The sequence below is a fragment of the Nicotiana tabacum genome, chromosome 24 (genome assembly GCF_000715075.1).
Source record: "Nicotiana tabacum cultivar K326 chromosome 24, ASM71507v2, whole genome shotgun sequence".
Taxonomy (NCBI): Eukaryota; Viridiplantae; Streptophyta; class Magnoliopsida; order Solanales; family Solanaceae; genus Nicotiana; species Nicotiana tabacum.
Window position 1 is genome coordinate 69,371,772 of NC_134103.1, and position 144,179 is coordinate 69,515,950.

The window sequence follows — 144,179 nt, forward strand, 5'->3', positions numbered from 1 at the left end:
ATAGAAAACTCATGCTTAGAGTGGGTGAGGAGACGGTGACTTTCGAGATGAATGTAGAGACGGGGGTGAAAAAGGAGAAGCCAACTGCAAGTGTTGAATGTAAAGTGAAGAGTTCAAAAGAGAAGGCTGCACTTAGTGAACAAGATAAGTGTAGGGTGCACCCCAAGAAAGCTGAGAAAAAACTGTATGCATGGATATGCGCACTAATTCGGGCGAGAAGAATGGAGCACGACTAGAGATTCAAGGCAGTTTCCTCTACCTTATGCTTTTTAATTGTGTGTAATGGGGACATGCCACAATTTAAAGTGTGGGGTAGGGGATATTTGTATGTTGTATGTATATTAGTTTTAGTTTGTTTTGCTTTTTAATAGTTGGAAGAAAAAATTTCGAAAACAAAAACCAAAATTTTTTAAAAAAATACGATTTTTTCGGCGATGGATATCATTCGACAGATTTCTTGAGGGATTAAAGTCGAAAGAAAAGGCAAAAAAAATACCTTGTTAGGTAATGTATTATTTTTTTTTAGTTTTTCTTTGTGTCGCGGTTCTTTTCCAAGGATTTTGATTGAACCGAGTGTAGTTAGTTTTTATTTTTGTTTAGGAATAGGAAGCCTTGTGTTGAGAGCTGAATTGAAGGCAATATCTCTTAACTTTATTATACCTTGAGAATAGTGAGTGCTTTAGTTGTGATGCTTAGGCTCAATTTTTTACTCTTCCGTAAGTACCTTAAATTGTATGATCTTATCTTTGCTTAACTACTTTGACTAGAGTGTCTTGATAACCCAATCTGGAGTGAGTTATGTGCCATGTGTGTGTGAGGTTTTATATTATTTTGTGCATTGCATTTGATGTCTAGAACTTGCCATCTGTGTTTGCAAAGAGAAATAGTAATTTTATTCAGTCTTGGAAGTGATATAGGCGTTTCTTTGTTGAGCCAGTTACATGCTTCTACCCGCCTAATTGTTATATCTTAGTTAACCCCTTTGAGCCTATAATCTTGTTTCTTTGGCAACCACATTACAAGCCTTACCCATTTATTTTAATTGACCATCTATTTAAACCTTGTACCTCTCATGAGCACTTGAAATTATTATGAACTATGTAAAAGTTGAAGTGTGGGGTGATTGGTTTGGCTTTTGAGTGGAACTATTGAAATAAGGAGAAAGGTGCACGATTTTAAAAAGTAAGAGCCACTTGAATTGAAAAAGAAAGAAAAAAATATAATTGTATGGTTGTGAAAAATATTCCTTGATAGTGGTAACTTTTGATGTAATTGTGCTAAAAGAAATAGGGAGTTAATATATATTGATGTGAAGGTGGAGTTATGGTTTGACATAAGTGTGGGGTTTTAAATGTTAAATTGTATGTATCAAAGTGCTTATGGAGGTGTAGTCACTTCTATATCCAAATTGTATCCTACCCGTCCCGCAACCTACATTACAACCAATGAAAGTCCTACTGGATCCTTGACTGAATGAGCTCGAATTAGTAGAGTAGTATACTACGGGCAAGCCTATGGTGCATCTTTTGTGGAATATGAATGTTGTTTCTAAGAGTGAGTGAATTCTTTCTATTTTGAAGTTCCTAATTGTTCTTAAATTTTATTGTGTATGGAACTACTCTCTATTGTTGTGTGAGGGCACTTGATTCATGAAGGAAAGGTAATATCATTGACTTCTAGGTTAGAGTGAGTGAGTGAGTTGTAAATAATACGTGGCACTTGCGAGTCAAATGTTGAGACTAGGATGTTACACTATTGTGCTTAATCTATTTTAAATATTCTTGGTATGATGAGTTATGAGAGTTGTGTAATGAGGTCGTGTCTATATAAAGTGTAGTTTGATTGCTCGAGAACGAGCAATGGTTTAAGTGTGGGGTGTTGATGGTAGGCTATAATTGCGTGTTTTAGTTGCTTATAGCATTCTAATTTAATGCACTTTAATTGAGTTGAGCTTTCAATCGCTAGTGTTTTGCACTAATTATGTGTTTTATGCCTTGTAGGAGTGATTCCGAGTTATGTAGATATTGTGGAACTAATTCGAGTTATTTAGAGCTTTGAAGTCTGAGTAAAAGGCCAAAGGAATAAGCTGGGATTGTGTTCGGCGGTCGAGGATCACTGCTGGACGTCAAAATTCAAGGAAGAATCAACTACTGAAACAATACACTAGTGCGACGCAGCAGTATAAATTTATGTCAGAAATTGGCAAACTTCAGAGGCCACCGAAGTGCGCGAGCGCGTACTGGGCGCGCAAGTTAGGTAGAATATTGTCCAAAGTGCATGGCCATATGCGCGAGCACACTCCCAGGTGCGCGGCCGCACACATCCAACACCGTAAAGTGTCCTATTTCGCGTAGGAAAAGGTATTTTCGCTTGGCCCCGACCCTACTTGGTATATATACATGGAAAACATTATTTTCTGGACTTTTGACACATCTAAGACCTAAGGAGGCTAAGGAGAAGTGGGAGAAGTAAGAGCACAAGGATTTCATCATTCAATCCTCACTCAAGACAAGAGTTTGGATCGTTTATGCTTTCCTTTAACTTAAACTTATTTATGATGAATTACTCCATATCTATGGAGTAGTTCTCTTTAGGGTTTGATGGATTTGGTTTAATGATATTTGTTTGTGGATTATAACTCTAGTTTTTATGTAGTAAATCGTTTTGGATGATTTAATTATTGCATCTTTATTCACATGTTCATGTAATAGAGAGAGGCGTAACTTGTGATATCGTTGCATTATCTTGTTGGTTGAGTTCATTAATTCTTCTTAGTAATCGAAAAAGGCTAGTTGAATTATTATTTAACCCTAGTTAGGAGGATAATCGAGAGAGGTTCTCCTAAAGACCAATCTACTACGAATCCTTGCATATCTTCACTGAGCTTAAATTGGTATATATTGTGAGGTTGAGACTTAATCGAGAGATGAGTTTCTACTAAACGTTTGAACTACTAATTGAGTAAATTCGAGAGACTCACTTGAATATTAGAAGTGAATCAACTAGAGTTAAATCCCAGACATTTATCTTGCACCTATCCAATCAATCCCTATTTTCTCCCATTGATATCTTCATTGCTTACTTTTGTTCGAGTGTCATTCGTCAATAAGTCAGACTCTTAGTTAATTTTAGTTTTAATCATATAAATCTCAATTGTTGATCATCTTGAATAGAAATCAAGCTATAAACTATAAAAATCCTGTTTAACTCCAATCCCTGTGGATACGATATTATATTATACTATATTCGACTAGCGAGCATATTTAAGTGTGTGTTTTGCGCTCGTCAAAGTGCAGAAACCACAACATCATAAATTAATGCTAATGCTGTATTTGGTACCATACTCAAATACACAGGAACTTGTCTTGCTGTTTATAACACTAAAACATGGATTATTGACTCAGGGGCCTCTGAACACATGTATTTTGATGCTAGTTCTTTCTTATATCTTACGCATTTACTTGCATCTATGCACATTAGTTTACCTAATTCATTTCAGTTATGTGTTACACACAAATGTAGTGTGCCTATTCAACCTGATATGATTCTTCATAGGGTGCTTCATGTCCCTTCTTTCAAGTATAACTTATTATATGTTCATAAGTTATGTCTTCAATTCAGTTACTCTTTAAATCTAACTTCTAGTGGTTGTTTATTGCAGGTCCCTTTAATGAGGAGGGACAAGTTTTTGGTGAAGTTAGAGATGGATTGTACCTATTCCAGTCACCTAGAATAGAGTCTGTTTCTTCATTTAACAAAATGTAGTTTCTATTCCAAAAGGAAGAAATTCCAGTATTGTTTCTACTTTTGTTTCTTTTCCAGTACCTTTAGTTGCTAATGTTACATCTAATGTAAACCAATGGCATGTCAGGCTAGGGTATTTTGCCCTTTTTCAGTAATGAGAAATCTGAGTTTCATTAACTTTCCCTCCAATTTTGATTGTGTGTGTAACATTTGTCCTCAAGCTAGGCAGACCAGACTGCCTTTTCCTTTAAGTCATATTAAGAGTTCTACTATCTTTGATTTAATTTATATTGACACTTGGGGGCCTTTCAAGACTGTGACTTACAATAGTTACAAGTATTTTTTTAAACTATTGTGGATGACTATAGTAGGGCAACTTGGACTTTTCCTTTAAGCTCTAAGGGAATGCTTTTTCAGTCTTGAAATCATTTCTATGCATGATGGATAGACAGTTTAACTTGAAAGTCAAGAAGATCAGATCTGACAATGCCATAGAACTAAGAAAGGGATCACTATAGGCAAGTTTTCTTGAATCTCAAGGGATAATACATGATACTTCTTGTGTTGCAACCCCTCAACAGAATGGAGTGGTTGAGAGGAAGCATAGCCATTTTTTAGAAGTGGCAAGAGCATTATTCTTTCATTCTAAGGTTCCTCTCCAATACTGGGGAGAATGTGTGTTGACAGCTACATATATAATCAACGGAATACCTTCTAAGGTTCTGAATGGTTTAATACCCTATGAGATGCTACTTGGTAAACATCCCAACTATGATTCAATCAAAAGTTTTGGTTGCTTGTGTTATGCATCAACTTTGTCTCACAACAGGGGAAAGTTTGAACCTAGGGCAAAGGGTTGTGTGTTCCTACGGTATGCCCATAATCAGAAATGTTACAAAGTTCTAGATCTTGACACTAAAAGGGTGTTTGTTTCTAGAGATGTCAGGTTCCATGAACATCAATTTCTTTTTGCTCACTCACCTTTGACATCTGATTTTCCTTTCTTTCCACCAGCTACACCTCCATTAGATACCTTTCTCATAGCTCAACAGAATCCACTTCTAGAACTCCCTCACCATCACCATTTCCCATATTGTCTTCGCCTCAATCTACCCTCTCCTCACCTAACAGCTTTTCTCAGTGTCCTGCTTCTTCTACTCCTACCAATATCACCTTTACACCTTCTAAATCCACTCCTCTTTCATATCCTTCTTACTTACCCATCATGTCCAGATCATTTTCTCCCTCATCAACCAGAACACCTATTCTAATTCCTCCTCTACCAGTCAGAAAGTCTGACAGAGTAACTCAAAAACTAGCTTACTTAAATGATTACATTTGCAACAACATTTACCTATCTGACCTTAGTTCCTGTCTATATAAACCTCTTAAACCAACTGCCTTCTCCTTTACTGCACTTTCTATGAACAATCAGCATCTACTTACCTCCATTTTTTCTATCTCAGAACCTAGCAGTTATCTACAGGCTTCCACTCATCCTGGGTGGAAGAAGGCCATGGATGATGAAATTTCAGCACTTGAACTAAATCACACTTGGGATGTTGTCCCCTTACCACAAGGGAAGAAAGCTTTACTCTGTAAGTGGGTGTACAAGGTCAAGCACAATTCAGATGGTACAATTGAAAGGTTAAAAGCTAGGTTAGTGGTGAGGGGGGATATTCAGAGAGAAGGGATAGATTATTTATAAACTTTTTCATCTGTGGTGAAAATGACAACTATTAGATGTCTCTTGGTTGTGGCTATTAAAAAGGGGTGAACTGTGTCACAACTTGAGGTCAATAATGCCTTCTTGCATGGGAATTTGCAAGAAGAGGTCTATATGAAATTTCCTGCATGTTTAACTCCACCTCAACCTAATCATGTCTGTCTCTTAAGGAAATCACTTTATGGCCTAAAGCAAGCATCAAGGCAATGGTATGCTAGGTTAGCTGGGGCTCTCAACTACAAAGGTTACTCCGGCTCTCTAAATGATTATTCACTGTCAAGCAATCAAGTGGTCTAATTTCTATCTTGGTTGTCTATGTAGATGACATACTACTCACAGGAAATGACACCATAGAAATTACACATATCACAACCTTTCTAAACACATAATTCAAAGTAAAACATCTTGGAGACATTCATCATTTTTTGGGTATGGAAATTCTTAGAGAAAATCAAGGATTTATCATAGGGCAAAGGCAATTTACCTTGGATCTCTTGGCAGAATTTGATTGCACAGGTCCTGCTGTTTCCTCACCACTCGACCCATACTCCAAATTGCAAGCTGATGTGAGAGAAACTTTGTCTGATCCTACTGTTTATCGCCACCTTATTGGAAAGCTCAACTATTTGACTAATACCAGGCCATCCCTCTGCTTTGTTGTTCTTTGCTTGAGCCAGTACATGCAACGTCCTTGCATTTCCCATTACTCAGCAGCTTTACGTATTCTCCGCTATTTGCGCACTGATCCTTCTCAAGGGATCTTTCTTACTGCAGACCCCTCTTTTGATTTACTCGCCTTTTGTGACGCAGACTGAGCGGCTTGTAGAGATTTTTGTCGTTCTGTAAGTGGCTTTTTCATCACACTTGGTGGGGCTCCGATCTCATGAAAATCCAAGAAGCAGGTTTCCATTTCCTTCTCCTCTGCTGAAGTTGAGAACCGGTCGATGAGGCGTGTAATTGCTGAAGTTACTTGGTTGGTGCGACTTCTCTCTAACCTCTCTGTAACTCCGACTTTGTCGGTCCCTATTCACTCCAACAGTCAGGCGACGGTTCGCATCGCCCGAAACCCCATTTTTCATGAGCGTACCAAGCACGTAGAGCTCGATTGCCACTTTGTCGGGCAACAATTTCTCTCCAGCTTGATCACCCTCTCTTTCGTTCCATCGGAGCAGCAACTCGCTGATCTCTTTACCAAACCCCTTTCTAGGGCTTCTCAGAGAACCATTTTGAACAAGTTGGGGGTCATTTCCCTCCCTCCAACTTGAGGGGGGTGATGAGAAGAAGTCCCGTTTTTATTTTGCTGAAAATACTTTGCTCGTTGATGAAGAATTAGAGAAGGGGAAGAAGACTCTCAGACACAAAGACCTAGGGTTTTCGGACTATATGATGTAAATGGTCTCACCTGTGTCTTTGGTGCCTTTTAATTCTGAGTCTTAGACACTGACACGTGTGAGCATCACGGCCTTTAGAAGATTTGATCAAGAGCCGTTGATGTAAATAAATAGGGAATAAGCTTCCTACTGCATGTGATTTGCACATAGTAGAGAATAAAGGAATAAAACTTAGTTAGGCATAGGGATTGATAATTATAAAGATGGCTAGAATAGGTTTAATTTCTGCTTTTTTCCTTATATTATCTTTACATGTATAAATAGAGGCTACACTGTAAATGAAATATAGAGAGAAAATTTCTGCATCACCATTCTCTCATTCTTTCAGAGATGGCGAAGGTTGCAGCTGCTGCTCCAGTAGATCCATCAAATGTCCTAAATTTCGGCAGTGATGGTGGTTCTAAGGTCACTACCAAAACTTTGAAAGCAAAAACCCCTACCGAGCTACGCGTAACTACTTTTTCCCTACTTTATACTGTAGTATTTAAAGTTGTACCTTTTATAACAAAGCTCATTCTTTTTTGGGTTTATAAGTTTTAGGAATATGCAATTTTTAAAATGAAAGAGTGTATCTTGTAATTGGAGTGAAACCAGTTGCAAAGTCTGCACTTTGTAGCTGTGTTACATGGGTTGTAACATAGGGTGTTAATAATCTGGTTTGCAAAATAGGATACATTAAACTGAATGGAAGCAGTGATACAGGATAAGAAATTAACCAAATAATTGATGAGAGCAAGCTGATGTAGAGGATATCTTATTAGTGGTGTACTGTGTAAATATGCAGGTAGAACAACTGAAGAGAGAAAATTTTGTGGAACTTGTGGATGAATCGCCAGCCTCAGCCAGTGATTCTATGAGGTAAATTTGTCCCTAGTTAATGTATATTTTGATGGTAATGCAACTTAGTGAGGATAGTTACATGTTGGAATTACAGCGGGGTCTTCCCGGAGACTAAGAATTCTGATCTATTAAAGAACCCTTGATAGTCGGGTGGACAAGCTACTTCCTGTTAGAAAAAACAGCATTAGGTTAAAGTTGCTTCATTCGGAGAAAAGACAATGTCAAGGTTTTGCGTATTCCTCTTACATATAAAGTCTTTGTCATTTGGAATCTATTTGCATTCAGCAAATACTTTCTCTTTCTCCCAAGTATTTCATGTAATTGTCTATCCAATTGTGAATTTCAAAATTGTTGTTTTGTATTGCTCGCAGCAAAATTTTCTGGCAGAGAATAGTGCTAGTATTACAAAGTCCTATGTTCCTTCAGCATTTCCTACTGAGAGTCAACATCATAAGTTATGGTATCTTTCTGCTGTTACTTGAATTATTATTTTTCTTATTGCCATTAAAAGCCCAGAAGACTCTCTTATGTCAACAGTTGAAGGAAAAAATCACACAGCTCAAACTTTTGGCCCAAGTGAAAACTGCAAGGCAAATATACCTTCTGTAGTGTCACAGATCTCTCAGTGGCTAGTGATAAGCACATGGCTACTCAACTGTTGATATGGTACATATTCTTGCCAGTATTTTATATCCTCCGAAATTGCTCTTTTTACTCTGTCAAAACAAAAGGACTTAACTTTTACAATTTACCGTTAGGATAAAGCTTTAAGAGGTCTAGCTGCCCTTGTTTAAGCTAAAATTGTGGAATCATCTGAAAGAACTGGTAGTTCAAAATCCTAAGGTTTCTGCTCAGAGTTTCATGTCCCATGCAAGATGACACCAGTGGATTTGACTTTGAAGACTAACATACGGGCCCTGTCCTCATCTTCTGTCAATTTGTAATAAATCAATCTTTTAATGTTGTTCTTGTAATGCATGATTATGGTATTGGTGCCATGTGCATTTATTTGTCAAAAGACTGAATATTATTTAACCCATAAGGGTGTCATGACATATAAGGAATGTGTTTTCTCTTAGTTTAAAGCAGAATAACATGTTGATCTCTTGCAATCAGGAACTTTATTTGCCATTAAAAAGGGCAGATATTTTGAAATCCTGTTATTATCTCGATGTGGTGCTAGCTGATACTAATGTAGTAACTGGCGTCTATACTTAACTTTCATGGGAGTTTATAGTTCTTCATAACCGCATAACTTGAAGGAATATTTGGCCGTTACTTTTGTAGAGAAATAACAACGGGGAAATAACAACAATACTGCTATAATATTATTTGTAAGCAGGTACACGGATTGACTTGAGTCGTGCTGGGCACTATCCTAAGAAACTATTTTAGTAGTGTAAAATGTCTCTCCAGATTTAAACAAGTCTACCTTTATTTAAGAGGATACATGAATCAGCAAAATATTAAATTACAAACCCAGCTATTTAGAGAGGGAAACAAAAGAAAAATAGACTACTAAATTTTGAGAAGGAAAGAACGAAAAAGGCAAAGGAAATTTGCTGATGATTGATGCCTAAAGTTGAATGACTATTGAATTTTGAATCTTAAATTTTTCATGCAATTGCCACACACATTTCTCTATTCCCACTTGGAAGGACATTTGACCAATTTTGAAAATATCACAACAGTTCCCCCACATATTTTCAAAAATTCATACAAAGAGGAGTAAGATTTGTTGAATTTGTATGGTCTAAATGCAATAGGTTTGGTGTCTTCTGGACTATGAACTAAACTTAGACCAATAAAACTTAACTCATCGAATTACTGGTGAAATATAATATTTCTATGAACCAATAATTCTTATTGTAAGTCAGAGATTTTATCAATCACATTTCGACCCTCATAATTTTGTTCTTCAACGCGGTTTTGCGCCACTAGGCCATGCGCGTGCCTCGTTATTCATGAGAGCTCTAGAGACTAGGCCAAAATCTCATAGGAGCGGCCACTCTACTCTCATATAGGTGAATTCATCAAGTGTATACTGCTTTTAAATACACCATCCATAAGGACTATGAATTTCATTAAGAGTTATAACTCATCCTCTCAATTAGTAGCAGTTAAACACTCTCTTTTAGTGCTTCAGTGTCAATATCGAGTTGTTATTACCCATATGAACCTACTTCATAGGATCTCCAATCATATAGGTTGGGTTACTATCTCTATTGACAACATGTCGGCCTTAACCCCATCTCTTTTGAGGTTTGAAGAATTAATTTTCTTCCTACAGGTTTAGTCAGAGGATCGGCCAAATTTATCTCTGACTTCACATAGTCAATGAAAATTATTCCATCTCGTAACAGCTATTTTATGACATCATGTCTCAATTTCATGTGTCTACTTTTACAATTATAAGATTTATTCTTTGCAATAGCTATTGCCGCTTGACAATCACAATGCATAGACACATGAGAAAATACATCCTCTATTAAAGGGATATTAGCTAAGAAGTTTCTTAGCCACTCAGCCTCAGAACCAGCTAACTCCAGAGCTACAAACTCTGATTCTATAGTCGATCTAACAATGATCGTCTGTTTAGCTGATTTCCACGATATTGCACCACCACCAAGGATGAATACATAACCACTAGTGAATTTTGTTTCATCTGAATCAGAGATCCAGTTTGCATTACTGTACCCTTCTAAACTAGAAGAAAATCCACTATATAGGATACCATAATTTATGGTTCCTCTCAAATATTTCATTAGTCTATCCAATGTAGACCAATGCTCTCTGTTGGGATTATGAGTATATCTACTCAGTCTACACACATCATATGCTATATCAGGCCTTGTAAAATTTATTAAATGCATCAGACTCCCAGTAATCTGCGCATATTTAGACTGAGCAACTGGGTCACCATTATTCTTTTTTAACTGAGAGTTAGCATCAAAAGGAGTGCTCACAGGTGTGACATTAAAATATTCAAACTTCTTAAGAAGTCTCTCAACATAATTTTCTTGTGATAACATTATGCCATCTTCACTCCTTATAACTTTAACTCCCAATATCGTATTTACTTCACCCATATCTTTCATATCAAAATTAGAAGATATAAATAATTTAGCACTTTGCACAATATTTAAACTTGTACCAAATATAAGCATGCCATCAACATATAGATATATTATCACATAATCAGTGTCTACCATTTTAGTATAAACACATTTATCTACCTCAAATGAAGAAAAATTGTCTCTCAATAAGACTTGTTCAAATTTCTCATACCACTGCTTAGGAGCTTGTTTAAAACCATAAAGAGATTTAATTAATTTACAAATTTTATTTTCTTGTGCAGGAATGACACTGCCTTCAGGTTGAACCACATAAATCTCTTCTTCTAAATCACCATTTAAAAAAGTTATTTTGACATCCATTTGATGGATAAAAGCTTACGGATTGAAGTTAAGGCAATTAAAACTCGAATAGAAGATATTCTAGTCACTGGTGTAAATGTATCAAAATAATCTATATTTTGCTTTTGAGAAAACCTTTTTGCTACTAACCGAGCTTTATATTTATCTAAAGATCCATCAGGATTAAATTTCTTTTTGAAAATCCATTTACAACTAATAGATTTTGCACCAGGAGGTAAATCAGTTAAAATCCATATATTATTTTTTATGATAGAATCAATTTTAACTTTTATTGCCTCTTTCCAATAATCAACATTACAAGAAAATATAACTTCAAAATAATTTGATGGTTCATTATCAACAAGAAAAGTTTGAAAATTATTTCCATAAGAAAAATATTCCTTCCTAGGCCTTTTGCTCCTTCTCAGTTCCTCGTTAGAGGTAATTTTATTATTTGTTTCAACGGGTGTATGAAAACTTTTATCAGACAATGGATAAATATATTCAAAGAACTCAGCATTCTTTTTCTCAATTATAGTATTGCAATCAAGCACATCACTTTTTAAAACAAGAAATCTATATGCAACACTATGTTCAGCATATCCAATAAGCATACAGTCAGCTGTTTTAGAACCTATTTTTCTTTTTTTGGGTTCAGGAAACAGAACTTTAGCAAGGTACCTCCACACTTTTAAATATTTCAAGTTAGGTTTATAACCCTTCTACAATTCATAAGGAGCTTTGTCAGTTCTTCTATGTGGTATTTTATTTTATAAGTGACAAGCAGATAGGATAGCTTCACCCCACAAATTATCAGAAGCATTAGAACTAACTAACATAGAGTTATTTTTTCTTTCAGCTACTCCATTTGACTCAGGTGAATAAGGCGGAGTTATTTCATGAATAATTCCATTCTTTTTACAAAAATTATTTAAAGATAAATATTCTCCACCTCTATCAGATCTAATTCTCTTAATTTTTCTACTAAGTTGATTTTCAACCTCAGTTTTATAAGAAATAAAAGTATTAAAGGCATCATCTTTATTTCTAAGCAAATACAACGTAGTAAATCTAGAAAAATCATCAATAAAAGTCACATAATATCTTTTACCACCTCTAGTCATAGTTTGCTTTAGATCGCCTAAATCAGTGTGAATCAAGGATAATAATTCAGTTTCTCTATTTACAGAAAAATAAGTCTTTCTAGTATTTTTAGCTTCATTATATATTTTACACTTGTTAATATTATGTGAGTCTAAATCAGATATTAATCCTAGTGACTGTATTTTTCTCGAGGGTTTTAATATTAGCATTAGATATGTAACCATGTCTATTCACATACCTGTGTCTTGACATTAGTGTCTGCCAAAGTTGTAGATGCAATAACGTATTTGCAACACCATGGATATCTTACAGGACAGCTGGAACAGTAGCAGCAGAGACAACATCAAAATTGGTAGCACCATCAAAAATTTCCGTAGTAGTATTACTTGCCATAGTTTCTTAAATTGTAGGAAAAAAATAACGGAAAAATAACAACAATACTGCTATAATATTATTTGTAAGCAGGTACGCGGATTGACTTGAGTCGTGCTGAGCACTACCCTAAGAAATTATTTCAGCAGTGTGAAATGTCTCCCCCGGATTAAACAAGCCTACCTCTATTTAAGAGGATACAAGAATCAACAAACTATTAAATTACAAACCCAACTATTTAAAGAGGGGAACAAAAGAAAAATAGACTACTAAATTTTGAGAAGGAAAGAACGAAAAAGGCAAAGGAAATTTGATGATTATTGATGCCTAAAGTTGAATGCCTATTTATTGGCTTTAAGAGAATTTTAATTTGAAGCATGACGAACGTATAACACTTATCTTGAATTTTCCATGCAATTGACACACACATTTCTCTGATGCCACTTGGAAGGACATTTGTCCAATTTTAAAAATATTAGGACAACTTTAACCTTAAAGATGCCATGTGGCATAGCAGTATAACAAATGAGAGATGTACATCTCTTTTTTCTCATCAGTTTTAGAAATGTGTCCCAAGAAAGTGTAGTGATGTACTTAAGGTTTTGCATCTCTCAAACACAAAGAAAAGAGAACAATAAAAGTACCCTGTTAAAGTTTTTCACAAAACTAGCGAAAGTATTTTTCAAACCCACGTTAGAAGAATGTAAGATGAAAAAATCTTACCCACTCATTCTTCAATTCCGCAAGATTGCAAGAAGCGTTGAATAAAGAAAGAAGAATGAAATAAAAAATCAATCACGTTTTTTAAGCAATCTTTTTTTCCAGCATATTAAGCGCTTTATACAATGAGTAAAATTGATAAGGTTAATGAAAATTAATTCTAATTAAACTAGAATAAGAATAAGGCTAAGAAAACCTATCCTAACTAAAATCGAAAAAAGAATTCTAGTAAGAATGTAATACCAACTAACAATCTTAGTTTGACTAGAACTACAAATATAATCCTACTAAAATAAGAATTAAGAAATTCTAATCTTTTCTTGAAGGAAAAAAAATTCTAATAGATTCTTGGAGTTTTTGAATTTCTTGATTTTTAGCTTTCTTGATCTTGCATGGTATAGGTATATCAGCTTTGTGATTGTGTTTTTGTTCGGTCTCTATTTAATGTTAATTTTGAGTTGCGTGATTCTTTAGGTTTCATAGGCTGATGAGTTGTGGCACCAGGAATGGCTTGGCAAGGTTCACATTCTCAGTTAGTTGCTCCATGAGTCAAGACGTGAGTCACTCTGAAATGTCTTCCACTGATCAAACTATCAATGATGTAAAGTTTTACTCTGTAATTGATAAATTAGTTTCGTGGAATTTTATTAACTATATCATCATATCTGGGAGCGCTCTCTCTCTCTCTCTTCATAATTCTTTTGTTCACGCGCTACTCCATCGTTACCGCATACTTTTTTCTGCACGTATAAGACATTGGCAATAGTTGGAATATGCTCTTGTGACTCTCGTGTGAATTTTTTGTCGCGACCCAATTTCTCATATAGGCTGTGATAACGTACAACGTTGCCTCTAAGTAAACCAATGATGAAATAACTACATGATTACTCTTGTTAATGGATTTTCAAGTAATTAAATTTTATTTATTAAGAGATTTAAGAAGTAAGAAGTTTAATAAATAACATGAAAATAATTGAGTACGATCATAGATATATAAATACTCCAAAGCCATAAAGTCTATTAGAGTGTGTGTCAAGACCCGATGTCACAAGTGTATGAGCACTAGTAGAATATACAAAACTCTAACTACTGTCTGAAATAAGATAGACAGAAAATAAGTAGAAAAGAAAGGCTCTAGGTGCTGCAGAACGGCTCAGGAAGCAGCTCAACACTAGGCCTCAGGGTATCGGGGATGCGCGCCGATGTGACCGCCAGATGCACCTACCTCAGATCCTGCACGGTTAGTGCTGAAGTGTAGCGTGAGTACATAAACAACATGTACCCAGTAAGTATCAAGTCTAACCTCGAAGAAGTAGTGACGAGGGGTCGACATCGACACTTACTATGGGCTAACAGCAAAGAAATACAGAATTCTAAATAAGCATGGGTTATGTAAATAATAATGATAACTCAATAACAAGAAGAAAGTAAATAATTTTTTCACACATGGAAAGTCCCAAATAAATTTCTGTCTTATATAATCTTTGCCTCTCAAGCCATGAAAAGATATCAATAAAATTACACTTCGAGTGTTATCACACATGATTATGCCGAGGTCGTACGACCCGATCCAAAATAATGTGTACACTGCCGAGGGTCGAGCGATACGAACCATAGATGCATTTATCTACTGCCGAGGCGTTCGGCCCGCTCCAGAGCTAATACAAGGCTATGTACATGAAACAAAATATTTTTTTATTAAGGGTCAAGTAACCCGCCAAAACTCAATAAGTGAAATTCGATCTTTTACAATTTCTATAATAAGTTCCAATATAATTTAGGCATTTTAATTAACAAGTAAGGTGCAAACATTACAAATATTTTATGATTCGGGTCCTAAGCTACCCGGACATAAGCATAGTTAGTAGCTACGCACGGACTTTCATCACCTCGTGCGTACGTAGCCCCCGTAGCCCCCACAATTAGAAGCAAATAGCAATTTAAATCACCTATGGGGTAAATTCCCTCTTATAAGGTTAGGAAAGAGACATACCTTGTCTCAAAACTTGCTTTCCAGCCTCAAATTTACCCTAAAACCTCAACTCGGTGCCGAACAATCCAAAACTAGGCAAATGTTGTATAAATTAATCAATATACGCTCAAAATTTAATGATTTAGCTATTAGAGTAATTCCCCAACCCAAATTGAAAGATTCTTAAAATTTACCCCCGGATCCACATGCCTGGATTCCGAAAATATTTTAAAGAAAGTTGTTACCCATAATCTCACAAACTTAAATATATAATTTTTACTTAATCCCATAACCATTTTCGTGGGTAAATCCCATTTTTATCAAAACCTAGGGTTATTCATCTAAACCCATAATTTTTACGTTAAAATCTACCCATAATCTATGTATTTAACTCACATTGCGTAGATATTACTTACCTCAAATAGCTAGGTGGAAACCCCTCTCCAAAAGCTCCAAAATCGCCCAAGAAAATGAAATAAATGAGTCAAAACAATGGTCTAAGTCCGTCTTAAACGACCTCACTGCCTTCAGTGATTTCGCTTCTGCGGACGGTCTACCGCATCTGCGGAACCGTTTCTGCAGAAGTTAGGTCGCATATGCGATCAGGCCTGGCTAGCCTCCAAGCGCACCAGCGGTCGCTTCCTCGCAGAAGTGAGTCTGCTTCTGCGGAAGTCTCACCGCTTTTGCGGTCTATAGGCCACAACCCAGGCCGCTTCTGCGGTAGGAATCCCGCACCTGCACCTTCACAGATGCGACCCTTTCCTCTCTTCTGCGACCACGATACAGCCCCTCCCTTGCGCTTCTGCGGCCCTGGGTTCGCTTCTGCGAGCTCGCATCTGCGACCAAAAGCTCGTAGATGCGGGTACACCAGAGCTCGTGCACCAGCAGCCCTTTGGGCCCTAAATCCATCCGAGCATCGTCTGGATGGCACCCGAGGCCCCCGAGAGCTCATCCAAATATACCAACAAGTTTGTAAACATAAAACGGACTCACTCGCACCCTCGGAATGCGGAAAACAACATTAGAACTAAGAATTGCAACTCAAAACCAATAGGATCAACTTATGAACTTCAAGTTCTTCCAACTCGCTCGGAACGCGCCGAATCATACTTAAACTACTCAGAATGACACCGAATTTTGCGTACAAGTCTTAAATCACCATACGAAACTATTTCCAGTCTCGGAATCTCAAATGGACCTCGATAACACCAAAATCTACTCCACGCCAAATTTAAAGAACTTTTAAACCTTCAATAAGCCAACTTTCAACCTTAAGCGCTCAAACGCTCCCGGGTCATCCAAAACCAGATCCGAATATACGCCCAAGTCCAAAATCATCATACGAACCTATAAAAACCGTCAAATCCCGGTTCCGAGGTCATTTACTCAAAATGTTGACCAAAGACAAACTTATCCTTTTAAAAGCCAACTAAGGAACTAAGCGTTCTGATTTCAACCCGAACCCTTCCAAACCCGAACCAACCATCCCCGCAGGTTATAAAATTGTAACAGCACATACGGGGAGTCTTATTTAAGGAAACGGTGATCTAGAAATCAAAACGACCGGTTGAGTCGTTACATTCTCCACCTCTTAAACAAATGTTAGTGCTCGAATGAGTCTAGAATCATACCTGGAGTGCTGAATAGGTGTGGGTATCTACTCCGCATGTCCTCCTCGGCCTCCCAAGTCGCTTTCTTGACTGGTTCGCCCCTCTACTGAACCTTTAACGCAGAAATCTTCTTGGACCTCAATTGGCGAACCTGCCTATCAACAATGGCAACTGGCTTCTCCTCATAACCTAGGCTCTCATCTAACTGAACCGTGCTAAAGTCTAACAAATGCGACATGTCGACATGATACCTTTAGAGCATAGACACGTGAAAAATCGGATGAACTCCCGATAGACTGGGAAGCAAAGCAATCTCATAAGCAACCTCCCAACTCGTCTTAACACCTCAAATGGGCTTATAAACCTTGGGCTCAACTTGCCCTTCTTCCCGAACCTCATGATTCCCTTCATCGGCGAGACCTTCAGGAGAACCTTCTCGCCCACCATAAATGACAAATCACGCGCCTTCTGATCTGCGTAACTCTTCTGTCTGGACTATGCTGTGTGAAGTCTCTCCTGGATCAACTTTACCTTTTTTGAGGCATCCTTTACCAAGTCAGTACCATATAACTTAGCCTTGCCGGGCGCAAACCATCCGATGGGTGAATGACATCGCCGACCATATAAAACCTCAAATGGAGCCATTTCGATGATGGACTGATAACTATTTTTGTAAGCAAACTCGGCCAAAGGCAAGAATCAATCCCGCTCCCCTCCGCAATCAATCACACATGCTCTGAGAATATCCTCAAAGATGTGAACTGTCCGTTCCGACTGCCTGTCGGTCTGAGGATAAAAGTTGTGTTGGGCTCCACCCGGGTCCCCAACTCACTCTGTACTGCCCTCCAGAAACACGAAGTAAACTGAGGGCCTCTATTTGATATAATGGAGGATGGCACACCGTGCAACCGAACAATCTCCTCAATGTAAATCTGAGCCAACCTCTCTGACGAATACGTGGTAACAACCGAAACGAAGTGTGCCGACTTGGTAAAACTGTCGACAATGACCCAAATAACATCAAACTTCGGCAAGGTCTGCGACAACCCAACTACGAAGTCCATGGTAATGCGCTCATATTTCCACTCTAGTATAGTCATCTGCTGAAGTAGGCCACCGGCCTCTGATGCTCGTACTTAATTTGCTGGCAATTAAGGCACCTCTCTACATACTCAACTATGTCCTTCTTCATCTGCCGGCACCAATAATGCTGCCTCAGGTCGCGATACATCTTTGTAGCACCTGGATGAATAGAATACCGAGAACTGTGTACCTCTTCTAGGATCTTCTCCCTCAAGCCATCGATATTAGGAACACATAGGCGACCCTGGAGTCGCAGAACACCATCCTAACCGATAGTAACCTCCTTGGAACCACCCTGCAGTACCGTCTCTCTGAGAACTGACAAGTGCGGATCATCAAACTGGCGAGCCTTGATCTGCTCAAATAGTGAAGACTGGGCGACAACGCATGCAAAAACTCTGCTGGGCTCTGAAATATCCAGCCTTACAAGTCTGTTAGCCAGGGACTGAATGTCCAAAGCTAGTGGCCTCTCCTTCACTGAAATGAATGTAAAACTACCCATACTATCCGCTTTCCTGCTCAAGGCATCCTCAACTACATTAGCCTTGCTCGGATGATAAAGGATGGTAATATCATAATCTTTTAGTAACTCAAGCCACCTGCGCTGCCTCAAATTGAGATCCCTCTGCTTGAACAAATGCTGCAAGCTGCGATGATCGGTGTAAACCTCACAGGACACCCCATAAAGATAATGCCTCCAGATCTTAAGTGCATGAACAATTGTAGCCAACTCCAAATCATGTATAGGGTAATACTTCTCATGGGGCTTCAGCTGACATGAAGCATATGCAATAACTCACCCCTCCTGCATCAATACGTAACCCAAGACAACTCATAAAGCATCACAATACACTGTATACATCCCTGAACTGGAAGGAAACACTAACACTGGTGCTGAAGTCAATGCGGTCTTGAGCTTCTGGAAGCTCGCCTCACAATCATCAGACCATCGAAACAGAGCATCCTTCTGGGTCAATCTAGTCAAAGGTGCTGCAATAGATGAGAAGCCTTCCACAAACATTCGATAATAACCTTCTAACCCCAGGAAGCTCCTGATCTCAGTCATCGTGGTAGGACGAGGCCAACTCTGAACTGCCTTGATCTTCTTGGGATCTACCTTAATACCCTCGCCTGATACTACATGTCCCGAGAATGCCACAAAATCTAACCAGAACTCACACTTGGAGAACTTAGCATATAGCTTCTGTTCTCGCAAGGTCTGAAGCACCACTCTCAAATGTTGCTCGTGATCCTCCATGCTACGTGAGTAGATCAAAATATCATCAATGAAGACAATGATAAACGAATCAATATATGGCCGGAACACCCGGTTCATCAAATCCATAAATGCCACCGGGGCGTTAGTCAAACCGAAATACATCACTAGAAACTCATAATGGCCATATCTAGTCCGAAAAGCCGTCTTCGGAACATCCGAATCCCGAATCTTCAACTGATTGTACCCCGATCCCAGGTCAATCTTGGAGAGCACCCTAGCACCCTGCAACTGGTCAAACAAATCATCAATATGCGAAAATGGGTACTTGTTCTTAATGGTAACTTTGTTCACCCGGCGGTAATCAATGCGCATCCGCATAGTCCCATCTTTCTTCTTCACAAATAACACTGGTGCACCCCAAGGTGACATACTCGGTCTGACGAACCCCTTTACTAGCAACTCCTCATGTTGTTCCTTTAACTCCTTTAACTCTTTCGGATCCATATGGTACGGTGGAATAGATATAGGGTGGGTACCTAGAGCCAAATCAATACAGAAATCGATATCACGATCGGGTGGCATGCCTGGAAGATTAGAAGGAAACACATCGAAGAACTCCCGAACCACGGGCACTGAATCAATCATCGGAGTCTCTACAGTAGTATCCCAAACATAAGCTAGATAAGCCAAACAACCCTTCTTGGCCATGTGTCAAGCCTTCAGAAAGGAGATAACCCGATTGGATGTACTGACAGACGAACCCTTTCACTCCAATCTAAGCAACTCTGGCATCGCCAAGGTAATAGTATTGGCATGGCAATCAAGGATGGAGTGATATGGAGATAACCAATCCATGCCCAGGATGACCTCAAAGTCGGTCATATCAAGCAACAGAAGATCTGCTCTAGTCTCGTAACCACAGAATGTAACAATGCAAGACCGATAGATCCGATCCACAACAACAGAATCGCCCACTAGAGTGAACACATAAACCGGAGTACCCAAGGACTAACGAGGAACACCCTAAGTAACGAGCAAACAGAGATGAAACATATGAATATGTAGACCCTAGATCAAATAGTACCGAAGCATCCCTACCGCAAACAGAAATAGTACCTGTAATCACGGCATCGGAGGCCACTATATCTAGTCTAGCCGGGAAGGCATAGAATCTGGCCGGAGCGCCTCCTGGCTGGTCTCCACCTCTAGGACGGCCCCTACCCACCTGCCCTCCGCCTCTGGGAGGCCGGACGGCTGGTAGGGCAACTGGTGTTGGAATCATAGGCTGCTGACCCTACTACACTGCCTTGCCCCAAAGCCTGGGGAAGAACCTCTACACATGACTAAGGTCCCCGCACTCAAAATAACCTCTCGGTACGGTGGACTGCTGATCTGAAGTCTGACCCTGATGTCCTGAATACCCACCGGAGGAACCCTGAATAGCTGGTGGGCGGTAGTAACTCTCTGGCATTACGCTGAAATAAGGTCGCACTGGAGCACCCCGAGGAGGCGACGGTGCTGGATATATGGGCTCGCTAGACTGACCCCTCACGAACTAACCCCTGCCCCCAGTTGGGGCACCACTGAACTCTCCAGAATATCGAAACCACTTATCCCTCGTCGCCTGCTCTCAGCTCCACTGACGGACACCATCGATCCTCCAAGCTATCTCCACAACTAGCCCGTAAGAAGTCCCAATCTCTACCTCCCGAGCCATATTGGCCTGGATACCAGAGTGCAACCCGACAACAAACCTCCGCACTCTCTCTGCATCGGTAGTAAGTATCATAAGTGCATGGCGAGACAACTCAGAGAATCTTGCCTCATAGTCGTTCACCGACATCTGGCCCTATTGAAGCTAATCGAACTGAAATCGCAACTCTTCCCTCTAAGAGGGTGAAATATATCTGTCCAAGAAGAGGCGTGTGAACTAGTCCCAAGTCATGGGAAGAGAACCTGCTGGTCTGCCGAGAAGATAGGACTGCCACCATCTATGGGCCTTGCTCTTCAGTTGAAAGGTGGTAAAGTCCACCCCGTGGGACTCCAATATCCTCATGTTGTGCATTTTGTCCCTGCACCAATCACTAAAATCCTGGGGGACCTCATGCCGCTCACCCCCAAAGACAGGAGGATGAAGCCTGGTCCATCTGTCCAATAGCTTTTGCGAATCGCCGGCCACAGTTGGTCTAGGCTCAGGTATAGTTGTTGCAACTGGCTGAGCTATACGGTAGTTGCATGCCCTGGAGCCTGAGCGGTAGGGGTCTGTGCTCTCCCTCCCGCCTGAGATGTGGCTGGGTCTCCTGGAAATAAACCAGCCTGAGTCATTGAATCCATGAACCGCAGCATACGGCCCATGACCTCCTGGAATCCGGGTGTGGGCATGAAATCCACCGGGGCTTGCTCTGCTGTAGGCACCTCGCCCTGCTCCTCAATAATAGGATCCTCTATTGGATCCACTAGTGGCATGACTGGAACCACTCTAGGACGCCCTCGTCCTCTACCACGAGCTGGATCCCTCCCTCGGCCTCTAGCAATAGGGGGAGCAACTTCTCCATGATCGGGTACATCTGCCGCGAGCGTTCTCACCATCTATGAGAGAATAAGAGAATAACACTTAGCACAGCATCAATTGCACGATAGGAGATGAAGAAAATAGTAGTTTCCTAACACCCTATAGCCTCTCGAAGATAAGTACAGACGCCTACGCGCCTATCCACAAGACTCTATTAGGCTTGCTCATAACTTGTGAGACCTACGTGAACCTAGCTCTGATACAATGTCGTCACGACCCAATTTCTCTATAGACTGTGATGGTGCCCAACGTCGCCGCTAGGCAAGCCAATGATAAAATAACTACGTGATTACTCCTTTTAATGGATTTCCAAGTAATTAAATTCCATTTATTAAGCGATTTAAGAAGTAGGAAGTTTAATAAATAACATGAAAACAATTGAGTGCGATCATAGATATATAAATACTTCAAAGCCATAAAGTCTATTAGAGTGTGTGCCAAGACCTGGTGTCACAAGTGTATGAGCACTAGTAGAATATACAAAACTCTAACTACTGTCTGAAATAACATAGACAGAAAATAAGTACAAAAGAAAGGCTCTAGGTGTTGCAGAACGGCTCAGGAAACAACTCACCACTAGGCCTTAAGGTATGGGGGATGCGCGTCGGTGTGACCGCAAGATGCACCTGCCTCAAATCCTGCATGGTTAGTGCAGAAGTATAGCGTGAGTACATAAATAATATGTACCTAGTATGTATCAAGTCTAAACTCGAAGAAGTAGTGACGAGGGGTCGACATTGACACTTACTATGGGCTAACAGCAAAGAAATACAGAATTCTAAATAAGCATGAGTTATGTAAATAATAATGATAACTCAATAACAAGCAGAAAATAAATAATTCTTTCACATATGGAAAGTCCCAAATAAATTTCTGTCTTATATAATCTTAGCCTCTTAAGCCAGGAAAAGATATCAATAAAATTACACTTCGAGTGTTATCACGCACGATTATGCCGAGGTCGTACGGCCCGATTCAGAGTAATGTGTACACTGCCGAGGGTCGAGCGGCACGAACTATAGATGCATTTATTTGTTGTCGAGGCGTTCAACTCTCTCCACAAGAAGAGAGGATACTTTAAAAATAACTGGTTTAAAAGCTAATACAAGGCTAATGTACAATAAAACACAATTATTTTTATTAAGGGTCAAGTAACCCGCCAAAACTCAATAAGTGAAATTCGATCTTTTACAATTCCTCTAACAAGTTTCGATATAATTTAGGTATTTTAATTAACAAGTAAGGTGCAAACATTTCAAGTATTTTATGATTCGAATCCTAAGCTATCCGGACATAAGCATAGTTAGTAGCTATGCACGGACTCTCGTCATCTCGTGCGTACGTAGCCCCCCCCTCCCCCCTCCCCCCAATTAGAAGCAAATAGCAATTTAAATCACCTATGGGGTAAATTCTCTCTTACAAGGTTAGGCAAGAGACTTACCTTGTCTCAAAGCTCACTTTCCGACCTCAAATTCACCCTAAAGTCTCAACTCGTTGCTGAACAATCCGAAACTAGGCAAATATTGTATAAATTAATCAATATACGCTCAAAAGTTAATAATTTAGCTATTAGAGTAATTCCCCAACCCAAATTGAAAGATTCTTTAAATTCACCCCCGGGCCCATGTGCCCGGATTCCGGAAATTGTTTGAAGAAAGTTGTTATCCATAACCTCACGAACTCAAATATATAATTTTCTCTCAATCCCGTAACCATTTTCGTGGGTAAATCCCATTTTTATCAAAACCTAGAGTTATTCCTGCAGAAGTGGCCTTGGCTATGGCCTCTACAGGCCATAGCCAAGGCCACTTCTGCGGTCTACAGGCCATAGCCAAGGCCACTTCTGCGGTAGGAATCCCGCACCTGCGCCTTTGCAGATGCGGCCTTTTCCCCGCTTCTGCGACCACGAGACAGCCCCTCCCTTGCGCTTCTGCGGCCCTGGGCTCGCTTGTGTGAGCTCGCATATGCGGCCAAATCGATCCGAACATCGTCCGGATGGCACCCGAGGCCCCCGAGGCCTCGTCCAAATATACAAACAAGTTTGTAAACATACAACGGACTTGTTCGCACCCTCGGAACGCGAAAAACAACATTAGAACTAAGAATCGCAACCCAAAACTAATAGGATCAACTTATGAACTTCAAGTTCTTCCAACTCGCTCTGAACGCGCCGAATCATACCTTAACTACTCGGAATGATACTAAATTTTTCATGCAAGTCTTAAATCACCATACGGAACTATTTTCAAGCTCGGAATCCCAAACGGACCTCGATAACACCAAAACTTACTCGAGACCAAATTTAAAGAACTTTTAAACTTTCAATAAGCCAACTTTCAACCTTAAGCGTTGTAATGCTCCCAGGTCATCCAAAACCCAATTCGAACATACGTCCAAGTCCAAAATAATCATACGTACCTATTGGAACCGTCAAATCCCGGTTCTGAGGTCGTTTACTCAAAATATTGACCAAAGTCAAACTTAACCTTTTAAAAGCCAACTAAGGAACTAAGTGTTCCGATTTCAACCCGAACCCTTCTAAACCTGAACCAATCATCCCCGCAGGTCATAAAATAGTAAAAGCATATACGAAAAGTTTTATTTAAGGAAACAAAAATCTAAAAAGCAAAATGACCGATAGGTTCGCTATATTTTTTGAGGCGGTGTCTACTGGTACTAAACATGACAGTTTAGTGTTGCCGGTTACAATGATTCTTTGTTTAGACTTCGTACAACCACCATATGTTTTCTTTGTAAATGGAGTTGCAAAATTGATATTTTTCTTCGTAGAAATCCAAAATGAAATCATGCCTGTAAGAGTCTGTCTTTGAGCGCGATTTAAGGGATAGAGTAGATATGCCCTACATCCAATATCATATATGATGATTTGAACATATTTTTGTGAACGCTATTTGATATAAAAATATATGGCATTTGATATTCTTTTATCATAGTTATTATTAATTACTTGATTAATTTAATAAGGTCCTTGATTAAATTTTGAGACTTGTCATCGTGATGGAGATCATGATAATGAGAGTAAAGTCTCTTACAATTTAATTTAAATTTTGTTCTTAATCGTAGGATTATTAATTTGGACATTAGTAATCCGGTTAGATCAATTTTTATGTGATCGTCTTTATGTGATAAAGATTAGTTGACCTCATTAACTAAATTACATAGATAGATGATGCATATAGAGATACGATCATTGAACCGACTCACTGGATATTTCCTAATGGTTAGAATTACCATAAATTGTCAATAGGATATTCTCTTGAAAAATGTGATGTAAGAGTTTTCTTTAACCTGAGATCGTCATAGTAATTGACAAGTTATTTATTGTGCTTTGATACTAGAGACCTATGGACCTAGGGCGATAGTTGAAAGGATATTGGGTACGATTAAATGCTTGTAGAATTAGTGATTGATCAAGATGAAATCTGGCAACTCTTGGTAATGAGTTTAAGCTCCATGTTGTCATGAATTAGAAATGACCAAACTAAGACCTTGGTCAGGGCGATTGAATGAAAGAAGAAAAGAGTTTCTTAGGTCATTCAATGGTCGATTATATTTGACATGAACACATAATTGGTCGCTTATTAGGATTTAACAGTTGAACCATATTCTATGGTGACTCAGAGCTATATGGACAGAAGGAAATATTACTTTATTTTTCTACTGGTTCTTGAGAGTAAATTGTATACTTCATTCAATTCGGTCGTTAAGGAGTGTTGCTAGACACCACCCTTGATTAGTATATTGATATGATTAATTTACTACCGATTTAGTATTGAACCTATGGGGCTGCACACTAACGAGTGTTCTGATCTTTGCTAAAGGACTTATTAACTTATTATTTGATAATTAAATTGTAGAATTTAATTAGTAAAATAAATAAAGTTATTAGTCCAAATAAAATGTTATTATACTCTTTGCTAGCACATGGAATATAATTAATATTGTGAATAAATTAAAGTTTTCTATTTGAAATAAAAAAAATTATATCTCTTGATTGAAATATATATGTGATATATATTTGATACTCATAATTAATATTTATATACATATATATTTATATGTATATAAAAATGTGTATATACTATTAATGAAGAGTCATAAATCAAATCCAAAGTTGGATTTACGTATAGTCCAGAAGGACTCGTCGGCCACTAAGTCCCATTGTGAATGGGATTTGTATTTTTCAATAGTAAATTATGGAAAAATTCAGTTTAGAACTAGACTTCTAAACCACCGCCTTTAGTTTTCCTTAATTGACTTGGGAAAGATTTGGTGATTGGCTCTCTCTCTCTCTCTCTATATATATATATATATATATATAGTGGCCAAGGTTTTTTGATTCACAAGAAGTGCCACACAGTCGAGCGAAATAATTTCGACGAGGAAAATTGCTTTCTTGTCTTATTACTATTGCTTCGAAGTAGTTGAGAAAATTTCAGCGAAGTATTGTTGATTCAATTTGTCCGCGGATTTCATTAATCAAAGAATTAATAGTAAGGGTTGGTCTCGGTGTGTATACGCATAGAGTCTTCATACTATCGAAGATTTTTGAAACGAGACTCTCTTCATCAAGTACGTCTTAGATCCGATCTTTGACATGTAAATAAATTTTAAACACAAAAGATCTGCCTAGGATTGTTATTGTCTTCTGCTGCGTGTTACGAACATCTATATGCAATCCTTCAGTGGTATCAGAGCCATGATTTATTGTGTCTAAAATATATTTACGAAATATTTTGAGATTATATTTGAAGAGTTCAAACTATAATGCATGTGTCTTGTGCAATAGTCAAATTGTTTGAATGCATATAGATTGATATTATTTTATTGTGAATAAAATATGTATTCATATAAGTTAAACTACTGAGATAGTTCGTAACTCGAATTTAAAATTTTGTATTAGATACGACGATAATCTATAATAGGTTATTGGATTCTACTATTATTTTAATTGTTATTAGTTCATGAGATGTTAATTAATAATAATATTCTGGCATGAAATATTTTATGTGATATATAAGATAAACATGTTAGAAGTATGTTGAATTTCGTTTTTATGTCACGTTTCTGTTCGTTATATAATTTTGAATTATTTATTACATGTGATGTAAATTAATTTAGGACTAAGCACGTAGACAACTTGAACAAAGTTCATGTGCTATAAAAGATTTGATCATCATATTATTAAAAGTTATTTTAATAACAATTCCCTTACACTAAAATTGAGTTCTTAAATAATAAAAATATAAGATATTTTATTATAGAGCTATCCATCAAAGTAAATTATTTTATTTATTTCTTGTTTATAAGGAGCGGCCTGACAACCAGGAGACTTATAGTTCGAGAATATGTTAAAATTATTTATTGCATTAGATGCATGGATTGGAAGAGTTATTTAATTTTATACTAGACGCCTGGACTACCCGGAGAGTATAAAATTCAATAAGTTCTTTGCTATCATGATAATTGAACTCAACTATGCTAATAGGATCGGCTTGACTAGCAGGGGATTATTTGACATAGAGCTATTTAAGAAAATTGTATAGGGATACAATTGGTAAAAGTACCTACTTTTAAAATATATGTGAGAAACGACTTGACATCCAAGAGGCTCATACATATTGTTGAAGGATTTCTTTACTCCACTAATAGAAATAAAGATTTCCTAAACTATAATGAGGGTAAATAGTTTAAAATAATTAGTGAAAATATCATTTAGATAAAAGTCCATGTCTTTATGATATGTGTAAATATGTTATTATTGTCTTTTCTTTTCTAGTTTTAGATTTCTCAATATGTATGCTATATCACTACGTGGAATACTTGAGATCAACAAGTTGGTAGGACCAAACTTTGATGACTGGTACAGAAATTTGAGAATTGTTCTCATGTATGAAAAGCTTATTGATGTGATCGATAAGCCTGCCAAGGAAGTCACAGATGAGGATCATGACGATGCCACCAAGATTTATCATAAATACTTGAAAGAATGTCTTACTACCAAATGCATCATTCTCGCTTCTATGAGTTCTGAACTCCAGAGGAAACATCAGGATATGGATCCAACTGCGATCATCGAACATCTTAAGAAGATGTTCGATACACAAAGTAGGACAGCTAGATACCATCTATCTAAGGCTTTATTTGGATCCAAATTGACTGAAAACTCTCCAGTTGGACCTTATGTCAATCATATGATTGATCTTATTAAACAACTTGAGAAGTTGGGGTGCAAACAGGGTAAAGAGTTTTCTCAAGATTTGATCTTGTAGTCACTATCTGAATCATTTTCACAATTTGTTATTAATTTCAATATGCATAAAATGGATTGTGATCTTCATGAGATGCTTAACATGCTGATTGATTATGAGAATCAACTTGCATCTGAGAAGAAGAAAGGAATTGTCATGTTGGTTGGAAACTCTTCTAAAAAAAAAGGGTAATGGTAAAAGTAAACCCAAGAAAAAACCTACTTCGCCTAAGGGTGGTGTGACCAAACCTAAAGGCAAAGAAGGCAAAGCTGACCAATCTGATGCTGAATGTTTTCATTGTAAGAAGATAGGACTTTGGAAGAGAAACTGCAAGGAGTGTCTTGCAACTCTAAAGGACAAGAAACAAGGTAAGACTTTGATGAAAAATATTTTCAAGGTTTCTTTAACTACTACTGATTCTTCATTGTGGGTATTAGATACTGGCAGTGGTTATAACATCTGCAATATGTTAAAAGGGGTTCCAGATAAGTAGAAGGTTGAAGAAAGGAGAAGTTAATCTACAAGTTAGAAATGGTACAAAATTTGTGGCCGTAGCTGTAGGATCAATTTCTTTAATAATGCCTACGGGCAAAATACTTATGTTGGATGATTGTCATTACGTTCCTAAATTTGTTTTCGAACATAATTTCAGCTTCTATGTTGGACAAGCGTGAGTTTCGCATTAACATAGGCAATGGTATTTGCTCTATTTATTATGGTGATAATTTATATGTGAATGGCTATCTCCAACATGATGTTTATGTCTTACCTAATGTGAATGCTAATTCGATTATGCATGTTTCAAGTCTTAAGAGGAAAAGAGATGATCAAGTAAATCATACATACCTTTGGCATTGTAGGCTTGGTCATATTGGAGAGAAAAGAATTAACAAGTTGTACAAGGAAGAGTACCTTGACAAGTATGATTTTGAATCATATCCAACTTGTGAATCTTGTCTCAAAGGAAAAATGACCAAATCTCCATTTACTGAAAGTGAAGAAAGAGCTTCTGAATTATTGGGACTAATTCATGCAGATGTTTGTGGGCCCATGAAAGATATTCTTACTTCATCACCTTCACTGATGATATGTCAAGATATGAATTTGTGTATCTTATGAAACACAAATCTGAATCTTTTGAGATGTTCAAAAGGTTCCGTAGTGAAGTTGAGAAACAGGCTGGTGAAAGTATCAAGGTACTAAGGTCTGATAGAGGTGGAGAATATCTTAGTGAAGATTTTACTAGGTATCTCAAAGAGAATGGGATTCTCTCACAGTGGACACCTCCAAGAACACCACAATATAATGGTGTGCCTGAAAGAAGAAATCGAACCTTATTAGATATGGTGAGATCTATGATGGGGTTCACTGATCTTCCAATAAATTTATGGAGATGTCCTCATAATAGTTTGATTCATGGCTTGTTTGGTTGTGTTTCAGTTTATTCTCTGAACTTTGTTTTTACTTGTTGGACCTGATTACATTTGAAGAACCATGTGTTCAAGCAACATGAATTTTTGTGGGAACACATGAATATTTTTTCCTGATAAATTCATTATAAACAAGAATATTTGGAGTTTGTCAATCTTTAACTGTAGAGTTACTGTAACTAGGCTGGATTGCATCTCGAAGTAAATTAACTTTAGTGCTTTAAGTTTTAGGAGTTCAGGATACACACTTTAAATGAACCAGGGAGTGCAAAACTATTAATTTCTTGTTGAATAGGCAAAAATAAAAAAATTGAGTTGTTTGCTTCTTTGGAAGCAGCAACATACTTACTTAATAAAGTTTACACTAAGTAGGTCTCTAGAACGCCATATGAGATATGGAAAGGACGTAAGCCTAACCTTAAACATATTAAAATTTGGGGTTGTCCAGCTTATGTTAAGAGACTGCAGTCTGATAAACTTGACTCATGATCTGATAAGTGTAGGTTCATTGGTTATCCCAAAGAAACAATGGGATATTATTTCAATCACCTTTCTGACCATAAAGTGTTTGTGGCTAGAGGAGCAACCTTTTTTGAAAGGAAATTTCTTTTAGAAGGAAATTATAGTGGAGAAATAGAACTTGATGAAGTTCAAGAAACTAATGAATCAACACAAAATCAAGATCATGAGACACAAGTTGAAGAACCTTTATTGGATATTTTAAAGTTGACAAGGAAGTTGTCATATTCAACGGTTGAAGTTCAAGAACTAAATGTAGTTCAAGAACAGGTTAATGAACCAGTTCCAAACCAAATTAAATAACAACTAAATCCAGCACAAGGTGAGCAAGTTATACAAACACCTCTTAGAAGGTCTACACGATAACGTTATGTGCCAACTAGATTAAATCTAATAGTACAAAATGATGTATCAAATGAGGTTGATCATAATGATGATGATCCTAAGACCTATGAAGAGGCTATACAAAGTTCTGACTATGAGAAATGGCAAAAGTCCATGGAATTCGAAATTTAATATATGAAGGAAAATAAAGTATGGACTTTAGTTGAACCTTCAAATGATATAAAACATATAGGTTGTAAATGGGGTTTTAAGAAAAAGATTGGAGAAGACAAAAATATGGAGTCCTAAAAAGCCCGTCTTGTTACCAAGGGATATCGTCAGAAAGAAGAAGTCGACTATTATGAGACTTTCTCTCCTGTGGCAATGCTCAAATCAATTCGGATTTTGCTTGCTATAGCAGCATACTATGATTATGAAATATGGCAAACAACTTTTCTTAACGGTGAGCTAGAAAAGGATGTGTACATGACACAACCTGAAGGTTTTATATTTTCGTCTGATCATAATAAAATTTGCAAGCTAAAGAGATCCATATATGGACTAAAGCAAGCTTCTCGAAGTTGGAATATTCACTTTAACAAGACAATTGAAAAGTTCAATTTTGTTAGATGCGAAGAAGAGCCTTGTGTGTACAAAAAGGTTAGTGGGAGCGCAATTATATTCTTAATATTGTATGTTTATGATATATTGCTCATCGAGAATGATGTACCAGCATTGCAAAATACCAAGATTTGGCTATCTGAACAGTTCTCTATGAAAGACTTGGGAGAAACAGCTTATATATTGGGAATAAAGATCTATAGAGATAGATCTAAGAAGTTGCTTGGGCTTTCCCAGTCTTTGTACATTGATGTCATCTTAAAGAGGTATACATGGATAATTCCAAAAGAGGCTATCTACCGATAGGCACTGGAATTACTCTCAGTAGGGAGGATTGTCCTAAAACACCTGAAGAGAGAGAACGCATGAGTAGGATCCCATGCGCTAGTGCAATGGGAGCTATCATGTATACCATGACATGTACACGTCCTGATGTGGCTTATGCACTAGGAGTGACTAACCGATATCTGAAAAATCCTGGTGAGGAATATTGGAAGGTGGTGAAGACCATTCTTAAGTACTTAAGAAGGACTAAAGACTAACTTCTCATTTATGTAGATTCCGAGTTAAAACTTGAAGGTTATAATAATGCAAGTTTCTCTTCGGATAGGGATGATAGCAAATCTATTTCTTGAAGGTCACCACATACTTTTTTTCTGCACGTATAAGACATTGGCAATAGTTGGAATATGCTCTTGTGACTCTCGTGTGCATTTTTTGAGGTGGTGTCTACTGGTACTAAACATGACAGCTTAGTGTTGCCGGTTACAATGATTCTTTGTTTAGACTTCGTATAACCACCATATGTTTGCTTTGCATCCAAGGTTAACTGAGTTTGGTAAGTATGTCCACCTTTTAGTTGTAAATGGAGTTGCAAAATTGATATTTTTCCTCCTAGAAGTCCAAAATGAAATCATGCCTGTAAGAGTGTGTCTTTGTGCATGTCGTTAGGGATACAGTAGATATGTCCTACATCCAATATCACATTTGATGATTTGAACATATTTTTGTGAACGTTATTTGATATAAAAATATATGACATTTGATATTCTTTTATCATAGTTATTATTAATTACTTGATTAATTTAATAAGGTCCTTGATTAAATTTTGAGACTTGTCATCGTGATGGAGATCATGATAATGAGAGTAAAGTCTCTTACAATTTAATCTAAACTTTGTTCTTGATCGTAGGATTATTAATTTGGACATTAGTAATCCGGTTAGATCAATATTTATGTGATCGTCTTTATGTGATAAAGATTAGTTGACCTCATTAACTAAATTACATAGATAGATGATGCATATAGAGATATGATCATTGAACCGACTCATTGGATATTTCCTAATAGTTAGAATTACCATAAACTGTCAATAGGATATTCTCTTGAAGAATGTGATGTAAGAGTTTCCTTTGACCTGCGATCGTCATAGTAATTGACAAGTTATTTATTGTGCTTTGATACCAGAGACCTATGGCCCTAGGGCGATAGTTGAAAGGATATTGGGTACGATTAAATGCTTGTAGAATTGTTGATTGATCAAGATAGAATCTGTCAACTCTTGGTAATGAGTTTAAGCTCCATGTTGTCATGAATTATAAATGACCAAACTAAGACCTTGGCTAGGGCGATTGAATGAAAGAAAAAATGAGTTTCTTAGGTCATTCAATGGTCGATTATATTTGACATGAACACATAATTGGTCGCTTATTAGGATTTGACAGTTGAACCATATCCTAGGGTGACTTAGAGCTATATGGACAGAAGAAAATATTGTTTTATTCTTCTACTGGTTCTTGAGAGTAAATTGTATACTTCATTCAATCCGGTCATTAAGGAGTGTTGTTAGACGCCACCCTTGATTAGTATATTGATATGATTAATTTACTACCAGTTTAGTATTGAACCTATGTGGTCACACACTAACGAGTATTCTGATCTTTGCTAAAGGATTTATTAACTTATTATTTGACAATTGAATTAAAGAATTTAATTAGTCAAATAAATAAAGTTATTAGTCCAAATGAAATATTATTATACTCTTTGCTAGCACATGAAATATAATTAATATTGTGAATAAATTGAAATTTTCTATTTAGAATAGAATAAATTATATCTCTTGATTGAAATATATATGTGATATATATTTGATACTCATAACTAATATTTATATATATAAGATATGTATATGTATATAAGAATATGTATATAATATTAATGGAAGAGTCATAAACCAAATCCAAAATTGGATTTACGTATAGTCCAGAAGGACTCGTCGGCCACTAAGTCCCATTGTGAATGGGATTTGTATTTTTCAATAGTAAATTATGGAAAAATTTGTTTAGAACCACCGCCTTTTGTTTTCCTTAATTGACTTGGGAAAGATTAGGTGATTGGCTATATATATGTCACCTATATATCGCGGCCAAGGTTTTTTGATTCACAAGAAGTGCCGCACAGTCGAGAGAAATAAATTCTTTTTCTTCCCCAACAGAGAAAGGGGAAACAAGGTCAGTCTCACATAGTCCTCCGAAATATTCGTATAATTGTATGTATCTGTAATCTCCAAAAAATTATGTATGTGTCTTGCAGATGAGGAGGGCAGTGCCTAGCCCAATATAAATACGAAGGCAGTGTTTAGCCTTACCATTAAGGAGAGCGGTGCTTAGCCCTATACAAATAGAAAAACAATGCTTAGCCTTGCAAATAAGGAGGAGTAGGAATACTGAAAGGACGAATGGAAGTAGGATACCTACTAATAGCCCATGTACGATGGTCAACGATAGGAAATTTTGACAAGGAAAATTGTTTTCTTGTCTTATTACTATTGCTTTGAAGTATTCGAGAGAATTTCAGCGAAGTATTGTTCATTTAATTTGTCTGCGGGTTTCATTGATCAAAGAGTTAATAGCAAGGGTCGGTCTCGGTGTGGATACGCATAGAGTCGTTATACTATCGAAGATTTTTGAAACGAAACTCTCTTCACCAAGTACGAAGGGATGGCCCAACCATATTTCTTTTTACCATTAATGAGATGATTTCTAGCCCACAAATTTCTATGATTTATTTAAGATTACAAGTTTCAAAAGCCTTCCTTTATTTCATAAACTCCATGTCCAGTCAAACATTAATGAGATGATTTCTAGCCTACAAATTTCTATGATTTATTTAAGATTACAAGTTTCAAAAGCCTTCCTTTATTTCATAAACTCCATGTCCGGTCAAACATTAATGAGATGATTTCTAGCCCATAAATTTCTATGATTTATTTAAGATTACAAGTTTCAAAAGCCTTCCTTTATTTCATAAACTCCATGTCCAGTCAAACATGTTCATATAAATTGGGACGGAGAGAGTATAATTTATGTAAGAAAAATAAATAATAAGTTAGATTATTAGATATAGTTACGTGACCAACTAATGAATAGAGAAATATAATTAAGTAAAAAAATAAAATAAGATTGACAGGTAACTATTTTAGTTATATTAATTAGAGGAAGAAATCGAGTTATTAAAAATTAATATGACAATAAAGAAATAAATTTATCAATAATAAGAGATAATTATATAAATAATATACTACTATATATAGAGAAATAGTAATTTTGGGGCCCTTAAATTTTTGGGGCCTAAAGCAAGTGCTTCACTTGCTTTAGGGTCAGGCCGCCCCTGCAAGTACGTCCTAGATCCGATCTTTGACATGTAAATAAATTTTAAGCACAAAAAATCTGCCTACAATTGTTATTGTCTTTCGTTCCGTGTTACGAACATCTATATGCAATCATTCACACGCTATGCTTCATAATTCAGTAAGATCGTTCTTAATGTGAGGTTATCAATAGTTGTATGAGTCAAATTGAGTTTGATGAGATCAACAGGGGTAATGAGAAAAGAATAAATTTGTAAAAAGTATATATAACTTAAATCCATAAAAATTAGGGGTAGATGAAAATGTGGAATAAAAAGAATATGGGTGGGTAAATAACACATGAAAAGGAGTTTCTGATTTCTAAGGGGCCCAAACAAAATTACATTCCTTGGTAGGGAACAAATATTGCAAGGCCCAGAAAGCCCCTAAACAATTTGTAAAAGTTCAATATATCCATTAGATATGACTTCATACTACAAGTCCTTCAAGTTCTCTATCCCAAGCCATCGGTCCTTGTACATGGGAGAGGGCACCTGCCACAATTAAAATTTAAAAGTATATATCATGAAAGATGCATTAGAAAACTTATATTTATCTAAAATAGACAATTATAATGACCCCCCTAGTGTCACAACAGGTCCTCTTGATCAGCTAAGATGCAACAATATCCATCATATAGATTTAGATTTTGGACTTGTCAAAATGCAAGAGTAAACAGATAGTAACTCTTCTCTAGAGTAAGAACACATTGCTGTTTTGAGAACTGGTTTTTCTCACCTGTGTACTGGAGATACATCTCCAACGCCCCACACGAGGTCCCTTGTCTAGAAGCATTCTCAACCCTGTATTCTTGGCTGACATTCCAAACATGTACCTATACAAGTTTCATAATAAGTTAGGAGTATTTGAGTACTGCCAATTTGATCAACTTGCTAATACTAGAAAGTAGCTTGGGCGAAAATCAACTCACTTGCATCGGCGTGCTTTTCTTCTCCATAGAACAAGGGATATAATCCACTGAATAGAAATAAATAGACAAATATGTCAGCTGTAGTAAACCATGACAAGGACCAAAAGGAAACCAGATCCCCCCCCGGGGGGGGGGATCAGATGAGGTGGAGCAAGGGTGGCAAGTTTTCATATCATAAGGCAAGAAGTAGCTTTTGCTAATTCTTAACAAAAAAAGATGCTTCAAAATGTCCTGTACAAGTACATTATTTCAGAACTAATATAGTCATCGATTAAGGAAAAAATCAAGTGAAATTGACAAAATTGAGTAACCTTGTTTCTGTTACCTTTGCAATATCTTGGACAAAAACCTTATGCATCATATATTGTGAACTGAAATGACAATTTACTGGGAAACAGGACATATTGATCATCGTTATTCTAGTTATTGTACCTTGAAAGCTGACATGAGTGAAAAGCCCCCAATTACAGATGGCTTCCTAACTCGTGTCTTCGCTGCAGGTGACATCTCTTTGCACAACTGCTGAGCAATCTCCTTGAGCAATACCATCTGTGCATTATCAGTCCGCATAGAAATAATAGCCTGCCTCATTGACTCGCGATCAGCCTCTAGTGCCTGAAGCCTAAGGTACAGTTTAGTGACCTCAGGATCTCCAAAATCTGTATGATTGAATGACTCCCTTGGGGTAACTATATAATCATCAGCTATTCCAGCCGTTGCCTTGGGGTCGACGTTGTATCTAGCCTCCTGGTGTATAGAATCAATAGTGTACACTCTGTCACTCATGTCATCTCCCACTTGTGATGAATTATCCACCTTTGGATACTCCTCTGTTTGTGACTGTTGTTTCCTAGTGAAATCTGAGCTTATTTCTTTAATTTTTGCAAAAGGAGAAGCTAAACTATCAGTTGAGTATTTCCTTAAATGTCTCAGCCTCCTTGGGGAGTGACCAACTATAAACTTTTCAAGGACATTGTTCTTAAATAACTCTCCATCAGTAGTGCTTCTTGGTGTCTTCTCCAACTGATTGATCCTATCCTCCAAATCTCGCAATTGATCATGCGAACATGGGGTCTCTCCAAATGCATATTTCTCGTCCTCGATATCCACCACCTCTGAGTAAACTTGATTCTCATTTGTATAGCATTTCAAGGGAGGGTAATCATATGTAGGGATTTGATCAATTATAGTCTCATCAGCCATAGTACTATTGTTTCGGCTAAAACAGCCGCCCCCATTCTCTCCCTCCACCTCAGATTCGGTGAGGCCATAACTCATCATTCTGTGCTTATACATTTGTACCTCACAAGTCAAGGACTGAATTGTTTGCTCCCTTTTGTACAACAAATCCTCCAATGCCATAATCTCCAGCTGGTCATGTGCCTTTTCCTCTTCAGTCAACCTCTTGAATTGTTTTAATTCCATTTGAGCTTCTGCCTTTTCTCTTTGCACCCTCAATATCATTGACATTGCCTCTTTGGCTGCTGAGGAGGATGCATTTCTTTCTTCCTCCAACTCACTGCTTAAGTCCTTAATTATCTGTTGTTGGCTGCTCACCATTTCCCGAAGGGCTGCACATTCGTTTTCGAATTCAACACGAGCTGTTTGAGGTAAGATGAAAAGCTTTTTCTCATCACCTTCAGCACATGACGACTCATCATACTTCCGCTTCACAGACCGAAACCAAGTCCCTGAAAAGGATCTTTTCATCATACAACAACTGCACTCGCGATCACAACATTTGACCGGTCTGGTTGACAAGGCCGATTTTTCAGAATCCATTATCCTACAAACATCCACCAAATTGGAAACAAATGGAGGGGGAAAAAGGAAAACTGCCAAGGCTTATAGTCTATGTGGTATCATTGGCTCTAATCCTCAAATATTTGCTTGGATTCGCCTCTGTCCCAAATTCCTCCCTCTTACAATGGATCGGATGTGGCCATATATTCATGATTGGATTTGCCCTTTCCTCATTCACAGTCCTGCAATAAATATTGAAAATATATAAAACCACAAAATACACATAAAATTATACATTTGAACCATGGACATAGATTGAAAGCATGTCATTTAACGTTATTTTTTAATAATTGTTATATATCCATGGCATGCATGCATGAACAAACACTAGCTAATACGTACACGTGCATCCACGACTTATATACTAGATTCTCATACGTGCATATAAAGAGAAGGAAAGAAGATGATCATTAGGGTACCTGGAAATGGGGAAATGGAATGTTGCACTTAATTGCAGAAAAAGATGATGTTCTACACCTCTACAATATTTAATCCAGGAAAAAGATCAATACATTCCTAATTGAGAAGGAAAATCAAACGAGGCAGAGGGAGAGAAAGAGGGTGGGAGAGGGGTATTTGGATATATATATATACCTCCTGTACTTTGGAAAATAAAACAATATGGGAAAATGATGACCGTTAATGTTGGTTATTATGGTTGGATGATAATCCTGTGTTTAGGACAAGAAGTACGTTTGTACTACGTGTTGACACAGTCATGCAACTGGTAAGTCAATACAGGGTTCAAAGTAGCTTTTTCGGATGAAAACTAAGCTTCTTTGGTGCCAAAACTAGGACACTGACGTCTAAAATAGAGCGAACCGGCCAATTTCATGTATACCCAAATTCAACCTCTCATTACTGTACATTAAATACAGTAGCACCCGCAATCATCAAATTCTGGATCCGCTTACACTCTAATTAAGAGTTGCGCTCAATTTGCATCTCATAATTCGACCCACTTTCTGCATCTCTTGATCTACCTCTGATCTAATTATTAATTAACAACATATAGAAACATGAAACTAACAGCATTTGGTGAGATATAATATATATATCGAGCTTTGAACATACCTTAGTTTGGAATCCTTGCAGGGTTGCTTCATCTATTTTATTTGAAATAGAGTGATAAGATGTTAACATTGTCCTTCCAAACATGCTAGACATTCATCAGCAAAATTTCTAATTTATTCATTTCAATTTATATGATATTCTTTTATTTTTTTTAATGTATTTGGAAATGTTTGACATTATTCCATTTCTATACAGCTTTATCAACCCACAAAAGTTCAAAATTTTTAAACTACTCATACTTTAATGCCTGATGTGCTAAATTTAGTTTCTTACTTTAACCAATATAAGACATGTAATTCCATGTCACTTAGTCAAACATCATTGTGTGAAATGGAATCGAAAACGTAATATTAGATTTATAAGAATATTCTCTCAAAGTATTTATTTCAGGCATAAGTTACGTTCAATATTTAAGAATACAATCTACTAGACTTCTCAATATTTAAGAGCTTGGTGATGATGTATAAAATCCTCTTGAGCAAAATCATAAACTAGAATCTTGGATGTATAATTGATGATTTGATGTGTCTTCTTTTACGACAAACATTTTTTATTTTTCGAGAAAATTTGAAGACCATCCAACCTAAAGTAACCGCTATTTATAATTGTAGAATAGAGACAAACATGTAGTCAGAAAATCCAATATGCTTAAGTCATCAAAGCAATCTAAACAAGAGTCGGGAACCAAAGTGTTTACTTTATTTGGACTCAAACCACAAAAATAGGTTAAAAAAAAAACTAAGGACCAATTTATATATAACGCATGTCTTCAATGCACTATATCTTAACGGCACGTTTGTCCGTTAAGGTATAGCGCATGGGTCGCTATATGTAAACTTTACTGACCCACCAATAATTGAGGGTATAGCGCATACATAATACGCGCTACATATATAGACTGATTTTTTGCTTATTTAAGGAGTTTCAAAATTCGGTAAAAATCCATTCAGGATCCTTTAGGTCTTCCGAAATATTTGTTTGCTTAACTTATTTTGCATTTTGTCACAATATCCGAAGAGCGAAAAATTAGGGTTGTATTATATTGGGGGGTGAGGTTGTAGTGGAGAATAACTCAGTACGGTATAGTTGTTCTCTACAGTGTCATGTTAAGTTGCCACTTACAACGGAGTATGATAGATTGGCATCGTTGTTATGTAAAAAATGAGTGTGAGGAAACGTTCGATTAATATCAAAGTAACCAGAAGATATCCGTATTCTGTTACTCCGCAAGGGGTTGCCTGTTATGCTTAGTTTAACATCGAAGACGATGAAACTCTGACAGATTTTTTGAGGACTCCGGATGAACACCAGAAACTTCTTGTGATAAAAATATTGAAAATGTACGTCAAGGCTGAAGACGTTCGCAATATTGAGGTTCCGCAAAATAGGGATAACCCTCAATCATCGGGTAGTTTTTTTGAAGCAGTTTTATCCGAACAGGTTCCGTTTAAAAGAGTTTGGCCAGATCTAAACTTATCTCCACGGACGAATGAGGAGTGAGGACATAATTTCTCTCCAAGTTTACATAATTCACAAGTCGAGTGGTAAATTTCAATTTTTCTTTGTATTACGATATTTTTTTTTTATATATTATATTTGTATTAACACTCATATATTCCAAAGGGGGTACCGGCCAGATATGAATTTTATAATTTATGAACCAACAGACAATTGGAATATGCCTAGTTTTGGTTTGTTGGATCATGGTGGTCCATCCGGGAGTCATCAGCAACAGGATAATGTACATCATGGGATATCAACAGATTATGATTTGTAAGTTAAGTGATAAAGTTTATATGTAATGTTTGGATGAATTTGATTAACTCATTATTTTATTGGTTGTGCAGTGAAAACGAGCAACTTGAAGGTCCTGTCCTTACTCAATTGCCCGAAGACGATATATTAAATCGGGATTTGGCAGATGCGCAGAGTCAGGAAGATGATAGTGATTATAACAACAATGCTGATGAGTTTGGAGATGACACACCCTTCCCTAATGAGGGTGATGATGATGAGGATGAGAATGATGAACCTGATTTGACGCACACTCCACCTCCCGTTAGACCCAGAGTGTACGAGTCCCATGTGTTGTTTCATTCAAGGGAGATTCCCTACCTTGATCAGTTGCCCAGTATGCCGGATGTGGATGCCCTCACAAGGATCTTGATGACATTCGGACAGTAATGTGGGATAAATCTAGACTAACGGTGCTATCAAAGAATATGCTTTTTGTTGATAAAGCGCACCTAAGCAGGGTGGTGCGAATGTACAACATAAAAGAGTGTCCTGAGATCGTGGTTCATGAGTCATCTCCGAAAGTATACAAGGTTATTTGTCGTAGATGGTTTCAAGGTTGTACATGGATGTTGCGTGCGAGAAAGTTAAAAATAAATATATGGATTGTGGAAAAATATATTGGCACCCACACTTGTGAAATGGACACATTCAGTTGGAATCATTTTAACTTGAATGTTGACTTGATTTTTCTTGTCTTGATTCCACTCATTGAATCGTCCATAAGGTACAAGATTAAAGAGTGTATAACATCTATCCACCAGGTATATGGATGTACCATTACTAAAAGAAAGACATTTCTCGAGCGTAAACGTGTGTTTGAGATTGTTTATGGTAATTGGGATAAGTCCTTTGCCACTCTACCCAGGTACATGGCTGCATTGCAACACTTTAAATCCGGGACTATTGTTGAATGGAAGCTAGAGCGGAGTCCGGGGATACAAGAATTCATATTCAGATATGTGTTATGGGCATTTAAACCAGCCATTGATGGTTTTGTGCATTGCCGGCCGGTATTATCCATAGACGACACTCATGTCTATTAAAAGTATGATATTAAGTTGTTGATCGCCGTTGTAGTAGATGCTAATGGAAGCATATTTTCCCTCGCATTTGCTATTTGTGCCAATGAAATCCAAGAGACGGATATTGTTTTTGAACCACTTGAAGGAGCACGTTGTCAGACAGCGTTCAAGTATTTATCTAATATCTTATCGACATGGCAGTATTTTAAGTTCTGTACAGAATTTGCGTGCATGGCAGGAACTATATACCTACCACTGTTACTGCGTTAGGAACTTGAAGGCCAACTTCCAGAGGGCTCATCCGAATAAGGACTTACATGATTTAATATGGATACCTGCAACAGATCACCAAAAGTGTAAATTCAGGAGGCAAATGGAATTGATTAGGCAGGAAGACCCAGAAGCCTTTTGTTGGTTGATGCGACATGAGCTTGACAAGTGGACTTTGCATAAGGATGGTGGTATAAGATGGAGAATTTTGACTTCAAATGTGTCAGAATCTTTCAACGGGTTGTTGAAGTCTGCACGTGAATTGTCTGTCACTGCCATAGTGCGGATGTCATTCAAGCAGATGGAGGAGTAAAGGTGCATCGTCATTGATGGAACGGGGTGTTGAATTTATACCACAGCCAATGAGACAATTTGAGAAATATAGGAAGCGAGCACAGTGGCATATATTTTTGCAGTATTGCAGCGAGCGAAATATTTTTGAAGTTTGTACTGGTCTGCATCAAAATCGCAGGAATAATACGCACACCGTCAATGAATCCAGAAGATTATGCTCGTGTGGAAAATGGTCAATCTATCACTTGCCATGCTCGCATACCATGAAATGCTTTCAACATACAGGTTTTGCGGCAACGAGATACGTTGATAAAGAATATAGTATTACTGCATACGTAAACACCTATAGTGGATAATTGCAGCCAGTGAGTACGGAGTATTATTGGCCTCCGGAACTATTTAAAATGGTGTGTAACAAGGATTATGTGTGTCAACGGGAAGTGCAAAAAAAATGTGGATACGGAAACAAATGGATGTTGGTGATACCGTTTATGCGCGTAAATGTGGCATATGTTTCCAAACAGGACACGATCGCTGTAAATGTCCTTCAGCTAATTTGAGAAACGGTGGTAATTCAGCTCCAGGTGGAAGTTCATCCAATGTGCCCAATTATCAAGGATAAACGTAGTGTTTTGTTGCAGTATTTTTATTTTACTAAATGTCTGTAAAGATTCAGTTTGCAAAATTTCTGAAATAAAACTATATTTTCAATAGGGTTAAATCTAATTGATATTTAGCATTAAAGATTCAATACAACAATTTAAAATATTTTCCAAGAAATAAATAACAATTTTCATTCGCCATTATCGTCACTGTCTGGTACTATTTCATTGTCACTGTCTTCATCAACATCTTGTTTCGGACCGAGGGCATCGTAATCTAGGCCCCAGTTGACACATTTCTCGTATTTCATCCCTATCATCAATAAGGCCACTTGTTTGATTTCTATAACAATATGGTACTCCTACGTCCAATGTATGCGGTTGAAATTTAGGTAGTCCCTCCCACTCGACAACTGTTGGGAAAACAGGATGCTGCCTAACGGGCGTCAGCTACAATCGACTAGCCCCACTCAGTGCAGTTGGCTCTGCAGGCTGGAAACCAGTGAGCCGTTGCAACATATGAAGGTAATCCTCTCCCGTATAGTCTCTAAGATCATGCGGGTAAGCTACAAGTATACCATCAACGGGCAGCCCGAAAAGAACCTCCACGTCCTCTAGCGTGATGATAGCCTCGCTGATGGGTAGATGAAACGTGTGCGTCTCCGGTCGCCACCGCTCTATCATAGCCTTGATCAGCGCCCAGTCGAACTGCAATTGGCCGATCTCTATGATCCTGTAAAAATTCGTCCGCTGAAGGCGTCTAACTATACGGGGATACAGTGGGTGGTCCCTAATGAACTCCCACAGATCGTCTATATGTCTGGGGTGGAAGGTCTGGGACAGACACTACCCATCCAAGATGTGTGAAGACCTATGGTTACCCTGTAACAATAGTAGCTCTCGAGATGCAGGTCAGGGATGCACATGGGGAAGCTCCATGATGATGTCTGTAAATTGAACAGTATTAATTAAAGTATTTTTCTGTTTAATTGTTTAACATCTTCAAATATATTGTAATATATTTTATATTAATATTTAATCTATAATTTTCCTATATTATTACTTAGGTTGATACATTTTCGATATTAATATTTTATATGTTAGTTTCTTATATTTTTTGACTAAAATTCGGCAGGGTTTTGTTTGAACTATCATCTTTTTCAACTATTTTTGGGTATAATAGAATTAAATAATTAATTTTCATAACTATACATGATATAATTAATAAGTATTCATAGAAAAATACTTAGTTTGACATATTTTCTGTATTGTTGTTTTATATGTCATTTTCTTTTATTTTTTGACTAAAATTCGAGATGGTTTTTGTTTGAACTATCATCTTTTTTGCAATACTTTTGGGGTTAACAGAGAATTAAATATTTAATTTCAATAACAAAAAATATATTTTAGTAATTATTCATATAACAAATACTTAGGTTGATAAATTTTCTATATTAATATTTCATATATTAGTTTCGTACATTTTTTTTACTAAAATTCTATAAGGTTTTGTTTGAACTATCATCTTTTTAAAGTTTTTTTTGAATTATAACAGAATTAAATATTAAAATTTCATAATTAATCAAGAAATTATTCATATAAAAAATACTACAAACTTAATAGTAAATAATATTGAATTAAATTCATTCGTAATGATTTTTTTGTTAACTGTCATATTTTGCCCAAAATTTTCAACAACGTCTCTTTTATAACGTCAACTGATTATTTTGTAATTCATATCTAATATTTGATAATTATCTACTAATACATTAAATCCATAATTGAGTACTTTAACCGAGTTTGTTAAGGAGAGCACGTAGTTTTTATTCTACACTACGAAATCTTAAAGCGCACTAAAGTAACACTACTCTAAATGGCCATAAATAAAGTCAATTAGCATAAGCTAAAATTTATTATCAGTTTTACTACGCTAAATGACACTACATAACAATTAAGGGCACAACATAACACTAAAGGGCACTAAACAATAATAAAGTCACATATTAATATACATACAACAATAAAATCACATATAACAATAATTATTCATAAAATAACAATATATATTATTACTAATTTTTTAGCACATAAATAAACTAATCTGGATAAAAAATAAAAAATAATTATATCACAAACGATCACAAAAAAACATACAACACAGTAAAAACAACTACTAAGCATTTATATACATGAGTTTTACCAAAAAGTAAGTCGGAATACCTCGATTTAAAATTTTTTGAAATGTGAAAAATTGATGATTTGGGAGCCGAAACGAGCAATAAACGAGGTTCACTACATGACAACGCCTTGGATCCGGTGTTAGCTTGCTAAAATACGGAGAGGACACGATTTTTGGGGGACGGGAGGGCTCCAATAGAGTTTTTTTGTTAAAAAATGGGGGGGGGGGGGAGAGACCGGCATCCAAATGGGGGACCGTTTTGGTTCTGTTTTCTGGTCGGGGAAGAAGACTGACCCGATATTTTATATAGGTATAGCGCATATATAGGATGCCTATACCTACCTGTCTTTTCAACTTCTGGTATAGCACATCATGCATATGCGCTCTATGTATATTTTGCCCGCCAATTTAAAATTCAAATATAACGCATACAACCCATGTGTTATACCTTAACGGACAAACGTGTCATTAAGGTATAGCGCAATGAAGATATGCGTTATATATAAATTGGTCTTTAGTTGCTTTTTTCACTTATTTTTGTGATTTGTGTCCAAAAAGGTAATATTTTGGTTCCGGCTCATCTAAACAAGAGTTAGTCGAACAACATTATTTGAACACTTAAAATGAATTGATTGGCTTGCAAATTGAGTAACCGCGCATTGTAAGTTGACATATGACATTATAGTACTGTGTTTGACTAGGTGTGCCGTACGTCTAATTGTGTACACGGGATCATCTTATTCGTCTGGGATAATAATAAAAATTAAATTAAAGAAAAACTAAGGCATGCGTTACTTGGGTAACTAATGTAAGATGTTCTTTTTTTTCTATTTATGATTTGACCAAATAAATATCCGTAAAAGGCACATTCTTTTCAGATTATATTATATATATGAATTTAATATTACATTGCCCAAAAAAAGATGAATAAAGTAACCTAGGCCTAGGTTTATAGGTTTTAGAAAAGGAATAAATTATTAACTTTCTTTTCCTTGTGCATAGTCCTGGTTGGTTTCTCCAATAAAATGATAAATAAGTCAATATGATCTTTTTTTTTTATCTCTTTCGTTCAACAAATCATACCTATTTTTCACATTTATGTTGCTTCTTCGATTTTAAATCTCTTTGGTTGAATTATTTCATGATTTCTCTGATACATAAAAAGAAATATCAATATTATATCTGTAATTTGCACTGTTTATTTGAATTTCTCTTATGCACCAATTTAAAGCAAATATTTTGTGGAATATCTAGAACACCTACCAAGACAAAGAATAATTTCTAGGCATGATTGAGTTTTTCAAAAAGTTGTAGGTTCATGAAATTGTGTGGTTATTTATTTATTACTCAATTTGAGTACTCCATATTTTTCGAAATGAGGGTAATGTACTTTAAAATATGGCGAGTTGTCCTTAGAGAAAAATTCAAAGAAAGGGTCTAACCAAAGGTATTAAGCATCTCCTGTCAAATCAATGTAGCAATTTTCTTTAAATAGGTCTAGCTTCCAATTATTGCTGTTAGTATTTAGTAAGACTGTTCAGATGGGACAAATTTTTTAAATCTTCTAAATAAGGGAATCGTGCTCTAATCTTTTCTTTTCTTTTTTGAGATAACTATACTGAATTTTATTTTTATAGTATTTTGTATTTATATGTGCATTAATCAATCAACAATTTCAACTTTTAAACTAATAAAACTGTGATTATATGAATGTAATTATTTCGGATTATTTAGTTTAATTCTCTTTTTTGTAATTAATCTTAGTTTTAAGCATTTATGAAAGGACAAGGATGTCATTAACTTTTTAACAACTAGATTCAGAACCTAGTAATCACTGATTGGTTTACAAGTTTATTTTTTCCTTCTGTCTAACCAAAAAGAGGACAAAAAAGGTTGCATGCTCAGCTCAGCTCTCAGGTATAACAGAACCTCTAAAACTGTTCATAAATAAAGCCAGAAAAAAAAAGAGTCAATAATAAACTTTGATTTCTTTAATTCTTTGATTTCCTCTCTGGTAATGGTCTTGGATATAAATTGATATTGGGTCTACCTCTAATTTATAGTACTCACTCACTGTATCTGTTCTCTCCTGAGGTTTCTGGGTTTTTGTTCACTTGTTGGTGCATGCAAGCTAATGGATTCTCAGTGATTCTTCCCCTTCTCAGTTTTCTGGTATGATGTTCTTTCACTACCTTTTTCTTGCACTTGATCTGTTTTCTTCTTCTTCTTCTTCTTCTCTGTTTTCCCCTTCTGTTATATGTGGCCCTTTTCCAAATCTCTCCCTCTGAATCTCTGTTGCATGGCTATTACATGATGGGGACGATAAATGGTTTTGAGTCATTTTTTCCTTTTATCTCTTCTTCATAGGGTTCTTCTGTGGAAAAAAACGTCCTTCGTTGTGAATCATTGGGCTTTGTACATTTCAAGATTAGAGCTTTAGTTCTTTGTGTGATTAATATAGGGGTTTGAAATTGATTTCTGGATTGGTTGATTGCTAGTTGTGAATCATTTGTTTTTGGTGTGGTGAATAGAGGGTTTTGGAACTGGTTTCTGGATTGGTTCATTGATCAGGTGAGAGTGGGCAGATAGATAGATAGATAGATATACTGGTGAATGTTAACTCATGGGATGGGATCTCAGGGGGGAGTTGGTGGTGGAAAAGAAGCAAAGCCGAATGGTTTGGCTAGGCAAGGATCACTCTACAGCCTCACTCTTGATGAAGTTCAGAATCAATTGGGGAATTTAGGGAAACCACTAAACAGCATGAATCTTGATGAGCTTCTTAAAACTGTATGGACCATTGAGGCTAGTCAAGACTTGGGGGGAAATGATTACGGGGCAGTGCAGCACGGGTCTATTTCTCTGCATCGACAGTCATCGAGCATTACAATGTCCGGGGATCTCAGCAAGAAGACTGTTGATGAGGTATGGCAGGATATTCAGCAGGGGCAGAAAAGGGATAGTAGTTTTGATAAGAGAAGTCAGGAGAGGCAACTTACTTTTGGCGAGATAACTCTGGAGGATTTCTTGGTCAAGGCTGGAATCATTGCAGAGTCGACCCAAGGCACGAGAATTTCGGGTTTACTTATAGGGGTTGATTCAATGTCATTGACACAGCAAGCTCAGTGGCCACATTATCAAATCCCCGCTATGCATCAGGCACCGGCACAACAGCAGCAGAATATTCTACCAGTGTTTATGCCGGGCCATCCGGTTCAACAGCCTTTACCTGTTGTTGCTAATCCAATTGTGGATCCTGAAACTCAGGTGACAATGTCTCCAGCACATCTAATGGGAACATTATCAGACACACAAACGTCTGGAAGAAAGCGGGTTGCTCCAGAGGATGTGATCGAAAAGAGTGTGGAAAGGAGGCAGAAGAGGATGATAAAAAATAGGGAATCTGCAGCTCGGTCGCGAGCGAGGAAGCAGGTGCGTTGATTTATTTTGCATTTTTTTGGGATATAATTCATCTTTGTTCCCGTGAAATTTTACTCTTCTGATTAACAGGCTTACACCCATGAACTAGAGAACAAGGTTTCATGGCTTGAAGAGGAGAATGAAAGACTTAAAAGACAGAAGGTAGGATTTGCAAATCAAATAATTCATGCATGAACTCGGTATTCATTTGCATTTCTTCTAGTGATCTTCGAGGTATGTCTTAATCACATCCTTCACGTCATTAGCATGATTTTGCAGTGGCTATGTGCAGTAAATGAGACACAGTCTAAACACATGAGATAACATATGAGGAAATTTTGTCGGTGCAATATCATTTTGTTCACACAGTTACAGATTCTCTTTATTTCGATTTTATTTGTGATAATCAATCTTTTTGTGTGGAAGAATCTTTCGCTGAATATAGTCTATTGTTCGTTGAATGTTGTGAAGTTCTTACTTCTCTAAGTTCATTGACTATACCTTTAATTCGACCTGATATTTTCCTTCACAATGAAACAAAATGTTTAGAATTATTTATGGATCAGAAGGAACAGCTGGTAATCCATGCCTTCTCCTTTTTTCCCCTTCAGATGGTTAATCAATAGACATAGCTTTTCTATTAACAAGTGATTTGTCGTCTTGCGATAAAAGTATGTCAAAGTTAAGTATTGTTAGGTGAAATAGATCTTTGTCAAACTTATAATAAATGTAACTGTTCTTATTAAAATTCATAATCCAGAATCATTTATTGAATTGCCCCATTAGCTATTTAAAATCCGCATAGCCTATATTAACATGTGATTGTCGTCTAGTGATAAAAGTACGTCAAAGTTAAGTATTTATAGGTGTGGAAAAGGATCTTCGTCAAACTTATAGTAAATGTAATTGCTCTTATTAAATTTCATAGTATAGTGTCATTTTATTGAATTGCCCATTAGCTATTTGAAATGAGAGAAGGGCCACTGGAAACAGGAGTAGTCTTTAGAAGGTCCTCAACTTTCATCACTATCCTTATCTTTTCTGTAATAAAAATGGGTTTTTTTAATTTGATTTATTTTGTTGGTCTCTGTGAGGCTGGGTTTTTTTAATTTGATTTATTTTGTTGGTCTCTGTGAGGCTTTATGCTACTTCTTTGTTTAATAACAATACATTTAATGTGTCGGGAGAATCAGAAAGTAAACATACTACTTTCTATGTGAAAGTATTGACTAGTTTGCAGCTACACTTAAGGATATGGTTCTAGATTGCAGTTGTTGTTACTTTCCTAACAATCCAACTGCATAAATTCTTGCTTCATTTCCCTTTTTTATAGTTTCTTTTATTTATTGCATACTCTAGAAGTTGATTTCGTATATGTTTCAATGAAAAAACATGACTTATGAGAAATCAAGGAGACAGGTTGTGGAAGGGAGGCTAGCAGGAACTTAATTCATTTTAGCGCTTGCCCGTCGAGGGCATCAACGTTCGGTTGGCCTCATAAGTAGAAGAATATGTTAAATTTTTCCATTTCTAGTTCAATGTCGAACCATTGATTTAGAGAAAAATCGACTGAGCCGTAGTTTGAATTAAGGACTGAAGAAATTCAGACGCACTTAGCTTCTTCTCTTGTCTAGTCCTTCAGGGAAGACGTTCTAGGCTTTACCTCATCTTATAGTAAATGTAATTGCTCTTATCAAAATTTCATAATCTAGTGTCATTTTATTGAACTGCCCATTAGCTATTTGAAATGAGAGAAGGCCATTGAAAACATTAGACTTTAGAAGGTACTCAACTTTCTTCACTATCCTTTTCTTTTCTGTAATAAAAATGGGTTTCTCATTCCCTTTTTCTGTTTTTAATTTATTTTATTTGTTGGTCTCCATGAGAATTTAAGGTACTTCTCTGTTTAACGATACATTTAATGTGTCAGGATAATCAGAAAGTAAAAACACCCATAGATGCACATAAGATTGATATTTCTATGTGAAAGTATTGAGTAGGAAAGCTCTATTGGCTGCTATAAGATCTTGTAATTCTGCTTTATATATCCAGCTACACTGTAAGGATATGGTTCTAGCTTGTAGTTATTGTTACTTTCCTAGAAATCCAACTGCATAAATGCTTGCTTCAGTGCCTTTTTTTATAGTTTCTTTTATTTATCGCATACTCTAGAAGTTGATTCCGTATATGTTTCAATGAAAAAACGTGACTTATGAGAAATCAAGGGGACAGGTTGTGGGAGGGAGGGCTAGCAGGAACCTAATTCATTTTAGCACTTGCCCGTTGAGGGCATTGGCTTTCGGTTGGCCACATAAGTAGAAGGATATGGTAAATATTTCCATTGGTCAATGTCGAACCATTGATTTAGAGAAGAATCGATGAGGTTGGCGACTCCTGAGCCGTGGTTGGAAGGACTGAAGAACTTCAGACGCACTTAACTTCTTCTCTTGTCTAGTCCTTTAGGGAAGACGTTCTAGGCTTTACCTCATCTTCGACCTGAAGTGAACTTTTAATTTCATCTAGACAAAAATGATACATGAAACTGAGAGATTTAATCTTTACTTAGCTATCCATCTCTTGCAGCTTGCTGCACTTCAAATTTATCTTGAAAACACTTTCTTCTTTAAAAAATTTATGAGGAACATCCGAACAAATAACTCTTGTGAAGTTCATTTTATGGCTGCATTGCTTCATTTTATATTGTTGTGTTACGGATTCTCAAAAGAGAAAATAAACAACCACATAAAAAAGAGAAAAGACTTACCTTCAGTCTCTCAATGTATTCATGCTTTTGGTTTGACTATAGGAATTCCTAAGCAAATTGAACCAATCCCATACAGTGACGTGATTTTCAAATTCTTAGTAACTGGTGGAAAGTTTGGCAGGTGGCTTCCAGATGCATATAATGTCAAAAAGAAATGCTTTAGATATTTGCAATGGAATGCTTGGTCATTAAAAAACTCATTACTTAGTTACAATCAACTTGTCAGAAGTGTAGGTAAGACTAACGCTTGTCCAATCCCACTATTTTCTGTGTTAATTAGGATTGCGTTTACCCCCCTTCAAATGCTTTTGGAGAAATCATAAGTGCTGACATTGCAAACTGTAATTGTCATTATTTCAAATAGCAAAGTAGTTCTTGTTTTGTAGTTGACTTGTTGTCTCTTGACTATTTTCAGAAGAAACTTGCCTCCCTTGGGTTCCCACATGGTCAGCTATTATTTTCACATTTTACCTGATCAAGTATGGTTTTTATCTGCAGGAGATCGAGAAGATTTTACCAAGCGTGCCACCTCCAGAGCCTAAGTATCAGCTTCGCAGAACAAGTTCGGCCCCTATCTGAGATATAACTTCATGTAGATGATTGGTGTTTTTAACGTCGTTGACACTTTGAGGATGTTTAGCCTCTACATTCACTGCCTTTGTTCTTGTTCAATGGGAACCTCTTCTAGTGATTCCTAGTTGATGCGATTCCCTTGGCTGTGTGTACTCCCCTTGATATGTAATGTCTCCCTTTGTGCAAATTTTAATAGTTTGGATATAGAGAACATGGTTTTCTTAGTTTTTTCTCAGTTTCAAAGTAGAATTATGTGTTTTTACAGTTAGCCAGAATTTGAGGACATAGTTTAGGGTCATCATTTAGTAGATACAAAGCCCACAAAACAGCTTAGACTCTGTCTCTGTTGAATGATCAAGTGACTCACTTTCCTTTTGTGCTTTAGACTCCTTTTGCTTCGAATGCTCTGGTATAGCATATCTGACATCTATAAGAAGAGCATTTTGGCACATAGATAGGACATGTCGCAGAATTCTTCTTTAGAGAAATAGTCTTTTTAAACTTGAGATCTTGAAGTTTCTGTTCTGTTCTGTACTTTTTAATGGGCGAAAAAACAAAATCGGACCTCTCTTAGGATTTTTGAATATTTTGTAAGTTGAAAGATGCTGACTGCCTTTGCTTTTTCCGTTTCTTTTTGGTTCATAAAAAATGGTGGTTGAGTTAGTTTGCACGCACCTCGACTATTCCATTGAGTGTCTTTTACCTCTTACTTGCACAAGTAATTATGTCCATCAAAACTTCGGCAAAAAAGAAATTATCTAGTGTTCTTGTCTCTGCATGAGATGGCGGTGGAGCTTTTCTTTTCCTTTTTTTTTGTTTTTTGTAAATGGAGTTTCCCTACTAGTACATCTTGCTTGACTCCATAAATGGCCAGCATATTGAATTGGTTTGCAGGATATATGGTCTTCAAATATTACAATCCACTATCATTGACTTGCAGTTGCTTCCTTTGCTTTGAATTGCTGGAAATTGGCCTTCTTCCCTTTTGAGGAATGATGTTCAAAGTATAAATTTATTTCCATTCATTTGAAAGAAACTTAACATCAAACATTAATCTCATCAAGAAAATAGTTTTCTTAAAAGGTACATACTAATTTCACCCTTTTTGAATAATTTTTCTTCTCTTTAATCCCTTCTGCAAGATCATCCTTCTGCAATTACTTATTTCCGTTATATTAAACAAGTTTGGTAGCGCTTCATTTTCATCAACCCTAAAAAGCATATAACGAACGAATTTAATTTGAGTAAAAATTATTCAAACATTAGGAACTACTGAGTAGATAACTAAGGGTTTGACCAGAAAAAGGGAGAACGACTTTCAATGAGTAGGCAACTGCAAAAATTGCAACTACTATAACGAGCAAAATCTTGGAAGATGAACATTTGCTAAATTCCAAAAGTTAAAAAAGTGCTTCCATATGTATGGCAGTTTGACCGGCAAGCTGCATACTGTAGAGATATATTGGAGCTTACCCTATTTAAAAAGTGCTTACCTTATCAAGATCTACAGTTTCTGATGAAAAGTACAAGGTCTTCTTTGTGAATCAGCGATCAAGATGATTCAAATGTTCAGAGATCAAGCCATTACTACTTTAGGTCTGTTAAAGTAGTTCATCTTGAGGTCTTTAACACACCTAAAGTAATAATAACTCCATCTCTTAACATTCAAATTGGCGGATGGTATCCAAAAACTCAGGTACCGAGTATAGCTTCCAGCAGGTGGACGGATTAGTTTCATCACTACTTCCCTTACTATTTCTAAGATAGAGACGCTGATTTCCGAGGAGGGCCTTGTACTTTTTATCATAAACTGTGTATGCACAAACCTTGTTAAGGAAAAAAGCCAATGAGCAGCAGCTATGCGTTGTGCACATAGTTCCCAGAATCTACATTAGCTAAACTAATTCACACCCTTTAAAACCCTAAACTTGAAAACCTGGCAAGAAAAGAACCTATAACATTGAAGTGACCTATAACCTGGCAAGACTTCAGCTACCTTACTGGAGTGAACATGAAAATATAACATTGAAAACCTATAGATCTTTCCATACATTAAAGTCAGTCGTTGAGCCATTGTAGTTGATTATACTATCCTGGCACCCCATGAAGTATGTACTCTTTACTGGATCAACATTTACTAGAGCATGAGCAGTTCCGTGGGGGCTGACTGCAACAGCAACTTCATCTGCACCAATTATTACTTCAGCGTAGCCATTTTTGACCGCATCGTTTTCCAGCTGTAAAAAGTTAGTGAATCAAGAGCAAGGACTTAGTATATATAACAAATTTGCAACCCTGACCCAAAAGAAAGGAAAGGAAAACATGATTACTCATTCACAAAGATAATCTATGGGAAATGTAATTAAAGAGATAATTTAATAGCTATAATTGGTTGTTTCATCTTCATTTCCCTTTCATGCAATTTAGAAATTATGAATAATCAGCATATCATGATTTGGGAGTTTTAAAGGAGCTAACTGCAGAAATTCAATCATATAGAACCCGTTCAAAGGACAAGCAGAATGACAGCTTCAATGGTGAGTAGAGAGAGAGTATTGCAATGATAAGAAATGTAAAGAACTACAACAAACTGGATGAGGGAAATAGAAAAAGGACAGGAGCAGAGACGAAAAACCAATCACCACACCGCGTGGTCTTCAAGATATATCTTCGGTACTGAAAATTGTAATTAGAAAGACGAAATGATATATCTGGGAACATATATACTTTGGAACAAGTAAATTTGGGGAGAGTTTTGATAGATACTTTGAAGATTTTGAAGAACTAGGAGAGAAAGCATGATTAAGGCTTAAGGAAAGACTTCGAGAATACTCCATCAGGATGATACTTCTACGCTTGTAACTTCAGCACACAAAAAAGGTTCAAGGACTGAGAATGTTAGTTTTTCTGGGAAGTATGACACAACTACAGAATACACTTGACAAGTAACAGCAACTAAAACATAAGATACCTGTAGAGCCGGTACATCTTGTATTGACATTTTTCTACTAAATTCACTTCCTAATTAAATACACTGTGTCATCTAAAGCCAACTTAATGCAAGAAAATACATTACATGTCTCAAGGACTACAAAAGAATCAAACTGATTTATGTAACACCAAAATTTCAAACTTTTTCATCTTGATTACGTTCAAAGAACAATATGTTTCCCTACAGATAAACATAGTAGAAGGTGGATCTAAAGCAACTTAATAATGATTAAGATAGGTAGAGATGTAAAAGCTTTCAGTTTTAGTACTACAGGGAGGAAGACACATACCCGGAATACTGTCTTAGCTCCCCAAATAACAAATGTCTCATTACATGTGTGGTGCCTGTGGTTGCCTCTAACACCACCAGATTTGATCTCGCCCAAATGAACTGAAGTACAGACTGCTGCCCCACCTGCAGCGAGAATGACCTCCTTTTATCAATGGTGGAATCTTTCTAGGCAAACTTAAAACAGAAGATGACAATATAGAATGATTTAAATTTATCTTGCAATTAAGAAATACATTATATCAGGGAAATGGGAAAAGAAATACCATCCATATTTCCCTGTACTCTAATTCTGAACTTCCACATTCTCAAGAAAAAGAAAAACAATACAACAACAATAACTGCGATGCATTAACCCCAAACCAGTTGGAGTTCTATTCCAATATTTGAATGTATACTCAATAATTTCTCTTCCGAGACAATTAGGGGTTTCCATAAACTGAAGCACAAATTTCTAACCAAACCAAAAAGATAATCGCAAATGTTGAGCCTAATATAAGTATACCAAAAACGAGTAGAGCTTAATCCTAACTCGTTGGTATCATCTGCATACATTCTTTGCTTCTATTATGTTCTGTTCTTCCCTGAGTTCCCTGAGTAGGTCTTTTATGCATAATGACCCCCACTTATCTTTGGAAATAACAGAAGAGGAAGCTCGAACCTCACAAGATTAGCCTTCTGATCTTTGGCAATAATGTCAATTCTAGACTTGCACATTTTCGTAATCTTCTACCATTCTCTATTATTTATACATATCATTCAATGAACTAAGCTTTTAAGGCCAAAGTAGTCATGGCAGGTCATATAAATCCTAAATATCCATTCGCTCACAAAAGAAGCTACACATTACTAGTAAAAAAACTAAACTTTCCTTGGTCCTCTAGGTCCTTGTATTCAAGTTATGATAACAATTTTCCTTCTTGGCTTAACAATCTTTATTCGAACAGGATGAGAATACGAACCTTAATGGAGCTAATGAGAAAGCAGTTGCAGGGGGAGTGTAGGCAGTAATGAGCTAACTAACCCATGTTCTATTTATTTGGTGGTTGCTACCAAGACAGTATCTTTATGCGCATAAAAAGACCTCAAGATGCTAATCCACCAAAAACATAACGACCCATTTAAATACATTGGAGTATGAACACACATACAGCTCATTTTTAAAGCCTATCTTCAGCAACACCAACACGCATAGTCAGTCTATTATGGCATCTTCTATTACTATCATATTCCATATACTAACATAATTATAAGAAAGAGAGAGAAAGAGGAGACCTGAAAGGGCAGAATCAAGGGCAAGGGAAATGGGGTTGAGCAACCAGCCACGTTTATCTTTAGCAATAGAAGAAGAGGAAGCTGGGAACCTCACAAAATTAGCCATTTGATCTGAACCAGAAGAATGAATCTTTGCAGGATGCCATTCTTCCCTCTGATGACTTGAATCTGAGGGACGTTGGAATCTGAGGGAAACCCAAGTGAGGAAAAGGAAGAGGGAAAGCAGGAAGGGGAAAGCATGGGGTTTCTTCAGGAAGGATATCAAACTTGACATTCGAGTTGATGTCGGATTCTGAAATCCGGCGGCGGAGATCGGAAGTTGGTGGTGGTTACCGGAAGGGGAAAATGAAATCCTTCTAGGGTTTGCCATTTTGGCCTCTTTATTCTTCACATTTCTTCTCCTCTTCTATGGCCAATCTTTCACAGTGGAGTTTGGCTACTTCTTTGGATTTTGCACCTGCTACCTGCTTTTTTATTCCTTCCTTTTTTATATGTTTGTTCTTTTTTTCTTTCTACAAATCTACTCTCCAATCCTTTTTCTATATAATATAGGTTATAAATTCTATATAAAAAGAGATGAATTTGTTTTATTTTTATAATCTATAGTGAGATTGAATTGCATTATACATGTAATATCCATAGTTTTTAATTTAAAAAATTACTTATGATATATAGAATCAGTTTGTATATAGAATCCATAGTTTATACGCTTCTCGACTATTTCATGGATAACAAAAAACAAAAGGAGGCAAAAAGATATCTTGATTCTTGAATAAAGGACCCAAAAATCTCTTACTATAATTTTTTGCCCCTAATTACAAACGGACGGGTCGGATCGGATATGAACGAGTTGAAAATAAGTAATGCAAAAACGGATAAATTATCTGACCGATTCATATTTGATACGGATAAAAAATGGGTTAACCGACGGATATCCATGGCTTAATTTCTAGTCTCCCAAACTTGAGTAACCCCCAATTTGAGGCTTTACAAATGTAAAAGTTAAACTCATTTGTTATCCTTTTGTTATCCATTTTCTAAGGGTATAATATGGTTCTTATCCATATTTGACTAGTTTTTAAAAAGTTTATTATCCAACTCATTTTTTAATGAATAATATGAATGAATAGCTGTTTTCTTTTAACCATTTTGTCACCACAGTAATAACTAACCACATAAGAAGAATTCACCTTAGAATGGTACTACAGTATCTATAATCTACTTTAATTGCCTTCGTAAAATTTTGTTTACTTTATTGTATTTATCGCATTTTTTTCACTTCTATTGGGTATGGCTTTTTGCACATCTGATGATCAACCAAGTCAAGTAGTGTCCAATGCATGGCACTTTCACAATGTGTATCTAATCATTCTAACCTCCTTATAACATTTTCTTTTGGCATAATTAGTGTAAGACATATTTTTTCAAGTTTTTAAAGACAACAAAACTTTGGTTACAATGGATAACAAAGATTACTAGTATAGTTACATTATATATAATCTTGGTATAACTCACAATCCAAACGACCCCTAAATATAACTCCCATTTTCACAAATCCACATCTTTATACTCCTATTTGTTATTATAGTGACTCGACTTGCTAAGCAACTGCACAGAATTCATGAGGGCTCAAAGATTCATTTTCCTAAGAACTGCATTTCCCCCCTCTCCATTACAGACATAAACCTGTAATATATGGAGATGACATGGAAGCAGGAAGCCCATAACTCTTTTTTTAATTATTAAATTTATTTAGTTTTTATCTCTTAACTTCAAAACTATGATTCTACTTTTGATTTTTCTTTATGTGATACTCACTTTTCATAGTGAATACTTTATATTTTAATAGTACATTTTTTCTTTGACCAACAAATATTTCTTTAACTAGTGAAACTATTCGCGCTTCGCGCGGTTATGAAAAATATCAGTAAATCATACTTTATTCCATGTATATTTTTTAGATAATCTGGATAACTAAAAATATTAAACACCAATAGAGTAAGATATATGAAAAATTATGAATTTTTATTGTGTGTGTATATATATATATATATGTATATATGTATGTTTGAATTATATAATAACAAGTAAAATATACAAAAGTTTGGATCGTCGCATATCTCTAAAACTTCTTGTTGGTGATGCCGGAGGTGACACTCTTTGGCCAATTTTATTTTTTGTACGTATATTCATTGGTCATAACACTATCACTAGGCTTTGATGGTTTCTCAAGGTTGCTTGTTCTTTCTCCAATATTTAGACCTCTTTTTTTGATTTTTAATGTGTATTATCAAGCACAAAACTTCCATAATTTATGATGCACTTGCATGTAAGTAATACTATTGGTGGCTAAAGAGAGGTGCCAACACATCTCTATTTATATATATACACACACTTAGTTAAACCATAACTGTAGCTAAACCATAACTCAAAGAATGTACATTGTGCAAGAAACAGAAAAATGCCAAGAGTATTAAGAGCAAAAATATCAATATATGAAATTAGGCTTTCTTTATACAGATGACTTAGAGCACATAAACCCAGAGGAGAGCAAAAGCAATTGTCAGAAAAATTTTGATTCTGAAAAAACTAACAACCAAGGAGAGGAGAGGAGGAGAGGAGGAAAGGAGCAAGAGGCAGCACTGAATTTCACAACATACAGTCAAATATTCTCAATTCAAACTTAAAAAGGTTAACGAAGGAATAAAAAGACACACATGTGTTATTTTTGAAGAGCAACTATTAGGAGTTTGGATAAAATAAATCTTCAACTTATGATTGTACCATATTTAATTCCAGTAAAATCAAGTTCTTTCCTTGTCAAGAATATAATTCAGTCGCTAGGAAAGTAACACATGGAACTTGCAATTGATGATATTGGGTAAACTTTGTAACTAAGTAGAAGAAATCACGTCCGTCAATAAATAAAGCAAGCCATTTCTGAAATATATAGAGGAAGACATTACTTGAAGAAACTTTACAGATTCTTTACATTATTATTTTAAACAAAACTCTCCAACTATACTACACAAATAACTTACGATATCCTGGATCATAGTATCTCATCAAAGTACTTTCGGGCTTTCCTTATACCATCACAGTAAGTAAATTCCCAAAACAACTCCAAATAAAAACTTTCACCAATAACAAACTGATGTATAACATTATAAAGGCCTAAAGGGCCAAAGGAAGAATCTAAATCATTGGGGAATCTATAAAGACATAAACATTCGAGAAAGATTTGTAACCCAACATACAAAGTGAAATTAATACACCTAAACTGAAGGAGAAGCGATAGCATTCACTCCAAGATCATGAGTTTTCAATTTTGCCTTTCATTCAAGTAAAAATGCAGGTTATCAATCTACTAAATGGCTATAACTACTATTAAGTCTGCGGGAAACTACTCCAATGCTTTGCCATAACAAATAGGTAGAAATCAAATGTAACGACCCGATCAGTCGTTTTGAGCATCTGCACTTCGCTCGGTAGTTTACGGGCATAAGTAGCTCCGTATATTATATTTTGACTTGCGTGAATCATCGGTTTTGGTTTTTAGGTTATTCGGGACTGATTTGGAAGAATGATTCTCAACTAGGAGCTTTAAATTTGAAAGAGTTGATCAAGTTTGACTTTTAAGTATTTGACCTCGGATTGGAATTTTGATGGTTCCGTTAGCTCCGTTGGGTAATTTTGGTCTTAGGAGCGCATCCGGATTGTGATTTGGAGGTCCGTGGTTGAATTTGGCTCGAAATGGCGAAAGTTGAAATTTTGAAAAGTTTGACCAGGAGTGGACTTTTTGATATCGGGGTCGGATTCCGATTTTAGAAGTTGGAGCAGGTTCGTAATGTCGAATGTGACTTATGTGCAAAATTTGAGGTCAATCGAATGTGATTTGATAGGTTTCGGCATCAGTTGTGGAAGTTTAAAGTTTCAAAGTTCATTGATTTCGAGTTGAGGTGTGATTCGTCGTTTCGATATTGTTATGTGTGTTTTGAGGCCTCGAGTAGGTCCGTGTTATGTTATGGGAGTTGTTGGTGTGTTAGGACGGGGTCCCGAGGGGCTTGGGCATGTTTCGGATTGATTTCAGATCATTTTCTTTCATGTTTTCACTATTGTGTTCTGCTGGTTTCTGGTGTCTCAGCCCTTCATCGCGTTCGCTTGGCATGTATCGCGAACGCGTAGTATATTTTGATGGCAGTGGCATTTCTTCATCGCGTTTGCGAATATTGGTCTGCGTTCGCGTAGAGTTGGGCAAGTCTTCTTCGCGTTCGCGTATGAGGGATCGCGTTCACGTAGGGTTGAGCTGGGAGCTGGAGCTGGAGGCCTTTCTTCATCGTGTTCACGTAGTTGGAACCGTGTTCGCGTAGTTCTGTCCTCGACGTGTATCGCGTTCGCGAGTCTTGTGCCGCGAACGTGTAGAGTATTTTTAGGTGACTGATATTTTGTTCATCGCGAACGCGATGGTCTTCCCGCGTTCGCAAAAGAGGACGTCTAAGCAGTGTATATAGTACTCTATTTCGAAGGTTTCAGACATGTTTTTGCATTTTTGGAGCTATGGAGCTCGGATTGAGGCGATTCTTGAAGAAAATTTCACCATATGAATTGGGGTAAATGTTCTCTACTCGGTTTTGGTTATATTTCACAAATCTACCTTCGTTTTTAGTAATTGGATTGAAAATTTTATAGAGGAAATTGGGGGTTTTGGCCTAAAGTTTCATAATATTAATTTTTGAGTTTTGAACATCGAATTGGAGTCGGATTTGAGTGAAACTAGTATGGTTGGACTTGTAATTGAATATGTTATCGGATTTTGTGAGTTTTGTTAGGTTACGAGGTGCGGGCCCGAGTGTGATTTTTGGCCGATTTTGGGTTTTGATTAAGGATTCGATCTTTATCATTTGGAATTGTTTCCTTGGGCTTTATTTGATGTATTTGAGTTGCTTTTGGCTAGTTTTGAGCTGTTCGGAGGTTGCTACGCACGTGATGGCATCTTTGGAGTATTGCTTGGCTTCCTTGACATTGGTATTGGCTTGTTCGAGGTAAGTAACTCTTCTAATCTTGGAGCTGAGGGTATGAACCCTGAATATACGTGTTATGTGTTTGGTATTAAGGTTACGCACATGCTAGGTGACGGGCGTGTGGGCGTGCACCATATGAGCTGTGACTCTGTTATTCCTATGGTACTGTGTAGTTACTTGAACTTATCTGAAATCATGAAATCTCTACGTACTAGAGTTATCGAGTTGTGATTCATGTTAGAAACCATGTCTAGACTACATGCTTATTCTGTTGGGACCCATTGAGGTCATTTCTACTGTTGGGTTATTTTCTTTCATTGCATTACATACTCAGTCATACGCATTCATATGCATATCATATCTCAGTCTCTGTTGTTATTTATTGATGCATCATATCATTATTTTCGGGCTAGTTTCATGACACTGTAAGCCCGTGAGAGAGAGAGAGAGAGAGACTGGAGAGATTGATGACTGAGTGAGGCCGAGTGCCTGATTATGAGTGACATTTATGGGATCGGGTTGCACGTCGCAGCGGTTATACTGATTTATGATAGCGCTTGGGCTGAAGGAGCCCCTTCGAAGTTTGCACACACCCCAAGGGAGTGCGATTGATATTCTGCACACATACCCAGTGAGCGCAGTTGATATTATGAGGGATGGATCTTTCCTTGACACGGATCTTGTCTGAAGCATTATATACCTGGAGATGGATCTTCTCTAGGGGCTGGATTGGCCCTACTCGGTACTGAGTGACTGATGATTAGTTGATGTGTATATTCCTGGATGGATCTTCCCTGGGTCGTATTGGCCATATACAGTACCGAGTAATTGAGCATGATGAGTAGAATGTGTGAGAAAGTGAAATTGAGTACTCTGAGAGTGTGAGTACATGAGTTCATCTCTGAGATACATTGCATTGACATGCACCCATGACATACATGCATAAAGATGTATTTTCCTCATGTTGTACGGTATCACATCATTCATGACTTCTCACACATGTTGATATATGGGCATAGTGATGCATTTGTTTTACACTAGCTATCTGAAAAGAAAATTAGACATCTTATTTATTATTGAAAGGTTTTTTGGGAAAAATTAATGTTTTCAAACTTACTCATATTTTTGGCAACTTCGGCGAACAATTTGGGTTTTCATTGATATACTTGAAAGGCAGAACTATTTTCAGAAATCATGATTAAGTTGAGCATTTTATCTTTGAGTTACTTCTTTTATTACTTGCATTATGTTGTTATGAATTGTTGTTGGTTATTGGAGTTGGACTCTGACCTTGGTACACGCTCGTCATTACTTTCAACCTAAGGTTAGGTTTGTTACTTATTGAGTACATGAGGTCAGTTGTACTCATATTATACTTCTGCACCTTACGTGCAGATGTTGGCTGCTGATGCTGCTGTGTTCATTGGGAGCTGGATCCGAAGATGTACCTACGTTCTGGTTATAGCTGCCTCTTGTTCATGGTAGCCTTAGATTCACAAAACTCTGTTTATGTAATTTTCAAACAGATGATGTATTTACTTCGTACCAGCTTTGTAAACTCTATTCTTAGAAACTCATGATTTGTACTACCAGTTCTTGGGGAATGTATCAGATTTAGATATTAAGTGGAATTTGTTTGTGGTTAACTGGCTTACCTAGCTGGTTGGGTTAGGTGTCATCACTACTAGTTGGATTTTGGGTCGTGACATCAAATCAAAAATAACTTCAGGAAACAGTTGAGAAACCGAACATAATAAGATTGATGACAAAAGAGACCTAAAAATATTAAGAAAAAAAAGGAATAATACCATACCAGCATATGCTATGCCTTCTTTCTGGAGTGCATAGGCTTTCTTCTTCTCATGATCTAGTATGGCAATTTTCTTTAGTGTCTCGTGATATAATATACCATATACCATATAAGTCTAACAAAAAGAAAAGATCTAGATCAACAGAAAAATGAGAAATGAATAAAATAGTCTATTCTATGAATTATGAAAAATTCAACAACTACGCATACTGAAGTGATGTAAGAAACAGGATAATAGTATCACGAAACTTCACTTTATGAACAATAATATTGAGATTGAGGTAATTTCTCTTAAACATATATTACTGAATGAGAAAAATAAAAGGGATAAGCTTTGAGATTTACCGTACTATCTCCTCCACCAAATACAATCCCGCCGCCATCAAGCGCGAACCTGACGTATTAACACCTTGCTATAATAGGCATAATTTTTTGTGACAAAATTAAAGAGAGAATAACTCTGATGGACCCAAACTTCATATTCTCTAGGCAAAGAACTGCCATATACATAGCACATACCAAATCGAATGGAATTGTTAGTTTTCAAATAAAAAATTCATAAATAATCAATAATGAATGAATTAGAACTGAATAAAACGTTCCTACCTTTGTCATGGCAAATGCGTGTAAGAAATATCATTACAAGAACTGAAAGAAGACATAAAGGAGTGGTGATTTATCATAGTGTTATCTTGTCAGTATTAACGAAGCCAACAAAAAATAAAACATTTGAAGATGATATGATGATTTCGTCTCAACTGATCCAAAGCCACATCAAAAGAAGAAGGATTAATGATAACTGTAGCCCCTGCAAATTTGAAGAGAGAGGGAAAAAGGAGAAAAGTACTAACATTTGTTTGTTGGTTTAGATTTTAGATTTACACTTTTGAAGACAACGTTTTAGAGGGGATGAAGGTTATATTTTCAGAGCATAATTAATGAGAATTTAAATGAGAAATAACTACTCAAAATGAATAGGAAAAGTTTCAGAAATAACTAATGAAAATTAATTGGAAGAGTTTCTTCTTTCAAGACCACCTATTAAAAAACAAAAAGGTATATATAGGAGTCAAAAAAAGGAGATAAAAGATAAATACATAGCGCAAATGTCTTGGATGTAGAGAGGTGCCATGTAAGCATTTCTTTTCCCTCTTTCATATATATATATATATATATATATATATATAAAAAGCAAATACTTCAAATGCATCTTTTACGTGATTTGGACATGCATTGTGAAATGGAGGATGAGAAACGCAAAGAATGTTTAAACTATATAGCGCGCAAAGTTCGATTACAACAAATCAGTCCAAACTCCAAATTCTATAATTTTACGTTTTACGTTGCTTTGTACTTCTAAAACTATAATTTGGTTTGAGTTCCCAAAACCTAACCCTTTAAAAGCTACAATGTAGTTTAGTTGCAAACATCTTTTAAACAAAACCAGCTCATTCAAATCCAGCAATCGAGCTATTAATGTAGGTAAACGAGGAACTACTATTTTTTTTTTGACAATAGGGAATATATATTTATATAAAACTAGGGAACATTGTTTGTTACATCACAAAAGATACTACTAGTCCTAAGGACATTAATGTTGCCCAAGTTAGCAAGCGTACAACAAACATTTGTACTTAGATTTTTAACAAAATAAACATAGTCTGCCAGGTTTATTTGCAGATTATTTATGACGTAAAGAGACGGCCTTGCTAATAGTAGATGTTCCTTTGGAAGATTGAGAGCTTTCTTCGCCAGCTTGTGAGCTACTTAGTTTCCTTCTCTGAAACTATGGAGGAGTGATGGTTGACTCAGCTGGAGCATTAATTACCTGCAATCACAAACAATTGTGTCAAGGGGTGTTCAAACCGAACTGAAAACCGTACCAAACCGAAAAATCAAACCAAACCGATTAAAAAACCCGACTAGGTTTGGTTTGACTTGATTTGGTACTGAGTAAAAAAATTCGAACCAAAAATATTTGGGATTCTCTCAATGTGTTAACCTTGAAAGCGTACATTGACGAAAAATTATTGATAAACGACTAAGAAAATAACTATCATGTGTTACTAACAAAATTCTCTCATTGGAATATTTTAATAGATCATATGTTTAATATTTACTAAACATATATTTACTTATCAAAACTTTATCTATAACTTTAACAAAGTAAGATTCAAATAATATTCATGTAACACAAAAGTTTGAAAACCCGAAAAACCGATAAAACCGAACCAATTCAAACCGATATAGTTGGTTTGGTTTGGTTTTGATAAAAACTGAACTTACCCGATCCATGTACACCTCTAGTCAAGAGGATTACACCCATGTTCTAGAGCTTTGATAATCTCCGTTGCATCTATTTCTATGACAAGTTGTTTGTATCCCTTGTCTTTTGCTACTTTGAGCCCTTCCTTAAGTGCTTCCAATTCTGCTTGGAGAGGCGATTTAGTTGGGCATCAATGTTGTTATCCAGCAATCCAATGTCCATTACTGTTTCTGAACACCCTTCCTAATCCACCTAGGGATTCATTTTTCCTTAAGGCACCGTCTATAATTAGTTTGTAAAAACCCTTATGGGGCTTGTGCCATGTAACGTTAATTGCATGTGTCTGAATGGTGATTTTTTCCTTTTGTGTTAGCAGTTTGTATTCAACAGCTAATGCGATTGAATTACTCAAGTTAAAATTGTACCAGCCCCACGAAACAAATCTAATTTACTACTTACAACATTAAAAAGATATTAATTCAAAAAGACATTCAGAATAATTTAATAGCGGAAATAAGCCTATGCGATAAAGGTTCAAAGTGCAATATTTTTGTATACCATGTTAAAACATCAACATAAGGTGATATAACCCTTCTTGAATAATTAACACGTTAAGCAACTTCCTAACAAAATTATATTTTTCGTTCAACATCATTGCATGTTCATATTATACATAAATTTCAAACTAGTGAGTAAAAAAGAAAAAAAAATTAGTCTTCTCCTTTGTACATTTTTATAAGACAAAGTGTAAATTCAGCATATTACAAGACTTGAGTTATTAACACACCCTAAAATAGCAAAACAAGTTACCAAATTCAAGTTACGAGATTTTGGTCTTAAGATCTAACAAGCCTCCAAAATAACATTCATGAGTGTGACATATAGATCATGTACAAGTCCCAAAACTATACAAAATCTAGGTGCATATGCAAATGTGATCTCCATAAGTACTCCCAAAAAAGACTACTTCATAAGGTCGTCTTCAAATCTCATCCCGTATATTACCTACGATAGAAAATAACTATCGCTAAGTATAAAGCTTAGTGGCATATAAACTTTGGGTTTGGAGCCATTAAATTCTCCAATTTCCCTTTTCAGCCATAGGTAGCTCAAATTAAACATAATTTAAAACAAGTTAACAAATATATCAAAATTATTGAATATCGAACCTTGAAGTATTTCCAAATATCAATAACAATGTTCAAGATTCAAGAGTCGAGAAAGCATATACTATCAATCCAAGAGAGTTTGTCAAATATCCATTTTTCGCCCAATATGTACGTCATGCCATCACACTAAGTATAATAAGATATCAAGGTAGACCAAAGCTCCAAATCAAGTAGGGTCAAAACCCTATAGTCAAGAGAATCAATAACCGTATTAAAAATGGCTTCCTAGTTTGTACTTAACACGGACAAGTTCCATAATTTAAGACGAACTACAAATCCAAAGTCAAGATGGCAAAAGATCCGAATCAAGAGGCATGCCAAGATGAGTGACAAAGTCACTTCCACAAGAAGGACAAAGTTCCAACAAGAATGCAAAATGATCAAGCAAATCCGTACGAGTGGGCGATTTAGCGAATATCTTACAATACTTGATATAACACGAATACAACGATATAAATGGAAGACAAAAAAAATAAAATATCAGATTATTTCAAAATATTTCAGCAAGTAAAAAGAGTACAAAGTTTATACACAAACCTTGGTGTTTTACCACAAAACAGTTTAACCACAACTTGAGGACGTTCGAATCGTCTACGCCATAGACAAACTAAATCTGTCTACTTCCTCAAACACTTCCCCTTAGATTTTACAAGGTTATATATACCTTAAATATATATAATCAAATATCTATATAGGTTCAGTGATTTAACATGTCAAACTAAATATTGGTACAAATTACCTAAACAAAATTAAACAGAAATTCTGGACAGTATCACTGTCTTGTGTTGTGACTCAGTTTTGAAAATAAAAATGGACAAACTAGATTGTGTGATTTTCATTACAGTTGTAGATATATGTCTTGCCATTTCAGAAAATCTTAAATCATACCTATATCAGTTTTATACAAAATGTTATGCTAATATTACTAATAGTAGTACAGGGAGGGTTTGTAAAATAGAAAATCTGAGCAGCACCTATCATGTACTTCATCATCCATTTTCGGATAAATAAAAGACAAATCATGTTTTGGTGCCTGAATAAGATTTATAGATCTATGAAATATCTTTTCAGAAAAGCTTGGATCACTTAAAACAGATCCTTGTACAAGAAAATACGAAGAAAACACTAATAGTTGTCTAGTGTAAAAATGGGTTTAGTAACTTACCACAAAAGAGAGGAGCAACTTGAGTTTCACCAAGAACGAGTTTTGCTGGTTGGTTTAGTGAAACTTTCTGATGGTTATCATGAAGTATTTCAGTGATAAGAGGGGGAGAGGGTAGGGGTTTTCTTTGGCATGAAAGAATGAACTATGAGAGGAGGTCCTTAAGGATAGATGAGGATGAACAAAAGGTGGATGCCAACTTTTCTTCTTTGGATAAATACAAAAAGGGTGACAGTCCAAAACCTTAAATATCTAATGTATTTAATAGCAATTCATCAAAATAATATTAAGTGTTTCACATAGCAACACCATGAAAATTAACACAACCTAAAGTAAGAAATTTTTATATATAGTCAAATTCACGTTTAGGAAGTACGACGTAAAATCTATATTTATTATAAAGATGCTCAATCGAGAATGTAAATATAAGTTAAAACTTTGGGGTGTTATAGGCCGTATCTCATATTCCACACTTTCATTTCTTTACTTTCGTTGGTCATCATCATAAACACCAACATATAGAATATTCTGGAAATTATACCTTATACTAGTCCCGAAACAAGTGTGGATATTGAACTCGCATATCCTCTTCTCGCTCCCAAGTAGCTTTCTTGCCAGAATGATTTCTCCAAATAACCTTTACTAAGGGAATTCTCTTATTTCTAAGCTCTTTTATCTCACGCGCTAAGATTTGGATTGGTTCTTCTCTATATGTCAAATCAGGATTGACCTCAATAGATTCAATAGGAAGAACATGAGATGGATCTGAGCGGTATTTTCTAAGCATAGAAATATGGAAGACGTTGTGGATCTTGTCTAACTCTGGTGCAGGATATAGTTTATAAGCAATCGGGCCAACTCTCTCAAGTACTTCATAAGGTCCAATGAATCGAGGACTAAGTTTACCTTTTTGGCCAAATCTCATATACTTCTTCTATGGTGAAACATTTAAGAATACCTTATCACCCGCTTGATACTCAATATCATGCCTCTTAAGATCAGCATATGACTTTTGTATATCTGAAGCAATTTTTAAGCGATCCATGATGATTTTCACCTTATCTTCAATTTGTTATACAATCTCAGGACCCACCAATTTTCTTTCACCAACCTCATACCAACAAAGAGGCGTTCTATATTTTCTCCCATATAAAGCTTCATAAGGAGGTATGCGTATACTTGATTGGTAGCTATTATTGTAAGAAAATTCTATCACGGCTAAGTGTTTGTCTCAACTACCCTCAAACTCAATAATGTAGGCTCGAAGCATATCCTCCAAGATTTGTATTACCCTCTCAGACTGGCCATCTATTTGTGGATGGAAAGCAGTACTAAAATTCAACCTGAAACCCAAAGCTTCTTGCAATCTAGACCAAAATCTAAATGTAAACCTTGAATCTCTATCAGACACAATAGAAACAGAGATTCCATACAGCCTCACAATCTCATTAATGTATAATTCTGCCAAACGTTCCAGTGAGTAGTCCATTCTGATTGCCAAGAAATGAGCACTCTTAGTTAGTCTATCTACAATGACCCAAATCGCATCATGATTCCTTTGAGTGCGTGGAAGTCCAGAAACAAAGTCCATCGTTATCCTTTCCCATTTTCACTTAGGTATTGACAAGGGTTGCAGTAGACCAGCTGGGACTTGATGTTCAGCTTTTATTTTTTGACAAACCAAGCATTTAGAAATGAATTCTGCAATGTCTTTCTTCATATCAGTCCACCAGTAGTGCTCATTGATGGTCTGGTACATTTTAGTACCTCCAGGATACATTGCATAAGGTGAACTATGTGCTTCAATCAAGATCTCCTTCCTTAATTTATCGTCATTAAGAATATACAACCTATTTTTATAAAATAAGGTACCATCTTTCTTCAATGTAAAATCTGATTCTCTTCCATTTGGACTTCTTCAACCCGTTTCACAAGCTTCTCATCTAACTTCTGCGCTTCTTGGATCTGCTCAAGTAAGATTGGCTTGACTTGCAAATTAGCAATGATAGAACCATTAGAATTAAATTAAAGACAAGAATCCATGGCTCTTAATTCAAGAAGCAATGACAAAGGACTTAGAGTTAAACTTGCAAGGGAATTGCGACTCAATGCATCTGCAACCATATTGGCTTTACCAGGATGATAATCAACTGTGCAATCATAATATTTGATGAGTTCAAGCCATCTACGTTGTCTCAAGTTTAACTCTTTTTGTGTACCCAAGTACTTCAAACTCTTATGATCAGTAAATATATGACACTTCTCCCCATACAAGTAATGCCTCCAAATTTTTAAGGCAAAAACAATGGCAGCAAGTTCAAGATCGTGAGTGGGATAATTCAACTCATGCGATTTCAACTTTCGAGAGGTATAAGCAATTACTTTCCCTTCTTGCATCAAAACACAACCCTAATCCTCGGTGAGATGCATCACTGTATATCACATAATCTTTTCCTTCAGCTGGCAAAGAAAGTATTGGAGCTTGTGTCAACAAGGATTTGCGATTTTCAAAGCTCTTTTGACACTTGTCATCCCACACAAACTTGGCATCTTTCCCCAAAAGTTTGGTCAAAAGAGAAGCTATAATAGAGAAGCCCTTCACGAACCTCCTATAGTATCCTGCTAAACCCAAGAAACTTCTGATCTTAGTTGGATTTTTAGGGGGGTTCCAATCGACAATAGCTTGAATATTACTAGGATCAACCTTCACACCTTTAGATGATACAATATGCCCCAAAAAAGTCACTTCACTCAGCAAAATTCACATTTGGAAAGCTTCGCGTAGAGTTGCCCCTCTTCAAAATTTGCATGACAATCTGGAGATGTTTATCATGATCTTCTCTATTCTTGGAATAGACTAAAATGTCATCAATAAAGACCATCACAAATTGATCAAGGTAAGGCTTGAATACACGGTTCATTAGATCCATAAATACAGCATGAGCATTTGTCAAACCAAATAGCATTACCAAAAATTCATAATGGCCTTACCTGGTCCTAAAACTAGTTTTAGGAACATCTTGCTCCCTCACTCATAACTGATAATATCCAGACCTCAAATCAATTTTTAAGAACAAGCTGGCATCCTTCAGTTGGTCAAACAAGTTATCGATTCTAGGCATTGGATATATGTTCTTGATTGTTACCTTATTCGACTGCCAGTAATCAATGAAAAGCCTAAGAGTGCCATCTTTCTATTTCACAAATAAAACAGGAGCTCCCCAAGGCGAAATAATGGGACGGATAAAACCTTTCTCAAGAAGTTCTTGCAATTGAGCCTTCATCTCTTCTAATTCAGTTGGAGCCATTCTATAAGAAGCGATAGAAATAGGAGTAGTTCCAGGGACAAGCTCTATAGGAAATTCAATCTCCCTTTCTGGAGGCAACTCGGGAAGATCATCAGGAAATACATCAGGAAAGTCGCACACGGTTGGTATGTCCTCAAGACTTGGACTCCCCAATCGTATATCGACTATATGAGCAAGATAGGCATCACAACCTTGACGAATTATCTTCCTTGCCAAGATCACATAAATAATATTAGATGTCAATGATCTTTCTCCTTGAACTACTATGTGTGAATATGCAAGAGTTTTAAAAGTCACTTGCTTCAACCTACAATCAACCAATGCATGGTGCCTACGAAGCCAATCCATACCAACAATAACATCATAGTCTTGGAAGGGAATTTCAAGCAAGTCTGCAGTGAAGACTAGATTTTGAATCATGACTGAACAATCTTGGTAAATCCTATCAACAACAGGCTGATGCCCCAATGGACTCGTGACAAGCACATCAAAGTCAAGTCTCACAGATTTAACAGTATCAGGAATTGCAAGTGATGAGGAAACATAAGAGTACGAAGATCCATGATCAAATAATGTAACAACATATATTCAAAATAAGTAAAATTTACCAACAACCACATCCGGGCCATCTTGGTCATTCTTCTGTCTCATAGCATAGACTCGTGTAGTAGCTCTCAACCCACTACCCTGATTAGCTCCACCTGAACTTGCTGCTTGCATATTTCTAGGTTTTGCACCGCTATTAACTTGAGAACGAATAGGGACATGCTTTTGAACTGAGCCCTCTATATGTGTAGAAGAAAGAGGATTAGGATTAGGACAATCCTTCACTTTATGATCCAGACCTCCATAATTAAAACAAGCACCAGAAGCTCTTCTTCATGCACCGTAGTGATTCTTCCTGCACTGTGCACGAGTAGGTGTATAAGTTTTGCCTTGGCCATAACTTGGAGTACTAGCAGTAGAGAAATTTGGCTTATTATGCTTATGATATGATGACTTCTGTGCACTTTCAGTCTTGGAATAGTCAAACTTTTCCTTCTTGGATGGATCGCCATAATCTGAATTACCCTTCCTAAACTTGTTTTCTCTCCTACTAGATTCTTCCTTGTCAATTCTTTCCCAAGTAAGAGTAGCTGAAACTAGCTTGAAAAAATCCTCAAGTTGCAAGATTGCCACAGATTTTTAGATTGTACCATTCAAACCTTCTTCAAATCTTCTACACTTATCTCTTTCATCATCAATAATACCTCCAGCATAACGAGAAAGCATGAAATTTTTTTGTTGATACTCTGCAATAGACATACTCTCTTGTCTTAAATTCAAAAACTCTTTTTTCTTAGCATCACAATAGATAAGGGGACATATTTTGCACGAAATGCTTTCACGAAGTCATCCCAAGTAAGCACCGGAGGTTTTGCTTTTGCATTTGGCACACTTACCCACCAATCATAGGCATCCTTTTGTAAAAGAGAGATAACATACTTAAATTTGGTAACATTAGTACACTTTAGTTGTTCAAAGACCCTGCCCATGCGCTCGAGCCATTGTTCAGCTACCGTGGGATCAGTAGTGCCTTCAAATTCAACTCCACCCATTTTCCTCTTTTTCTCAAAATCCATTTCACTATGTTCTGACATTGTCCCAGCCAAGTGACGAAAAAAATCAGCCGTCTGCTGAAATAGAGGAGTCATAATAGGAGTACTATGACCCATTACTCTTGGGTTACTGCCTACTTCATTTTCACTAACACGATGATGATTTAGGTTAGGTAAGGATTCATCATCTCCTTCCTGGAGGTGAGGTGGAACATTATAATGGGCCTGACTTTCATCAATGAATTTAGTAGCTTTATTCGAAGAGGAGGCCATATTAAAATTCTTATAAAAGATAAGATCACACTGTATTAGGGATATGTACATGATGCATATGCACAAGGAATACAACAAATTACATTAAGCAAGTATGCAAAAATTTATAATCTCCGAGTCTTTTTCAAGAAAGGAAATAACAACAAATACTATGTACGATTACAACAAAAATCCTAGAATCACAAACCTAGGATCTGATACCAAAACTTGTAGCTACCCCCTTTGGGAGGGTGCTACTTACGAAATAAATCTAATTTACTACTTACAACATTAAGAAGATATTAATCCAAAAAGACATTCAGAATAATTTAGTAGCAGAAATAGGCCCATGCGATAAAGGTTCAAAGTGCAATATTTTTGTATACCATGTCAAAATATCAACATAAGGTGATATAACCCTTCTTGAATAATCAACACGTTAAGCACCTTCCTAACAAAATTATACTTTTCGTTTAACATCATTACATGTTCATATTGTACATAAATTTTAAACTAGCGAGTAAATAATAAATAAAACTAGTCTTCTCTTTTGTACATTTTTACAAGACAAAGTGTAAATTCAGCATATTACAAGACTTGAGTTATTAACACACCCTAAAACAACAAAACAAGTTACCAAATTCAAGTTACGAGATTTTGGTCTTAAGATCCAACAAGCCTCCAAAATAACATACATGAATATGACATATAGATCATGTACACGTCCCAAAACTATACAAAATCTAGGTGCATATGCAAATGTGATCTCCATAAGTGCTCCCAAAAAAGACTACTTCATAAGGCCGTCTTCAAATCTCATCCCGTAGGTAGCTCAAATTCTCCAATTCCCCTTTTCAGTCATAGGTAGCTCAAATTAAATATAATTTAAAATAAGTGAACAGATATATCAAAATTATCGAATATCGTACCTTGAAGTATTTTCAAATATCAATAACAATATTCAAGATTCAAGATTCAAGAGTCGAGAAAGCGTATACTATCAATCCAAGAGAGTTTGCCAAATATCGATTTTTCGCCCAATATGTACGTCATGCCATCACACTAAGCATAATCAGATATCAAGGTAGACCAAAGCCCCAAATCAAGTAGGGTCAAAACCCTATAGTCAAGAGCATCAAGAACCATATTAGAAATGACTTCCTAGTTCGTACTTAACACGGACAAGTTCCATAATTTAAGACGAACTACAAATCCAAAGTCAAGATGGCAAAAGATCCGAATCAAGAGGCATGCCAAGATGAGTGACAAAGTCACTTCCACAAGAAGGACAAAGTTCCAACAAGAATGCAAAATGGTCAAGCAAAATCGTACGAGTGGGCGATTTAGCGAATATCTTACAATACTTGATATAACACGAATATAACGATATAAATTGAAGACAAGAAAAATAAAATATCAGTCCAACTTTTCTTCTTTGGATAAATATAAAAAAGGTGGCAGTCCAAACCTTAAATATCTAATGTATTTAATAGCAATTCATCAAAATAATATTAAGTGTTACACATAGCAACACCATGGAACTTCATTGTCAATATTAGCACAACCTAAAGTAAGATTCTTTTTATATATTATCAAATTCATGTTTAGGAAGTACGACGTAAAATATATCTTCATTATAAAGATGCTCAATCGAGAATGCAAATATTAGTTAAAACTTTGGAGTGTTACAAAAATTAAAGGAGGTGTTATCATGATTATTCTTATGATGGTTGAGCCAAATGTTCCATAGAGCAAATGTGTATGGTTCATCTCATGATAGGTTAGGAGATAGTCTGGGTGCATCCAGGTCTTTTACATAAGTGAGCCAATGTGTTGTGTCAACTCGTGAGTGAATGTTATAGCCTACTATAGCCAGAAGTGGAGTGTTGCATTACATCTCATAAATATATGGTCAATTAATTCATTCTCTTTTTTACAAATAGGACATTTGGGATCTATATTAATACCAATATAGTGGAGGTAAGATCGACAAGGAAGCTTATTGTGAAGACATTTCCACGGGAAGAACTTTATCTTGTTTGGGCAGTGAAGCTCCCATATCCAGTTATAGTGTGTGGCATTTATAATCAACTTGATGAACAAGGTTATAACAACTTTTGGACGTAAACTTACCGTCGCAGGTTAGAGCCCATGTAGGAGTATCTTTGATGCGTTTCCTGGTATATTTGGACAGAATGTTGTTACTTATGGGGGGAGGGAGTTTGAAAGGGATTTTTCCAAGATCCCACCTGTTATTGACCCAAATATCGCTAATGGTAAGGCTACTACATGCATTGTCCATGGGGCCTTCAATGGAATTTCTTAGGGGTGAGGAGTTGGGTATCCAATTTGAGTACCAACTATTCATATTGGACTTGGTACCGGGGATTTGATGCCTTTATTGCAAATTTTCCATCCATTAACAATACTTTTCTAGACGAAGGAAGAGTTTTTAATCTTATTTGTCGAACCATGAATAGAGGAGAGGAACTACTATTATCAATAACGAGTAATAGAATAAAGCTATGTAATAGAATGAATAATATATTTTCATTCTTAAAATCTTAACTAGCAATTTTGAGTTCGAGATCTTAAAATAGAAAATTTTGGATGAAAGTGTTTCCTCCTTAAAAAATTTTATGCAATATAAATCTGAACTAGTCGAATAAGTGAATTCCGGTTATCACAAATTAAAAAGAAAGAGGGGTTGGAGTGAGAGGTTTGAGAGACAAACTAGTAAATTGGCTACAAATTCCAATGTTTTTTTGTTGTTGAAAAAACTATACAATATAATTGTAACAACAAATTTTCACGTTGAGAAAAATAAATAATCATGACTAGAAAATTGCATAACAAATATAGTATTTGATCTCAATAAATGAAAGTGTTATAATCTCTATGGTATTCCTCTGATTATTCAAGAATATAAACTATCTTGATGAGCTTGATTTTGATTCAAGGACTTGTAAAGCTTGGTCTTGAATCTCCTTCCTGAGCTTGAATTTGGATTTGATCACGAACAAGTAATTTGATCTCGAACGCCTTGGTATTTGATTTGGCTTCGTTCTTGAACTTGAACTTGAACTTGTAGCTTGAGTGCTTGAACTTGTAGAGAATTTTGCGGTGTTTGATCCACGAGCTCTGTGCTTGCTTCTTGTTATCACTTCTGGTGTCTACTAGCTTTATGAAGACCTCTATTTATAGTTGTAGGGAGTGGTGTGACTTTGCGATTTGATTGGTTCGTTTGAACTGACCAATACCATCTATACACTTGGCACAACTCTATTGGTTGTTGATTTGACTTGGTATGCCACCCTTTCTTGACACATGGCATGATTTAATTGGATAATTTATTTGTCTTGGATTGCCACATCACTGGACACGTGGCATGATTTTGTTGGCTCGTTCTTTTGACTTGGATTGCCACATACTTGACACGTTGCATGAACCTGGGCTTTAAGATGGGCTAATAGTCATTTGGACCTTGGGCTACTGTAATGGACTTATTATTTGATTTATAGTCCAATTAAATGGACTAGCCCAACACATATATTAGATTTAAATAATTAGCCCGACTTACTAGCCACAATATTTGTTTGGACTAATATCTTGAATTTTAATATGGTCCAAATCATTTTATGGATTAAACCCGATAAAATTTAAATGCTTACAATAATCTCTCTAAAAAATAATACTCGGTAAAATATATATATTTTGTATATTAATATATAATATATATCATTTTTTGGATATTTTGCTGACGAATATAATTATTTTTTGCGAGGTGTGTAAGTTCTCTTTTTCCCACCTCTGATGTTTTCTTTATACGTCGTGAATTTTCTGACAGGATAAAGTTTATTACTCTAAAAACTAATGCATACTAATGATTAGAAATTTGAAATAGGAGTGCAAAAAGAACGTCAAGTTGAAATCTGAAGGGGAGAGAGAGCGAGCTGATTCGAGCCTCTCTCTTCATTCCTCGTTCACAAAATAATAATAAAAAATCCTAAAACCCTAGGTGTTTTCTTGTCAATTTTCCCCAAATTGTTCTGCACTTTGTTGTCGATTTTTGGGGGATTCTGGCAAGGTACAAGCGATGAGTAGCAGGAGAGAAGAAGAGAGGAACGAGAAGATAATAAGAGGGCTAATGAAGCTCCCTCCCAATCGCAGATGCATTAACTGCAACAGCTTGGTGCGTTTTATTCTATTCATCTATCAATCATTATTGTAATTTGCAATTTTTTTTTTTTTTGGCTTGTTGTGAGTTAAATGTTGTTGTTACACTTACATTATGGTCTTTTTATTTATTGTGGTTACATACTTGTATATTCAGACAGGGATAGGGGTGCGAGTTAAAACATCTCTAGTTTAGGGAACCGGTAAATTGTCTGAAAAGACATTTTTAGTATTGTCATGAAATGGTTATGAACTGGGTAAAAATAAAAACTTTTAGTATTGGAATGAAATGGACGCTAATAAGGTAGTGATAAGAGTGATATTTAAGAGAACCTCCAATTTTGAACTTTTAAGTATTGGAAAGAAATAGACGTGGATATGACTCGTCGCAATTTCGCTGTTGGGATGAAATGTACGTAAATAGGGTAGGATATGTGTGAGATTATTCAGAAGATCAAGTTCGGTAGGATCAGTGAGATTAAGGAGAACTTCTAGCTTTGAGAACCTCTACTTTGTCTTAAAAGGCAAACTTTTAGTACAGGAATGAACTGGACGTTAATAGGGTAAGGATAAGTGTAAAATTAACAGGACCTTAAGTTTTGAGGACCCTGAATTTCTCTTAAAGGATGAATTTTTAGTATTGGAATGAAATGGATCTAACTAGAGTGGAATGAATACAAAGTTCATATAGTCAACCCCAACTAATTTGGGAATGGGGTGTACGATGATTGATATATTTTGGATTTGCATGTAGAGATGGAATTTTGGATGCAGTCTTGCCAATTTTCTATTTTCCTGGTATATATGTACATATGCATCAATGCTGTTTTGGCTCTTACAAATTATTCTCTTATTATTTGCTTCATATGTATTTACGTAGAGAAATGAGCTCCTATAACTTAAACAGGGAACTGAAACGAATTACTCCTCGGATCATTTCATTTCTATCTATGTTTTAAAGTTGTCACACATTAAGAAAACAATTTGATAATATTAGTTATAAGGGGTATTTGACTAAATTACCCTTATCTCTTTCTTAAATAAGTAATTAACGTCTATATGCCTTCTTGGAGAAGTATGGGTGGAGTTGAAAAACGTAATGCCTCCTTGGTTTTCTAAACAAATATTTTGCGACAAACTTTTTGGGTAAAGTGACCAGAAAAAAAGGACCGGAGGTAGTAGTTCCTTGAGATGAACAGCAGAAAGCTAATATCCCTGATCTGGCTATTCTCTGTTCGCTATTTTAGTTAATAGTTTTGGCTCATTTTCATTTTGAATGAATCAATCATTGCATCAACTACGATGTGCAGGGTCCCCAGTATGTGTGCACAAACTTTTGGACCTTTGTCTGCATGACATGCAGCGGAATACAGTAAGTGTGCTCTTACATCTTTTAATTGCAATATATGTTTTTGGGAACTTGGTTTGGGTTACGAGAATAACTGCTCTTCCTTGACTTGGAACCTTGCCAATGAGCTTAGGGATTGATTTTTTTTGGGCGGTGGGGGGGTTCTCACTCCTCCTTATGTGTATGCTGTACAATTTCTTTACTTTCATCTTACTACAGAAATAAAGTAGGGAAATACAAGCTTGGGGGTATTCAAAAGGGTTCTTTTGTTCGGAATTTTAAAATTCATTGGCACTTCTAACTGTGGTGCTTACATTCTGTTGGCCAAAACCTGACCTGTTATGGGTGCAGCGACGTAGCTAATTATAGCTTCTTCAGGAGCCAATCTGTGTGAAATTTTGTGACATGAAATTGTATGAAGCTTCATATCTTATCTGAAATTTTGGCTCAGTGTGTAATAGGTCGTGTCCTCAGTTTGTAGTGCCAATTGACTGCATGCCCCTATCCAGGGAAAAATGTTCATCCTTGTGTTAATTTTTGACTAACGTGTGAGCATCCAACAGTAAGTGATGTTCATCTAAATTCATTATCTAATCATCGTCTGATAAAACATAATGGTAAATTAAATTCTAAGTTCCCCTCGTGTCTGTTTGTGATGTTCCTGAGCTTGAATTCATGAACATCAAGACATGAAAATTAAAATGTATTCATCTTATTCATTTTGCAGTCGTGAGTTCACTCACCGTGTGAAGTCAGTTTCCATGGCTAAGTTTACTTCCCAAGAGGTAGAAGCTCTTCAAAAGGGTGGTAATCAGGTACAAATATTCTCTTTACCAATAAAAAATATCAGGTTAAATAATTGCTGATTCTTTTTAATTTGAAGTTAAGATTCTCTAATTCTGTCTTTACTTTTTCAGCGTGCTAGAGAGATATATTTAACAAATTGGGACCCGCAAAGACAGTGGCTTCCTAATAACAGGTACAAGATTTGCAGGTTACTGTTAGTAGATTACTAGGTTCCAGGCGATTGTACAAATTCAAGATACAAAATGCTAACTTTCTTTTCTTGTCAGCAACGTCGATAAAGTTAGGGACTTTATAAAGACCGTCTATGTTGAGAAAAGATATGCTGGGGCACAATCCTCTGACAGACCCCCTAGAGATACTCAGGTACTATACCTGGACCAATATTTTGTCTATTGAGTACTTCAGAGTTTAGATTTCAGGCTAGAATGTTTATTGAAACTTCTTGTTATGATTTAATAATAATATTCAAATTAGTCCTGGGTCCAGACTAATGTGCCGAATATGCATTGAATTGCCAGAACTTGAGAAGCCACGAAGATGAGATGAGAAGAGCAAGTTCTTATCATTCCTATTCTCAAAGTCCACCATATGACTTTCAGTATGAAGAACGGCGTTACGGTAAACATGCACCAGTGCTCTCTAGAAAGCCTGGATCAGATCGAGGACTTGAAGGAAAGGTGTCGAGTTTCTTGAGTCCTAGTCGTTTAAGTGATCATATGTATGAGGATAGGTTTGCTAATGAAGGATCTAATCCCAGAGCTTCAGATTACTCTGTGTCTAGTGGAGGTGATCTATTCAGGTCTGAAGCACAGTCCCCTAACTTTCAGAGAGGCGTGGGAAGTCCCCTTAGTGACACCTCAAGGGATATTTCCTATGAAGATGTACGGCAGGCCAAGAAAGATGCTGGAAGAATTTCACGAGCACAGGTCATGTATATATTACTGATTTACCTCTGTTGAACTTCAAATTACTCGGTTATTCACTGGTTGGGTGTTGTTTAAAGGTTTTCGCATTAATCAGAATATGCTGTTAAGTAATTCTTTTTCTCCTCTTTCTGGTTGAGTTCCTGGTTATAGGATCTTTATTAGTCAGAATACGCTGTTAAGAATTTATTCTCCTCTTTCTGACTTAGTTCTTGCATAGCTGCATGTCACAAATGTGCATGATAACATGGTTTTCCAAGTTAAATATGAAGGCCCCCTGATTGTCAATGAACAACAAATGAAACTTGGCAAAGCACGTCGGCGGAATGTAGAGAGTTTTAGCACTCAGCATATTATAACTAGATTGAGTTTTAAGTGGAAATGGTGCCAGAGGTAGCGAGAAAACGGAAAAGAAGCCATTTTGCATAAAAATAAAAGCAAGAAGGATATGCGATGGCATGACAATCCTCTACGTGTGAGTTGAAAGTGACATTTGTACAGAAGTTTTTAGCGAGGTTGGGATAGTAGGAGTACCACACACATCTTCCGGTATTGCTCTATTTGTTATGTATATTTATTTTTTCTACAAAACAGGTTTTGTTCTCGATTGTGATGAATAATGGAAGATAATCATCAAGCATGATATTGGCTCAGCAAAATTTATTGAAATGAAGGTAGCTTGTTGAAAACATCCATTTATTAATTGGCATGGAATAACATTTTTCCTAATTGATGGTTTGCTGAAGAAGGGGCATACTGTTAAATTCAAGATCAAGGAAACGTAATATGGATACTATGATCCTGCAACTAGAGTTGGGTTTCTTCCTATTTGACTTATAGAAAAGGCTCTTTGTCCTTTTTTACTGCAGCATTTTCTTGTGAAACTGACATGATGGTATTTGTTAAATCCAGAGAACTGCATCTTCTGGAAGTTTTGAATCGTTTGACAGCAATTCCTTGTCATTCAAGTCAGTAAATTCTGTCGGTTTAGCGGATGTTACTTCAGAATTGAAACAAACAATTGAGACCCGCTCCAGTAAATTGTCAACTTTCCCCTCTTTGCCACGATCATCGGCACTGGGAAATTCAGATGCCCCAGATCTGTTCAATGCTCCCTCAGTTCCTCAAACCGCTCCTCCTACAGTTTCAACGAAGTCTCATTTGCCAGTATCATTACCAAGTTCCTCCATGGATCTGTTTCAGCCATCTGTTTCTACTGGTCCAATTGGTAATTCAGATCAACCATCCCGCACTCTGCCACCTTCATCTTCGGACATATTCTCAGACGTTCCAAACCTGTCGTCAGCTGCAAGTGCTGATGAAAAACCATCATGTGAAGTCACTTCCAAAAATGAAGGATGGGCAACATTTGATATTCCACAGCACGCAGCAACAACAGGCATGGAACAGTTCACCCTGGCACCAACACCTGCTTATGATCATAGTTCTTTTGACTTTTTACCTGAAAAGACACAGCAGCAATCGGGTGTAACATCCACTAAGAATCCTTTGGATGTGGTTCCAGAGAGAAATGATGGATGGGCAACATTTGATATGCCTCAGCACATTACACTCACTGGCAGTAATAACTTTACCTCCAACAAGATTCAATTGGAGGGTGATTCTCAACCGAATTTGGACCCAACTTTCTCTGTCATGCTATGGCCATCACCGGTAGAATCTGCTCCTCGTGGACCAGCCGTTAGAGACTCTACTGCTTGTGCACTAAATTTGTCAATGCCTGCTCCATTTCATGGAGGTGTGCAGAATGTTGAAGCAACTCCAAGTGGCAGAAGCACTGACGTAAGTGTAGTATTTTTGAGTTTGGGAAGTGGTATAAAGAAAGTCTGAGTTGAAAATCACCTCTTGCTGACTTCTACCTTCTGCTTAACTTAACTTTATTTATGTGAAACCCTTTATGAGGTCAGATAATATTTGCTATCTTTTGTCAGTTGTGGAATGCTTTTGAAGTTTCTACTGACCACTTAGCTCTCAAGAGTGTGCCTAGTAGCAAGGAACAAGTCGTGATGAACAATGATTTAGTTGACGATCAGTATATGGGCTTAAGAGGACTAGAGGTAACTATCTTCCTAATGCGGTTGATTTATGTGTTTGCTCTTTTCCTCTTCTTATAAAGACTTCTATTCTGCAGAACATAGCTGCAGGTCAAACTCAAAGAGCTGTGCTGGATAGTGGATATCCTATTCCTAGTTTATCATCATATGTCAGTGCCTCATCCTCTGGATTGTCCACTCTTCCTGTAGCGGTCAGTTAATTCACTCCTCTGTCCCGTCCTGTGTGGCCACTCCTTTTAAACATCTAGATATCTGTACATTGTTTCCTGCTCCTTTGACATAAGGTTCTTGTTAACAGACAGGAGTGCATTCACATGCAAATGAGCAGAAGTCCAACAACCCATTTGATCTTCCTTACGATGCTGACATGGAATGCAGCAATATGGTATATCACATTTTTCATTATATTATTTTCTGAAAAATATAGTGAGAGAATTTGACGTTTTGTTTTTTGTCCTTCGAACTTCGTCCATGTTAAGAGAAATCTCCCTTGACAGCACTTCCCTCCAGGAAAAAAGAACTTTTAGGGGTCAATTGCTGCCTTTATTGTACTAAAGGAGGTTTCATACGTTGTTCAATATGATATTTACGCTAGAAATCTAGGCTAAATTTTTGGAGACATTGTAAAGAAAATAGACCTTGTGTCGGGCTTACTCAACCCCAAAATCTAGCTCAAGAGGTGAGGATTATCCAAGAACACATAAGGAGACCAATGTGGACTCTTAACACCCCCTCCCTTTCCCCCCACAAGTTTAGGGCTGAACATTTGGAGCGTGAGCAACATAATAGCCAAACATTGAGAAACACAAACAACAAGGATAAGTCTGGCTCTGATACCATGTAAAGAAAATAGACCTTGAGCCCGACTCAAACCTGAAAGTTATCTCATGAGGATTGTCCAACTCCTGTAAGGCGACAATAACCTGTACCATCAAGCAATGAGATACTCTTAACATACACAAGTGTTTACTGAATCTTGACTTCCTAAAAGTTTGTTGCTTTGGTGCATTCTAATGTGAAAGTGACTTATGCCAGCCTCAGTACTGGGACATGAGCTCATTACAAGCTGCATTGCCAAGTGACGAGATGCCAACTTCTTTTGTTGGTGATGTGACCGAATCTTGGTTCCCGCAGAACCCAGCAACAGCTTATGTTCCTAGTGTACAGCAAGGTACGTGATGTTTACTTTTCCAAAGGATCCTCTCTTCTTGCAAAATTTCAGCCTCTCAAGACGTATTCTCTCTGTAGGGACATTATTCGTTTCCGCACAACCAGCTGGCAATACAATATCGTGAGTCATTCTACTTTTGTCCATTTTTGTGTTGTAAACATCTGCTAAATTATTCTCATGAGATCTTATTTTTAGCAGGAATATTAATTCTCTACTTGCTTAAAGATAACTTAATGCACAAGTCCTCTACTTCTATGAAGATGCTTGAGCATGTTTTGACTTTGACAAGCTTTCCACTTCATTTTGATTTGTTCTTATCGCAAGTGGTTGTTTAGGGATTAGCTGACATCTGCTCTCTGGTGGGAATGAGAAAAATACCACTGTTAGTTAGTCTGTTTGGTTAATCCTATCAAATACCACTCAAAGAGGCACACTGTTATTTTAGCAAGTCTTTAATTTTAGGGCTGGCACGTTTAGCGGAAGCTTAGTTGAGCTGCACTTAAATGAGTTGCCAAAGCATCTTCTTTCTCAATGTTGGCATGGAAGGAGTCAAATAGTGCCTAAAGCAGTCACCCATTATTTAAGACAAGACATCTCTCGGTTGCTTAAAGAAATGAACTCAATTTCTTGGTTTTTTCTCTTCAGATGAAGTTTTAAAAAAAAAAAAAAGCCTTGCTGTTATTCAATGAGTGCGGACTTATTCCTTGTTTTGAAAGATTAAAAAGAGATCCTTATATGAGCAGTCTGCATCAAGAATGCTTCAATAGCATTATCTCATTGCCACTAATGCAAGTTCTTGTGATATGCATGTTGGATTTAGTTTCAAGCATCTTAAAGTTGTTTGCTTTCTTGTGCTGCAGTTCTGGATGGCACCGGTCCTCGTTTTAAAGATTGAAGTTTTAACTGAATTGTTCCTTGTGCAGGAATGTCTCTACACATGGGCCCGTTGCACCTATTGGTGGAAATCCATTTGCATAGGATTGTATTCATGTATTCAACTAGTTGTGGAGTCAGCTAGGTTATTCTTTCAACTTTTGGTCCTATGTATTTTCATGTTCTGGCCATGTTTATATTGTTCAAAATATGAGATAACCCTGCAGAAAATTACCAAATTTCAAAGGCAGGTTGGCAGTTTCTCTTTCTTGTCGAGCCCTATGGTGTGTTCTGATACTATAGTCCTATAGTTGATGTGATTGTAACGTAAATTTTGTGTCTGAACTCTGAAATGGTTTAAAAGCATCTTTGTTCGCTACTTTGGTGAAGATGCAGCAAATGACTGTTCTTTCCTTGTCAGCTCCCTCAGTTGTTTATTTGTCACCCTGGTATTGCTTTAGTTGCTAGCTTTGAGATCAGGCAATATATTTATTAAGTTAAAAACTAAACATCGACCATCATTTTGTTTTTTAATTTTCCAAATTTAGCATTAAAAACATTGTTCCATAAGCCAATTATTTTCGTCGTTGAACCTTCAACGCCCCTTAACTACGCAAGTTTTATGATGAAAGAAATATTTTAATTCCTAAGCCTCCATCTTCATTTTACGCTTAATATACTCTAAACGTTTGGGTAGATAACTAGATTTTCGGTTTTCATTTTGGGGCAGGTAACTTCTCTCGCTGGAATATGAAATTACTCTCATATAACGATGGATTTAAAATGACTAGTTAAGTTTTTCATAACATGACAGAATCTTGCCAGGAATACACATGGTGCCATTGTAACTGTTGGGTGTCCCTTTTCAATTTTCAATTTTCAATTTTCATTTTCCAGCTTCCCGTCATTTTTATATATATTTTTTTCTTTCTATTATATTTTCACAAAGAAAGCTCCTACTGACGGTGACCAAGTCATTCGATCCCTTAATTTTTAAAAGAAGATTCACATATTTGGATATTAAACTAGTCTTAAGGTACGAGTGTACCTCATCTCGATGAGTAAATATATTTTAAAAAAATATATAAATATTATATTAAAACTATGTTTGAGTATAAAATAAAATTTTACATAATTCAAATAAGAAAAAAAATTGTACAATATATTTAATATTAAAATTTATATACATTTCAAATTTATAGAAAATTTAAATAAGTAAGAATTTAATGCACAATATTTAATTAATTAAATTTTTTAAAATATTAGGAAATACTTAAATGACGATTTTGGCCAAATGATGATAATGCGTATATAGTTCCATTTATTGTTCCAATAAAGTTCAAGATAAATGGTGACAATTCTGGACTTTAATTTTTAGTGCCTCCGATTACGTTATTGAAGTTACCCTATTCTTCTTTATTTTGGAATTAATTAATAGAATATACTTGATATATAATAAAAATGATAAGGATGTAATAATAATAGTTTTGTCTCCTCTAGATTTAGATATATTATTTGAAGTTGATGTACAATTATTAATTAAACATTTCTAGAATTTGATATTGAATTAAAGATTATAATGATAGCGGGTAATGGAAAATTTTATTAGATTATGTATTTACTATTTTTGTACATAAATGTTATGGAATGAGTGCTTGTTTTTAAGGTTAAAAGGTTATTCAATTTTACATAAGGGTTTTGGTCTATTGATTCGCGTGAATTTTAAAAAATAACCTTTAAATTTTGGGAGTATCGTTTAGTCACCGAGGAAGGGTAGGTCAAAATAACCTAACCCCGAAACTATACGTGTCGGTGTAGGAGTGATTGGGGGGTAAATCCCCGCGTTAATGTGATGGGGTTGTTTCCCCTTATATGGGATGATATTGATGTGTTGAGATATTTCCACTTGAATGAGATGGGATTATTGCTAGCGAGATGTGATGTGATGTCGACCCACACGACATTGTGGTTATACGGCTTAGCCAATCAGGCTGAGGTCGGACGCCATGCCGCGCACATGGTGGTATTGTGAGTGGATGTCTCGGGGTGAGACGGCTTAGCCGGTCGGGCTGAGATCAAACTCCATGCTAAAAACATGATGGTGTATCCGTGCTAAAGATCTCCCAACTTAAAATACTAAAAATCACTTGAAATTTACCTTTCCCTAACTTGACACCTAAATATTGTTTGAGTCTCTTATTGATTTCATATTTTTCTTCTCCATTTACTGTTACTCGTTCTATTGAGAGGGTGTTTAGTTTTACATACTAGTACTATTCCATATGTACTAACATCCCTTTTGCCGGGGGCGCTGCATCTTTAATGGATGCAGGTGGTTCCATAGCAGGTGGTATTGATCAGTGATAGCAGCACATCCTCTCCTCTACTGATTTGGTGAGCCCCACTTCATTTCGGGGTCCTGTATCTTTTATCTTTTGTACATAGCATTTTGAGGTATAGCCGTGGCCTTGTTGGCGGCACTGTCGTAGCACTCTTTTGTTCCTGTTAGAGGCTCCGCAGACATAGTGTGGGTTGTATCTGTTTTTGGGAAGGTTAAACTAAAAATGTTGTAATCGTATCATCTATTCCACTTTAACTATCATTGTACAATGTACTGTTTTGGAGACTTGTTAATGACGTAACTAATGGAAATGAACTGGTGTTATTCACATGACCTCTTACTGTCTAATTAATGAAATGTATTCTTCTCTTTATTTATGAGTGAGTTGGGTAGACGGCAATGTGTAGGCTTGTTCGATCGGGGTAATTCTGTTGAGCGCCAGTCGCGCTCCCCGGGGTCGGGGCGTGACATAAATATATCTTTTGAAAAATATTATTATTTATATGGCCAAATATTAAATCCTAAAATTATGGATATTTGTTAACACTACATATGGTTTTATCATAATTTCTCGAAGATTTATCAACTAATACAAATACCTTAACATATGAAAACAACATTGAATTATTTGTTGAAATCAATGGAAAAAGGAAAAACTTCTTTTGGTTAATATGCACTTAGGTGAATAACCACCATATTTGGTAGGATTTTTGGAAGCCATAGTTTGGTGCTCGTATGCTTTAAAAAAAAAATTCATTCATATAAACTTTAACGTTTACTTTTCTTTGTTTGAGAATAGAAGTGGTAAATTCATTAATGATTTGAAACTCCTAAATATTAGTAATTTATTTATAAAAGAAAATTTAGTGCATTTAATGTCGTTATACAAAGATATATATTTCAAATAAGGAAGGATTTAGTCACCAAAATTTAGCTAATTTTAAAGTCCTAAAAATTAAAAAAATAATTAAATGACTATTTTATCTAGTGTGAACTCTATTTTTAAAGGGAAAAAAGGCGAACGACATTTCGCTAGGGCCTTCGTACTTTTAATAGAGTATAGATAGATAGAAGGTATTATGAGTCAAAAATTTTGCCGAAATAGCACGGGGTAGCCAATTTTCGGACTGGTAATTGAAAAATAGCCAGCGTTTGTAAAGTCATTGAAAAATAGCCATTATTTTGCTGCAACACGAAAAGTTCCAGCATAATATACTGGAGATTGGTGTACCTGTGTATGAACTTCCAGCATATTATGCTGGAAATCCAGCATATTATGCTGAAATTTCACATGTAAAAAATTCGAACTACAGTATATTATGCTGGAATATTTTTCGGATTTTCAACAGTGTTTTCGTTCAGATTTATTTTTACATAAAAAATAGCTAAATATCGATTACTTTTGAAACGGTAACTATTTTTCAATTACCACTTATAAATCTGATTATTTTTGAATTTCATATAATTTTTTAGTTAACAGTAATTGAGATTATTTTAAGAATAACGGTAGCCAAAGAAAAACAATTTGACTCCTCAACTATAATAGTGCCAAACAATTTGATAGAGAAAATATTAGGACGCAGATAGAAATATATAATACTAGTGGGAAATGACTACGTATCTACTTGACTACTCCTATATAATACGGCATATGATGCAATTACTTAAAAAAGAAAATTAAAACTGAATATTACTCAAAAAGTAGCATTCAAAAGTCAAAAGGTAGTTAAGAATCTTTAACGAGATGTCTTATGACGTGTCCGCATATCCGTTAGTCATAATAATTCTCATGACATGATCTTTCACTCGGGATCTTAGATTCTGAGAGAGAATCTTGGCGCGAGGGTTTTTAGCAACTAGATCTAAAAAATAAGGAGTTCTTTAATTTCTGTTTCTGTTCTTTCTGTTTTTTCTTTATGTTTTATTATTATTATTATTATTATTATGTGCTTTGTTATTATTATTGTTTATATTTATTTCCAGTATTGTTGTTTATTTTTTGTTTACTGTTATTTTATTTATTGTTATTTATTCACTGTTTTTTATTTTTTCTTATGATATTCTTCTTGCTTAATGTTTTTTTTTTTGCCTTTCGTAATGTATTATTGTTCCTCCCTCTCCTTCATTTTTTCTGCTAGAAATTTTATTACTGTTTTTGAGATGTCATTTAATGGATAACCATGCATGCCCTTCCATTGGTAATTCAAATATTTAATTGTTCATCGAAAGCGGAATCAACTTTTATGATGTTGCAATTTATGTTAAGCAGTTTTACTCTTTATTGGATGTAATGTATGTTACTTGGACGTTGTTGGCATCTCTGTTTGTGTATCGCCGTTTTACTTTTATAGGTATGTGTTTGTCTGTGTAGTTGATAATTATATAGTAATATGTTTACTGGAATTGCAAAAGTTGGGGTTTTCCTGTGTGTGTGTGTGACACGTATGTTTGCTCATATTTTCCCTATGCTATTCTGGATAATCATACAGCATTTGAATTCCTTTAAATTGTCTAAGAGTTAGAATTCATTTTTTGAACAATCGCTGCTCTATTGAAGGATATAAAAGTCTGTGTTCTCTCTTTTCATTTCTCCTTCGTTATGTTCAAACTGGTGCATAATTCAGCTTCTTTCCTTATTCATTACTTGTACAAAAGGCCTTGGTTCTATTTAACTTCTTACGTAAAGATGTAAAATTAAGTATAAGTAAAATATAGAAATATAACTTTACATTTTCTGTCTGTGATCTTTTCCAGACGATTAGCCTTACGTTTTCTGTCTGTTTAATTCTCTTCTCTTTTGGAAGAATTATATTCTTCAGACCATTGTTCGACTTTTAATTAAATGTTATTATTTCATGAAACTGTGCAGTGCTTTTGTCAATTTGCTTCCGCCTTCTCTACCTTTATCAAGTTACAGTAAATATGTCATCCAAAAAGTTGCATGGAGCTGAATTGTGTGTGTCATCTGCAGAGCAGCAAGCTAAGGTTATATTTATGAGATGAGATTCTGACTATTTTTTCACAATCCGGATCAATATATATGCACGTTTAAACATCTACTTCCAGATACTTTTGTAAATCATGGAGGTGATTTTAATGACGGAGTTCTGCACCAATTTTAAATCTTTAGTTTCTGGTGTAGTAAAACCTGAATAAAGGCCAACTTAAACTTTAAAAGTTATCGTTAACTTCTCCATTTTGATTGTTATCACTTTACGTTGCTAGGTGAATAAACTTTGCAAGATTTTCTTAGTCACATTGCAAATATTATTAAGCTGGGTAACCCCCACTTCAAATGTCATATATATCAGATTGCACTTCAAATGTAGTGGGAATTCAAATGATCCTTAATCTGAATCATGTGCTTACCTTCTTTGCCTACGAGTATTTTTCACAACCATCAAATTTTACGCTGTAATGATGTGGGAATTGGATGGTGTTAATAGGTTTCTTGCACATGATATTAAGTTTTAGGATTATAGGAATGCTAATGCAAATTGATCATTAGATGGGAACATAAAGCGTTTATGAGCTTGATATGTTAAATGTGTAATAATCCATTTCTTTGAAATCCAGATCAATGAAGTTAGAAAGTTGATTGGTCCTGCTGTTGACAAGTTTCCAGCAATGTGTTCGGATGCATCAGTTCTAAGGTTTCTCAGGGCACGGAATTGGCATACAAAAAGGGCAGCCAAGATGCTAAAAGAAACCTTGATATGGAGACTTGAATACAAACCAGAGATGATCCGTTGGGTACGGCTACAGCCCCTTTATTAAATAATCATTGTTCTATAATATTCATCTGTTTGCGTTTTTATATTAAATATATATGTTGATCAATAGTTTGTCTCTAATTAGGATGATATTGCTCAACAAGCAGAAACTGGAAAAGTTTACAAAGCCAACTACTTTGACAAATATGGAAGGACTGTTCTTGTCATGAGGCCTGGAATACAGGTACATAAATAATGAGAAGCAGTTCGCATGATTTTCTTTCTCTGATATCTTTGTATTCTCCTGGCTCTTTCAGAACCCACACTCAGTAGAGAAGCAAATGAGATATTTAGTGTATTGCATGGAGAATGCCATACTGGATCTAAAATCGGGTCAGGAGCGAATGGTTTGGTTAATCGACTTTGAAGGGTGGAACATGTCAAGTATATCAGTGAAGGTGACCCGAGAAACAGCACGTGTACTACAAGATCGTTATCCAGAGAGGCTAGGTCTTGCAATCTTTTATAATCCGCCAAAAGTTTTTGAATCCTTCTGGATAGTAGGTGCCTCTAACTTCTATTTACAGTTTTTTTTGCTAATAATGTATTCCACCACAACTTTCAACACTTCTAATAGTATTTTAGTATGCATTTTGCAGTTGGTAAAACCATTTCTTGAGAAGAGGACATACAAGAAAGTGAGGTTTGTCTACCCAAATGATGCACATACTCAAAAAGTAATGGAAGATCTATTTCATATGGACAAGCTAGAGTCCTCATTTGGGGGGAAATGCACACAAGGGTTTGAATATGTTGCCTACTCCAAACGCATGAAAGAGGGGGATAAGAAGATGTCTGAATTTGTTAAATCTGGTGTTCCATTGCCCTCTGACCAATATGTGACTGCTGAGACACGAGAATCCTCAGCGCGAGACAATAGTTTTGAGTTGTCTGAGGATGGTTTATCCTCTACTGATGAAACAACATCAAACTTGGAAAGTTCAGATATTGAGACTGAAGATCTGCAGATGAGTTGTAAAGATGAGGTCAAAGTTGATACAACTGCTGCTAAAGAGATAAAACAAAGCGAGTAGACACTAGAAGCAGCTATCTGTTCTCTCTCCTTTTCATTTACTCTTTCATTATTCTACATGATAACCTTATTTGGAGCTTAATTTACAAATTTCTGTAACAATTTGCAATTATATAATAGCCAACAACTTCCTCATAAAATGTATATTGGTGGTGTATTATTTGAAGATATTCGATAACTAGTACTAGTAGTTTTTGGCACATAGCTTTTGTGCAGAGAGATTAGTATAAAGATCATTTCTCTGTTTGTTTTTCAAGTTTCTGTTTATCTTCATTTTCTTTTCTTTCCTTCTCTTTCCCAAGTCACTGCCTAAAGTTGTATGCACAAATAAAAACAGACCAAAGTTAACAATATTTGCTGTGGAACTACAATATTAGCATTCTCATATAGTAACTGTCTAAAATGATCAATTGAAACTCTTTTAAGTATAATGAAATTATATAACATTGCCACAACACTATAAAAGTAGTACTATACACTAGATAGATATAGCAGTCTTTTTGTTGAGGATTCAAGAAGGGGAGCCTTGGAGTAACGATAAAGTTGTCTCCGTGTGATCTATAGGTCACACGTTCGAGCCGTAGAATCAGCCACTGATACTTTGCATCAAGGCACACCCCCTGGCCCTTCCCGGACCCTGCATAAATGTAGGATGCTTCGTGCACCAGACTTCCTTTTCTTTTGGTTGCAGATCCAACTCAGAATGTTCAGATCCTCAAAGCTCCGTAAAAGAAGGATAAATACTCCACTCACAAGGGAGGTAAAATTTGGTGAAATCCTTGATAAAGATCAGTCAAAAATAGAAACTTTCTCCAAATCTGCTTAGCAAATTCAGATTGGAGAGAATTTACTTTAAACTATATTTAAAGTATTTTTTTTTTCATCTTGTTGTAAATAACAACAATGATTGAAAAGTAAGTGTGTCAAAACTCCAGTTTCTACTCATCATAGTTTGATATTTAGCTTTTAGGCTGTTATTATTTGCATGCACTATACTGTACCAAATCAAATGCCTTAATTTAATACTATGACCTTTGTTTTTAAAACGCTAAATTTACAAGTATTTTATTCGGTATGACTAAATTGATTAATAAAAACTGAAAGATCTAAGAGAAAGGAGATTTATCATCCTTGGTTCTATTGTTCCAAAAATATATATCAATTACTTTTTGAAAGCCAACAAAAGAATTATTGATGAAGGTTTTAAACACACTTTCCTCAATTTGAAAGGAGTAAATTTTGGTATAACAACAACAAGTGGAGTTTGGAAAGGGTACGATATAAGCAGTGTTACTCCCACCTTGGGAGGACAAAGAGGCCGTTTCTGATAAATTTTGATATAAGTTATTTGTTTGAAGATTTTAGTGCCATATAGGCAAATACCATGTCTAATATAATTTTGAAAACTACTCTAATTCAACCAATTGAGCATCAATAAGTGAAATAAATAAATAAATAGTCAGGGTAACCGACTTTAGATTAGATTGACGTATAATTATTATTGTTATGGTTGTTAAATAAACAAAAAGTAGCTTTGATGAATATTGACCTTAAATACATATTCATGAGCTGGTCCAAAAATCTTTATACTTTTTTCCCCTTTTAATTGGTAATTCGTATGGTGTCACAATTAAAAGTAGGCTAAACTATAAGATTCAAAGTCATATGGTCCTGCCATTTACATTTCACAAGCCATCTCATTTGTTTGCACTCAATGGAGGTCTGAATCTTAATCATTCAGATCTCAGACGTTAAGTGCGTTTGTTTTTAAAGCCTGAATCTTAATTATTCAGATTTTAATCATTAAGTGTGTTTATTTTTTTTACTTCACAACTACTTAATGGATATGAATAGGTGTGTATGATTAAGATCTATAACTGAGACTTAATTTTATTAAGATGCTATCATCCATATTCATTATTAACTGCCGCCACCGCCTACCATTATCAACTAACACTGTGCCGCCGCCACCACCACCACACCACCATCATCATCAATCATAGCCGCCACCATTATCGACTATCACCACCCACCATCTCCACCACTGCCGCCACCATCATTCTCAACCACAATCAACACTCATTCACCTCAACTACCACAACTAACTATCCTATCACCATCAACAACCACAACCGACACTGCCCATCATTATAACCTACCACCACCCACCAACACATTCCTCAATCACAACTACCATCGCCACCCGTCATTATTAACTATCACCACCCACCGCCACCATCCTCAATCATAATCGCCATCATTACCAATCACCACTAACTACTACCCTTAACCACCATCGTCAACCAAAACTACCAACAACCACTGGCTTTAGTCGGCATTCACCCGTTAGCCATCACTATCAAACAACTATCCTATTTTAAAAAATTATATATTTTATTAATAGAATATTAGATTAATTAGTATTTTATTTAAATTTTATGTTTATTAATTTTTAAATAAAGATAAATCTTATACGTTCAGATGTTAAAAATCAAAAAGTTTTAATTATTTATTATTCAGATCTTAATACACATCATAATATTTGATTGTGTATTTAGATTCAAATGTTTTAAATGTTAACTAATACGTATCTTTTGATACTGAGATGTCTTAAAAAAACAAATGAGGCCTAAATCTAACAGTCATCCCAAGCACATGAAAAGGTTCATTATTAAACTATTATTATTGAACAAGTAAATCAAATCCTATTTGGCTGTTGTCTGATTCCTCATTCAAATGCCATTTTTCTTCAAACCTATGACCATGACTAATCATATCGATCAAAAATTACAGAACAGAAAGGGACCAAATTTACACTAGTAAATGACCAATACAAAGACCCAATATCCAGCAGATATTAATCAATAGGCTTTAGCTTAGGTTAAAAAGAAGCAGAGTTGTTGGGTTTTTGTGGATACTATCGAGATTGATCTCTATTTCAAAGCTGGTATGTATTTTCTCTTTGTTTAGTGTTTCTTGTTATTTGAATATAAAAATCTTTTCTGTGTTTTTCATATTTTCCTTTTTCTTGTCCTTTTTTGCCAGGACGAATTGGTGGTCATTGAATTTTGCATTTGTGTTTGTATTGATTTGTCAAAGGTGGGATTTTTATCTATTCTTTGTCTTGATCTAAAGGGAATTGAGTAATTGATCCTTACTTTAAAGATTTTGAGAAGAACTAGGTGGAAACAGTGAAGAAAAAATACATGTTCAGATCCCACTTCTGACAAAGTTGCCTCTTTTGTTCATAAAAAAACAAGAGAGATGGATATTGGATTGTCAAAGATTGGAGTTAAAATGACTAAAGCTGTAATCTTTCCGATTAAAGTGTGTTATAGGACAGTTTGGAATCATCCATTCCTTGTGTGTATGCTGTGTTTCTTGGCATTTCTGTACACATCATTTCCTTTTGTATTTTCCCTATTGGTGACAGTCTCACCTGTTCTTGTTTGCACTGCTCTTCTGCTTGGAACTTTGCTAAGTTATGGTCAGCCTAACATACCCCAATTTGAAATGGAAGAAAATACAGCTGATGGTATAATGCCTCTGAAAACTAGGTTGTCACGAGATGTTAGTCGTGTTGAGAGTGACAATAGATATACTGATCAAGAGAGGGATAAAGTAGACCAGTCAACTGATAAATCTAGCTTGCTTAGTGAGGTTCATAGAGGTCAAAGATTTGGCGATCATTCTCCTCTAGTTGATGGAGTTTCTCGGGAAGTGGCAAGGGAGTTTCATGAGCAGAAGAATGAAGAGAAAATTGGTGATGAGGATCTTATGGAGAATCAGTACTCTCCCTCCTCGAAGGCTGACGATGAGAGTGTTGAATTTGATAACGACAAATCAGTTGATTCCTTCGATTCTAGAAGGGTTAACCTTGATTCTCCTCCCGGTTCACCTTGGAAACAAAGGGAGGAGGAATACAACGAGGCCTTAGATTCAGGGTCTGATCGAGCAGAGAGCTCTTCTCCGGATGCTTCAATAGCTGATATTATGCCAATGCTTGATGAGTTGCATCCGCTTTTAGATGAAGACAATCCTCAACCTGTCAATATTTCGCATGATGTTTCTCATGCTGCTTCAGAGAGTTCCAGCGAGTCCTCCGAGGGTGATAATGAATCTGATGATGGTTCTGAAGACCAGGAAGAACTAGCAGCTGCAGATGATGAGAACGAAGACGAAGAAGAAACACGAGACAAAGAAGATCCAAAGTCTGCTATTACATGGACAGAGGAGGATCAGAAGAATCTAATGGACTTGGGAAGCTCTGAGCTAGAAAGGAATCAACGGTTAGAGAGTCTTATTGCAAGGAGAAGATCAAGGAAGAACATGAGTTTGATAGATGAGAAGAATTTGATAGACTTGGTAAGTGCTAATTTTCCATTAAACATCCCTCCCATTTCAACAGCAAGACAGAACCCTTTTGATCTTCCTAGTGATAACTATGACCTTGGACTGCCTCCTATCCCTGGCTCTGCTCCATCTATTTTATTACCGAGGCGGAACCCGTTTGATCTTCCTTATGACCCAAGTGAAGAGAAACCTGATCTTACAGGAGACAATTTCCAACAAGAGTTTATCACATCTCAACCAAAAGAGCCATTTTTTAGGAGGCATGAAAGTTTTAGTGTTGGACCCTCAATCTTTGGGCTGAACAAGCAAGACAAGAAAGATATACGCTTGAGACCTTATTTTGTTCCTGATATGATGGCTTCTGAAAGAACAAGTTATTCACCATTTCAAAGGCATCCTAGCGATCTCAGTGATTCTAAGGTAAGTTCTGCTCTTGAAACAGAGTCACAGGGTTCTATTGAAGATCTGGAAGACAAGAACCTCACTGAAGAAGATGTAGAAGACAAGAACCTGAATGAAGAACATATCTTCAAGGAACCAGAGCTGATATCTAAGATAGAGAATGCTGCTGATGATGTCGGACATGGAAGCCAATCCTCCGAAGAAGTTGAATGTCTGGTCCTAGGTGCAGCTGATAAGAGAGATATTGAACTCGATGACACTGATGTTAAACTGCAGAATGTGGAAAATCGTCATAAAGTGGGACCAATTGTGTTCCATGAAGAAACAGCGGCCAGTTCCATGGAACTTGATCCGTCTAAAATTAGTTCAAAGTCAGAAACTTCTGAACAAAAATTTAGTAGTCAGTCAAGCTCCTCTTCATCGTCAGAAGTAAGTGAAAGGACCTTTGCTGACAAAGAAGTAGTGAGATTAAGTTCAGAGGAAGCAATGAGTCATGTTGAAACCATCTCCGGGCAACCTTCACCAAATGGGTCAGATCTAAACATCACAAGCAATTCAGTGGACGAGAGCTTACATTTGGAACCTATTTATGATGCCAGTCCTCCTTCCATTAAGAAAAATATTTCTTCCTCCTCAATTGCTTCAGATCCACTTCCAGACTCTGAAATGGAGTTGCCCCCTGAATTGGTTAAAAGAACTGTTTCTTTTATTGAGAGGGAACCTAATAATCAAGACATTGAGAAGTCCATTCCGACTAATGAACGGATTCTTTCATCAGTAGATTCCCAAGAATTGCGGCCGAGAGAGCCGGTAATGGACAGAGATGATCTTGATGTTGCAAAGTCGGAGGTATCAAAATGTGATGAAGTCTTTGGCAGTGCAAGTGCTCCTCCACTACATGTACGAGAGACTCAGGCATCTATTGACTCAAAATCGTCCAAAAAAGTAAGTAGTATTATTCACTATTCAGTACTATAAATTACAAAAGCTTGAGGGATCAGCCCTTTTACAGACAAAGAGAGTTATGGTGCATGTTCTTTAATCTATTTGGACTAAATTGGGTGATACCGAGATCTTAGCCTTCATAATATTTTAATAAACCTTTTTTTAACTTCTCTTAAATTCTTCTTTATTTGAGATAATCGATCTTAATCACTTAATGGATTTGAAGTGACGTAACATAGGCCAAAAAATGTTGGAAATACATCATTTCCAATTTAACCAAACATATGTTTTAGATGATACACCATGTATTTTAATATATTGAACCAAGCATCTGAATACAATTAACACGTACAAATTTAGTAAATAATCTGGTAACTATAATACATTGTATTACTATCCACATATAGCAATCCGTGTATAAACTTGTCCTTAAGCAAGCATCCCCTTAGGTAAACTTATACATATTTTCCATCTTAGGAACATATGCACCCTTGAATGTCAAAGATATATTGTCACCACTGTTATAACCTTGTATTAACAGTGTGAGATGCTTTTGTTAAACTGTTTGAATGTGATGTCTAAGGTCAACTGATAACTCATAGTGATAGGACTGAAGATGATTCCCCCCCCCCCCTCCAACCCTATTTTGCCTAGTCTATCTATCAGTTGACAATACGAATGGAGTGGCAAATTCTTTTGTTGTATTCTGGTTTTAGTTTCTGAAAACTGAAATAGTGATGCCACAACGTTCTTCAAGATTTTTGTTTCCCTTATGTCTTCTTCTAGCAAATATGTACCACTTTTTTGAGAAATGTCAGACACAAATCTAGTTTCGCTAACAAAGCTGGCTTACATAGCCTTGGATAAGCTCACAATCTAGTTTTTACATGGTAGGATCTATCATCTCATCAAATGAGCCAGAATCATAAGAATAGTGCTAACTTACATGGTTAATTGGATTCCCTTTGGTTGTAGAAAATTTAGTGCACACTGCTAAGAAACAGTCTATGTTCCTTGTGTAAAGTGTCTAGGTTCATTCTGTAACAAGAATAATGAAAAATTATCAGTTAGTCTCAAGCTTAACTTCATTTTCTCTCTGTCACCTCATAATCAAATTATGGGCACGAGGAGAAATGTATCTCCATATTTGCATGTTCAAAATGGTTTCTGTAGAAGAAATTAGATGTGGAGTTATGTATTGGATTTGTCTTTATCCTTGAAGGATAAATATATAAACCGATCGAGAAAGATATCATAGAATACTCTATTGTTGGACTCTTTCATTTGTTTCCATTTCTTGGCCTTGGACATGAGGTTTTCTCCTCTGTTCGTCTATGAAAAGTTCTCATGTTACTTCAATAGTTAACATCTTGGAAATAGGTAGTGTCCTGCTTTTCCTAATGGTAAATGGCTTAAAGTTTGATCATTTACTTGGAAAGAAATTATTCTTGCAATCTTTTCAGTTTTTCCTTTTTGAATGGAAAGTTTTGGTTCAAAACTATCAAAATGAGGTCAATTCTAGAAATCCCAGTTCGTCGCTACGAGTGTTAGGACAAAGAGTGAACGCTACTGGAGGCGAAAGACATGTCCTAGTGACGTTTTCCTAGAACGAGATGTGCATTCCTTAGTCTTGCAAGAAGTTTTGGATCTTATATTAAGTGAAGAAGTTACGATATACTGTTCTCGTTCGAGCAATCTTTAGGTGGTCAAACACACTGAAAGGACATGCTTCAGTGTGTAGATGTTCCGCTAAACTTGGTTCCAATGACCATATATTTGTACTGCGAAGGCATGTGTATTTATTGGCATATACTTCTACTTATAAATATGTCCTCACATTGATTTGTAATTAAAAATGTTTTTGCTGGATCTTAAACACGAGAAGTGGACTACTACTTTGGGTATCCTGCTATTAACTTTAGAATTTGATAAATAAAATTTTGGATGTGACAGAAATTAATTATGATAAAACATATTTCTGCACAAAGCCCTAACCTCTAAATATAAACTACTAAACTTAAGAATCTGGAAAACAAAATGTGGAATTTGCAGAAGGTAGATAAGGAGCACTAGTTAATTGTTAAAAAGTAAACTTACTTATTATTAGAGGAAACTATCAAGAGAACTATTGTTATCACAGGAGAAGAAAACATAACAGAGAAAAATAACTGCTAGAGAATTCTTCTAGAAGTTTTTCTTTTCGGCAGCTGATGAGGGTATTTTCGGTTGCTGATTCTTAGGTCAAAGTGGGAAAGGTTACAGATGGAATATGGCTTTCATAGAGATGAAGCGTGGAGCCTTTTAGAAGAATTCCTATTTCATAGGGAGTAAGTTCAAATTAACTGCTAAATCAAACTCTTAGCAGAGTAAATATTTGGTCTGAAAGCTCAAGAGCTAGGAGAAAGAAAAGAAACTGCACGATGTCTTCAAAGATTACTTGAGTTTGTGCTATTATCAACAGATTCAGTTCAAAACTGATTGTTTATTATCGGTTAATACTTTTTTTTTTTGAGACGGGTAAAAATATTATTGGTTACAGATGAAATTTGAAATAAAATCGCAGTGAGCTCCGGGTATTTGAGATTGTTGTACCAAAGGAGGACCAAGAGCGCACAAATATTTTCTCTGCCTAGTGATTTGATAAAAAAGATCTGCCTATCATTCACCATAAGTCCATAAGTAAGAGTTGAAGTACTGATGGCTACCTTTGTCTTTGCCATATGATATGCACTGTTGATGTCATGCATCTTACCAAAATAACTGGTCTTTTTTTAATTGTTTTATTCTTTCACCATGGGGGGTGGAGAAAAAACATTGCAAACTACTGTCCACTTTATGTGATTATGGAGTTAATATATGTTACTGCCATCCTTCTTCCTCTTGTTCTTGTTTGAATGCTCCTAGTTTCCACGTGTAGTCAAGTGAATTTATTTTTGATATACAGGAGCCACCTGTTTCCCCAGTTGAGTCATCTGAGAAAGAAGGCACCACGGAGAGCTTGAATGTGTCAAAAATCCAGGAAGTTGTTCCTCCTATTGTCAACTCTCCCAGGAGTCCCGAGTCTGCTCCTGAGCCACCTAATGCTAAGGTGAAAACTAAAGAATCTGAAAGTTCGAAAAATGGACCAGTGCCTAAAGTGTCAAGTTTGAAAGACCACGAGATGGGATTACCAACTGTTGAACCAAGACCAACTGAAGATGTTGATTTGATTCATAAGCATCTTCCTGAAGAGGATGCTGAAAGACCCCTTGCAAGAGACTCCAAAGGCAAGGGAGCTTCTTCACATTCACAGAGCGTGGGGACAGACTCAGCTACGATACAAGTCGTGAAAAACCATACAGATAAACCAAACACGAGCTTCCAACGAGAATCAGAAATGGGACCAAGTGAAGCCAGCTCATCCAAGAATTCTGAATTAAGTCCTAAAGAATTTGTTGTATCTGAAATAAGTGAAGCTGATGTTGGAAAAGTAGATCATAAAGTTGTAAAACAAGATGATAAGGCAACAACCACTGGAAAGCCAGATCATGTAGTTGAGTTGCCTCAAGAGACAGGTCTGGTTAAAGGTGATGTTAAAGGCAAGAAAGAGAACCCCACAAGTGAGGCTCAAGTTCAAGTTCAAGCGACTCCGAAAGAGAATGAGTATAGCTAGTATATTGGGAGAGAGAGATAGAGGAATCCTTTGGGTATTTTCTTTGAAACTTCTTTTTATTTGTTAGTAAATGAATGATTAGATGTTCAAGTTGGTGTTTAGGTTAGGATTATTCTTTTTTCTTTTTTGATTGTGCATTGGTGATGAACTGCTTCTCCTTCAAGAATAAGTTTCTAATTGATTTCTTGAAGTATTTTTCTTAGCAGTTCTGGAGATTATATATAATAGTGGAGAAAAAGGGGTTATTCCTTGTTACAGATAAACAATGCCTTTTTTGGCATGTAAAAGTTATTGTTAAGTGTTTCTGTGGAAAATAATAGTGAGATCAAGTTCCTTTGTTTCTTCTTTTGTTCTACCCTCCCCTCTTCCCCTCTTCTTTTCCTCTCTTTTTAAGCTTTCTTGTTTTAGGTATGAATGCATGTTAAATTTACAGTCATAGCCATTGGCATTGCCTCCACAAGAAGCACATATAGTGCCCTTGACTGTGATAGTCACCAAATAGTTTTTGGCACCAAAATCGCCATCACCATTGCTTCCACTTACTATAACTATTGCCGCCCCCACCAAAACCCCTCCCCCCCACACACACACCAAAACCAACAACTGCATAATTGACCCCACCATAATTTAAAAAGGGGCAGCCCGGTGCACGAAGCATCTGCATTCGCATAGGGTCCCTGGAAGGGCCGCACCTCAAAGGGTGTGATGTAGGCAGCATATTCCGATGCAAGCATCGGTGGTTGATTCCATGGCACAAACTCGTAACCTATAGGTCACACAGAGACAACTTTATCGTTGCTTCAAGCTCCCTTTCGCCCCCACCATAGTTACTTGGCCAAAAATATACCCTCTTGCCCTGACACTTAGGACCCGTTAGGCCATAGATTTTGCTAAAATAAATTTCAGTTTTATTTGGCAAACACATGTTTGGCCATAAATTTTGCCTACATTTTGGCAAAATCTCAAATCCTGAGCTGGTTTTGGGCCAAAATATCACTATTACATTTTTTAAAAATTGCCCCATACCTTTGTATTTTATAAAAGAGCTCACCATTTATTATTTTGTAACAATGTTGTTTCGTCTTCTCGGTCACCTGATAGTGTATCGTGTAGTTCATTATAAAAATAATAATTTTGTATTAAATTTATTTATGTTCAGGACTATGGTTTGCGATAATATAATGAATGTTATTGATAATGGTATTGTTGGGCATTTGTGATAGTTTTTAAAACTTGTAGGTATAAGTCATGTTTCATGTTTTTTCAAAATAAATTTAAGAAATATGTTTTGAAAACTGATGTCCAAACAAATTTTTATTTTCAAACCAAACTTCACCCAAATCAGATTTTTGAGAACAAATTTAAAAATTTATGGCCAAACGCTAGCTCAATAATTTGCATCAAGGCTAGCTCTAATCTCTAGATAGAAATAGCTGTCATATGCTGAACCAGCAAACACACACACACATGCATCCAGGTCGCACGCATGCACACAACTATCTATAACATATTTAAATGCATTTATCTCTAAATCTGTGTTCTCTGAATTTGTAGCATTACTGTTTGTTCAATAATATATCATTATACTCAACACAAAGCAAACACGCACATGCATGCCCCTGCCCTGATTCATACAAAGCTAAGGTAGTGGACGACATACATGCACCCGTTTAACCATAAATTTAGATTTTATTTGACAAATATATGTTTGGCCATAGATTTTGCCTATATTTTGGTCAAATCCTAAATGTCAAATCCCAAATCCCAAAACCAGCTGGTTTTGGGCCAAAATATCACTATTATATTTTTTAAAATTGTCCCAAACTTTTGTATTTTATAAAAGAGCCCACCATTTATTATTTTGTAACGATGTTGCTTTGTCTTCTCGGTCATTTGATAGTGTATCATGTAGTTCATTATAAAAATGATAATTTTGTATCAAATTTATTTATATTCAGTACTATAGTTTGCGATAATATAATTAATATTATTGATAATTGTATTGTTGGGTATTTGTGATAGTTTTTAGAACTTGTGGGTATAAGTCATGTTTTTTCAAACCAAACTTCACCCAAAACAGATGTCCAAACACATTTTCATCTTCAGAATAAATTTGGGAATCTATGACCAAACGCTAGCTAAGTTATAAGTTGGGATTAATCATAAGAAATACCACTATCTTAGAAGAGGCGGATTCACGATTCCGAAAGGATTATGCACTATTACAAAGACGTAAATCTAGAATTTATCTTTGACGCGTTCAACCTTTAAGTTCTTATCATGAATCTATTACTATTTAGAAATTATAGGTTAAAATCAAAAAAAATTCTTATAATTTGAGTAGTTTTTAATATATATATATATATATATATATATATATATATATATATATATATATATATATACTCCATATCAAAAACGTTGGAGATCATTAAATCGTGCTACATCACCTATTGTTATTAATTTTAATAATCGAACTTGTTAAATCGTATCGCTTTAATATATTTCAATTGTCATCTCATTTGTCAATACGACATACCCAACAACAAAATATCTATTAAATTACAAAGAAGACTTATATAGTTATTGAATAATTTTGTTTTTGTATTTTTTATTATATTATCCAATGTTTAGTATTATTACATTGTTAATAGAAATTTTTATTAGCGTATTACTTTGTTTAATATTTTTGTCCGCTACTATTTTTAATATAATATAGAAGATATATATTTTATTACTCTTTAAAAAATTAATTTAGATTTTATTCTATTGTGTTATGTAATTTTTAATTGTGTAAATTTATATTTACTTACTTTACTTTATTTTTTTAAAATTAATTTTTCACGTTAAGCCACGTATCACCCTTATAATAAGTCACTTGGCATTGCTCAAGACAATTCTCCAAGAGTTAGGAATTTGAAAAATAAAAATCTCCTACATTTTAGTGCAAGAAAAATAAAAAATTAATTATATTTCCTAAAATTTTGGTAAATGATACATATGCAATAACTTACTTTTTCCTTAGATTTTGGCTATCTTTTAACTGATTTTTAATGCAATAAAAATTAAAAATTAATTATATCTCCTAAAATTTTGGTAACTGAATATATCTCCTAAAATTTTGGTAATTGATACAAATGGATTAACTTATTTTTTTGCAGTTTTTGGCTATCTTTTTTATGAATCTTTAATGCAATAAAAATTAAAAACTTGATTATATCTCCTAAAATTTTGGTAACTAATTATATTTTTTAGAATTTTGGTAATTGATACATATTCAGTAATTTAGAAAATATTTCAAATTAAAAGTGGGTTCATTTTATTTTTATTTAGTCCTCCCTTCATATGATTAGTAACTCGAGCAACATCAGTCACCTGTAATAAATTATCTCTAATATTGTTTGCACGGATTAAAGATTTTCTTTTAGTTCCCTACAAAATCTAAACTATCAACTTACCTTTAACTGTGATTATTCAAAAACTAATGATCGCCAAGATTAAATTTTTTTAGTATTGAGCCTTTACCTAAAAATTTCAATCGCATCAACAACTAAATCACCAGTAGTTTTATAAGATATAATTTTCACAAAGCAAAAGTTATGTATTTATAATCTTAGTTCAAACAACAACCGAAAAAGGGCAAAAGGATGCCAAATAATGTAGCAAGTAGTTTATTATGAGGAAAATATAAAACGATTATTCACGACCTTTTCAATTTGAATTAGAAATAAATAAGTGAAGAAATACATCTATTTTTAACAGAAAACAAACCTTAAAGTTCAAAGTTATCCGTATACATACAACTCTTTTTCTTTTATTACAAAAATAGATGTGATTCATATGCTATTTTTTTACACTAATTAAAAAAATATTTGTATTACTTATTTGATGAAATATTATAGCTTTCAATTAGATCTTGGGTTATAAATATTGTTATAAACATATATGTATACTTATTTTTTCTTTACACTAATTAAAAAGAATATTGTATTATTTATCATATATTTGTTTAATATATTAATTTTGCTAAGTATTTTACTCCATGAATTTTTTTATTTATTAATTTTGCTAAGCATTTTATTTATTATTTTTTAAATTAGAATTTTTCTGGTGATGACACTTGTCATCCTATCCTTAAATTTTGCTAAGTTTTTTGTTTATTTATTTTGCTTTTTTAAAATTAGGATTTTTTCTGATGATGACACTTGTCATCTTATCCTTCTTTTGCCTCTTCTATTATATATAGATTATTATTTTTTAAAATTAGAATTTTTCTGGTGATGACACTTGTCATCCTATCCTTAAATTTTGCTAAGTTTTTTGTTTATTTATTTTGCTTTTTTAAAATTAGGATTTTTTCTGATGATGACACTTGTCATCTTATCCTTCTTTTGCCTCTTCTATTATATATAGATTATTATTTTTTAAAATTAGAATTTTTCTGGTGATGACACTTGTCATCCTATCCTTAAATATAGATAGATAGATATAGATAGATAGATAATATTGGAAGAACAAAAATAAGTAAATTAATAACTGCAGATATTGGTTGGCAAAAGAGAAAGTATGTGTCTCTTTTGTTTTTCATTATTACTCCTTGGATATTTTTGAAACTTTTCTCAAAACGTGCACCTTTTGCCTCAAATCCAAAATATGTAAAACGCATTTAAAAATGAGACATAAGAATAAATCATAAGGGAAGTATAGACTGAAGCCGTTAATAGAATAAGTCATAAATCATATATGTTGAATGACACTAATACGGAGTACGGAACCAAAATGTGAATCTTTTCGATTCAAAGAACCAAAATGTGTAGAAAAAAAAGATGGTGACCATTTTATATATAACGCCCTTTTAAAGGGCGCTATAACTTAACGATCGTTTGCCCAGTTAGGTATAGCGCCATTTTAAAATGCGATATATATATAAGGCCTTAATAAAACGCGTTATATATATTATGTGGGCCCACCAATAAATCTTCTCGGCTTAACTGACATAATAATAATTCAAATGGGTATAGCGCCTTAAGCAAAGGCACTATACTTCCCATAATTGTAACCCCCGGACTGGTTTTTGCCTTATTTAAAGAGGTTAAAGATTTTGTAAAAATCCATTCATAAACATTTTCAAATCTTCTGAAATATTTTTTCGTTAAGTTATTTTGCATTTTGTCATAATGTCTGAAGTGCGAAGAATTAGGGTTTCATTATATTGGAGGGGGGAGGGGGAGGTTATGGTGGCGAATAACTCGGTAAGCTATAGTTTATATCCACAATCTCATGTTAAGTTGCCACTTACAATGGAGTACAATACATTGGTATCGTTGTTATGTAAAACAATAAGTGTGAGCAAACGTTCGGTGAATATTAAAGTAACCGGAAGATATCCGTATTATGTGACTCCGCAAGAGGCTCTTCCCTTTGCTGCCAATTTCTTATTCATTCATTGTGTGATTGTTATGCTGAGTTTAACATCGAAGACGATGAAAGTCTGAGAGATTTTTTGAGGACTCCGGATGAATAATTCTTGTGATAAAACTGTTGGAAATATACGTCAAGGCTGAAGACGTTCGCAATAATGAGGATACGCAAAGTAAGGATATCCCTCAATCATCGGACGGTTATTTTGGAGCAGTTTTAGCCGAACAGGTTCCGGGTGAAAGAGTTTGGCCTGATCTAAACTTAACTCCACGGGTGAATGAGGAGCGAGGAAATAATTTGTCTTTACATGATCCACAATTCGAATGGTAAACTTCAATTTTCCTTTATGTTAACATGTATATTTTTGTGTATTGAATTTGTATTAACAGTCATATATCCACAGGGGATACCGACCAAATATAAAATTTACAAGTTATGAACTAACGCCCTCTAGGAATATGCCTAGTTTTGGTATGTTGGATCATGATGGTCCAGTAGGGAGTCATCATCAATAGGATAATGTCCATCATGGGATATCAACACATTATGATTTGTAAGTGAATATATAAAGTTATATATAAAGTTTGGATCAATTTGAGTAACTCATTATTTTATTGGTTGTGCAGTGAAAACGAGCAACTTGATGGTCATGTCCTTACTCATTGCCCGAAGATATATTTAATCGGGATCTGGCAGATGCGTAGAGTCAGGAAGAGAATAGTGATTATGACAACAATGCCGATGAGTCTGGAGATGACACACCCTTCCCTTATGAGGGTGATGATGAGGAGAAAGAGAATGCTGAACCTAATTTGACGAGGGAGCATGTTCCACCTCCCGTTAAACCAAGAGTGTACGAGTCCCAAGTATCGTTTCATTCAAGGGAGATTCCCTACCTTCATCATTTGCCAAGTATGCCAGATGCGGATGCCCTCACAAGGGATATTGACGAAATTCAGACAGCAATGTGGGATGAATCTAGAGCTACGGTGTTGTCAAAGGGCATGCTTTTTCCTGATAAAGTGCGCCTAAGTAGGGCGGTGAAAATATACAGCGTAAAAGAGTGTCGTGAGATGATGGTATGGGAGTCATCTCCGGATGTATACAAGGTTATTTTCCACTGATGGTTTACGGGTTATAATTGGATGTTGCGTGCAAGGAAGAAGAAAACAAATATATGGGTTGTGGGTAAATACATTTGCACCCACAATTATGAAATGGACACATTCAGTGGGAATCACTTTCACTTAGATGTTGAATTGATTTCTCTTATCTTGATTCCACACATTGAAGTGTCCATAAGGTACAAGATCAAAGAGTGTATAACATTTGTCCACCAGGAATATGGGTGTACTATTACTAAAAGAAAGGCATTTCTCGGACGCAAACGTGCGTTTGAAATTATTTATGGTAACTGGAATAAGTCATTCGCATCTCTACCAAGGTACATGGCCGCATTGCAATACTTTAACCCCGGGACTGTTGTTGAATGGAAGCTTGAGCGAAGTACGGGAATACCAGAACATATATTCAGATTATGTGTTATGGGCATTTAAACCAGCAATTGATGGTTTTGTGCATTGTCGGCTGGTAATATCCATAGACGATACTCATGTATATAGAAAGTATGATATTAAGTTGTTGATCGCCATTTCAGTAGATGCTAATGGAAGTATATTTCCCCTAGCATTTGCTATTTGTGCCAATAAAAGCTATTTTTGAACCACTTGAAGGAGCACGTTGTGAGACAACGTTTAGGTATTTGTCTAATATCTGATCGGTATGTCGATATTTTAAGTTTTGTATAGCATTTGCCTGCATGGCAGGAACCGTATGCATACCACCATTTATGTGTGAGGCACATGAAGGCCAATTTCCAGAAGGCATATCCCAACAAGGACTTGCATGATTTAATGTGAATGGCTGCAACAGATCACCAAGAGTGTAAATTTAGGAGGTGCAAGGAATCGATCAGGCAGGAAGACGAATGAGCCTATCGTTGGTTGATGCGACATGAGCTTGACAAGTGGACATTGCATGCGGATGATGGCAGACGATGGGGAATTCTGACTACAAATGTGTCAGATTCTTTCAACGGGTTATTGAAGTCTGCACGTGGATTGCCTGTCACTGCCATGGTGCGGATGTCATTCAAGCAGATGACGGAGAGGTTTGTTGAAAGGGCTAGAGGTGCATCATCATTGATGGAGAAGGGTGTTGAATTTATGCCAATACCAATGAAAATATTTGAGAAATACAGGAAGCGAGCACATTGGCATTCATATTTACAGTATTGCAACGAGCGAAATATTTTTAAAGTTCGCACCGCTATCTATCAAAACCTGGGGAATAATACACACAACGTAAATGAAGCCAGAAGGTTATGCTTTTATGGGAAATAGTCCATCTACCACATGTCGTGCTCGCATACTATGAAGTGCTTTCAACATACAGGTTTCGCGGTAACCAGCTACGTTGATAAGGAATATAGTGTTGTTGCATACTTAAACACCTATAGTGGAAAGTTGCAGCCAGTGGGTGCTGAGCATTATTGGTCGCCGGAACCATTTAAAATGGTGTATAACAAGGAGTATTTGCGTCAGCGACAAGTGCAAAAAAGAACGCGTATACGGAACCAAATGGATGTTGGTGATACCGTTATACGCGTAAATATAGCATGTGCTTGCAAACAGGATACGACCGTCGTAAATGTCCTTCAGTTGGTCTGGGTAGGGGTGGTAATTCAGCTCCCGGTGGAAGTTCATCTAATGTGCCCAATTATCAAGGATACTCGTAGTGTTTTTTTCAGTAATTTGTTGTAATAACTGTATATACATGTTCATCTTGCAGAATGTATGAAATAAAATTATATTTCCATTGGTGTTAAGTCTTGTTGATATTTAGCATTAATACTTTAGTACAATAATTTAACATACACCTCAAGAAAAAAACAATTGTTATTCGCCATTATCGTCACTGTCTGGCACTATTTTATTGTCACTGTCTTCAATTTCTTCGTCAATATCGTGTACGTACCCTTCGGGACCGAGGGCATCGTAATCTAGGCTCCAGTTGACACATATTTCTCGCATTTCATCGCTATCATCAAGAAGAACACTTGTTTAATTTCTACAACAATATGGAATACCTACGTCCAATGTCTGTGGTAAAAACTTAGGTAGTCACTCCCACTCGACAACTGTTGGGAAAACAAAATAATCATTGTCTCTATATAATTTATTATTTTCTAATAAATCCCAATGCTGATCCTCTGTTCCTCCCAAGAAGTTAAGATAATCCATTGCATGATGAACAACTAGTGATTTTTCCATCTCTAGAATCTCCTTCATCATATACCTAATCACTTCTGGTTCGTCTCTGTGTGTGTTTGTTTGGAAGGCTACAGACAGTGCTTGTGGCACAACAAGACTATGCCAGCGATATAGTACTTTGTAATCACACCGTTTTGAGTAAAGGGGAACCCATTGTAGTTTTTCGCCCCAAATTCTCATACCTTCGGGCTTTGTAGAATGCGTTTCGTCCTCAATAATGTGCCATGCAACTTTGAGATCACTGTGTATATTGATAGGTTGATTTTCCAAGGTACGCAGAACACCATACCACTTGTCATCACTCAAGTCAGTGTAGCAACCTAGCATATATTTTTCAAGATAGGGATCGATAGTGTTAAGACGTGATCCATGGGGATCTGTTGAACTACCTTCACCCTTTTGCCTCTTTTTGAACCACTTGTTAAATACTAGTGGCATTTTCTTAATGGATGTTGTAATGTCTATTCAAAAGGTCTTTGAAATACATATGACTTGGTTCAGTTTAAAAAGCTTTCTTATACCCGAAAGAATCATTATCACGTGAAGTATAGCGTGGTGAAATACCATATTATGTGTATTGTCTTGTCGACCTGAAAAAGCTACCGTTCTGGAAAAGCTATCTTCTGAAAAAGCTGTATTGTACCCTAAAGAATCATTAGCACGCGAAACATAGCGCGGTGAAATATCACGTTATGTGTATTGTCTTGTCGACCTAAACAAGTTGTCGTTATGGAAAAGTTGTATTGTACCCTAAAGGATCATTGTCACCTGAAGCATAGCGCGGTGAAATACCACGTTATGTATTTTTTTCTTGCCTATAAAAGCCTAGCGCATTTAGTTATTATTTGCATCAAGTAGAAAAAACTTTCCATTAAAATTGCATTTGTCTTGCATTAAGAAATGTCTAGACGCAATGACGTATGTATTTGTTATTGTGGCAAACTTGCGATTTTGAAGCCATGTTGGTCAAACGGTAATGTGGGGCGCAGACGCTGGATATGTCAACAACCTGTAAGTTATTATTTTGCAAAAAATATTTGTTAATATTTTTTATATAACATGTTAATTAATAGTGTTGTGTTATAATCCCCATTTGTAGGACGAAAATTAATGTAGGTTTGAAGGATGGTATGATGAAACCATTTATCAGGAATACTACAAACATTGTTTGCAATATGTTTGGAATATGATCAGTGAATACGAACTCCAGATCTTTAAGATGCAATGACAACTTGCGGCAATGGAAGAGAAACTAAAAGAGGCGGAAGAAGAAAAAAACAGGTTGGAAGAGAAATTTAAGTGATTGAAGCAGACAACAATGGGCGATAGTGACTAAACAAACACATGTATGTGTTGAGTGTAGTATTTTATCTTTATGTTTTCCGTATCATGTATTTTCATTAGTTGTACCGAATTTTATATTAAGTTGCTATGTTTGTTTTTGTGTTGTAGTATTAAAATTAAAAGAACACGAGAAATAAAAACATAAAGTGCATATAATGTAAACCATAAATAATGTTGCCATTATTTACTGAATGTCATATGTATATATAAAAAAATAATCAATGTATCCCACAACCTTTATGCTTTAAAGCAGCCACTGGCCTGAGGCGCATCCCATCCCGTCCGACTACACTATCAGGATCATCCTCATCACGTCGCCTCTTTATCGGAGGATGTGCTGCAATATGATCGTCAGTAAGGCTGGCAGGCTCGGTAGAAGGGGTCGTCGGTTCAGCAGTAACCTACATGATAATAAGATATTTTAGTATATGAAATATATATTAGTAATGTACGTATTAGCTAAAAAATTAAATTATCTTACCATGGTCTCAGCGGGCTCCTGAATATAATCATCTGTCTCAGGCATGTCAGTGTCGCACAAAGTGGCCTCCGTGACGGGCGAGGATGATGGCTTCAAAAAAAATAGGCTTTAGATATTTATGACTAATCAATGAGATAAACACAAATATAAATAATAGTAATACAAACTAACCAAATCCTGTGAAAGGTCCTCAGCATCCCTCGGTGATGAGCCATAACTCAGTCGGCGCCCACTATCCACATCTCGTACCGGACGATCATAAAAAACTGTCGATGCCTCTGGAGGGTCAAGAAAATACTCATACCAGTCATGTGAGGTAATGGTCGTGCCCGCGATCAACAATGGAGCTGACGGGGTCACTTGCGAAGTCCCTAAAGTAAGCCCAGGCTAAATGGGGGCATATCACTAGGAGTATGGTTTGGCTCAGGGTGGTCACCCTGCTGATCAACTCCAACACCCTCAACATGTGCCTCAACGCCACCTTGCTGGGGACCACCTCCTCGCCGACCTCCACGACTTCGTGGGACACCCCTACCTCTCTGGGCACGCCTGCCATGTCGACCACGTTCAGGCTGCACTGCCGGCCCACGATGGTACGGCTCTGGAGCCACATAATCAGCCTCGTATCCTAAGCGCTCATCATCCCGGGCTCGTTGCAATGTCCGGGAAGCCAGATCTATAACATACCGGCCATACTCGTGCAAAGAGGCCGCTCCCTCGCCGGTATGGTGTTGCATCTGCAGTTCCAACTGGTAGAACAGATGTAGTCCAATAGCCTGTACAACATGTAAAATATTAATTACGGAAAGCTAGGTTAACGTTATAACTAAGTATACCAAATAACATACCAGCACCTCGTGCCTCCCGGCGTATGGAACGAACCGACCGTGTCACGACCCAATTTTTTTCTCTATTGGGTAACGTGATGGCACCTAGTCTTAGGGACAAGGTAAGCCTAATATTTATTTAGTAACAACAATAATTTAATAACATCTAACAATCTTTGAAATGAAAATCTCCATAAAATTTATAATTTTCAAAATCGGTAGTACAAGTCATAAGCTCTACTGAATTACTAGAAAGCCTATAAATACAACTGTTTTGAAATAGAGATAAAACAGTGTAAGTACAATATCAGAAGGTGACTCCAAAGCCTGCAAACGCAGCAACAGGTTTACCTTGAGTCTCCACAGCAAAATCCGTACTGCTAGCGAACAGTCAACTGACTCCACATTACCTGGCTCTGCACAAAAAATATGCAGAAGTGTAGTATGAGTACACCACAGTCGGTACCCAGTAAGTATCAAGACTAACATCAGTGGAGTAGTGATGAGGTACAATCAAGACACTCACTAGTCAACTAACTTGTGCAATATAGCAGTATACAAAAGTACTGAAAAATAACTAACAATGATAACAACAAAATCAACTAGTGATATAACATCAAGGCAACAAGAACATCATAATTATTGCTCATACGAATAAGGAACACAAGTACAATAAATTAATCAATTCCTTCAAATATAATTTCCTTCACATATTATTCTTTAAGACAAATATCTTTCGAATATACTTCTTTCAAATAAATATATATTTCAAGTAAAAGTCACCATGTGATACCTCATTTCACAATCATAAAAATTACGGGTCTCAGCCCACTTTCATATTTTTCACGGCACCTCGTGCCCATATTTCTATCACAACCACACAGACAACTCAACTCACGTGTCCATAATAAAAGTATATAAAATCCGCAGAATTAATTTATTTTCAATAAAGTAAGTTTACAATTTTTAAACCAAATAAGAATATAGAAATGAATTTATTTTAGAATTCATTTGGGTGAAGAAAATAATATCTGCACTTAAATTAAAGCATCACATAACTACTAATTTGGATGTAAGACTATTTAATTTAAAATATAATAATTCCTTTTATTTAAATCAACTCAATCATTGAAAATCAGTAAGAAAAAATAGAAATATACTTTTTCAAGTCTCGTGCTAAAAAGCCAAAGCCAACACAATATAATTATGAGCACAAAACACATAATAATAAAGTCAACTAGTACATCACGGAAGAAGACAAGAATTTACATATTAAATGAAACCAAATCACCCAAGACAATAACATAAATAACGAAATATCAACAGGGCACTCCCGAGGTACCGCCTTGTAGTCCCAAATCATAAATAAATTCACAATATTTCATTTTCTTATATCACCGTGGGATCCTTCACATTTAATTTTAAAGAAATTATTTTTTTCTCGAAATAGCATCCCGCATTTTAGCCACCCTTATCACACCGCATGACTTCTAGTAGTTCCCCTACTAGCCACGCGTTTCAAGCCATCCTTATCTCACCGCATGCATTTTAACACCCTGACCTTATATCACTGTATGACTTCTAGTAGTTCCCCTACTAGCCACGTGTTTCAAGCCATATTTATCTCACCGCATGCGTATCAATATCACAATATTTCACAAATCGCATCTCAAGTGCCCAAATATCACAGCATAATATAACTTGCACCTCAAGTGCCCAAATATTATAACATATCATAAATTGCACATCAAGTGCTCAAATATTACAACATATCACAAAAATCAGCAATACATTATTTTTCCACCATAAGGAGCCCACGACTCGATCATAATGTGTACAACATCTTAACAAAATGTTCGGGAATGAACAACTCAACCAAATAATATTTCACAATTTGGCACTTTGCCTCAATATGATTCATGACCTTTATAATTCAATACCAATTTTTCAACAACGTGAACTGAGAAGTAATTCATCAAGGAACAACACCTCCTTTAAATCACAACTTCAAGAAAGAAACAGATTTATTCATCTTATTAACTAAATTTTTCCATTTAAATTATTTGTAGGTAAAATCAATAATGAAAGTATTTTTCATAAAAATGGCAACTCAATCAAACATAGAGTTCACATAAAAGTCAAGTGGCAATCACACCAAATTATCATATAAAAACTACCTCGACAAACAAGGAATGAGTCATGACAAATAAGGGATTTAATAAGTTACAACAATTTTCCAATTTAATACTTATGGGCGTCTACGAATTTCAATCGATATAATATGCACATATAAACCAAGTACGTACTCGTCACCTCGCGTACATGATTTTCAATTACACAATTTTCACATAAGACTCAATGCCTAAGGGGTAATTTCCCACTCACGGTTAGGCAAGATACTTACCTTTTTGAAGTTATGCCAATATTCCATAATCGTCTTCTTGCTTGAATTGACCTCCAAACGCCTCGAATCTAGCCACAAATAATTGTATAACTTCATTAAAATTCATCGAAAATAATTCCGGATAATAAAACGTCGACTTAAAAAATTTATTCCAAAAAGTTAAAAAAGTCAATGCGGGGCCCGCCCCTCGAAACCCGACATAATTTTTATGAAATCCAAACACTCATTCCGATACGAGTTCAACCATACCAATTTTATCGAATTCCAATAACAACTCGGCCTCCAAATCTTAACTTTAAACTAAGATCACAATTTTTCCAACTAAATTCACCGATTAAATGTTAAAAATAACCATGGATTCGGGTAATTTAACTAATATTGAGTTAAGAACACTTACCCCGTTGTTTTCTCTAAAAATCTCCCAAAAATCACCTTAATCCGAGCTCCAAACCGGTAAAAAATCAGAACTTAAACTCTATGCCTAGTGATTTCTTCTACATGATCGCGAACTTCCTCACGCGATTGCGAAGCACAATTTGAACACTGCCAAATTTAACTCTACGCGAATGCAGAAAGCCCCACGCGATTGCGAAGTACTAACTCTGCTACCCTACGCGATCGCGAACCTTCTCACGTGATCGCGAAGCATTAAGCGTGTTTGCTCAGCTTCTCCATCCGTTCCTCTTCGCGAACGCATCCTTAGCCACGCGTTCGCACGACACAGCTCGCCCAACATACGCGATCGCGGACATGCCCACACGATCGCATAGAACAAATTTTTCTGTTGCCCAATTAAGCCTACGCGATCGCAACCCCATTCACGCGATCGCGTAGAACAAATTTACCTCTGCCCAAATTACTCTACGCGATCGCAGACGGACTTACGCGATCGCGTATAAGGAAAAACAGAAGAAAATGCCAGCAGCTATCAACTATTTTCCAAAGGCCAAAAATGATCCGTTAGCCGTCCGAAACTCACCCGAGCCCCTCGGGGCCTCAACCAAATATACCAAAAGGTCTTAAAATATCATACGAACATAGTCGAATTCTCAAATCACCTCAAACAACATCAAAACGATGAATCGCACCCCAAATCAAAATCTATGAACTTTGAACTTTCAAGTTATATATCTTGTGCCGAAACACATCAAATCAATCCGAAATGACTTCAAATTTTGCACATAAGTCATAATTGACATAACGAAGCTATTCAAATCTCTAGAATTGGATTCCGACCCCGATATCAAAAAGTCAACCCCCCGGTCAAACTTTCCAAAAATTCATCTTTCGCCATTTCAAGCCAAATTCCTCTATAGACCTACGAATAATTTTTCGGACACGCTCCTAAGTCCATAATCACCATACTGAGCTATTGACATCATCAAAATTCTATTCCGAAGTCGTTTGCTCAAAAGTCAATTCTTCGGTCAACTATTTCCATTTATGCTTCTAAATAAGGATTGTTCTTTTCCTTAAATTCCGAATCTTCAGTAAATCAAACTCGACCACACCCGCGGGTCATAATACATATTGCGAAGCTACTAGAGACCTTAAGTCACTGAACGGGGCGTTAATTCTTAAAATGACAAGTCGGGTCATTACAGACCGCCAGCGCGATGAACGGGATTCCAGACAAAAAGTCGGGTAATGTTGCGGTACCAGCCCATATGCTCATGCTCACCATCCATACACTCGGGTGGAGGGGGTGGCAGAATCAAGTCATGTCGTTGGTCCCAAATCTCGATCTGTAACTCTAGCCATGCCTCATATGTCTGGTCAACCCTCGAACGATCATCCCGCTAGTAATGTATCCTAATCCAAGCGGGCGGTGGAGGTACAAGCTGCGGTCGACCAAACTGGCGAAGGGCTCGCTCGGTGGCATGATGCTCGACAATATCGAGACACATCGACGGGATGGAAGAGCTCCACATAAGTCGGCCGATGGAGCAATAATCGGGAAAACCAGCTATTAGCTTGTCGATGTATGGCCTCCAAATGAACTATTACGTAAAAACAGGAACCGTGAGTATATGCAACGGATATAAATCCAGGCCAAGTAAACTTAAGCATACAATTACCTACGCGACCTCCAGCAAATCCAACAAATTCCTGTAATAGGGGAGATTATGTCCAGCCTCGTACTCGCGTCCGTATCCTCGCCTATCAACCGACCTCCTAGCTAAAGGGAGAAACAATGGAGGTGGTGCACCCTGAGCTATGGGTGGTAGAGGTGGCTGCAACTGCAGGAACCGCTCCCAGGCCCAAACCTAACATACTATTTGGACGTAAAATTTAAGGTATATTTTTTATGATGTATGTTATAATGAAGAGAATATTTGACTATGTTTTCACCTGCTACAGCGGCAAAAAACCTGCAACGTCTTGCTGGGTGCCCATGCTCGCCCGACACATCTGCATGTACAAGTAACCAAGAACAGCAGCACCCCAACTATAATCATTTAAATCATCTAGCTGCTCAAGATAATGAAGAAATATCAAGTTGACTAGGTTTCCCGAAGTTTTCGGGAACAATTGTAATGTTTTAAAAATTAACGCCCCGTTCAGTGACTTAAGGTCTCGAGCAATTTCGTAATAAGTATTATGAACCGCGGGTGTGGTCGAGTTTGATTTTCGGAAGATTCAGAATTTAATTAAAAGAACAATTCTTATTTAAGAAGCTTAAAAGAAAAGAGTTGAGTGGGGAGTTGACTTTTTGATATTGGGGCCGGAATCCAATTCTAAAAATTTGGAATACCTACAGTATGTCATTTATGACTTGTTTGTAAAATTTGAAGTCATTCCGGATTGATTTGATACGTTTCGGCACAAACCATAGAAGTTGAGAGATTTGTAAAGTTAAGAAATTTGGGAGTTTGGCCATGGTAAATATCGGGTCTAGACGACCTCTTTTCAGTATTTTGAGTATGCGATCAGGTCCGTGGCGTATTTTATGATTGAAATTCATATATGGTTTGTGTCCGGGAGGTTCCGGATGAGTTTCGGGTTAAGTTTTGAACGAGTCCCGGCATTTCGACACTCTAATACTGTTCTGGCACTTTCGGGGGTGCGGACCACGCATTTTTGGGCGTTGAGGCGAAGGAGGGACGCGAACCGCGCATTTTGGGGCGCTGAGGCGAAGGAGGGGCGCGAACAGCAGCAGAATTTCGCGGCCGCGCTCAAAATTTCACGGACCGCGCAATTCTGTCCGCGACCGCGCTCCAGGAAGTTTTACAGATCCACTGGTCCGACTTCGAAAACTTATATCTTTTGATCTACAAGGAATTTTGAGATGATTCAAAAACGAAAGTTGTAGCCCTTCGTGTCAAGTTTCCATAAAGGTAAATTAGTCATCATGTGGGCATTGGTATAGAAAGTTATGGCCAAAATACTAAAGCATGTCAGTACAACCCCAAGAATTTCGCGGCCGCACCATTTTTTCGCGACCGCGGGACCTGGGGCGCGGCCGCGCTTAGTATTTCGCTGACCGCAAAATTGGAGTTCAGAGGATGTACTATATATCTGAGGTTTAGGGTATTATTTCACATTTTGGACCTAGGGAGCTCGGTTTGTGGCGATTTTTCGTGGGTTTTTCAAGAAATTCATCGGGGTAAGTGATTCTAACTTGGATTTGGTTATTATACATGAATAAATCACTAATTTCATCATTTAATTAGTACTTTGAGATGAAAATTTGAGAAAAATTGTAGAAACTTCATAAACTACAAATTTAAGATTTGAAAGTTGATTTGTTATTGGAATTCGATAAAATTGGTATGGTTGAATTCGTATCGGAATGAGTGTTCTGATTTTATAAAAATTATATCAGGTTCCGAGGGGCGGGTCCCACATTGATTTTTGTTGACTTTGCAATAAACTTTGAAGTCGACGTCTTATTATCTGGAATTGTTTCTGATGATCTTTAATGAAGTTATACAATTAATTTGGATAGATTTGAGCGGTCCGGAGGTCGATTCAAGCATGAAGGCGATTTTGGAATATCGGCATAACTTCAAAAAGGTAAGTGTCTTGCTTAACCTCGAGTAGAAAAATTACCCCATAGACATTGAGTATTATGTGCAAACTGTGTAATTGAAAACTATGTACGCGAGGTGACGAGTACGTACTTGGTTTATATGTGCAAATTTCGTTGATTAAAATCCTTAGACGCCCTTAGGAATTAAATTAAAAATTATTGATATTTATTAAATCCTCTATTTTTTCATGCCTATGCCCTTGTTTTTTGAAATTATTTTTATATGATGATTTGGTGTGATTACCACCTTGAATTTATGTGAAATATTATTTTGTTGAGTTTTTCACTCCCGGATATTTTTGTTAAGATTTTGTGCACATTATGGTCGAGCCATGGACCCCTTATTGTGAAAAATGATGTATTGTTGATTTTTGTGACAAGTTAAAATATTTGAGCACTCCATGTGCAATTTGTGATATGTTGTAATATTTGAACACTTGATGAGCCATTGGTGATATGAGAGTGATGTGCAGTTGTTGAAATCATATTTGCTTTGGGACTATGAAACGATATTCCGGGCGATCCCCTGCCCTGCATATTTACTTTGGGACTACCGAACGGTATTTCGGGAGATCCCCTTACCCTGTATATTTACTTTGGGACTACGGAACAGTATTTTGGGAGATCACCTTGCCCTGTATATTTACTTTGGGACTACAGAACGGTATTACGGGAGATCCCCATGTCTTGCATATTTACTTTTGGGACTACGAGGCGGTACCTCGGGAGTGCCTTTTTGTTGATATTTTTCTATGGATGCACTTGCCTTTGGTTATTTTATTTTTTTGTGATATGTAAATTCTTGTGTTCTTCCGTGATGTATTATTTGATTTTATTATGTGTTTTGGTATTCCTTGTTGTATTGTGTTGGCTTTGGCTCTTTGTACAAGACTCTGCAGATTTGTGTTCATGATTTTTACTGGTTTTCGAGAATTGAGTTGTTTCGAATAAAATAAATTGCTATTATATTTTAATTTAATAGATTTTATATCCAAATTAGTAGTCATCAGATGCTTCATTTTAATTGAAATGTCATTTTTTTCATCCAAACGAGTTCAAAAATAAACTAATTTCCTTGATGATTTCTTACTTGATTTAAAAATTTTAAACTCACTTTAGTGGAAATAAATTGATCATATGGATCTTATATACATTGAGGATATTGGCATGTGAACTGTCCGTGTAGTTGTGATATGAAATGAGGGCACGAGGTGCCGAAAAAATATGATAATTTAATTATGGACACGAAGTGCCGTGGAGATATGAAAATGGGCTGAGACCCGTATTTTTATGATTATGAAATGAGGTGTCACACGATAACTTTTTAATTGAAGAATTATATTTAAAATATTTATTTGGAAGAATTTTTATTTAGAAAGCATTATATGAAAGAATTATAGTTGAAAGATATTTATTTGGGGAAAATTATATTTGAAGGAGAGTTATTTGGTAGAATTATATGTGAATGACATTTATTTGAAGAATTTTATTTAATTGGGTGTACTTGTATTTATTATTTGTTGAGCGACATTAAATGGTGTTTTGTTGTCTTGCTGTACATATCACTGGTTATTTTATGATGTCCTTATTGTTATCTGTTTTCCTACTATCTTGTATATTATATTGCACATGCTATTAGACTAGTGAGTGTCTTGACTGTACCTTATCTCTACACAAGTGAGGTTAGTCTTGATACTTACTGGGTACCGACCGATGTGTGCTCATACTACACTTCTGCAAATTTTTGTGCAGAGCCATGTATTGGAGATATCGGACTTGAGCAGAGTTAAAGCGAGATCGTAAGGATTCAAGGTAGAGCTGCTTGGTCGTCGCAGTCCCTTGGAGTCTTTTTATTTTATTGTACTGTTAATTTTTAATCAAACAATATTGTATATTCGGTTCTCGTGATCATTCCATGTATTCAGTTAGAGTTCGTGACTCAGTACTACCAGTCTTGGGAGGTTGTATATTCATATTTATTTCGCTGTTAGTTTTGGTTACTTATTTAATAAAATTAAAAAAATGGCCTCAAAATATAATAAAAATCGGCTTACCTAGTCTTAGAGACTAGGTGCCATCATGATGCATGTGGTGGGATTTTGGGTCGTGACAATAATACCCCACAAATATAAATAGCAACAGCAACCTCGTGTACCGATTAATAGGAAGATCCGGTGTATCATCCGTAATGTCAGCATGCATCGCCTCCAGATGCAGCCGGACGGGCGTCAACTGTAGACGACTAGCCCCGACCAATGCACTCTCATCCGCTGGCTGGAGACCGGTGAGCCGCTGCGACATCTTCAGGTACTGATCTCCCCTATACTCTCTCATGGCATGCGACAAAGCAACGAGATGTCCATCAACTGGCAGCCCATACAGAACCTCCATGTCCTGAAGCGTGATAGTAGCCTCACCAATGGGCAAATGGAATGTGTGCGTCTCCAGTCGCCACCGCTCTATCAAAGCCGTGATCAATGACCAATCCAGCTGCAGCCAACCGATCTCAACAATCCTATAGAAATCCGTATCCTGAAGCCGTTTGACTATACATGGATAGAGATGGCGGGCCTTAAGAAAGTCCCACATATCGTCTACTCTTCTAGCATGGAACGTCTGGGTCAATAACTGCCCCTCCCATATGTAGGAAGACCTATGCTCGGCATGTAGCAACAGTAGCTCTAGCGAGGCAGGTCTGGGATGAAATGGCGTAACCTCCACGACGGCTACTCTAAATTGAACAATATTAAATAATGTATTTTTTTTTTCATTGCTTAAATATATTGCAATACCTTTAATATTAAATTTTATTCGATATTTTTACTATATTGTTAATTAGGTTGATATATTTTCAATATTATAATTTTATATGTTACTTTAATGTATTAGTTTTATTATTTTATATGTTAGTTTTATTATTTTATATGTTTGTTTGTTATTCACATATTTTTGACTATAATAAAATTAAATAATTAATTTTCATAACTATACATGATTTAATTATTAAATATTCATATTTTGGTTCCAGACTCGATATTTGAGTCCCAGTAGCATCAAGGTATCCTGAATTCTTGTGTTCATGATGAGAAAGTTTCTCCGATTTATCACTCAGCATGTCTGTTATTTTATATGTTAGTTTATTATTGTATATGTTAGTTTATTTTTTTATATGTTAGTTTTATTATTTTATATGTTAGTTTTATTATTTTATATGTTTGTTTGTTACTCATTTATTTTTTACTATACTAAAATTAAATAATTATTTTTCATAACTATACAAGATTTAATTATTAAATATTCATATAACAATACTTAGTTTGACAAATATTGTTGTTTCTTCATGTTATTTTCTTACATATGTTGACTAGAATTGGAGATAGTTTGTGTTTGAACTATCAGCTTTTTAACGTATTTTTGGGTATAAGAGATACTTAAATGATTAATTTCTATAACTATAAGGATACTATGCTAAAGGGCACTGTATTTTACTATGCTAAAAGGGCACTATATTACAAATACTAGCACTACATTAGGCCACAAGATACCACTACAAGGAGCTAAAGTAACAATTTATCTATTTTACTAGACCATTAGCAAATAAATAATCTAAATCGGATAAAAATAATAAATTAATTTAATCACAAAATAATCACGAAAATACATATACCACAGTAAAAAGTAACTAATAAATATTTTTTTAGCAACTAATAATAATTTCTCTATTTTACTAATTTTTTAGCACACTAATACTATAGTCCGGATAAAAAATAACAAATTAGTTAAATCGCAAAACAATCACAAAATAACATATAGCACATTAAAAATAACTAATATGCAATTTTAATACGAGTTTTAACAAAAACTAAGTCGAAATACCTCGATTTAAAGTTTTTTGAAAGTTGAAGATTTGGTGATTTAAGCCGAAACGAGCAACCCACTCCGAGATAACGCCTTAGCTAGGGCGTGAGACCGAGAATCTATGTTTTTTTGTGGGACCGGTGGGCTCCACTGAAGCTTTTTTCGTCAACAATGGGAGGGGAGGGGAGGAGGGACCGCTGGTTTTGTTTTTTAATTTTTTGTGTGTGTGTGGGGGGGGGGGGGATCGTTTTCTGTTCTGTGGGGAAAGGGAAAGGGATGACTTTTTATATAAGTATAGAGCCCTTTATTAAGACGCTATACTATAGCGTCTTAATAAAGAGCGCTATACATTCCCATTCAAATATAGGTTCACGTATAGCGCCTTTTAAAAGGACGATATACTTAACTGACCAAACGACCGTTAAGGTATAGTGCACTTTAAAATGACGTTATATATAAAATGATTACCAAATTTTTTTTTTTTTACATATTTTGATTCTTTGAGTCCAAAAGAATCACATTTTAGTTCCGGATTCACTGATAAGTTGTATACTTGGCCACTGATAAGTTGCATACTTGCATTTGCTGATAAGTCCAATTTTGGTGAATGCAATTTATGATTGCTGATAAGTCCCAATGTATAGTAAAGTTATGGTTATTATAATTGCAACTGCTAGTATGAGCGTTTGGGATCTTTTTTTTTTTTTTTTGGCTTTCCCTTTTGGGATTTTTGGATCGCCATTTCTGATTCTTAAATTATTAAGGAACAAACAAATACGAGGATATGGAGGAAACTCAATTTGGTCCCTGAAGAATTTAAAAGTTTCAGTTTAGTACTCTCCCATTTTAATTTGTGTGAACCTATTTGATTAGGCACTATTTTTTTTTATAAAAAAACCGAAGACCTTTAAATATTGTGGGCTTGAACAAGTCATAATATTTGTATGACTATAATTCTTTTGAGACTTGTAATGTTAAAGAAGCCAACGTATTTATGTGCCTATAAACGTTTCTAATTGAATATATAATTTCAAGTTTAAATTAAATTATTTCTAAATTTAGAAAAATATAATTTTTTTTGAAACAAACTAAAAAGAAAATAAGTTCACATAAATTGAACAGAGATAATAATTTTGTGGCTTTGTGTATAGGTCGGAGTTATCAACTGTACACTATATTCATACTGATTTATCTTTTCTTTTAATTTTTTCTCATTCTACATTTTCCTTTTGGACTTTTTTATTAGTTACATATAAATTTTCTTTTAAATGTTTTTTACCTCTTTATTTGCGATTCTTCAATGGGGAATGATTTATAAAGAAAAAGGTTCGATAAACTCTTATATAAAGAATTATTGCTAATTTGTTTGATAAATGTAAAAATGCACTAATGCATATCTATACTCATTAATGCTCTAAGGCCTTTAGCAAACATGTGTTTTGGTACATAAGAAGACTTTTTAAAAATTATTTTCTATCAAAAAACTACAAAGGAGTTCTATGACTACGACTTGTGTTTAAATTAATTGAGAGGTATTATTTGTCAATAGAAAATGAGGGAGCAGGAGAAGGGTAAAGCGGGAAAGTCGGATAAATTTAGAGGTATTTTCTATTTACATTAATTTGCCCATTGAAAAGTCTAATATTGCTGATTATAAAAGTCGCCATTTCTTCTCTTTACCCTGAAATCCAAGAGGTGAGAAGTTCAAAAAACCGATCTTTTTCCCCCTTTCTGTTCTCTGATTTCCAGAACCTTCTTCTCCCTCTCTCAATGGCGGATCAGCTGACCGATGATCAGATCTCTGAGTTTAAGGAGGCTTTCAGCCTTTTCGACAAGGACGGCGATGGTTCGATTCGATTTCTCTTCTTTGTTAAATTGCATTATGTTTAATTTTTTTTATTAATATGTTTATCTCCGTACATTTGAGTTCAGATCTGGCTTTGTTGACTTTAAGTTTAGTTTCCGTTTGGTTTTCAGATTTGATGAATTGAAAAATTTGCTGATTTTGTGGATTTGGTGAAAGTGAAATGTATAACAAATGATTTATTTGGTAATTAGGAATGATATCTCATTTGAGAAAGCAACCGATTAGAGAAAATGGAAGATACAAGCTTTTAAATTTGAATTTTGTGTTGAATTGGTGCAATAATTTACGAGCGAAGAACTATTGGAGATTTGATGGAACAATTAGAGTTTAAGGTCTGTTTTTTAGATTGATGGAACGATTGGAGTTAAAAAATTGCTGATTTTGTGGATTTGGTGAAAGTGAAATGTATAACAATTGATTTATTTGGTATATAGGAATGATTTATCTCCTTTGAGAAAGCAATAATTAGAGAAAATGGAATATGCAAGTTTTTTCAATTGAACTTTGAAGAAAAATCTAATTTTGATGGACATATTTTGGCCTAATTTAGAGACAAATGGTGAATCTTTTACCTTGTATTGCGGTTGTTAGTACTTGTTTTAGATGTGGGCCAAATTATCTGTCTTTATAGCTACGCCTATTGTGATCTCAACTTGCTTTAAATGATCGCTCTAGTTTCTCTGTTTTATTATACTCCCTCCGTTCACTTTTACTTGTCCAGTATTCTAAAAATAGATTTTCACTTTTACTTGTCACTTTTAGTATATCAAGAGAAGACAACTAACCTTTTTCCTGTTATACCCACAACATTAATTACTTATTTCAAATTATTTTCTCAAAACATTAAAAATATGCATCAATTAATATGGGTATCATGGTAAATTATGCACTTCATTTATTATTTCTTAAGAGGCGTGAAAGTCAAAACGTGACAAGTAAAAGTGAACGAACGGAGTAACTGTGTATGAGCAGATTTGTCTGTATTAGTTGTAAGCATTTAAAAATGGTATATTTTTAAACTTTAATAAAACACGATCCTTTCTGGAATCATCTATCAGAAATAAGATGTTGCAAATAGTGGTCTAAAATTTGAGCACCTAAGGTGTGGCCTAGCAGTAAATGACGTGGATGATAACCTTGGAGACTAGCGTTATCCCAGCAGAAAAAAAAAACCTAGGTGATTTCTTCCCATTAATACCTAAGCCTTGAGGATAAAGTGGAGGTTTGAAGAAATATAAACCAGTTTGCTTTCTAATGTTGTTTCCCAAAATGACCAAATAATTGTCCGTTTTGTGTTTTATTTTATTTTATTTTTATGGGTTGGTACTGATGAAGTGGAGGAGTGAAGAATTTTTTTGGTTGGACGAAGAGCTATAGTTTGTATAATGTATATGATGGGGTTTTAGTCGGAGTTCCAGCTGTTGTTACATGTGTTGACTGTATTTTTTTATCAGTTACCACTTAAGAACTGGCTTTGCTTCTGCAACATATTTGGTTCTTGTTTTAGATGTACAAGTAATGTTAGTATAGAAAATGTCTCCAAAATAATGTGCAGCAGAAAGATGCAATATATTAGAGGATTCATATATTTTTCAGGAAATTATTGTACTTCTTTGTTCTTTTTAACTATATGCTTATCAGATTTACTGTTAATTTTGGGAGATAGCATGGTTAGGGAGGTGTATCTCCTAGATTTTGGTGTAATATGAAGTCCCTTGGAAGGGACAGTGATTTGTGTAGCTGGTTGTTTGTGTAGTTCTCCCCAACCCCCTCCCCTGAATTTTGCCTTCTGAGTTATCTGATGTGGTTAACTTTGCATTTTGGTTTCTTTTGCAATTATGAACTGAAAAATAATGCAGTCAGAGACAGAGGGTGTTTTGATCCTTCAGGTCTAGTAAGCTAATAGTGAAGTTTTGAATAGGTTGCATTACAACTAAGGAGCTTGGGACTGTGATGAGGTCATTGGGACAGAACCCAACTGAAGCTGAGCTCCAGGACATGATAAATGAAGTGGATGCTGATGGTAATGGAACCATTGACTTCCCAGAGTTTTTGAACCTCATGGCTAGGAAGATGAAGGATACAGACTCGGAGGAGGAGCTGAAGGAGGCGTTCAGAGTTTTTGACAAGGACCAGAATGGTTTTATCTCTGCTGCTGAGCTCCGTCATGTGATGACCAACCTTGGTGAGAAGCTTACTGATGAAGAAGTTGATGAAATGATTAGGGAGGCCGATGTCGATGGTGATGGACAAATTAACTATGATGAGTTTGTTAAGGTCATGATGGCCAAGTGATTTCCCTCTTCTGCAGTTTACCTTTTTAACACTGAAGAAAGACTAAACATTCATCAGACTGGGTCAGCTTAGGATAATGGTTTACTTTTACGATTTTATCCGGATAGGTTGTACGTTGGATGAATGCAATGCTCTATTGTTGCAGTGGTTGAGTGACTTTCTTTCTCTTATTTGATTGTTCCTGATGTCTTCTCGAGTCTTGTACCTCTATAAGTTCTCTGTTCATTGTTGGGGTTTTGTTGAAACAAGTCTACGGAGACTGTAACTTTTTATTTATTTATTGATGAATGCAGTTCTATAGCTTCTGATACCATCGCATTTATTTCTTTGCATTTGTGAATCTCTTGCTACCATTTACTTTGTTTTCCATATAGCTCACGCAGTTCCTGTATGCAGTACTTTTTATATTTATGTAGAGCGTGCAGTTTTTGGTAGCATTGATGTATGCCGGATGACTTGGTTCGGCAGATAGTCTGTCGTTGGAGAACTTGTCACGGCAAAGGAGTTGGTGAGTGACAAAGGCCAAATTGATTCTGGGAGGAAAACTCAGCATCATGTCTATGTGAGTGACCTCTTCATGTGTTGCTCTATGTGGAAAAATGGCAATAAGTTGGTTTGTTAGCTACAGTTTACATACTCATGACAGGGAGTCAGACTCCAGTAGTGGTTTCTGATGGCAGCGTGCCACCAACTCTAGCGACAAGGCCAGGTCAAGTTGCCAAAGAAAAAAATAATCAGTTTCTAAACATTGGAGAAATTTTCACTGAGAAATGTTGTAGGCCTGATTAAGCTTACTTATCGGGAATAGAAACAAATTTTTATCAGGAGTGATGCTCTGAATGTATCTCTTTACTCACATCTAATTCATGGATTTAGGTCGACTGAAGTAATTTTGCACGACGATAGGTCATTCCTATTTAAGTACGATAATCTATTAAATGGAGTATGCTTCAATATGCACATACAACTGAAATTCAAGTTACTTATAGGACAAGGGGAGCTCATAATTGACTCGGCCATCACATTATAAGTTCATAGCACTAGCGTATTACATTTTGGAGGAATCAATTAATTAGTTCTTTCACTTAAAGAAATTTTGAAATAAAATCCCAAATACATATTTAGACATTATATGAGGTTAGCTAGTATTAAATTAAATTACCTTTATTATCACATACTTAAATATCAAAAGCTCTTTCATGTCAAATTCTTTTGGTTTCGCTTCAAACCTTCTCGAACTCCATAAATTCTAATGTCCTACTTTATAGGAGTGTGTAGGACATATATTCTTCCTTAAATTTCGTAAGTTTTATTCAAAGAATCTAATTCGTTATGAGCTTGTAAGTCATGTTGAAATCTAATCTAATCATTTAGAATGCGGGAGTTATGAGTCGAGTGGGTCTTCTACCAGGTTCTATAAAAGTTACAAAAAATATTGTAGTTAAAAATATAAGTACATCAATTAGTGCACCACATGATATACATGGAATGAAAATGGGTTATGGGGTGAAATAGTGTAGTTTCTATTCGCAATTAAGCATTACTTTTCTTAGATAAAATTCATCTCCAAATATAACTTTAATTTTTATAATTTCTTTTATTTCAACTATACAAGTTCACATGTGCCCAAAATAACTCACTGCAATTTGTTATGAGACCACTCTTTACTTGTTTACTCCCCGATCCACAATACTTGATCAATTTGCTTTTTTATTTTGGTCCAAAATAAGTGTCCATTTATATAATTAAAAAAAAATTCAATTTAGTTTTTCAAAATTACCCTTATGTACGTATCCCTAAAAAGTTATTTACTTCTCACATTTGAGAAGAGAAGTAAGTGCTACTATAACTATGGTGCAACATTTAATGAAGGGTAGTTTAGTCACACTAACTATTTTCGTCTAGAATTTAATATTTTCTTAATGGGTGTGTCCAAAATAAATTGATCACTTATTGTGGACCGGAGGGAATAACGTTTAAACAAGATAGTTTTTTTTAAAGAAAAAAAGAACGATGGTATTTTTGTTTTATTTTTGAGGTGTGGAAGACAAAAAGTTGAAAAAGCTTAATTAAAGGAGGCATGGAGTTCAAAGACAAGTCATTATTAGTCAAAATTTCATAAATCTTGACATCTCATAAACTGTAATGTAATGATGCCAAAAATTCACCCCTTGCCGGCTTCCTATAGTCATTGTCTCTTCTTACAAGGCAGATATAAACAAAAAAACCAAAAAAATAAAAAGAAAAGAAGAAGAAAGAATTTCAATACTAGCTCAAAATAATAAATAAATAGAATTAGATTGTAGTCAGACGATACCGAGGTAATAAGCTGAGAGAGAGAGAGAGGAAAGGAGAGTGCGCGCGTGTTAGTATAGAGAGAGAAAGTTGGGAAATGGGAGAGTTCATCGGAGACTTGGTATGTCTGCTCTGAAGCTGAGGATCTGAACAGAATTTCACTCCAATTTCCCATATTTTTCGCCATAATGGAAGGTATAAATCCTCTCTCCTTTATTTTCTCTGTAAAACCCTAGAGATTTGGCCACCCTTTTGACTTTGACTTTGACTTTCTGGGTTTTACTGAATTAAACTCATAGTGGTTAAGGGATAACAGCTGATTTCTGAACTGGGTTTTTACTGAATTTTATTTTGGTTAATTGATTGCTGAATTCTCGGATTTTTGTGGTTAGCAAAATTTGCTGTGATCCTTGTCTGAAAGTTCCTATCTTTATGTTCTAAGTTTGTAGCTTTTGCTTTGTTTAGTTAAAGTTAGGCCCATACTTTGATTTGGGGTTTTACTGAATTTTGTTTTGGTTAATGGGTTTCTGAATTCTTGGATTTTTGTGTTAAAGGAAATTTGCTATAATTGTTCGCCGAAAGTTTCTGTCTTTATGTTCTAAGATTGCAGCTTTTGCTTTGTTAAAGTTAATTTAGGATCTTTTTCGAATTGGAGGGGGGAAATAATTCTACCTTCTCTTATTTTTTGTTGATATAAAAGGACAAATAATGTGTAAGGGAAAATGATGTTGCAGTTATATTTGGGTTTTAGTCTTTGGAGTTCAAGCAGCCAGTGTTTGATTACACAACATCAGGGCGATTCGTTGGCTTCATATTTTTGTCTGCCATTTATTTTCATGTTCTCGAAGTATTGGTCTTGTAAATTGCTTGATAATGGGAATGCTAGGTGCTTTGAAGATAGGTGCAGCTCAATTTAGAAGATAAAGACGAATTGTATACTGCTTTTTCACTTTTGGTGTAAAGGAATTTGTAAATGCCGTTGATTCCATACTGGACATCAGAGATCTCGCAAGAAGAACATGGATAGATTTTTGTACATTTTTGTGGGATCTTATTTGGGTACAACAATAGTTCTTTGCGCTGAAGATTAATATAACTGATACCTTTCTAAAAAAAAAGTTGTTTGATAATGGGAATGGAAAGTAATGAAATTTATTTCTCCATTCAAATACCAAGAAAAACAACAAAAAATAAAACGATAATGGAAGAAATTTTACATACAAATTCTTAGCATCTATAGATGGAATATATGGTTGAATTATTTGTCTCAGTCTTTTAATTGTGAGGAATGGATAATCGCTGACGACTAGATATCCTTATGAGTTACATAAGGAATAAAAGTACAAAATGGAAAAAAGAAAACTGTGTAAGTAGTCATACTTCAGTTAGATGTATAATGTTGGAAGAACTGAAGGCTTGGAGCTCTCTTTAAATATATTTCTCCTCCCGTCCTTGCTAAGCGCCATAAAAAAGCAGTAATTGTCAACATGAGAGAGAAGAAGAGAAAAACTCTTAGTAAATTAGTGTTATCAAAGGTGAAAAGCAAAAATGCCGTATCTGTTGGGGCTTTTACCGAACAAAAGAAAAAAAAATATAATGATGCAATTCAAGAATGATAAGTATAGATTCAAAAAATAAATAAATTATATGGACAAAGGCATTGAAAAAATTATAATCTTAGTGAAATTAGAGCTCCCCTCTTCAGGATAGAGCCCATGGTCATGGGACACACATCTTCTAGCTGACTTATCCTATACTTGTTCATGTTCCTCTCGATCGTCCAATAAATATACCTTTCTCAGCCTCTTGGCTAAGATCAATTGCACTACTGCATATATATGCATTTTGCCCGTCTTGCCCTTTTTCTAAGAGTGAATCTTGGATTCTTAGGTCGGGCCAGGTGTTATTACATTCAATTAAAAGGACAAATTTACTGAGTTACATGCATGGTTACGAATTAACGATTGCTATTTTAGAGGTACGAGGCTGCATCATGAATCTCCAATCCTGCCCTTTAAACCCAATGTTTGACACCCAGTTTTTTTATTAACTTAAATGTAAGGTACAATAAATTATGTTTCTTAATTTTGGGGACATGGGTATTAATATTTAGAAGTATCTGTTTTATGAAAAAGAAGAATTTTTGCTGTTGTGAGCATCAAAATGAACATTGTCCTAAACATTCTTATGCTCCATGATCTCTTTTTTGGCCAAATTTTATGACAAAGATGACTTTTTAAAATTATATTGACATTTTAATAACTTTTACGCATGTTTTATAATGATTTCTTTTATGTTACTCCTTCCATCCCATTTTATCTTGCCTTGTTTGACAAGCGCAAAGTTTAAGACGAAAGAAAGGCTTTTGAAACTTGTGGTCTAAAATAAGCCATATATATTTGTCTGGCTATATATCATCTCATTAAGGGTAAAATTTTAAAGTTAACTTGCTGAACATATATAAAGATCAAAGATGTCTTTTCTTTTTTGGACAGACTAAAAAGGACAGTGTGCCACATAAATTGGGACACATAAATTGGGACAGAGAGTAACATTTTAATGACAGTTTTGCATGTTTGATAATGTTTTTTCTTTCTTTCTTACACTTTATCTCATAATGTTGATGAAGCAGCACTTGCATGGTGGTTAAATAAGGTAAATTTTGACCGATACACCTCAGCAAAATGCATCTGGTTACTAATACCATTTGCCGAAACTGTCCTATTTATTCAGTTTTTGACTCTCGTCTAGCACTAAAAAATTGGTGCAAAGGTGTACATCACTTATCATACCTTTCTCGGCCTTTTGGCTAAGATCAGGCGTACATCACTTGTTATATGCTGTAGTGCTGGTTTAAATTCTAATGCATTAATGTGAGTATGAATGGAAAAAATTGGAGGAGGACTAGCTTATTTCTTTTCATGGATCTGAATCAAGTCTTCTGGATGGACTACAAAGGGAAGTAAAGGGCAGCCTGGTGCACTAAGCTCCCGCTATGCGCGGGGTCCGGGGAAGGACCGGACCACAAAGGTCTATCGTACGCAGCCTTACCCTGCATTTCATCAAGAGGCTGTTTCCACGGCTCGAACCCGTGACCTCCTGGTCACATGGCAACAACTTTACCAGTTACGCCAAGGCTCCGGACTACAAAGGGAAGTACGTCCATTATATGGGTCTAAGGGAGTTCGCAGTGTAACATCCTTGTTTGTAACCATAATCATTTTCTTCATTACATGTATAGTTCCCTGACCAATTTGAATATTATTTGAAATCTTTCCCAAAGAAGAGTCTGAAACACTACCATCATTTGTTTTTCAACACTGTCCATATCCCCAAAGCAGTAATTAGAGCTGAATGCGGATTGGTGAAAATAGAAAAGTGTGCACTTGAGTGGGAGCTATTACAATTTCATACAATCTTGCTTAGGTTTTATGGGAGACTGGTTGGGAGTTAGCCCAGTCTCCATTTGGGAAGCCCAGCTAGGCAGAATAGTAGATAAAATACAGGTATTAGTGACTGCAGCAATAACAAAATGGTTCTGAATATCATTAATATGTTTTTTTGCAGCAGTTATAGAAGATTGCTGAGGTTGACATATCCTTTTTTAAGTTGGTGAAGAAACTAACAGCGATAATGTGTCCTAGGCACCACTGGTCCATTGATATTCTGATTTAGTTGCTGCTATTATTTTTCGCATGGCAAGGGCCTTAAAAATTCTTAAAAGTCCATGAATTCTCTTTCTATGGCGTAATATCCTCCCTAACATATTATTTTTTTGATAACTGAGGTGCACGGTTCGAAACTTGGAAGATAATGAGCCCATCCATCTACCCTTCTCCACTTAAATATGCTTTTGTCTGTGGCACAGTTCGAACCCGTAACGTGCGTCTAACCAACATATCACGTGCTGCGCTCTTACTACTAGACCAAAGCTATGGGGGTTCCTCCCTAATGTATTCTTTCTTTTTGAAATGCACAAAGAGTTCATTGATTCCCCGTTGAGGGGATTGCTTTTGTAGACTTTGAACTTTCATTTATGTTGGTGCAGCAATATATATTTGAGTTTTCTAAAAAAGAAACACATGTTTAGGATTTCCTGGAACACATCTAATGAGCATCTCTCCTATATCTGGCACTAAATTTGACAGGTGGATCTCCAGATCGGGTATCTGTGGAATCTGGGGCAAAAAAGTCCAGTATATCTTCAGGTGGTAGGATTCAAGATCGCAAAGAGTTTCTCCATAAGTTTGTAGATAGTGAAAGCCTGACCGAAAACCTCAGAACGTGGTATGAAGAAACAGCAGAAAATTCAACTTGCAATGAACCCTCTTTTGATGTCCCTTTTGAGTTGATAGATCTTCAAAAGTTTGATTATGCTTTGGGAGGAGTTCCATTTCAACAGCTGATTCGTATGCCTAGTGCTATTTATGCCTCAACTTCTGGCGCTGCGGAAGCAACTGCTTATCTTGCCCTGGAAGATTTTTTACATGCAAGTGTGACAGGTTTGTGGGAGGCATTTTGGGGTGAGGATGAAACTTTGCCTTTCTATGTTTCTTCGGTCTACAATTCTAACCTGAGATTCTATCAGGCTGAGAAAGCTATTGCGAAAGGGAGACTTGGAGGTCTTTGTGCCACAGCTGTAATGCTAAAGAACCCAAGGCATCCACAAGGGAAGTGGGATGATATTCTGGAACTTGCTATTCTAAGGCCTGATATTGGAAACTTTTCTACAGTAGAGAAGGACTGTAAGCCTTCTCTCTCAATTTTAGGTGAAGCTTTATTCTTTGCGCTAAGAGTATTGCTTGCGAGAAGCCTCAGCAGATCCAATATTCCTCTCAGTTTGAATTCAGTTTTTGTTCTTTTAGTTGACACTCAATATGGTGGAGTCCTGAAAGTTGAAGGAGATATAAGCAAGTTGGAAATGGATTTGAATGATGTATATGGTTGTGCTGCTGAATGGATAAAGAATAATGCTTTAATTACCATTTCCCCTATTGATAGGATCTGGAACAAGCTTGGAAATGCTAACTGGGGAGATATCGGCGCTTTACAAGCACTTTATGCAACCTTCCACTCGATCACACAATATGCTGGAATGTCAAAGAATTCGGTTGAAGATCTGGCTGCTGATCATAGCGCTCGTCTTCAGGCAAGAAGAATTGAAAGACAGTTGGGGGATAGCAAGGCAAATGGAAATGGTTTATTTCGCTTCCAGCAGCGTAGTGCTTCACCTGAAATTGTTGAAGTACATGAGGAGGAGTCCTTCAGGTTAGAACCTGACAAGTCCATGAAGCTGGAAGTTGGTTCTATTGTGCTGATAGAAGACTCAAACTGGCAGAAGGGTTATCAGATAAATGAAGTTCTAACAGATGGAGAGATTCCGTATTATATTGCATCTTCTGTTGAAGATCCAGGTACGACCTTATTTTTGTATGTTGGTTCACATCCTTCTCAGCTGGAACCAGCATGGGAAGATATGAAGCTGTGGTATCAAGTTCAGAGGCAGACAAAGGTATTGGGTGTTATGAAGCAAAAGGGGTTGTGGAGCAAGTATCTACCTCAATTGAATGCATCTGGCCGGATAAATCACCCTGGCCAATGCAGGAGACCAAGCTCGGGCGGTAATTGTGATCGCCCGTGGTGTGGGACCCCAGTTTTAGTTACTAGTCCAGTGGGCAGAACAGTTGCTGATATGGTGAGACTTGGCCAATTTGGTACGGATGAAGCTATTAAGTGTTGCCATGACTGCTTATCAGCACTTTCAGCTGCTTCCTCAGCTGGCATTCGGCACGGTGATATCAGGCCTGAGAATGTCATTTATGTTAATTCTGGCGTGAGGCAACCATATTTTGTTCTCATTGGTTGGGGACATGCTATTTTAGAAGAGAGGGATCGTCCTGCGATGAATTTACATTTCTCCTCCACTTATGCCCTTCAAGAAGGGAAACTGTGCTCGGCCTCTGATGCAGAGAGTCTGGTGTACATGCTTTACTTCTGTTTTGGAGGTGAAATGCCAAATTTGGATTCAGTTGAAGGGGCTTTGCAGTGGAGGGAAACCTCTTGGTCAAAAAGGTTGATCCAACAGAATCTCGGAGATATTTCTGCAGTCTTGAAAGCATTCGCAGATTATGTTGACAGCCTCTGTGGAACACCATATCCTATGAATTATGATATCTGGCTTACAAGGTTAAAGAGACATATCCCGGAGGAAGATCATGGGAAGCAGATTGATACCTCGAGTTAGAGATTTTGTTTTCAGCTACGGAAGCCCTTCATCACAAATACTTTGCGTCTCTTGACAGTCTTTCAGGATCTCCAGGATTATGGAGGCCTTCAATAAGACCAATTTATTAGGTCCTCAATGCTGGGTAAGGAATTTGTTTTTGGCGTTTATCAACTTGAACAGTAAATCAACATGCGCTTCCTGCATCTTTGTGATAGTTGAATTTTATCTGTTAACGGTTACTTTGGTTGGACTATCCTCATGGCGAAATGTTATAGGAGAATCCTTGGTAAAATATAGTCCCTGTGCAATGTCTCTGGAGCATATAGTTCTGCTTATCTGTGCATTTATTGGAACCAGGAACCTTTAGGCTATCAGCTTTTGCATTGGTGAACAGTTGTTACTGAGATGTTTTTGTTTTCTGGTCAAATGTGATTATTTCTTGTAAAGACAGGAACTTTTGAGATTTCCCTGAGTGAGATGTGTGATTGTTTAATTTTACGACTTTTAGGAGTAGGACACTGTTCAAGATAGTGGATACTATCCTACATCTGTACATGGAATATCAGATTCGGTGTTTTATATGGACCTCCTGGTGGTAGTTAAAATGGTCGATGATTTATTTTTCCTTCCCGAGTAATTTCTTTGTGCGGAAAGAGCTACTATATACATTCTCGATTACGCTGCCAATTTTATGCTTCTAATCCGTTTATTCTTTTATCCCTATTGTTTCTTGATTTGCGTTTGAGGAATTTTCATAATTAGAGTCTAATTACCATACGTAAGTATTGTTTGTCTAATTACCGCATACAGTCGCGTTGGATACATTCACGATAGGTTGTATGCATTCTCTCAATTTTGCTGTATCAATGCATACAGTCGAGTTGGATATATGCGTTCACTCAGTTGTGCTGTATCAATGCACCCATTCGCGCTGGATACAATCACGATAGGTTTGTTGCGTTTGCTCTATTTCGCCATGCATTTCTATTTTAAAACCCTACAATGCCAAAAAAGAGGAATGTTCATGGCGAAGCAATGACTATTAGTCATTAGGTCGTGTCTGATGGACCCACAAACTTTTAGGCGATTCGAAGCCCGTCGCCAGAACTCATGAATATGGCATGGACATTAACACATGTAAAATTGGAAATCATCCTAAGTTTCGGTTTTATGGTTCTAGAATACCAAAAATCGAGGAACGGTCATGGAGAAGCAGTGATTACTATTTATTAGGTCGTTTCTGACGGGACCACAAAATTTTAGGCGATTCGAGGCCGGTCACTCGAATTCATGAAGATGGCGTGGACATTAGCACACGAAAACTCGAAAATAGTGTTAGAATTTCTATTTTATGACCCTAAAATGCAAAAAATGAGGAATGGTCATATAGAAGCAATGACTATTGTTCATTAGGTTGTTTCTGATGAGCCCACAAAATCATAGGTGATTTAGGCCGGCCACCTGAATTCATGAAGATTGCGTGGACATTAGCACACGAAAAATCAGAAATCGTGCTGAATTCCTGTTTTATAGCCCTAACAAAAAAAAAAAAACGAGAAACGGTCATGGAGAAGCAATGATATTGTTCATTAGGTCGTTTCTGATGGGGTCAGAAAAGTTTAGGCGATGCGAGGCCGGTCGTCCGAATTCATGAAGATGGCGTGGACATTGGCACACGAATAAACGGAAATCGTACTGAATTCCTGTTTTTGGCCCTAAAAACGCCAAAATACGAGGAACGGTCATGGTGATGCAATGACTATTATTAATTAGATCATTTCTGATGGGTCCACAAAATTTTAGGCGATTAAAAGTACGTCGCCCGAATTCATGAAGATGACATTGACATTAGTACACGAAAAATTAGAAATCGTCATGAATTCCTATTTTATGGCACTAAAATGCCAAAACACGAGGAACGATCATGGCGAAACGATGACTATTATTCATTAGGTCGTTTCTGATGGATCTACAAAGTTTTAGGCTATTCGGAGACCGTCGCCCCAATTCATGAAGATTTTGTGGACATTAAAATACGAAAAATTGAAAGTCATCCTGAATTCTTATTTTATGACCCTAAAATGCCAAAAATAAGGAACAATTATGGCGAAGTGATGAAATAGTTTATTAGGTTATTTCTGACAGGCTCATAAAATTTTAGGCGAATCAGAACCCGTCACAAATTCATGAAAATGGCGTGGACTTTAGCAAACCAAAAATATGAAATTGTCTTGCATTTGTGTTTTTTATGGCCCTAGAATGTTAAAAATGAGGAACAGTCATGGAGAAGCAATGAATATTGTTCATTAGCTCATTTTTTATGAGTCCACAAAATTTGAGGCGATTCAGAGCCCATTGGCCAAATTCATGAAGATGGCATGGACATTTGCACACGAAAAATTAAAAATCATTCTAAATTCCTATTTTATGGCCCTAAAAGGCCAAAAAACGAGGAACAATCATGTCGAAGAAATGATTATTGTTCATTAGGTCATTGCTGATGGCCCACAAAATTTTAGTTCATTTGGAGACCGTTGCCTAAATTCATGAAGATGACGAGGACATTAGCACACGAAACATTAGAAATCGTCTTGAATTCCTCTTTTATGACCTTAAAAAAAAAGAAAAGAGGAACAATCATGGATAAGCGATAACTAATGTTCATTAGGTCGTTTCTGATGGGCCCACAAAATTTTAGGGCCATAAAATTAGAATTCTGTCCGATTCCCTAATTTTCGTGTGCTATAGTCCACGCCATCTGAAAGGGCCCGGGCGACGGGACCCGGGTTTCCTAGTGTTCATTAGGTCGTTTCCAGCCCATCAAAAATGACCTAAGGAACAATAATTATCGTCTCGCCATAATCGTTCCTCAGTTTTTGGTATTTTATGGCAATAAAACTAAAATTCCGCATTCATTCTCAAATTTTCATCTGTATTGGCCCGGGCGACTGGACCCGAATCGCCTAAACTTTTTCCAACACATTAAAAATGACCTAAGGAACAATAGTTATCGCATTTCCATGATCGTTTATCATATTTTGGCGTTTTAGGGTAATAAAACTGAAATTCCGCCCGATTCTCATATTTTTGTGTGCTATAGACGACGCTATCTGTATGGGCCCGGGCGATCAGACCCAGATCGCTTAAAATTTTTCCGACCTATCAAAAATGACATAAGGAACAATAGTCATCGCCTCTGCATGACCGTTCCTCGTTTTTTGACGTTTTAGGACCATTAAACTGAAATTCCGCCCGATTCCTAGATATTCATGTATTATAGCCCACGCCATCTGCATGGGCCCGAGCGAGTGGACCCGAATCTCTAAATATTTTCCTGCCCATCAAAACGACCTAAGGAACAATAATCATCACCTTGCCATGACATTTCCTTATTTTTTGGCATTTTAGAGCATTAACACTGGAATTTGGCCCAAATTCCAGTTTTTCGTGTGCTATAGCCCACTCCATCTGCATGGACACATGCGACTGGATCCGGATCGCCTAAAATTTTGTTGTCCCGTAAAAAACGACCTAAGGAATAATAGACATCGCCTCGCCATAATCGTTCCTCATTTTTTAGGGCCATAAAACTGTAATTTTGCCCGATTTCCAGATTTTCGTGTGCTAGTGCCTACGCCATGTGCATGGGCCTGGGCGACCGGACCCAAATTTCCTAAAATTTTTGCTGGCCCATCAAGAACAATCTAAGGAACAATAGTCATCGTCTCTCCATTATTGTTCCTCGATTTTAGCTGTTTTAGGGTCATAAAACTGAAATTCCGCCAGATTTCCAGATTTACGTGTGCTAATAGCCCAAGCCATCTGCATGGGTCCGGCCAACCAGATTCGGATCGACTAAAATTTTGCCGGCTCATAAAAAATGACCTAAGGAACAATAGTCATTACCTTGCCATAACAGTTCCTTATTTTTGACGTTTTAGGGCAATAAAACTAGAATTCTGCCTGATTTCGTGATTTTCGTGCGCTATAGCCCACACCATTTGGATGGGCCTGGCCGACTGGGCCCGAATCGCCTAAAATTTTTTTGGCCCATCAAAAACGACCAAATGAACTATAGTCATTGCCTAGCCAATATCGTTCCTCCTTTTTTGGTGTTTTAGGGCCATAGAACTGGATTTTCGCCCGATTACCAAACTTTTCGTGGGCTATATCCCACACCATCTGCATGGGCTTAGGTGACCAGACCCGGAGTGGCTAAAATCTTGCCGGGCTATAAGAAATGACCTAAGGAACAATAGTCATCACCTCACCGCGATTTTTTAGCGTTTTAGGGCCATAAAACTGAAATTCCGTCTGATACCTATATTTTCGTGTGCTAGATCCCATGCCATCCGTATGGGCCAGGCGACCAGACCCGGATCGCCTAAATATTTGTCGGCCCATCAAATACGACCTAAGGAACAATAGTCATTGCCTTACCATGACCTTTCCTTGTTTTTTTTTGTATTTTAGGGCCATAAAACTAGATTTCCACGAGATACCTAGACTTTCATGTGCTACAGCCCATACCATCTGTATGGGCCTGGGAGACCGGACCCGGATCGTCTAAAATATTATCGGCACATAAAAAACGATCTAAGGAACAATAATCATCGCTTCGCCAGGATCGGTTCTTTGATTTTTGGCTTTTTAGGGCCACAAAATTGGAATTCCGTCTGATTCCCAGATTTACATGTGCTATAGCCCACACTATCTACTTGGGCCCGGAAGAACGGACCCGGATCGCCAAAAATTTTGTCGGCCCATAAAAAATGACCTAAGGAACCATAGTTATCGCCTCGCTATGACCGTTCGTTATTTTTAAGCGTTTTAGGGTCATGAAAATTGAATTTCGCCTAATTCCCATATTTTCCTGTGCTATAGCCCATGCCATCTGTACGGGCCCGGACGACCGTACCCGAATCGCCTAAAAATTTTCCGGCACTTTAAAAATGACCTAAGGAACAATAGTCATCACCGCGCCATGATCGTTCCTCGTTTTTTATGTTTTAGGGCCATAAAACCAGAATTTTACCCTTTCCCCAAATTTTCGTGTGCTATAGTCCACGCCGTATGTATGGGCTAAGGCGATCGGACTCGCCTAAAACTTTACCGGCCATCTAAAACGACCTAAGGAACAATAGTCATCACCTCGCCAAGACCGTTACTCGTTATTTGGTGTTTTAGGGCAATAGAACTTAGAATTTCACCTAATTCAGAGATATTGCTATAGCCCGCGCCATCAGCATATGCTCGGGCGACCAGATACGGATCGCCTAAAATTCTTTCGGCCCATCAAAAATGACCTAAGGAGCAATCGTATCGCCTCGCCATGACCGTTCCTTATTTTTTTGGCTTTTTAGGGTCATAAAACTTTAATCCGCCCAATTTCCAGATATTTGTGTGTTATAGCCTACGCCATCTGCATGAGCCTGGGCGACCATACCCGGATCGCCTAAAAGTTTTCCGGTCCGAATGACTTAAGGAACAATAGTCATCGCCTCGACATGACCGTTCCTCATTTTTTGGCGTTTCAGGGCCATAAAACTTTAATTTCGCCCGATTCTCAAACTTTCGTGTGCTAAAGCCCACGCCATCTGCATGGGCCCGTATGACCGGGCCTGGATAGACTAAAATTTTTCCGGCCCTTCAAAAACGGCCCAAGGAACAATAGTCATTGCCTTTCCAGGATCGTTCCTCTTTTTTTGGGCATTTTAGGGCCATAAAACTGGAATTCTTTCCGATTACCAGATTTTCGTGTGTTATATTGGACCCGAATCGCGTAAAATTTTGCCTGCCCATCAAAACAACCTAAGGAACAATAGTCATCACCTCAGCATGACTATTACTCGTTTTTAGTGCTTTAGGGCCATAAAATTAGAATTCTGCCCGATTTCCATATTTTCGGGTGCTATAGCCCACACCATCTACATGCGCCCGGGCGACCAGACCCGTATCGCCTAAAATTATGCCTGCCATAAAAAAAGGACCTAAGGAAAAATAGTCATCACCTCTCCATGACCGTTCCTCGGTTTTTGGCGTTTCAGGGCCATAAAACTAGAATTCCACCACATTCCCAAATTTTCGTGTGCTATAGCCCACGCCATCTGCATAGACACGGGCGACCGAATCCGGATCGCCTAAAATTTTTCTGGCCCATTAAAAACGTTCCAAGGATCAATTGTCATCGCCTCGCCATGACTATTTCTCATTTTTTGACATTTTAGGGCCATAAAATTAAAATTTTGCCCGTTTCCTAGATTTTCATGTGTTATTGTCTACGCCATGTGCATGGGCCCGGGACACTGGACCCAGATCGCCTAAAATTTTGTCGGTCCTTCAAAAACGACCTAAGGAACAATAATCGTCGCCTCTCCATGACCATTACATATATTTTGGCGTATTAGGGCCATGAAACTGGAATCCCGCCCGATTCTAAGATTTTCGTGTGCTATAGCCTATGCCATCTGCATTGGCCCGTGTGACAGGACCTGAATCGCCTAAAATTTTTTCGGCCTATAAAAAACGACCTAAACAACAATATTCATCGCCGTGCCGTGACCGTTCCTCATTGTTTTAGCGTATTAGGGCCTTAAAACTAGAATTTCGTCCGATTCCGAGATTTTCGTGCTATAGCCCACATTTACATGGTCCCGGGCGACCGGACCTGAATCGACTAAAATTTTGCCAGACTATAAAAACAACCTAAGAAAAAATAGTAATCGCCTCGCCAAGACCGTTCCTCATTTTTTTGCGTTTTAGGGACATAAAATTAGATATCCGCCCGATTCCCAGATTTTTGTGTGCTATAACCCATGCCATCTGTATGGGCCCGGGAGACTGGACCCGGATCGTCTAAAATTTTTCCGACACATCAAAAACGACTTAAGGAACAATAATCTTCTCCCCGCTAGGATCAGTTCTTTGATTTTTGGCATTTTAGGAAAAACAAATTGGAATTCCGTCTGATTCCCAGATTTACATGTACTATCTCATGCTATCTGTATGAGCCTGGGCGACCAGACTCGGATCGCCTAAATTTTTTTTCTCCCATTAAAAATGACCTAAGGAATTACAGTTATCGCTTCGCCATGACTGTTCTTCACCTTTTGGCGTTTTAAGGTCATAAAACTTGAATTTCGCATGAATCTCAAATTTTCGTCTGCTATAGCCCACGCTATTTGTATGGGCCCGAGAAACCGTATCCAGATCGCCTAAAATTTTTTCGGCCCATCAAAAATACCTAAGGAGCAATAATCATCATCTCGCCATGATCGTTCCTCATTTTTTGACGTTTTAGGGCCATAAAATTGGAATTCCACCCTTTTACCAAATTTTGATGTGCTATAGCCCATGCCGTCTATATGGGCGGGGGCGACCGGACCCGGATCGCCTATAATTTTGGCGGGCCATCTAAAACGACCTAAGGAACAATAGTCATCGCCTCGCCAAAACTCTTACTCGTTTTTTGGCATTTTAGGGCCATAGAACTGGAATTCCACTTGATCCCGAAATATTCGTGTGTTATAGCCCGGGCCATCTTCATAGGCCCGAGCGACCAGATCTGAATCGCCTAAAATTCTTTTGGCTCATAAAAAATGACCTTAGGAATAATAGTCATTGCATCTCCATGACCGTTCCTTAATTTTTAGTTTTTTAGGGCCATAAAACTTTAATCTGCCCGATTTTTGAATTTTCTTGTGTTATAGCCCACACCATCTGCATGGGCTCGGGCGACCGTACATGGATCGCCTAAAATTTTTTCGGCCCATCCAAAATGACCTAAGGAACAATAGTCATTGCCTCGACATGACCGTTCCTTATGTTTTGGTGTTTTAGGGCCATACAACTTTAATTCCGTCAGATTCTCATATTTTCGTGTGCTATATCTCACGCCATTTGTATGGGCCCGTGGTACCGGAATGTAACGACCCGGCCGGTCGTTTTGAGAGTTATAGCCCTGAACCCCTATTAACTGCTTTCCCCATATCTATTTATGCTATTGTGACTTGCCGGGATAATTGGTTTTGAGAGTCAGAGTGTTTTGGGACACTTAGTCCCTAAATGAGAGCTTGAGTCTTAAAATTTGGACCGTAGTCGGAACTGTGTGAAGACGATTCCGAATTGGAATTCCATCGATTCCGTTAGCTCCATTGGGTGATTTTGGGCTTAGAGGCGTGGCCGGAATGTGTTTTGGGGGCCCGTAGCTCATTTAGGCTTGAAATGGCGAAAAGTCAAAATTTTGGAGTTTTGGAACGGTAGTGAAAATTTTGATATCGGGGTCAGAATCCTATTCTGGAAGTTGGAATAGGTCCGTAGTGTTGAATATGACTTTTGTGCAAAATTTGGGGTCAATCGGACGTGGTTTGGTTGGTTTCGGCATCGGTTGTCGAATTTGGAAGTTTCAAGTTCTTTAAGTTTGAATCAGAGGATGATTTGTGATTTTAGCATTGTTTGATTTGGTTTGAGGATTCGACTAAGTTCGTATGGTGTTTTAGGACTTGTTGGTATATTTGGTTGAGGTCCCCGGGGCTTCGGGTGTGTTTCGGATGCTCAACGGGTCATTTTTGGACTTAGAGAAGTGGCAGATTTCTGGTGGTTTATTGCAGAAAAATCCTTCATCGCGTTCGCGAGAGGTGCCTCGCGATCGCGTAGAGAATCTGGGAAAGGAAGCTAAGTTGTTCTTTGTGTTCACGATATTGTTACCGCATTCGCGAAGGTGTGGGGCCTTAAGCCTACGCGTTCGCGATATGGTCCTCGCGTTTGCGTAGATGAACGAGACAGAGGGAGTTTCGAGCGTTAATCCTATGCGTTCGCGAAGGGTCTTTTAGTGGAAGGTACGCATTCGCGAAGGAGGAATTTTGGGCCAGTGGAAGATTGTTCATCGCATTCGCGATCCTGATGTCGCGTTCACGAAAAAGAATGTACCTAGGCAGAATTTAAGGTTCAAAAATGAGGGTTGAGTTCATAACATAAAAATTTGATTGAGAGCTCGGTAGAAGGCGAAATTTGGATAGATTTTCGGAGGAAACTTTTGGGTAATGGTTCGTAATTCCTTTATGGTTATATTCCACTAATCTATGGTTGATTTCATCATTTAATTTCGGATTTTGGGGTTGAAATTGGGAAAATTTAGAAGAACTTCTTCAACAAAGATTTCGAGTTTTGAAAGGGGATTTGTGGTCGGATTTGAGTAAATTTTATATGGTTAGACTCGTGAGCGATTGAATGTTTGTATTTTGTGACTTTTACCCGATTCCGAGAATTGGGCCCCACGGGCAATGTTTGAGTTCATTTCGGAATTTTTGTTAAAATGTTGATTTCATTAATTAGATGAGTCTATTATGGTTGTGTTTATGATATGTAATTTCTTTTGGCTAGATTTGGGCCATTCGGAGCCAGATATTCGTGGGAAAAGCATTTTGACCGGT

The 144,179-nt window shown here is 36.5% G+C and overlaps 9 protein-coding genes across 10 annotated transcripts; 7 read left to right on the plus strand and 2 right to left on the minus strand.

Annotated features, from left to right (window-relative positions):
• Positions 1–27,678: 27,678 nt before the first annotated feature.
• Positions 27,679–28,062, plus strand: LOC107771429 (uncharacterized). The gene has a single exon (XM_016590791.1). The coding sequence runs from the start codon at positions 27,679–27,681 to the stop codon at positions 28,060–28,062; it is 384 nt and encodes a 127-aa protein (XP_016446277.1).
• A 6,827-nt stretch (positions 28,063–34,889) lies between these two features.
• LOC107762572 (myosin-binding protein 7-like) lies at positions 34,890–37,922 on the minus strand. Its single transcript, XM_075248133.1, has 5 exons — positions 37,777–37,922; positions 35,987–37,539; positions 35,555–35,601; positions 35,362–35,458; positions 34,890–35,117 (listed from the first exon to the last, which is right to left on the minus strand). The coding sequence occupies exons 2-5, from the start codon at positions 37,334–37,336 to the stop codon at positions 35,058–35,060; spliced, it is 1,554 nt and encodes a 517-aa protein (XP_075104234.1). The 5' UTR covers positions 37,337–37,539; positions 37,777–37,922; the 3' UTR covers positions 34,890–35,057.
• Positions 37,923–46,486: 8,564 nt separating this feature from the next.
• LOC107822903 (ABSCISIC ACID-INSENSITIVE 5-like protein 2) lies at positions 46,487–51,407 on the plus strand. Of its 2 annotated transcripts, none has more exons than XM_075248428.1 (4): positions 46,487–46,767; positions 46,963–48,027; positions 48,106–48,249; positions 51,278–51,398. In XM_075248428.1, exons 2-3 carry the CDS (start codon positions 47,209–47,211, stop codon positions 48,208–48,210), a joined length of 924 nt encoding a protein of 307 aa, XP_075104529.1. In that variant the 5' UTR covers positions 46,487–46,767; positions 46,963–47,208; the 3' UTR covers positions 48,211–48,249; positions 51,278–51,398. The 2 variants fall into 2 exon arrangements, with proteins under 2 accessions (XP_075104529.1, XP_016504977.1); XM_016649491.2 differs by having other exon boundaries at positions 46,489–46,767; positions 48,106–48,177; positions 51,278–51,407.
• A 1,775-nt stretch (positions 51,408–53,182) lies between these two features.
• On the minus strand, positions 53,183–56,402 carry LOC107822904 (uncharacterized). The gene is made up of 3 exons (XM_016649493.2): positions 55,908–56,402; positions 54,634–54,758; positions 53,183–53,589 (listed from the first exon to the last, which is right to left on the minus strand). Exons 1-3 carry the CDS (start codon positions 56,275–56,277, stop codon positions 53,386–53,388), a joined length of 699 nt encoding a protein of 232 aa, XP_016504979.1. The 5' UTR covers positions 56,278–56,402; the 3' UTR covers positions 53,183–53,385.
• Positions 56,403–76,249: 19,847 nt separating this feature from the next.
• Positions 76,250–84,286, plus strand: LOC107822905 (putative ADP-ribosylation factor GTPase-activating protein AGD14). Its single transcript, XM_016649494.2, has 13 exons — positions 76,250–76,685; positions 77,980–78,041; positions 78,745–78,832; positions 78,935–78,996; positions 79,091–79,187; positions 79,343–79,750; positions 80,660–81,550; positions 81,700–81,825; positions 81,900–82,013; positions 82,121–82,207; positions 82,858–82,993; positions 83,071–83,113; positions 83,917–84,286. The coding sequence occupies exons 1-13, from the start codon at positions 76,590–76,592 to the stop codon at positions 83,969–83,971; spliced, it is 2,265 nt and encodes a 754-aa protein (XP_016504980.2). The 5' UTR covers positions 76,250–76,589; the 3' UTR covers positions 83,972–84,286.
• A 4,763-nt stretch (positions 84,287–89,049) lies between these two features.
• LOC107822907 (uncharacterized) lies at positions 89,050–91,229 on the plus strand. Its single transcript, XM_075247820.1, has 5 exons — positions 89,050–89,192; positions 89,784–89,960; positions 90,066–90,164; positions 90,238–90,480; positions 90,580–91,229. Exons 1-5 carry the CDS (start codon positions 89,130–89,132, stop codon positions 91,012–91,014), a joined length of 1,017 nt encoding a protein of 338 aa, XP_075103921.1. The 5' UTR covers positions 89,050–89,129; the 3' UTR covers positions 91,015–91,229.
• Positions 91,230–93,670: 2,441 nt separating this feature from the next.
• LOC107822906 (uncharacterized) lies at positions 93,671–100,709 on the plus strand. Its single transcript, XM_016649495.2, has 3 exons — positions 93,671–93,960; positions 94,059–96,713; positions 99,658–100,709. The coding sequence occupies exons 2-3, from the start codon at positions 94,278–94,280 to the stop codon at positions 100,363–100,365; spliced, it is 3,144 nt and encodes a 1,047-aa protein (XP_016504981.2). The 5' UTR covers positions 93,671–93,960; positions 94,059–94,277; the 3' UTR covers positions 100,366–100,709.
• A 22,932-nt stretch (positions 100,710–123,641) lies between these two features.
• Positions 123,642–126,537, plus strand: LOC107789771 (calmodulin). The gene is made up of 2 exons (XM_016611641.2): positions 123,642–123,911; positions 125,854–126,537. Exons 1-2 carry the CDS (start codon positions 123,836–123,838, stop codon positions 126,225–126,227), a joined length of 450 nt encoding a protein of 149 aa, XP_016467127.1. The 5' UTR covers positions 123,642–123,835; the 3' UTR covers positions 126,228–126,537.
• Positions 126,538–128,420: 1,883 nt separating this feature from the next.
• On the plus strand, positions 128,421–135,353 carry LOC107789770 (uncharacterized). The gene is made up of 2 exons (XM_016611640.2): positions 128,421–128,717; positions 132,671–135,353. The coding sequence occupies exons 1-2, from the start codon at positions 128,711–128,713 to the stop codon at positions 134,764–134,766; spliced, it is 2,103 nt and encodes a 700-aa protein (XP_016467126.1). The 5' UTR covers positions 128,421–128,710; the 3' UTR covers positions 134,767–135,353.
• Positions 135,354–144,179: the final 8,826 nt, after the last annotated feature.

Bases quoted from the DNA above. Each gene is read 5' to 3' on its own strand.
- LOC107822905 (XM_016649494.2), top strand. From the start codon at position 76,590: ATGAGTAGCAGGAGAGAAGAAGAGAGGAACGAGAAGATAATAAGAGGG. The intron at 79,751-80,659 runs GTCATGTATATA...TGTTAAATCCAG, and splicing joins GAAGAATTTCACGAGCACAG to AGAACTGCATCTTCTGGAAG. The intron at 82,994-83,070 runs GTACGTGATGTT...TTCTCTCTGTAG, and splicing joins TGTTCCTAGTGTACAGCAAG to GGACATTATTCGTTTCCGCA.
- LOC107822906 (XM_016649495.2), top strand. From the start codon at position 94,278: ATGGATATTGGATTGTCAAAGATTGGAGTTAAAATGACTAAAGCTGTA. The intron at 96,714-99,657 runs GTAAGTAGTATT...TTTGATATACAG, and splicing joins ACTCAAAATCGTCCAAAAAA to GAGCCACCTGTTTCCCCAGT.
- LOC107822904 (XM_016649493.2), bottom strand. From the start codon at position 56,277: ATGGCAAACCCTAGAAGGATTTCATTTTCCCCTTCCGGTAACCACCAC. The intron at 54,759-55,907 runs GTCTCCTCTTTC...TTCTCGCTGCAG, and splicing joins CCTTGATTCTGCCCTTTCAG to GTGGGGCAGCAGTCTGTACT. The intron at 53,590-54,633 runs GTATGTGTCTTC...AACTTTTTACAG, and splicing joins GAGCTAAGACAGTATTCCGG to CTGGAAAACGATGCGGTCAA.
- LOC107822903 (XM_016649491.2), top strand. From the start codon at position 47,209: ATGTTAACTCATGGGATGGGATCTCAGGGGGGAGTTGGTGGTGGAAAA. The intron at 48,028-48,105 runs GTGCGTTGATTT...TCTGATTAACAG, and splicing joins GGTCGCGAGCGAGGAAGCAG to GCTTACACCCATGAACTAGA. The intron at 48,178-51,277 runs GTAGGATTTGCA...TTTTATCTGCAG, and splicing joins AAAGACTTAAAAGACAGAAG to GAGATCGAGAAGATTTTACC.
- LOC107789771 (XM_016611641.2), top strand. From the start codon at position 123,836: ATGGCGGATCAGCTGACCGATGATCAGATCTCTGAGTTTAAGGAGGCT. The intron at 123,912-125,853 runs GTTCGATTCGAT...AGTTTTGAATAG, and splicing joins TTTCGACAAGGACGGCGATG to GTTGCATTACAACTAAGGAG.
- LOC107771429 (XM_016590791.1), top strand. From the start codon at position 27,679: ATGTATGAAAAGCTTATTGATGTGATCGATAAGCCTGCCAAGGAAGTC.
- LOC107822907 (XM_075247820.1), top strand. From the start codon at position 89,130: ATGTCATCCAAAAAGTTGCATGGAGCTGAATTGTGTGTGTCATCTGCA. The intron at 89,193-89,783 runs GTTATATTTATG...TTTGAAATCCAG, and splicing joins CTGCAGAGCAGCAAGCTAAG to ATCAATGAAGTTAGAAAGTT. The intron at 90,481-90,579 runs GTAGGTGCCTCT...TGCATTTTGCAG, and splicing joins TTTTTGAATCCTTCTGGATA to TTGGTAAAACCATTTCTTGA.
- LOC107762572 (XM_075248133.1), bottom strand. From the start codon at position 37,336: ATGGATTCTGAAAAATCGGCCTTGTCAACCAGACCGGTCAAATGTTGT. The intron at 35,459-35,554 runs GTGAGTTGATTT...AAACTTGTATAG, and splicing joins AGAAAAGCACGCCGATGCAA to GTACATGTTTGGAATGTCAG. The intron at 35,118-35,361 runs GTGAGAAAAACC...TAATTGTGGCAG, and splicing joins GATGTATCTCCAGTACACAG to GTGCCCTCTCCCATGTACAA.